A 144,179-nucleotide genomic window follows, 5' to 3' on the forward strand; every position below is an offset into this window, starting at 1 on the left:
ACTACTACTATTTCTGTAATCCATTTCCTGATAAAGGACAGTGCCACAGAGAGCTTGAAAACCAAACACCACTGACGCTGCATCATGATCAATTTAAAACCATTTCATTTGTGTAGCTGAAATGACGCTTAAATCAGATTACTCAAAAAGCCCTCTGGAGGGAGATAACAGTCTTTGACATATGAACCTTAGATAAAATCATCAATTTCATTCCACAAGTTGATTAATAGATTAAACTCCTACTTAAAATACCTCACTATTTGCTTATTCTTTTAGATTTAGGGAATGTTTTCCTCGAACAAAAGTTTTGAACCGAAATACTCAATTCTAGAGAATTTATAAACCTTGTATAACTTCTTGTCCCAATTCTACAAAGAGAAAATAATAGGTTTCTATCCAAAGAGACAGTACAGGTGCCAAGAATGCAAACCCAGGCAAATCGACAGAGAGCACATGCAGATACTGTTTTCCAAATATTTGCAGAGTGATTTGACCATTTAATTCAGATGTCACCAGTACTGGTACCAAATATCTTCCCTGATAGAACCTTCTTCTACCCTTATTATGCACTTATTATGCATCACTCAGGACATGTTTCTCAAAGAGTCACACCAAATGCACGCATTGAATTGTGAAGCAGTGGTCAGAAAAGACCTTGTAATGCAAGAAAGGCCCTGCTCATAACCAGCACTCTTGTACCCAGGTGAAAAACACTTAAAATTGCACTGAGCAATGTTACACTGCTCTGTATGAGCACAGATCACCAAAGGACCCAGTTATTCTGCCTAAAAGCATCGTCTCTCCCATTTACCAAACCAGTCATTGTTCTCATCCCCAATAAAAGCCATTTAAATGTTACCATTATTTCCAGTTACACAATGAATATACTCAGAGGTGCTCTGCTGGCCTGGGCAGATGATCCTGTTTCCCCACACACACCACTGCTCTTAGCTGTCTATTAAAACTCTATGAACACTGAGAGAAGACTTTTATAACCTTGAAGTGTCTGAATTTGTTCACAAATCCATGGCATTATTAAAACACTTTCTTAGCAAGATCAAATACTACTATTTACTCTATCATTCATCAGTTGATAGAGAGCAGTGCTACAGAGAGCTTCAAAACCAAACACCACTGACACTGCTGCATCATCATTTGAAAAACATTTGATTTTGTTCTTTCACTGACACTTGAACCTGATTACTCAAACCAACTTGGGAACCAGATGACAAATAGTCTATAAGATGTAAAACTTAGATAAAACCATTATCTTATTCTTAATTGTTCAAAACCCTTTTTTAAAAACTCCTCATTTAGTTATTCTTTTACATTTAAAAAACATTATTCTTAAACATAATTTTGATAATAGAAGATTCAGGTCTTTAAACAGAAGCTCTCCACTTACCTTTCTCTCCTTCATCCCTGGTAAGAAAAGGCATTTGGTTGAACACAATCACAGACATCATACAAAATAACTTCATACTGGTCTCACCCCCCATTGGCTGCTTGACACTGTTGTAATAATAACTCTGTTCTATGGCTCAGAGATTAAAATGAAAATGACAAAAGCTTACCAGTTGCAGTGAATCTAAGCCCAGAACGCCCTTGCCACACAAGTAAAGTTTGTTTAGACCCAACACCATCTTTTTACATGATTTCATTACAGCTGAAAGAATACTTATTTCCAGCAACAAGAACCTATTAAAAATCCTTTCTGGAAAATATATCATTAGTACCAGAACATGTCTCAAGTACCTGCAAATGTCATTGATAAACCACATTGCACCATTCAAGAAACTTCTTTTTAGAACTCTCCTTTTGATGGATACAATGCTATAGCAATAAGAAAAACATGGGTCAAACAATGAGGAAAGGAGGATATTCTAACACAGATACAGCTTACTGGAATTGGCCAACATTTCGACATCATCCAGAAAGAAACAAGTTGTTCCTTTAGGTCTGACAGCAAGTTGAGAGTTTCACACCCTGCTTTGCTCCCAGGGCAGCAGTAACTCACCCAGCACAGCCCTGGGTGCACAAGGGCTCCCCTGGCACAGCTGACCCTGCCAAGAGCTTTTGGTGCCTCCAGAGCCTCCTCAGGGCTCCCCCTGCCCTCAGCCCCGAGGCTGCTCTGCCCAGGGCCAGGGCTCAGCACTGGCCACTCACCCCAAACACTGCCAGCAACCCACTGCTGCCCTGGCACCCGCCTGGCACCCCAAACACCCCCAGGGCAACAGCCCATTGTGAGCACACAAACAGCCTGGCACCCCAAACATTCCCACCTCTGCTGCCTCATGGCAACCAAGGGCACAACACTGAAATAGCATCCACATTACTTGTAGGACCACACATATAGGCTCTTATTGCTACCAAAGATAAAGATTCAACCAAAACCCCATGGATTTCATTCTGCTTCAAACCCTCTCTGACTCAGATCAGAGAGTCACCCATATTTCTATGATGATCAGATCTACTTCAGATACCACTTATTCCCAACTCCAAACCAAATAACATAGATATAAATAACACTAACATAACATTTCCCTAATTAAGGTCCACATTTTCCTGAAAACCATTTACCACATCTCTACTATAAATATTGTTATTTAACTTAGTTACAAACACAAGCTCTAATTCAGTTGAAATTTTCCAGCCTTTCCAGAGTATATTTCCATTTGTAACCTAGATTTCCATTTTATATCAATACATAGTACATAAAAGCAAGTAAAATTGCATTCAGTTCTCCTTAATTTTCTAAAACAAACCTAAAAAAGACAAGAAAAAACCCAGATTCTGACACGGTCACTGTTACATACATGCTCTCCAGGAAGGCACATTTCCTCCATTTCTTAATTATTTCTTCTCTGCCCTTGATAACACTTCCTATTCTTTTCCAGATCTTTGCAAAGTATTTGACCATTCCATTAAGATTTTGCCAGTATTGGTATTAAATATGACCCCTGATAGAAACATACTCTACCTTTCTTAAGCATCATTCAGGCCTTGTTTGCCAAAGAACCACACCAAATACTCCCACGGAATTTTGAAGCATTGGTCAGAAAGTACCTTGTAACCCAAGAAAGGCCCTGCTCATAACCAGCAGTCTTGATCCCAGGAAGAAAACCTTAAAATTACACTGAGCAATAAAACACTGCTCTGTATTAGCACAGATCACCAAAGGACCCAGTTATTCTGCCTAACAGCATCATCTCTCCCATTTACCAAACCAGTCGTTGCTCTCATCACCAATACAAGCCATTTAAATGTTACCATTATTTCCAGTCACACAAGGAATACACTCAGAGGTGCTCAGATGGCCTGGGCAGGTGATCCTGTTTCCCCACACACACTACTGCTCTTACCTGTCTATTAGAAAACTATCAACACTTAGGGAAGAGTTTTATAACCGTGAACTCTTTCAATTCACCCCACTTCCCATAGCATTATTAAAATGCTTTCTTAGCAAGATCAAATACTGCTACTGTCTCTATCATTCATCAGCTGACAGAGAGCAGTGCTACAGAGAGCTTTGAAACCAAACACCACTGACACTGCTGCATCACCATTTGAAAAACATTGGATTTTGTGCTTCCACTGACACTCGAACCTGATTACACAAAACAGCTTGGGAACCAGATGACAAATAGCCTATAAGATGCAAAACTTAGATAAAACCATTATCTTATTTTTAAAAGGGTTTTGAACAATTAAGAATAACTCCTCATTTAGTTATTCTTTTACATTCAGAAAACATTATTCTTAAACATAATTTTGATAATGGAAGATTCAACTCTTTAACCAGAAGCTCTCCACTTACCTTTCTCTCCTTCAACCCTGGTAAGAAAAGGCATTTGGTTGAAAACAATGACAGACATCATACAAAATAACTTCATCCTGGTCTTACCCCCATTGGTTGCTTGACAGTGTTCCAAAAAAAGGTCTATTCTATGGCTCAGAGATTAAAAGGAAAATGACAAATGCTTACCAGTTGCAGGGAATCCAAGCCCAGAATGCCGTTGTCACACAAGTCAAGCTTGTCTAGACCCAAGACCATTTTTATAGATTGATTCATTACAGATAAAAGAATACTTACTGCCACCTACAAGAACCTTAAACAGATCATTTTAGCAAAGATGCCATTAGTACCAGAACATGTCTCAAGAACCTATAATGTCATTTGATAAACCATGAAAGCAACTGATTTCCAGAACACTCTTTTTCAAAGATACATCGCTATGGCACGAGAAATAACAATGGTTAAACAATGAAGAAAGGAGGATATTCTAACACAGATACAGCTTACTGGAATTGGCCAACATTTCGACATCATCTAGAAAGAAACAAGTTGTTCCTTTAGGTCTGACAGCAAGTTGAGAGTTTCACACCCTGCTTTGCTCCCAGGGCAGCAGTAACTCACCCAGCACAGCCCTGGGTGCACAAGGGCTCCCCTGGCACAGCTGACCCTGCCAAGAGCTTTTGGTGCCTCCAGAGCCTCCTCAGGGCTCCCCCTGCCCTCAGCCCCGAGGCTGCTCTGCCCAGGGCCAGGGCTCAGCACTGGCCACTCACCCCAAACACTGCCAGCAACCCACTGCTGCCCTGGCACCCGCCTGGCACCCCAAACACCCCCAGGGCAACAGCCCATTGTGAGCACACAAACAGCCTGGCACCCCAAACATTCCCACCTCTGCTGCCTCATGGCAACCAAGGGCACAACACTGAAATAGCATCCACATTACTTGTAGTGCCACCAATTTAAGCTATTATTGCTACCAAAGATAAAGAGTCAAATAAAACTCCTTGGATTTCATTTTACTGTCAACCCTCTCTGACCCAGATCAGAGAATCACCCACATTTCTCTGATGATCAGATCTACTTCAGATACCATTATTCCCAACTACAATCCAGGTAACTTAGATATAACTAACATAAAATTTCCTTAAAGCATGTCCACATTTCCCTGAAAACCATTTACTGCATCTCTTCTACAAATATTGTTATTTAGCTTAGTTACAAACCAACTCTTTTTTTAGTTGAAAATTTCCAGCCTTTCCAAGGTACAGTTCCATTTGAAACCTAGATTTCCATTTTATATCAATACATAGCACAGAAAAGCAAGTAAAAAGAGCTTTCAGTTGACTTTCATTTTATAAACCAAAACTATTAAAAACCCAACAAACCCAGAATACAACATGGCCACTGTTACAGAGATGCTCTCCCAAGGGGCACGTTACCTCCATTTCTTGATTTTTTTCCTCTCTCCCTTTGATAACACTTCCTTCTGTTTTCCAAATCTTTGCACAGTGATTTGACCATTTAAGTCAAACTTTACCAGTACTGGTAACAAATATGACCCCTGAAAGAACCATATACTACCTATATTATGCATCACTCAGGGCGTGTTTGCCAAAGAGTCACACCAAATATTAACATTGATTTTTGAAGCTACAGTTTGAAAGGAGCTCGTAACACTTGCTCTCAATAAAAAACCCTCAAAATACCACTGAGCAATGTTACACTGCTCTGTATGAGCACAGATCACCAAAGGACCCAGTTATTCTGCCTAACAGCATCATCTCTCCCATTTACCAAACCATTCATTGTTCTCATCCCCAATAAACGTCATTTCAATGTTACCATTATTTCCAGTTGCACAATGAACATACTCAGAGGTGCTCAGCTGGCCTGGGCAGATGAGCCTGTTTACCCACACACACCACTGCTCTTAGTTGACAATTAAGACTCTACAAACACTTAGAGAAAAGTATTATAACCTTGAACTACCTGAATTTGCTCCCATATCCATGGCATTATTAAAATGCTTTCTCAGCAAGATCAAATACTGCTACTGTCCCTATCATTCATCACTTGATAGAGAGCAGTGCTACAGAGAGCTTCAAAACCAAACACCACTGACACTGCTGCATCACCATTTGAAAAGCATTGGATTTTGTGCTTGCACTGACACTTGAACCTGATTACTCAAACCAACTTGGGAACCAGATGACAAATAGTATATATTACTTAAAACTTAGATAAAACCATTTTTTCTTAATTGTTTAAAATCCTTTTAAAAATAACTCATTTAGTTATTTGTTTCATTACAAAAACATTCTTAAACATAATTTTGATAATAGAAGATTCAACTCTTTAACCAGAAGCTCTTCACTTACCTTTCTGTCCTTCATCCCTGGCAAGAAAAAGCATTTGGTTGAAATGACAGACATCATACAAAATAACTTCATCCTGGTCTTACCCCCCATTGGTTGCTTGACACTGTTGTAATAAGAAGTCTATTCTATGGCTCAGAGATTAAAAGGAAAATAACAAATGATTACCAGGTGCAAGGAATCCAAGCCCACAATGCCCTTGTCATACAAGTAAAGCTTCTCTAGACTCAACACCATCTTTTTAGATGATTTCATTACAGCTGAAAGAATACTTATCTCTACCAACAAGAACCTATTAAATACCATTTCTGGAAACATGTCCTAAGTACCAGAACATGTCTCAAGTACCAGCAAATGTTCTTTATAAACCACATTGCACCATTCAAGAAACTTCTATCTAGAACTCTTATTTTGATAGATACACTGCTATTGCGATAAGAAAAACGCATTGGTGAAACAATGAAGAAAGGAGGATATTCTAACACAGATACAGCTTACTGGAATTGGCCAACATTTCGACATCATCCAGAAAGAAACAAGTTGTTCCTTTAGGTGTGACAGCAAGTTGAGAGTTTCACACCCTGCTTTGCTCCCAGGGCAGCAGTAACTCACCCAGCACAGCCCTGGGTGCACAAGGGCTCCCCTGGCACAGCTGACCCTGCCAAGAGCTTTTGGTGCCTCCAGAGCCTCCTCAGGGCTCCCCCTGCCCTCAGCCCCGAGGCTGCTCTGCCCAGGGCCAGGGCTCAGCACTGGCCACTCACCCCAAACACTGCCAGCAACCCACTGCTGCCCTGGCACCCGCCTGGCACCCCAAACACCCCCAGGGCAACAGCCCATTGTGAGCACACAAACAGCCTGGCACCCCAAACATTCCCACCTCTGCTGCCTCATGGCAACCAAGGGCACAACACTGAAATAGCATTGACATTATCTATAGTACCACAGATTTCAGCTATTATTTCTACCAAAGATAAAGATACAACCAAATCTTTGGATTTCATTCTGAGGGCAACCAACTCTGAATCAGCTAATAGAATCATCTTCATTTCTATAAGATCTACTTCATAAACCAGTCATTCCCAAATTGATCAAAAAAACTTACATATATCTTATATAAAATTTTCCTAAAGAATATCTACATGTACCTGGAAAAAAAAAATATTGCATCTCTACTCTAACATGTTATGTATTTCACAGCTTTACTTACCTATAAACACAGATCCTATATTAGCTCAAAAATTCCAGACATTCCAAAGTACAGCTCCATTTGTAACCTACATTTCCATTTTATATCAATACATAGCACATGAAGGCAACTGCATAATGCACTCAATTCAACTTCATTTTTTAAACCAAAACCATTAAAATCCAAAAAAAAACCCAGACTCTAACATGGTCACTCTTACAGGCAAGCTGTCTCAGGGGGCACATAACCTCCATGTCTTGATTTTTTGTTCTCTTCCCTTGATAACACTTCCTTCTATTTTCCAAATCCTTGCACAGTGATTTGACCATTTAAGTCAAACTTTACCAGTACTGGTAACAAATATGGCCCCTGATAGAACCATATTTTACCTTTCTTAAGCAACCCTCAGGACCTGTTTGCCAGAGTCACATCAAATATTAACATTGAATTTTTAAGTATTGGTCAGAAAGGACCTAGTAACACTCTTGCTCCCACAGAAAAATCTTAAAATTGCACTGAGCAATATTACACTGCTCTTTATTAGCAGAGATCAACAAAAAACCCAGTGATTCTGGCTAACAGCATTATCTCTTCCATTTACCAAACCATTCATTGTTCTCACCCCCAATAAGTGTCATTTCAATGTTACCATTATTTCCAGTTGCACAATGAACATACTCAGAGGTGCTCAGCTGGCCTGGGCAGATGATCCCATTTCCCCAGACCCACCACTGATCTTGGTTGACAATTAAAACTCCACAAACACTTAGAGAAAAGTTTTATAACCTTGAACTATCTGAATTTACCCCCATATCCATGACATTATTAAAATGCTTTCTTAGCAAGATCAAATACTGCTACTGTCCCTATCATTCATCAGTTGATAGAGAGCAGTGCTACAGAGAACTTCAAAACCAAACACCACTGACACTGCTGCATCACCATTTGAAAAGTATTTGATTTTGTTCTCACAGTGACACTTGAACCTGATTACTCAAACCAACTTGGGAACCAGATGACAAATAGTCTGTACGATGTAAACCTTGGATAAAACCATTCATTTCATTCTTAATTGTTTAAAACCCTATTAAAATTACCTCTTCATTTAGCCATTTTTTATGTTTAGAAAATATTATCATCAAACACAATTCTGAATTTCTAAGATAGAATTCCTGAACAAGAACCTCGCCACTTTCTCTTCTGTCCCTCATTCCTGATAAGAAAAGATCTTGTTTTATAGCTTAATTTCACTTGAAAAACTCATCTCCGTGTATCTGGCAACCGTAGGATTTGCAGCAGCCCGTGAGCCCCTGCAGCGCCAGCACGGTGTGACAGCAGTGACACCGTGCCCAGCACACCCACCTGCAGCCCGGGGCAATGCTGACACCGATGGCCGCTCCTGCCGGCGCCGACGGGCCCGGCACAGCCAGCACGGCCCCGCACACACTGACCTGGTGTCCAGCACAGAATTAAAACCCTCATTCAGCCCACAATGACAATTACAGAACCTTTGCCATACCCAAATTTGCCTGAGCTCACAGGGCTCATTGTGCATTTACACACTTGGCATTTCTCCTGGGGGTTAAGGAACAGAACCAAAACATTCAAAAACCATCATGGACATCACACAAAATAACTTCTCACTGGTCTTACCCATTCGTTGCTTGACACTCTTGTAATAATGGACTATTTGAAAAAGATTCTATGGCTCAGAGATTAAATGGAAAATGACAAATGCTACCAGTTGCATCCTTACCTTGAAGGCCCCATTTATACAAGTCAAGCCTCTCCAGATGCCACACCATCTTTTTAGATGATTTCATTACAGCTGAAAGAAGACTTATTTCCACCTACAAAAATGCTAAAGAAATCTTTTGAGCAAAAACGTGTCATTAGTACCAGAACATGTCTCAAGTACCTGTAATGTCATTTATAAAGCACATTACACCATGAAAGCAACTGATTTCTAAAACACTCCCTTTTGATAGATACACTGGTATTGCATGAGAAATAACATTGGTCAAACAATGAGGTAAGTAGGATATTCCATTAGAGTTGCAAGTTACAAAAATGCACAATCTCAAAATACCTCTAAGCACACCAAAAGAAAGCACATTTTAAATCAGAGCCTGATGGCTTATTCCATTGATTAAATACATTTGAAAACACTTTGCTTACATGGAGAAAGACAGGTATAAATACACAAAGAGAACTTGTTTCCCCATTTCGTTCAGAACAGGTTTACAAACACACACCTGATATTCAAGTGTCAGAGTTAATACAAACCTGCACATAATGTACAAAAAGCAAATAACAGTCTTTGAACTTACATGTCCCCTATCTTATGCTTAAACCTACCAGACAGCCACACAATTGAACAGGATTTAAAAGTACAGTAAAGTCAAAGGTATTCACTCCTCTCCCAAAATCAGCTACAAGTCCTTGAGATCCATTCCAACTCTGCAATGCTGCAAAGATTACAGAGCACCCAATGTCCATGGATGACCATGCTGTGTAACTGGAGACACAGCTAGTTTTCCTCAATGAGTTTGCAACATTATTGGAATAATTCTGAGCTCTAGGAACAATGCCCCACACTTGCCACGTATAAGACTTTGACATTTCTTAAGGGATATTCCGCAGCTGAATTCTGTTTTTCTTCATTTATAGAGTGAGAATCATATTCACTTCTGAAACCATCTATTTCACATAGAATTTATTCCCAACTTACTTCCAAAGTGTTTACATATAAGTACCTTACAATTTCACTAAATAATAGCCACATTTACCTGGGAAACCATTTACTCAAACTCTACTATAAATGTTATATCTTCAACAGATTAAAATTAGCTACAAATGCAGACTCTAATTTAACTAAAAATTTCCTGGAGAAAGACTGAAAAAGCAACTACATTATGCATACAGTTCTCTCTTAACTTTAGCAACCAAAACCAAACTCAAACCTTGTCACTGTAGCAGACCTGCCCCTCAGCAGAGCACATTTCCTCCATTTTTTGACTAGTCACTCTCTCTTCTTGATATTTTTGCTATTGCTTTCAAAATCCTTTCACAATGATTTGACCATTAATTGGGATGTCAGCAAATGAGCTCTTCTGTGCAAATAAACTCAACCTTCCCTATGATGCCAGAATCACTTGGGTTTGTTTGCCAAAAAGTCACACCAAATATCTACATTGAATTTTGAAATATTGATCAGCAAGTATCCTGTCACCAAAGAATATCTTAAACCCGGTTAATCAAAAAAAGCTCTGGAACCAGGAGACTACAAACAGTCTAAGATGTCAACCTTAAATAAAAGCATCTATTTCATTCTTAATATTAATAGTTTATATAGGAATTTAAACTATCTCCTTTAGTTATTCTTTTATGTATATGAAAGGTTAGTAATTGTCCTACATTTCTATACCATCTAGAAAGAAACAAGTTGTTCCTTTAGGTCTGACAGCAAGTTGAGAGTTTCACACCCTGCTTTGCTCCCAGGGCAGCAGTAACTCACCCAGCACAGCCCTGGGTGCACAAGGGCTCCCCTGGCACAGCTGACCCTGCCAAGAGCTTTTGGTGCCTCCAGAGCCTCCTCAGGGCTCCCCCTGCCCTCAGCCCCGAGGCTGCTCTGCCCAGGGCCAGGGCTCAGCACTGGCCACTCACCCCAAACACTGCCAGCAACCCACTGCTGCCCTGGCACCCGCCTGGCACCCCAAACACCCCCAGGGCAACAGCCCATTGTGAGCACACAAACAGCCTGGCACCCCAAACATTCCCACCTCTGCTGCCTCATGGCAACCAAGGGCACAACACTGAAATAGCATTGACATTATCTATAGTACCACAGATTTCAGCTATTATTTCTACCAAAGAAAAAGATCCAACCAAAATCCCTTGGATTTCCTTCTGAGGGCAACTATCTCTGAATCAGCTAAGAGAATCTTCTTCATTTCTATAGGATCTACTTCATAGACCAGTCATTCCCAAGTTGAATCAAAAAAACTTACATATATCTTATATACAATTTCCCTTAAGAATATCTACATGTACCTGGAAAAAATTAATTGCATCTCTACTACAAATGTTTTGTTTTCCATGGCTCCAACTCACTTACAAACACAGATTCGATCTTAGTTCTAAATTCCCAGACATTCCAAAGTACAGTTCCATTTGTAACCTTGATTTCTATTTTTTATCAATACCTAGGACATAAAAGCAAGTAAAATGGCATTGAGTTCACTTTCATTTTTTAAAACAAAACTATTAAAATCCAAACAAAGCCAGACTCGAACTTGGTCACTGTTACAGATAAGCTCTCCCAAGGTGCACATTACCTCCAATTCTTGATTTTTTTCCTCTCTCCCTTTGATAACGCTTCCTGCTGTTTTCCAAATCTTTGTACAGTTATTTGACCATTTCAGTGCAACTTTAGCATTAGTGGTACCAAGTATGACCCCTGATAGAACCATATTCTACCCTTCCTATGCATCACTCAGGACTTGTTTGCCAAAGAGTCACAGCAAATACATTGATTTTGGGAAGCTACAGTCAGAAATTACCTAGTAACACTCTTGCTCCCAGGAAAAAACCTTAAAATGGCACTGAGCAATATTACACTGCTCTGTATTAGCACAGATCACTAAAGGACCCAGTTATTCTGCCTAAAGGCATCAGCTCTCCATTTACCAAACCAGTCATTGTTCTCATCCCCAATAAATGTCATTGAAATGTTACCATTATGTCCAGTCACACAATGAACACACTCAGCGGTGCCCTGCTGGCCTGGGCAGGTGATCCTGTTTCCCCACACACACCTCAGCTTTTAATTGTCTATTAGAAAACTATCAACACTTAGGGAAGAGTTTTATAACCGTGAAGTCTTGGAATTTACCCCCATTCCCATGGCACTATTAAAATGCTTTATAAGCAAAGATCAAATACTGCTACTGTCTCTATCATTCATCAGCTGACAGAGAGCAGTGCTACAGAGAGCTTCAAAACCAAACACCACTGACACTGCTGCATCACCATTTGAAAAGCATTGGATTTTGTGCTTGCACTGACACTTGAACCTGATTATTCAAAACAACATGGGAACCAGATGACAAATAGTCTATAAGATGCAAAACTTAGATAAAACCATTATCTTATGCTTAATTGTTCAAAATCCTTTTAAAAATAACTCTTCATGTAGTTATTCTTTCATATTCAGAAAACATTCTTAAACATCATTTTGATAATAGAAGATTCAACTCTTTAAAGAGAAGCTCTCCACTTAGCTTTCTGTCCTTCATCCCTGTTAAGAAAAGGCATTTGGTTGAAAACAATGACAGACATCATACAAAATAACTTCATACAGGTCTCACCCCCCATTGGTTGCTTGACACTGCTGTAATAATAATTCTATTCTATGGCTCAGAGATTGGTCTAGACCCAACACGATCTTTTTAGGTGATTTGATTACAGCTGAAAGAATACTTATTTCCACCAACAAGAACATATTAAAAAACATTTCTGGAAAATATGTCATTAGTACCAGAACATATCTCAAGTACCTGCAAATGTCATTTATAAACCACATTGCACCATTCAAGAAACTTCATTTTAGAACTGTCATTTTGATAGACACACTGCTATTACAATAAAATAAGGAAAAGAGGATACTCTAACACAGATACAGCTTACTGGAATTGGCCAACATTTCGACATCATCCAGAAAGAAACAAGTTGTTCCTTTAGGTCTGACAGCAAGTTGAGAGTTTCACACCCTGCTTTGCTCCCAGGGCAGCAGTAACTCACCCAGCACAGCCCTGGGTGCACAAGGGCTCCCCTGGCACAGCTGACCCTGCCAAGAGCTTTTGGTGCCTCCAGAGCCTCCTCAGGGCTCCCCCTGCCCTCAGCCCCGAGGCTGCTCTGCCCAGGGCCAGGGCTCAGCACTGGCCACTCACCCCAAACACTGCCAGCAACCCACTGCTGCCCTGGCACCCGCCTGGCACCCCAAACACCCCCAGGGCAACAGCCCATTGTGAGCACACAAACAGCCTGGCACCCCAAACATTCCCACCTCTGCTGCCTCATGGCAACCAAGGGCACAACACTGAAATAGCATTGACATTATCTATAGTACCACAGATTTCAGCTATTATTTCTACCAAAGAAAAAGATCCAACCAAAACCCCTTGGATTTCATTTTTCTGCCAACTTGCTCTGAATCTCTTCATTACTCTCTGGATGCTCCTCTTCCAATTTTGTTTTCTATTTCTGTATTAAGGGAAAAGAGGATGGCTTCTTATTCATTAGGAGCATTTGCTGAGCTAATTTCCACAGAACAACTCATGATTATTGTCACCTCAATCCCACCACACTGTAAAATGTCATCTCCAATTGAATAAATTTGCTACCAATACTAATCTGCGCAGTCCACTTCACAACAATCTGATTAAGAAACCAGTATTACATCTACTTGTTTTATCATTCCAACAGTGAGAATAAAGAAGTCAGTTAAGAAGCTATCTGCTCAAAATTTCCTGTTCTGTGTCAAGAGGAGTGGCATACTGCAGCTTACCTGGAAGGGTGGTTGCTGGTTACCCTAATTCTTACTCACAAGTAAGCTCTGAAAGCTCCTGAAACAAAACACATCTTAAATGTGAGCCTGATTGCTTTTTCAAATGTATCTGAAAAATATTTGTTTGCATTAAGAAAGAGAAGCATAAATACACTAAGAGAAAGGGAAATATGCACAATTTCTTTCCCATCTGGTTCAGAATAGGCATATAAACATAGACCTGATACACAAGTATCATGTTTAATATACAGACAGTTATATCATATAATATACAAACAGTAATATAAGACAGTTGCCTGGATCAACCTGCAGAAAAACGTAAATAAATGTTAATTGCATGTTAGACCTCTCATCTTCTGTTTAAACCAACAAGACATCCACACTATCGGACAAGATTGAAAAGTACATCAAAGTCAAAGGTACTCTTTGCTTTCTTAAGTCAGCTACAAGCCCTCGAGATTCAATCCAGCTCTGTGCAATGGGACTGCAAAGCACTCCATGTCCATGCTGTGTAACTGGGGACACTGCTCATTTCCCTCAATGAGTCTGCACCATTATTGGAATCATCCTGAGGCTGAGCAAACCATTCCCCAAACTTTCCATTTATAGGAATCTGACCTTTCTTACCTGATCTTCTTCAGATGAGTTCTGTTTTTTCTTCATTTACAGCTAAAATAATAATCATGTCTATGAAGATAACAACTACTTCAGATACCATTTATTCCTTACTTAAATCCAAATAAAAGTCTATAAATAACTATAAGACTGATTAATAATGTAAATGCCTATTCAAAGTACCTTATTTATTCTTTTATGTTTAAGGAATTTTAACTTCAAATACACTTTTGAATTACTAATATTCAATTCTATAGAGAGATTACAACTCTTTAGAATTCTTCTGTAGGCACAGAGCAAGCTCCAAGAACCCAAATCCAGATTAATACCTAGAGAGTACACTTAGAACACCACATCCTTGATTGGGCAGAGGTACAAAATTCCCAGAGAACAAACCCTTTAAAAGCAGCACCACACATTATAGCATTGCTGAGAAAATCCAGACTAGCACACAGAGAACTCCCAGAAGGATGTTGGTGCTATCACACCACATCACACACCACACCAAGAAAATCACACTCTTATCTCTGGATACAGCTTGTCTTCACATCTCCTTATGGACACCAGTCCTGTCCCAGATAGAAGAAAATGCTGTTGGAAGAATATGACACTTGAAAAAGCCCCTCAGGGAGTAAAGTGCACGTTTACATCCTTTTGGCTCTTCCTCATAAAAACTCTTCCCAAATCCTGCAGCTGTCAAAATTACTTTCTTACACTCTACCTTATTTATACAACCAGAAGTATTCCACTTTTTTTTTTCTTTTTTGTCCCTTGTTCCTGAAGTGGAAAGACCTTTTGTAAAGCTTAATTTAATTTTAAAGTTGATATACATATACATGGAAATCATACATCTTTTCAGCACCTTGACTTACAACTTGTGAACATTCTGTAAATAACAGCAGAGTTTGAGTGTACAAATTACAGTTTTCTGGGACAAGCACTTAGAATGTGGGGCAATTGTGACACCTAATGGCTGTTCCTGAAATGACCTCGAACATTTTAAGGGTAAACCGGTGGAAAAAAGAGAGAGTTAGGGGTTTTGAGTTCTGGTTTGGTCACAGGGTATGAGTAACTCACCCACCACCACAGCCCTGTTGGCAGGAGAAGTTCCTCAGCACAGGCAATCCCACCAAAACCAGTTTGTGCCTTAGGAGCCTCCTCAGGCCTCCCTGTGCCACAAGGATGCTCTGCAGAGTGCCCTGAGAGAGCAGTCACCCCAAACATGCCCAGTAAACCACGGCTGCCATAGCAACAGGCTACGACCCCAAACATTCCAAGGGAGCCAGGGACAGCACCTGAGTCTTCCCACAGCAACATACATGTGTTAGCATCTCCTGGACTCATCATGATGGACTCAAGTAAATGCAGTCCAGCCTCTTCTCAGGACATTTTGCCTATAAAAAAAAACGAAAAAAAAAATACAAAAATTAACAGGCAAAATACCACAACAATACTCACCTTCTACAGCACTTCCAGCACAGATTTAAGTCCTCTACTAGTCCCTGAGAACATTACAAATACCCTGCCTTACCCTCAGGATATGGATTTATCCAGAATGTTCTTCAGGTGGCTCTCATCATTAGTCACAATGTCTCCAGCTGACTTAAGGTAGGTTTGCTCCTATAAAACCCTCCACTGGAGATGGGGGCAGCTTGAGGGAAAGTGTAATGGTTTGGGCAGATCACTAGATTCCTTTTTAAGGGTAAGTTAGAGACAGCCTCTTGAAAAGAGAAGTTTTGTTTTTGTTTGTTAGACTTTTCTCTAAGAGATTTGGAATTTTATTTAGTTTAGCAGAATGATTTATGTTGGAAAAGACCCTTAAGGTCATTAAGACCATTATTAAGCTCTGTCCTGAATATCTGTACACTTTTCATATATTTTCAGGGTAGGTGACTCTTCTGGGCATCCTGTTCTGGTGGGGAAATTCTTCCTAATATTCAATCTAAACCTTCTTTGGCACATTTTGAGTCTGCCTTCTCTTGTCCAATTGTCTTTTTTTTTTTTTTTTTTTTTGGGGGGGGGGAGAAGAGATGAGCCCCCCTGACTGCAATCTCTTCTCATGTAGCAGCAGAGAATGACAAGGTTCCCTGAGCTCTTGTATTTTTTTTCCTCCAGGCTAAACATTCCTAATTTCAAGAGCCTTTGTCAGAGGGCTAAAGCCTGAGAGTGTTGTTTCATCACAGATATGAAAACATGGAGCAGGGGAGATGAAGAAGTGAGTGTCCTTACCTGTAAAACTCAAATGTAAAACAAATATGGAGGTGAGTAGGAGTTACAGCTCTACAGCTGGTTTGTGACAGAGAAGGAAGGATCTGGAGACTTTGCTTTTTGTTCCAATTTGGATGCAAGCAGCAGCTCTTTGGCTGTGTCTTTGTCGGTTCATACTCAACTTTCTCACTTGGCAGAGACTCAAAGTTTGGTTTTTGTTTGTGGGGGAAGAACAGGAAAATGTATTAAACTGGGATTATTTTAATTGTGGAAGATGCATGCACACCATGATGTTAGTAAACCTCAATGAGTGCTTGGACTGCCCGCTTGTCATTTATTCAATTCTGCATAAAGCAATCTTATGTTCATAAGAAATAGAGTAACATTTTCATCTCTGAGGTACAGCAAAGGAGGTGGAAAAAAGTTAAGAAGCTCGAGTTATGTTAAGCCTGATATTTCTGTGGTTACTTAGGATTTTTTAAATGAAATATTGTAGACAGTACTGACTTATGTTAGCTCATAATTCTAGCCTCAACTAGTTCTAAATCTAATGCTGGATGCAAATTAGAACCAAGTTGCATAAATTTCTAGAAACCAGAAATAAAATACTGTTTTTCAGGCTTGGATGGATTAATCTTTTAATTATGTGTTGTATTTATGATAATCTTTGTGTTCTCTATTTTTTTCAGATCACAATGGAAAGAGGCAACAACATGGGAATAATTTTTCCTTCAAACTGGAAGACACAGTGGCTTATGCCACAAATGAAATAAATTTCACAGAAGAAAACGTTATGGCCTGCCTCACCTTACAGTGGAATCATAGTGATGTTAGCAGGAGTGTGACTGACATGAGAGCAAGTTGTCCCAACAGCTCAATCAAAATGGGCTCAATTTTAGCCTGAATTCCTCCTGTGTCAGGCTCCCACCACTCTGTGCTGCTGTGTCCTTACTGATGGATCAAGAAATGATTAGTTATTATAAATCTGACTCAATGTGAACCAGTATTGCCTGGTAATCCAGGAACCTCCTAGACCTTCCTTTGGCTCGTGCTTCTTTGTGACTCTGAGCCCACAAACAAAATCTGGAATTGTTTCCAGTAATATGCAGACTATGTAGATTGCAAACTGAAGAACCAAAGGGTCGCCTGCAGCAGGTGACACAGGGACGCATCCAGATGGATTTGGAATGTGTCCAGAGACGTGGACCCAGCCATGCCCTTCCTGGGAAACTGTTCCAGTGCTCTGCCACCCTCCATGAAGAGAAGATGCTCCTCTTGTTGAGGTAAAACTCATAATGTTTTACTTTATGCCATAAATGTGCTTCATCATGTCCCAACTCTTAGCCTGACACAGGCCACCTTGGACTCTGCCAGGCTTGGGGCTGTGAGCCCTTCCCTGGGGAAAGATGCCCCTGCAAGCGGCTGAATTGGGATTAATTGTCACCTAATGGCTGTTTGTCTCCTGACATTTAATTGTCTGGTTTGTGTGTCCTTCAGGATCCAGCCAGATCCTGTTAAAAATGACCAGATAATACTAGCTTTCATATTAATGTATTAGCTTTTGGATGTTATTGATTGTAAGTATTCTTTTTAGCTGCTTGTTAATATGATATAATCAGCTTAAGTATTGCTCATAGACAGTAATGTGATGAATATAATATCTACATATTGCTTATAGAAATAATAGTGATGAATGCATTGTAATACTGACCTTAGCAAAACATAAGCTGTGAAAAGGCTTTTGTGGAACTAAGAACAGTGTCAGGCCATCCACTGACTGACCCCTCCAAGTGATAAGATAACCATGACACAAACCAGAGGATAATTAGAGAATACAGTGTTATTTTTAAGGAGAACACACTAAATCCCTCTCAGAGGATGTGAAACAGCAGGATGGAGACACAAGAAATAAAATATATTGACCTGATGCACAGGATGTCATGGGAGTGTGAAGAAGCCAAACAAAGGAATTCCCAAAAGTTCAGATGAATGTTTGAATAATATATGAAACACATGAATATGCTGTGATGTAACTGTATAAATATAACACTGTCTGTGTGTTCTTTGGCCAGGAGCACCCCAGTGCTGGATTTTTCTCTCTTATTTTATCCCATTTTAAGCTTTACAAAAATTCTTTATCCTGAACTCCATTTCTCGCAATCCGAAGCATGTGAAAAATGATGCTGCACAAAGCCAGTGTCCTGGAAGAAGACAGCAGAGTCCTGCAAGATTCAATTTATTGGAATAAAGGGAGAGAACACACTGCACCATTCTCCCGTGGAGTCTCTCAGAGAGCATTAATCCCAAACTGCTGGCTGCATGTTGCCTTCTGTCCTTTCCCCAGTGGCCGAAGCACTAGGAAGGTACAGCCTTCGGCATATTCCTACCTGAATTTGGATCCTCCTGCATCGTGCATTGCATGACCACTAAAATTAGCTTGAAGCCCCTCCCTAGATGAAGAAGTTAATACTTGTAAATCTGTTAAGCCTGCACATTTTTCCTAGAGTTGAAAAGCCCGGGCTGTCCTTGATTCTGCAACAAACATGGCCTGCACGCCCATCCTCCCAGAACCTGCCAGGCCAGTTCAGAACGAGTCGCTGTGAGGACACTCGCAGCCCTTTCCCCTCACATGGAAACACCAGCCTATGACCAGCCGAGCACTGTCCATTTCTCATCACATGGAAATCACTGCCGCTGACCAGCAGGACAGGACCCCTTTCCCCTCCCTCACATGGAAACCACAGCCTCTGATAAGGAGAGCAGTGTCCCTTCACAAAGAAACCACAGCCTCTGACCCACAGAGCAGTGTCCCTTTCCCCTCACACGGAAGCCATCACCTCTGACCAGCAGTGTCCCTTCCCCCTCACACGGAAGCCATCACCTCTGACCAGCAGCGTCCCTTCCCCCTCACACGGAAGCCATCACCTCTGACCAGCAGTGTCCCTTTCCCCTCACACGGAAGCCATCACCTCTGACCAGCAGCGTCCCTTTCCCCTCACACGGAAACCACCGCCTCTGACAAGCAGAGCAGCGTCCCTCACGCTCCCTCACACGGAAACTATCACCTCTGACAAGAAGAGCACTGTCCCTTTCTCCTCACGATGAAACCACAGCCTCTGACCAGCAGAGCACTGTCCCTCACGCTCCCTCACACGGAAACACCCGCCGCTGACCAGCAGAGCAGTGTCCCTTTCAACTCACACGGAAATCTCCGCCTCTGACAAGCAGAGCAGTGTCGCTTTCCTCTCCCTCCCAGTGAAACCACAGCCTCTACCATGCACAGCACTGTCCCGTTCCCGCACGCCCTCCCCGCTACCTCACACCACGCACCCTCCCGTGACGTCACGCGCCCCGCCCCACCCCACCCGTAACGCGACTCGCCCCGCCCCCGCCCCGTGACGTCAGGCGGCGCGCGCAGCCTGCCGGGAGGCGATTGGCCGGCGGGCGGCGCGTTCCCATCGTGCCTCGCGGGACCCGTTGCGCCTCCCCCGCGGCGGCGGCGCGGCCCGAGCCCGTCCCGGCCCTTCCCGGCGCTGCCCGGCCCGGCCCCAGGAGCCCCGCGGGAGCCCCGGCCCGCCCCGCCATGCCCCCCAAGAAGCAGCAGCAGCCGGCGGGGGGCAGCAAGAAGGCGGACCAGAAGAAGAAGGAGAAGATCATCGAGGTGAGCAGGCCCAGGCCGCGGCCTCTCGCTGGGCCCTGGCGGCGGCGGCGGCCCGGGGAGGGATCGCGGGGCCGGGAGCGCTCTGTGCCCGGGGAGGCGCTGATCGCACCCAGCTCTGGCCGGGACACTGCTGGGCCTGAACGTGAAGTGACAGCCCTGCTATGCTGTTTTGCTCGCCCTTTGCCGTGTGCATCCCGGTGTCCGTGTGTGCCCAGAGTCCGGCTGGCTGGGCTGTTGGTCTGTGCTCCTGGGCTACGACCAGATCTCTCCAGAGATCGCTTCACACCTTAATGATTCCTTGGTTCCTTACTCACATTGCCGTGGGTTCTGTTACAATTTGAGCGGATCGAAAAATAAACAAAACCACACCTGCTAGAGGGGTGTGCGTGTTTGTCTGTGCTGTGTGTCTGAATTTATGCGCACAGTACAAGCAGCGTAGTTACAGAAATTTAAATATTTCCCTGAATTATTGGCGCGGAGGATGCTGCTCAGGTGAAATACCCGTGTGATGAGTGTGTTCCTTTAAATCTGGGGTTGTGGGTGGTTGTTTCTGTGGTTTTTGGAAAGGTCAGGTTAGAGCAGTTGGTCTTGTGTTTTCCTGATGTTGGAGTTCCTGAGGTTCTTGCTGAATGTAGCTGCCCTGGAAAAATTCTGCTTTTTATTACAAAGAAGTGTAGCTGAAAGGGGAGAACCTGGCATTAGTTGTTAGCAATAGATTCTTATATAAATCAAATACACAGGGATTATATTTTCCATGCTGTATTTACAGTAGAAATCAAGTGTGTAAATGATAAATTTTCTATCCTATCTAATTGTGTTGACTTATCCAGTTAGCACCAAGTAACACAGGGAGCATGTTGTAAGTGAAACCAGCATGAGTCTGGAAACTTGGACCTGTTTATTTTGTAATTAATTTGTAATATGCTTTTGGATTGTTTGACTTCCACAAACATATTTGCACTGAGCTGTTTTCACTGGATGAACATCTGTTACTTTTTCCTTCAAGGAGGAAAACGTTGGTATCAAATCAAAGGCATGGATAAGTTCTTAAGGCAGGTATTTCAGTTACAAAAAAATAATTTCTGCCTCAGCAACTCATGTGAAAATAAGCTGGGGTTTTGGGGTTTTTTTGTGAGTTTTTTTTCATAAGTTTGGTATAGGAACTTTTCCTTAACAATAAAACTGAAGATATAGAAGGATTGATTTAGGCAGTAAACAGAAATGTCAAGCAGTGGATTTTAGGAAGTAGAAACACCTGTCCAGACCTGAGGTAGGATGAAGACTTAACTTCAGATTAGTACAGTTGGAAAAGAAAAAGCTCCCAATACTTGAAAATAAAATGTGACATGTCACATGTGGTAATAGGAGAGTGATGTGTGTTATATAGATGCCTGTGTGAATAGTTGAAGGTAGAAGTAATGAGTGATTTCAGGTAGATAGAAGAGAAACCAGCAGTAGTTGTGGCTAATCAATTGTCCTGTTTTCCCAGCTGTTCCTTGGGTATCTCCTGTACCATCTGGTCCTGCTGCCTTGAGAGGCCTGAGAGTGCTGTGTGTCCCCTCTCACACTGATACCAGGCATGAGGAGCTCTGCTGGGAAAAACAAGAGCTCACACAAGGGCCACATTCAGCAGGGAATGCTGAAAAGCCACTTCTGAAGATGATATGAGAGTCCAAATTTTGTCCTTACTGCTTCTTGCTTCACTTGTGTTGCTTGAGGAAATAATCTGTGTTTACTGAAAGCCTAGAGGAGTGGCGAGGGTGGGGTTTCTGTTGTTTTGGTGGTTTTGGGGTTTTTTTTAATTATTAATATGGCTGTGTTTATCTCTTGATTTAGGACAAAACATTTGGCCTAAAGAATAAAAAAGGTGCAAAGCAGCAGAAGTTCATCAAGGCTGTGACTCACCAGGTTAAGTTTGGTCAGCAGAATCCACGTCAGGTAAGTGTTTATTGTGGAATGTTTTCCCACTGCACAGTCAAATCATCTTTCACTCTGTACAGATGGTCAGGAACTGAGGGAGGAGACAGTTGAGCTGTTCCTTGCCTCCTGTGAGTGGCACAGATCTTGCTAACAGTTGTTGTGCACATCTTGTCTAGCTGTAAATTATATGCCTGTGTTAAACTAGTACAGAGTATGGGGGTTTGTTGGATTTTAGTTTGTTGTTTGGTTGGCTTTTGTTGTGAAAAAAGAGCTGCATCCCATCCAAACTCAACTAGTCAAATTTGTCTCCACAGTGTTGTGATGGTAGCATAATTCAGTAGTATTCTGATGGTAGCATAATTCAGTTTAAGGTAAACCTGAAATGAAATTGTAGATACTGGCTGTCAGCAAAGTACAGTTGCACCTTCTTTCTATTTTTAATTCCCACCTTATTTGAGAAATAGTGAGCAATTCAAATTAACAAGAGTTGTTCCTAAAACTAGAATTGAAGTAAGATAGAAGTATAAATCTATATGTTCTCATTCTTCTACTTATAGAAGTGTTTATTACAATTTTTAATGGACACAAGTCTGTCAAGTCTCCATCTATTTGGTGAACTCTTTGATCAAAAAACCTGAAATTTTGAGCTGCTGTGTGCAAGTTGGCTCTTCTGTACTATGAAATAAAATGAGTTACAATGTTTACATTATACTCAGTCAGAAAGCATGGATTTAATGGAAATGATCCAAGTCTCTTACTCCTAGTGCAAGCTAGCTGTTACATATTTACACAGCTTTCTGTCCTGTGAATAAGCCTGTAAAATTATAACATTTGCATTAGCTCAGTTCATGATGCCATACATACATATACATTTCTTGCATAACAAGAATGAGCTAGCATGGAAAGCCCAGCTTGAAGAGTAAAGTTGGTATTTGGGTCATTAAATCTAATAGTTTTTATTTTTGTTGTAGAAAATATTCCTTGATGTCACTTCAAAAACATTGCTGTTATTCAAACAGTTCTGAAACTTGTATATGAAATCCCTTGATCTGTGGCATGTATACAAATACCACTATGTAAAATAGCCAGCCTAAAATAATGTTATTTCTCAAATGCTGTTTGGGTGTTGGATGTCAGGACCAAGTCTTTAAATCTGATTATGTCTCTTACCTTATAGAATTGTTAGGATTGTTCCTGAGAAAGAACTTTTTAAAGCAATTTTCCTCATGTCATGAGATTAAAATGGAAATGCTGTTAGAGCTTTACCTTTGATAGTGAGGGGTTTTGTTTTCTTTTTTTGTTCCTTTTTTGATTTGTTATGGTTTCTTTGGGTTTTTTGTTTCCTGTATTTTGAGGGGGTTTGTTTGTTTTTTTTTTTTTTGGTTTGTTGGTTTTTTTTAAGACAAGCTTCATCTTCAAGCATTTAGAGCTCTGAAGAGAAACAAAAGCACTCTTAAAGTACAATTTTCTGTAGTTGTCATATGTGGGTTTGTGTGTTATTTAAAATAGCATTTGTGAACTTTTACTAGGAAAACTAGCCAAGCTGCTAATTACTTGTTAAAACACTTTGGTGTATTTTTGCCAAGTTCACCATAAGATCAAAGCTCCTTTTTTAATATTACACTGTGGTTTAGAAAATAAAACTACATCCTTGTTTGTGGTGTTAGTGTCACTGGCTTCCCATAAGGACCAGAGGCAAATAAGCACAGAATCCTTAAGGGCAGAGATGACCTCTAAGATCACTGAGTCCAGCCATTAACCCAGCACTAAACCATGTTCCCAAGTGCCACATCTACACATTTTGAACACTTCTAGGGATGGTGAGTCCACCAATGCTTGACACACCCTTTCAGTGATGAAATGTTTCATAAAATCTCATCTGAACATTGTCTGGGGTAACTTGAGACCATTGCCTCTTATCCTGTCACTTGTTACCTTGAAAAAGAGATGGAGCCCCACCTTGCTAAATCCTCCTTTCATATCTGATCTAAGAATGTTTCTCCCATGTCCTCTTTCATGTGTTTTCATCCCACTTTGGTATAGACACATGCCTGCTCTGGCTTACCCAAAGAAGGATGAGGCAGAGTAAGGTATCCTTTTGCTAGCCATGCAGTTTTCCTTCCCTGGATGAGCTTATTTTTCTGACTTGGTCCTCAGTTAAACAATGAAACATTATATGTTGAGTTGATCCAAATTGAAATAATGTTCTAAAAGCACTTCCAATTTCTATGGACAGATTTCCTGGAATTTCTACCTGTTGTATGGATCAGAAGAAAGTGTAAAGCAGCATGTAGGGGATTCAAGAGAGGGTTTTTTTGTGCAGATCTGGAAGTAGTTGCACTGCAAAAAGAGAAGTTTCAGTGCCTCTCAGTGGCTTTCCTGCCTGTGAAGGTGCAGTAGGGGTCACTGTGACACTGAAGGAACCTGCCAGCACTCTCCTCTCTGGCAGATTTACTTTGCTACATGCTTTGCTGTCCCTCCTGTGGAACAGGTCAGTAAAGGGCGCCAGCTGCACACACAAGAGTAGCAATTCTGAGCCTTGCAGGCATCACAGATTGTTTCATTCCTGCCCTTGTAAACTGATTCTGAATTATTGGCTATTTTAACCTGCAGTTTGTGTCAAGTGAGTTCTGGCATCCTGCTTTTCTCTGTATAGGTTGCTCAATCAGAAAGTGAGAAGAAATTAAAGAAAGAAGATAAGAAAAAGGAATTACAAGAATTAAATGAGCTCTTCAAGCCTGTGGTTGCTGCACAGAAAATTAGCAAAGGTATGACTAACAGATTTCTCTTCATTTATGTTTTCTTACTCATATAACTACTTAAAGTATAATAACCCTTCAATAGCCAGTTGCTATTTTAATGAAGTAGATGTGACTATTTCCTTCTCCATCTAGTGTGCCAAGTAGTTTGTCAATCATGACATTGTTTTGAGAAGTCCTCTGGGGTCAGTAAATCATTAGAATATCAAAAGCTACATTGATGTTGGTCAGCACAGCTGAATATACTTGGCTGTGTTCTGATTCATCAGTTAGATACTTCTGGATGTGTGGCATGATTTTTGTGTGTGTGTGATGGTATTCAAAACAGCCTGTGTCCCCAGGGGAGTGTGAAGATCCAGAGAAAGGACATAAGATCATAACTGTTGTCTTAACAGAAGACTTGTACTCAAATCAGAGCAGTAAATACTTTCCACTTACTTGTATCTGACCCCATAATTAGCAGTAGCATTTGGTTTGGGTCTTTCTTGAGGTTGGTTATTGAACAAACAAACTTTTTGATGTTACCAAGCTTTTACTTACCTGTCTTCTAGAGTTTATGTGCAATAATTTTTGACAAAATAAGTGTGATTTTCATATATTTCAAGTATATCTTTTCATTCTCTATTTATCCTTGATATTCTCAGGATTTCTAATATATAACTTTTGCTTAAAAACAGTATTAAAATATAAAAACTTCCTTCACTCAGGTGCTGACCCAAAATCTGTAGTTTGTGCTTTCTTCAAGCAAGGCCAGTGCACTAAAGGAGACAAGTGCAAGTTTTCTCATGATTTGTCCTTGGAAAGGAAGTGTGAAAAGCGAAGTGTCTACATCGATGCTAGAGATGAAGACCTTGAAAAAGGTATAATAATTGTAGACATTTACTGCTGAGCTATTCTGATTCTGAAACTGGAATTTTAAGATTAAATGTCTTCTGTATTATGATCCTGAAGAACAGTGACTATGGCAGTGTCATGTGTTCTGTCATACAATTTGCAAGTTGAGCAGTATTTGACCTTTTTGCAGTAGCTGTTTCCCTCAAGTTCTGTAGAAGGGAAAGGGGGAAGTGCAATGAGCAGCCAGAGTTGCCTTCCAGAACTGCTACTGGTGTTTGGCCAGAAGTGCACAGTTCTGCATTCAGGGGTACTTGGGAATTTCTTCTGTGACTCACTCTCCCCAGATGACTTGTTGGCTAAGTACTCTGGATTTTACTTTTATTTAGCAGTGATTAGAGATTTTACAGAACTTGGGTTTTTTTTGATATTCCCTTAGTTTTAGTCTTTTATTTGAGTTTTAGCCTCTGTCACCCTAAATGTATCTGATGGGATCCCACAGACTCACTGCTAATGTTGTCATTGGTGATATGCTTCTTTTGGTGGAAGCTTCTTTTAACTTTAACACAGATAATTTGGTATTATCTCTTTCAAGCCTGCAGTTAGATTAGCTATATTTCTGAATATTACCATCCAACTTTCTCTTTTGTTCAGTTGTCTTGTTTTTCTTCTTTTCCCTTGTACACACTCAGTACTGTATAGATGGAATGGCACATTATTGAGTGTTTAACTCACACTTTATGCATTTCAAAATTAAAATTTCTAGGGCTTTTGAGGTAATTGTTCTTAGAGTGGCATAGGAGAGTTTGAAAACGGTATTTTAAGAACCTAAATTTATTTTCCCTAGAATAAACTACTTAAAACGTAGGAATTGTATATTAAAGCTGTTAGTGGGCAGAAAAGCAGCTTGCTGGCAATGTTCAGTATTTGGATTTTTCTGTGAAACCATCTGTTGTCTTTTTCTAGATACAATGGACAACTGGGATGAGAAGAAGCTGGAAGAAGTAGTGAACAAGAAGCATGGTGAGGCGGAAAAGAAAAAACCCAAAACCCAAATAGTATGTCTTCTTTTATTTTTTTTATTACTTTTTTTAAATTGAGCTCTACTAGAAGGAATTAAATGCAGTGCAGTCTGGCATTAGATGTGTTTTGTCATGATGTAAAAATTTAAAATGGAATATTATAATGATGTTCTGAGTAGACAGCTGGCCTGATAGTATTTCTTGTAATATCTTTAAAAATTAAAAAAACAAAACCACAATCCAACAGCTCTTTTCAATCCATAAAAAGTTTTCTCATCTACATTACAAATGGATAGTAGGTGAAGTGCTTTATAGAAATGCTCGAGGTTTTAGCAGTATATCTATTACATCCTAATTGCTTAGAAAATGCAAGTATTTTGATTAGTGAAATCTGTTACTGCAGTGACTGAACTATGTATTGACTTATCTATGTACTGGGTGACATACAAGCATTATAAGCTTTTGCATTTTCACCTAATTTATGAATTGGGAGTAATTTGTAATTTCTGGGCTCTAAGTTCAATGATATTTTTTAGTTCTGCACTAAATGGCATAGTGGGTTAATCCCTTTTTCCTTCTTAGGGACTATTTCACCTCATTTTTAATACCAAGTAATTAAATCCTCTATTGATACCGCCTAAGTTTGCAAAAGTTAAACATTGCTGTGGCTAAATATAAACTATGAATTGCTTGTTAAAGGTCCTAGGATGGCATCTTTACCCAAGAATCCAGAGCTGGAAGGTTTACCAACATGTGAGGCAGATGCAATTTGTGTTGTTGAAAACTGCACCAGTGTTGGTGAGCAGAAAGAGATGTGCTGCTGATTTTACAGAAGTGCAGAGTTTCCAGTCTTCTTCCATCTTGTCTTTTTTAATTGGGATCATCTTGAGGGACAAAAAGCTGTTGATTCCATGAGTTTTAGATACTCAGTTGCACTACTTTGTTTACTGTTTTTAGTAGCAATGTATTTCAGGTGTTCCTTCTGTTCTGGGTGCAGCTGACTCAGAATGACTGAACTTCTGACATGGAGTGGGAAAGAGGACACAGTGCTAACAACCTCTGTTTTTGTGCAGGTCTGCAAATACTTCCTTGATGCCATTGAAAACAACAAATATGGATGGTTTTGGGTCTGTCCAGGTGGAGGAGACAACTGTATGTATCGCCATGCCCTCCCTCCAGGCTTTGTATTAAAGAAAGACAAAAAGAAGGAAGAAAAGCAAGATGAAATCTCATTAGAAGATCTAATAGAAAAAGAGGTAAAGTTGTTAGACATCTTTTGGTGGTAGTTGTTTTCATGACTCTGAAGAGATATGTAAAAAATTCATTGATTTATGATAAAAAACTATTAGATGTTTTTAGAGCTGTATGAGCTGGAGCAAAGGATGCATAGCATTGATTCATGGTTTTGTTTAGAAGCTATTACTTAGTGAATAGAATTAACTAGAGCTGCATACTTAGTGCAGCTGTTGCTTACTCTTTATTAGGAGGCTTCTATTTCTTAACTGCTATTTCTCATTTATCCATTACAACTGCTTCTGTGGCTTTTCTCATCCCCAGCTCAGTGTCTCCTTAGTTCTCCCTTAACTCTCTAATGAGGCACTAACACCAAGAGCACAAGGCTTTCTGAAGGTGTTGCTGCTCTGCTTCTTTCTGTCACCATTGCTTGGCAGTGTCACTTGAGCAGAGCTGAGCTCTTGTCTTTCCTTTATTTTCTCCTCCACTTTTCCTATTGATTTTCATTCCAACTCATCTCACTAACTGGAAAATCCCATGTTGAGTCAAATGTTAAGAAAGTGATGCATGTTTAACAGTGTAAGAGTCTCAAGAGGGACTTGGAAAGAAATGTTTTCAATTAGTTTCTAGAAAAGAGTAATTAAATATCCAATTTGTTTTAGCCTTTGGAAAGAATTTCTAGCATTAATCAGTTTCTTTTCTGGACAGCGTGCTGCCTTAGGACCAAATGTTACCAAAATTACTCTAGAGTGTTTTATTGCATGGAAGAGAAGAAAAAGACAAGAAAAAATTGATAAGGCTGAGCAAGATATGGAGAGGAGGAAAGCAGATTTTAAAGCTGGCAAAGCATTGGTGGTAAGTTTTACAGTCCAATTCTTACTGTAAGAAGAGCGTTCAATAAAGTTTTGTGAAGAGGTAGCTGGCCTGAAATTGTTTTGCTTATTATTATTGTGTGTCATTTTTGTTTCCTTTTTTTGTGGTTGGTTTGTGTGTGTTGTTTTGTAAGCAGTATAAATTGCATGAAGTACTAACTGCAGGATTTCTTGCTGTGGCTAGATCAGTGGACGTGAAGTGTTTGAGTTCCGGCCAGAGCTGGTTGATGCAGACGATGAAGAAGCAGATGACACACGTTATGTCCAAGGAGCAGGAGATGATGATGAGGTAAAGGAAACAGGATTAAATCAAGGAATGTTTTAATTGCATTAAAGTTTGAAAAATGTCAGTTTGAAAGCCCTTACAATGAAATTAATAGGCTTGGTTTTTAATACTGCCACAGAGTATATTTTATCAGAAGGTTCCTGTTGAAGGTGTTGTAGACATCTTGCAGAAGCGAGGATTTTTGTGGAAAAGTAATTCATGCAGAGCATCTTTGTTTCTTTTCCAGACAGAAGATCCTGTGTGCATAAATGATGTAGATTTGAACCTGTATGTCCCCAAGGCAGTAGAGGAGACTGGTATTACAGTGGCTAATCCAGAGAGATTCAGCACATACACTTCAGTAGAAAAAGATGGTAAGTTGTTATTTTGTCCAGCCTGTTTTCATAGTTGATTATCCAGCCTTGCACATTAACCAGGTACATGCAATTTGGCCAGTATAAATCTTTGTGAATTTCAAATTAAGTAGCTTCCTCATAATTTCAAAATTTGAAGGCATGTTTAGTAGGATTGTGAATTCAGTTGGTGATTAGGAAACTTGTGACACTGAAATGCCTAAGAATTATGTTTATTTTCAGATAATAAATTAAATGAAGCTTCTGGTGGTGATATAAACAGCAGCGAGCAAAATGATTTAGATGAAGATAATGATGGAGATGGGGAATTGGAAAATGGAGTCATTGATGCAGTTCCAGTTGATGAAAATCTCTTCACTGGAGAGGACTTGGATGAACTAGAAGAAGAACTAAACACTCTTGATTTAGAAGAATGAACTAAAAAGCTCCAGTGAGGAATTAAACCTATGTGAAAACTGACTACATTTTTTTCTCCTTTTTGAATAGAATTCTTAAACAAGATGTTTATGGTTATGCAGCTGAATATGATGGGCACGTGATATACCAGGAATGTTTTCCTTCAATCTCATCTACTCCAGTCTTGGCTATGCTCACAGTAAAACGTTCAGAGTAGTTCAGAATTACCCAACAGCTGAATTTGCAGACAGTGAGATTAAAACTTCCAACTAAGAGTAGGAAGTGTAACTGCCTTGCCAGTATGCAAGTGGACAGTTTGACATCAGGTACAGTACAAAAATCCAAGTATACATTCTTCACAAAAAAAAGCATTTTTATTAGTGATTGTGTTGATTTAGAAACTGCCTGAAGTGGTTTTTAGGCAAGGTACTCTAATGGAGCTGATGCAGATTATGCTTCTTTAAGTGGTGATTAGCTTTATTTGATCAGCTGGATACTGAAGATTGTGAACTGATATTTCATACAATACCAGTACAGTGCCCTCTGTTTGAAATGTTTTAAACTTTCCCACCACCTTTTGCCAATAAATCTGTAAATAAAAATCATCAACTTTAAAATACCTGTGTTGATTTTTCTCTGCTAAGTAAGGATATCATACCAAACTGTTAAGAGCTGGATTTTTTAATAGAGTGGTAGATGTTTTTCTCTGCAGTCTTGATACAGAAGTGATGGTGTTGGCTTCATTACATTTGGGCTACCTGCCATTACAGCCTTTTTGTCTACTCTTGATGCAGTGTAAAATTCAGCAGCCAGCTTTTCTCCCTTGCTGTTCTTATTCCCTGCCCACCCATTAGCTGATGTAATACCTGCTATACACCACTGACTGCTATTCCAGCCTCATTCTCTCCCCACTGTCTTTTGTAGATTAGTGAAGAGCTCAGGCTCTGCAGAGCAGGAATGTTACAGTCCAAAACATGCCTGTCATCCCTTTGGTGTCCTCTAGATAACAGGAGGTTGTGCAGGGGTAAGTTGCCTCAGGTGCTGCACCCTGCAGACTGCACTTCATTTGAGTCAGTCTGTCCTTTTCCATTGGATTGAGTGTCTGCCACAAGGATTTCTCAGCAGTGGTGCTTTTCCAGGGGGCTGCTCCTGCTCTTCCTTGCCATACTCCTGCTGTACTGATGAAACCCTTTGTATTGATTTTTCTAAAGCTCTTAAATCTCTACTTCCAGACCAGTGAGAGTTATGGCATTGTTAGTGAGTTTTCCCAAACCGCTTTTGGGTGGTGATATTAGCTCTACTGGTTATTTCTGGCACTGCTGAATTGACTCTTGTTGCTATTTCTAAAATAGCAGACTTAGAATCATTGGCCTTTTTTGGGATCTTTGTGGAATTCGTTTTTTCCTGTAGGAACAAGAAGCAGAGCTTGGGAGAAAGAGGCCTACTGAAATTAACTTCTAAATGTAAGTGTCTAAGGAAAAGCTGCACTATCAAATATAAATATTTATTTATGCAGATTTTTCTCCTGTGGCCATAAATAAACAGAGTTGATGGATTATTGTATTATACTGGCCAGCAATAGAATACCTGGCTATCAGGACACTTAAGAATGCAGTTCATTTGAATGTATGTTGCATAATTTTTCAAAGTTGTATATTTTAAATGGGAATAAAAGTAATTTAATCATTATCAAGGAAGAAAATGGCTATGTTTTCTGTCTTAGGGGTTGGTTTATTGTATATAATAACTCATTTGATAATACTTGTTTCACTGATTTAAATAGCTTAAATCTTTGCCAACACTTTTTCATTTTACTTGAGTTTTACAGTGGATGAATGTCAGGATGAGTTATTAATTAAAACCCTGATGGATGGGCCGAGAGTGCCTGTGTGCCCTTTTGGGTCTTAAAGGATGGTTGTGGTGCACAACTCCTTTGTACAGGTGTCATTCAAACATTCAGACAGTAACCTTGTATAACACTGAAACACACTGAATATCTGTAAGCTAGCTGAAGGAAACCTAATTTTCCTAGGCAGTAGCTGTTGACAGATGACTTCAGGTGGGCAAGAAACAATAGCTGTCCCTGTTTGGATTTCGCTCTTTTTTTTCCTCTCCATTTACTCTGGCACAGCTCCTGGCTGGGCTTCCTCTGCCCAGATTTCCCACCATGAGAGCAGGGAGCATTCAGACTTCTGAGTGGAGAACCCTCTGCTGCTGCATGTTCCTCCTGCTTTCATAGGGCTGCTAGAAGTTCTTAATTTCTCATTTCAAGAACCTTGCATTTGTAGCTAATGGGGTTCCAGTCAATAAATGCTGAGTTGAAAATGAATGCCAAGGCATTGCTTGGAGAAGATGAATTATTAATGTTCAGGAAATGAGCAGTGATAGAAGGGAGTTCACTTGGATGTGACATCACTAAGTTGTTCTTACTGATGCACATTTCCTCTGATAAATTACTGATAATTCCTCTGAAATTTCCTCTGAAATTACTCTGATTAAAGTCAGTGAGTCACTTCTGGAAGAATGAGATATAATCTCAATGCAAAAATAATGGTATCTTCATTTCAGTGACTGCCCAGTCTGTATGGGTTAAAAATGCAGTATTTCACTGTTAGAGGAGCAGGCAGGCTCAGTGCAGGACTCTTGCTGTGTTGAGATCAGGCTGTAAAACAACATAAACCAGGTCAGAAACGCCTTTCAAAAAACTTGCTCCAGTGTTTGTATCGCCCTGTGTTGCTCCTAACTTCCATTTCTCACGAGGTGAGAAAAGCGGCTGTGGCCTGAGCAAACCTTGAGGGAACACATTGGTGTAGCACTGCCTTGAAATCACCTTTGGTACCGGCCATGTGTGTGGACAAAGCCAGTTAAAGGTGCTGCAGCAAACCCATGCCTTTGCTTCCTGCTCTTTGCTGTTTTGGGAGTAGAGTGTTGGTTGGTTTTCAATTTTGGTGTGTATTAAAATCCCATTTCAGTCACACAAAAACTGCTTGGGCTGCTGAAACTGGCCAGCTTTAAATTCTTTGAAGTTCTGGGAGGTTTTTAAAGCCTGTGTGATTAAATTTTATGCTTGCCACTGCTTTGTTACTCACAGCTCCCTACTTTTTTTTTGTAATGAACACTGCTCACAAAGGCCTGGAAAAATATTTAGAATTAACTGCCAAGACTGACCTTAAATATTACATTATCTGAGTTGTTTGTAATAGAAGTGTTGCCATTTCTTAATGGAAAGTGCTCCCCAACTGTTTTTATCAAGAGGAGGTTTTATTATTGATGAAACTTCACACCAAGCAGTGGTACTTAACTTGGCAATTCAGTATTCTCATAATAGATGGTGTTTGTTTAATATGTTGGTTACAGAAAGAATGTACACATTCAAATCAGTATGTTTTTATTAATGCTTTCTTTCACAGTTTAGTTGGATGGGGAATTACAGCTGTCAAAAACTGTGTTCTGAATGCTGAATTCAAGACATTCTGAATGCTAAATTCTAATTCTTTTGCAATGCTAATGCCCCTTTTAAAAATTACCTGAATATAGTAAGTAATGCAGGCTTAAGTTTGGTAAGCTGATATATCTTGCAAATAACATGCTTGGAGGTTTCATAAACATCAGTTGTTATCCCTGTTCCATGTGCTGCTTTGTAAAAACCTAGTGGAACTGTAGAATGTTTAAGCAGCTAAACTAAAAATCTTACAAGGCTGGGTCTTTGTTTTCCTCACATGAAATTATTACAGCCCTAAGCTGAGAGGAAGGGATTGTTCTCATATGCAAATCTCACATACATATTCACCTGAAGTGTCTCAGGAGCAATTACCCCCTGAATAATATGAATTAGAATTGGAAGAGAATTGGAAAAATGAGATGTGGGAAGTCCAGAGGAGCTGCAAAAACCCATGTGACAGCAGCTGTGCTGCATCAGACCAAGGGATTCTTTATGACACTCCCAATATGAGCCACCTGAGGAACAAAGAGGTGGCAGAAGGACAGGCCTGTGCACTGCTCAGGAGCACTTCTTTTACAGAGCTTCCAGCAATTCCTAATCTGGAACGTTTCCTCTGCTAGATGGAGCCTGTGGTACCTTTCTCTTCAGAGCATATTCCCTTGATTTTCTAACCAACTTTTGGAAACTCCTCTTACATCTTGTTTGGAATATGACTCCTGCTAGCTTGGGTTCTTCCAGGAAGTCATATCCTGTGCTTTGCTTTGACTTAATGCCAAATAGAGAAGGTGGTGTAAAAAGAGAAGCTGATGTATTTCACTTGTGAAAAACACAATATCTTGATGCACTTCAGTGCTAGAAACAGGGGTTTTTTTCAAAATTAGAAGCTTTGTCTTGACATACTTGATTTTTTTGCTATAAATGGGCTTCTAATAAGCAGAATCTTTTGTGAAACAAATGTTTTGTGAATGAAGTCTTTGCTTCTGGTTAGGTACCAGGTGTATTTTTTGGAGCTGTGATCACCTGAAGTGCTTTTACTGTGATATGTGCACGTGACCCTTTTCTTTTTCCCCCACACTGGTATTGCAGGCTTGGAAGTGACCTTGGCTTTGCCTGTCACACTCACTTCTCCCTTTCAATGGATGCTCTGTCTTTTTACAGAGAGCAGCTGTTACTGGCGTTAGCAATAAGGCCAAGATGTTTTATTCATTTATGATGTTAGAGCCCTAATATGTGACCACAATAGGCTCCTTCATAGCACATTATTGAAATGAATGCCAAAAATAATCAGTTCTTTCAATCACAAAATAGCAGCAGCAGCATCTCATCTGTGTTTAGGGAAAGAGACCTTGGAGGTAATTCTTTATCTCACATTTGTGGTTGAAAATGTAGTGTTGTAATACATTTGGACCTAAATTTGAGCAAGGCTGGCTTAAAACTTTGGGTAACTCAGGCAATGCCTCTATCAGACTTCAGAAATGGGACAGACTCCTAAATTAAAGAAAGAAACCACAGAAAAGAAAGCCTTCAGAAAAGGAAAAAAGCAGAAGCAATACTGAAGGAAAGAGATAAGCAAATTACTGTAGAAGTTTCCCAAGGCAAAACAATGTTCTTTATACCGTGAGCCATTAGGGAAATGTGTTCTGTGGAGGCTGCATCCTTATGCTTGAATGAAACTATCAGCACATAATATAGCACATCTCCAGCAGGAAATCAGCTTGTAACTTTTATTTCTCAAGCCTCTACAGTGCATTTTGACAGGATTGCTCTTCTAGGAGAATTTTGGTCCTCTTGGTGTTCCATCTCCACTTCTGTTTCGTTCCCTTGGTTTCCCTTCTTGTGCTCTGAACATAAGAGATGGGATCAAAGAGGATCTGGTAGTTTGGTCACTGTCTTCTATCAATCTTAGTGATCTCTGACATGACAGGTATTTTAGTTCTTTCATTTGGCAGCAGTAGACTGCTTCAGAAAAAAAAAAATTGACTTCCACTTCAAAAATTCCATAGTTGCAACTTAATGCCTCCTTAAAATCAGATGACAGCCAAGTTTCCAGGTAAGAAACCTTTAATCTTCATTCTTCATCACTTTGTTTTGCTGTCTTTTCCCTCTGCTGAGTATAAACACAGGGGAAGGGAGGCTCTTCTGACTGACCTCTCTAATCCATATCAGCTAGACCCCCTACATAGGCCTGGAGCAAGGCATGGTGTCCTCAGCACTGTGCTTCCCTAAGGTGTCTCCAAACACTCACGGGGTTTGTTTATCAAATGGAGACAAGGAGGATTAGGAAAGCTGGTCAGAAGGAACAGAGCAAAAATGATTTCTTCAAATTTGACAGACTGGAGTCAAAATTAGAGGGAGCTATAACCTGTTAGAGTCTCACTGATGTGAGCTATTTCCTTGAATAAGCACCTGGGAGGTGGCAGAGCTGCACTTGGTCAGCACTATCAGCCCTACACCATGAGCTCTTCAGTCATTTCCTTGTCAATGGAAGTCTGTATTCTGTACATGGCAGCTCCCACACAGTGCCTTCCACACAGAAATACCAACTTCCAGCTCTGCACAGCAGTTGCTGCACATGAATAATTGCCCATTCTTTGTATGTATGGGCAGCCAGGACCAGTGGAATGAGGAATCTTCCCCCAAGAGGGCAAAAAGGGAAAAGCTTAAATGTGCTCTTTATTCAGGGCATGGAAGTGTCTGTGGTTTCCACCACTGATAACTGTTGTCAGCATTAACTTCTGTTTGATGGATGCAAAAATAGTTCTTTGACCAGCAGTGCCCAGCTGAAACTCTACTGGAGTGACCCCTGGCAGGGCAGGCTGATGGCTTGGAAGCAAATAGTACAAGTTAGAAAACAAACCAAACACCCCCAGCCCTCACTGCCCTGGCCAAACCCTCTTTTAGAATTGTCTGATTATGTCTTGGTCTATGTTTAGTTTTATTCCTTGAGGGAATTTTTTTGTTACGTTACTCAGCAATGGCTTGGTCACCAATGTACAGTGTTTTATAGATAAGGACATGCTTTGGTTTAACATTAATGGCAGACAGGACAGTATTCCTTGGACACAGTGGATCAAAAGATCATGGCTTCAAGGTGAGGGGCAATTGGGTTCTTTGGGGAGAAAGGGGCATTTCTGTCAGGGAAGAGGGAGGAAGTTGGGGCATTCTGTAAGGTGGGAAGGTGTATTCTGAAGGCAAGAGGCTGGAGCTGGCATATCAATGTGGAAAATGCCTGGGCTCAAACATTTGAAATGCCTTTTGAGGGACAAGAAGAAGGAAATATCTCAGTATCAGTCATGTTATTACCATCTTTTAGAGTTTTTGTGTTTGAGTAAAACAATACTCAGAGTATTGGATACAAAGGAATTTGTTTCTACTTTATTCCTCCACTGCCTTTCAATCCTACTTGCTCTACATACTGTTATTATTTTGTTATCTAAGTCTTCAACACGCTTAAAGCCTGAGCTTGTTACTTAGCACAGAGCAGCCTGAAGAATTATTCCTTTCCCAGGGAATTTGAAAGTTTTCAACTTGTTTTTGTTCCAAATCCTTCAGCAGGAATGTGGAAGCATTACTGTAATGCAGGAGCACTGGAGGACAGATGCTTCAAGGCAGATGTGGCATTATGTGCCTGGAATGATCAGTTAAAAAAACCAACAGACTGCTCTGTGAGTCTGAACTTTGTTAGATTCCTTTGAAAATGCATGATGAAAAAAATAATAGAAAAAAACCCCAGAAAGTTGACAGAAAAAATAAAAAAAAACCTAGAAAGTTTGGGGGAAAGATTCCAAAGTTGTACATAAGAAGCTGTCATTTGTACTAAATAGGAGATGATTTGCCCTAAAGACAGGGATAACAATATCTGAGGGATACAACAGGAAGCAGTGGTCTCTGGTATTTCTATGTAATCAGAAGCAGTCAAGAATGCAAGAAACCTAGGAAATGCCTCTTGTCATCTGGAAATTTTCCATAAATGGAAATAAACTAGAAAGTGACCCATCTTCTGTGCCTATAGAGCCTGTGTGAGGGGAAGTGCTCTGTTTCTCTCTGTCCCAGCAGAATAGCGCTACACAAGAATTTCTGGCAGATGTAGGCACTTCCACTTTCTAAATAAAACCTGGGTGCACACTTGCCATGGATGATGGACTCAGCAGAAATGACAGTACCTAAAATAGTATGAAAACTGTGGCAGGCAAAAGAAGAAAAAGGTTCTTAGGAAGATACTAAGATGGTAGTAGAATAAATAAATCTCTTCCTCACTTCCAGGGAGCTGCATAAAATCAGCATGTTCTAGAGGGTCCTTGAGAATGTAAAAAGGTAAAGTTAACATTCATGGCATCCAGCAAGCAATGGACCTTCCTTCCAGGAAAGGAATCAAGAAGTGGAGGAGAGAGTGATGAAGAGATGGGAGGGATGGTTCTTTGTTTAATCAAGTGCACATTGTGACTGGTGTGTGTTTCCAAGCTGTGCTGGATACAGGCAGAAGGGTGGATCAGGAAGAAGTGCAGCTCCAGGTGCAGTTCTGTGTGATGGAATTTGCCTGTAAAGGAACAATCACTGCAGGAGTAACTCACATGGGAGCTGGAGCTTTCCATCTCATGGGCTGCTGTGCCAGGTGAGGCATTTCAGTGGGATGGGAGAAGCAGAAGTACAGAACTTTCATTCACAATACAATATTCCATGGGAGACAAGTGCACAGCCTGTTGATCTCAATGCTTCATCTCTTTTCCCACTCTAGGGGCACAAAGCCAGTTCCATCATGTTCTCTAGATTAGCAAATTCTCCCCATCCCCTTCTTAGAATTTCCTGAGACCTTTCCCACCAGAAGCCCCAAGAGCCCCATATCTCCATGGCTTTCTCCTGGAAGTTCCATCACTGTGATTACCCAAGGGCACTGCACTCCTTCTGGGATAGGTGCGGTGACTTCCCTCTGGGCTGGTGTGTTCCCACACCCTCTTCCTTAACAGGGCAGGGTGATATTTAGCTTTTGTCTCTGTTACATCTTCTACATGCACACATATTATGAAAACATTTTCAGGGAGATGGTGCAGAGATTATGGAGCTTGTTGTTTGGGTTTTGTCCTGATCCATTTCTCCCTTATTGCATTATTTCCTGTCAAAGTTTTGATTTTTTTTTTTTCCTAGGGGGGAAGTACTCTTTAAAAATATCTTCTAAAAATATCTAAGTCTTTGGGAGTGTTACTGTGCAGTATCTGGATTTGTTTGGTAATCTGCTGAAGTGTTTTGTAAAGCAAAAACTGAGTCGCATGTGATTTATAATGACCAACTTTGTCTGACTGAAGAAATATGAATCCTTGGGTAAATCAAGCAGTGCTGTCCCTGAATTTGGTGCTATGAAATCCTGATGTTTAAAAAAAGGCCTGGTGAGTAATGGGCACTCTGTAAAACACAAAAAGGGTATTGCAGAAAGACTTTGACTAACGCTGGAGTAACACAGCTATCGGTATTGAGCAAATCAGACAAAAACCTGCTACAGCTCACTTCCTTTTGATCTGGGAGATCTCAGACTCCGTGCTAGGAGCTGCTTCAACAAATGTAGCCATACCCTTGTTGTGAAAGCATTGCCCCATAGCCCCGGGCTAAGGACAGCTTTTGCTATCAGCAGAATGAGATATGGCTGATGTGAATTGCTCATACAGCAAATCAAGCCTAAGCATCTCAGTGGTTTCCTCGTGTTTCACCACTTAATGCTTCCACAGTTTTCAGATGTAATGTTTGATTTTTCTCGGTGGATATCAAAGATAATATTAAACAAAATAGAAATAAAAAGGCACAAACTGAATGAAGCAAATGAATATGTGAAGTCCATCTTTTACTTTGTTTTCTACTGCCTTGTTAGAAACTGAGTTACTTCTTAAAAGTCTGTTCAGAGCAACTAAGCCTCTTGCAAAGTCCAAATGTCTGGATGGCAGGAGAGCAAAATATTTACTAAAACTCTCACATTGATGAAGGTTTTTCTGGGGCACTAATGGTCATCTCCATGAACAAATGAGTATGATTGTTTCTCTGCTCCAGATATTCGTTCTGCTGGTACTGTAAAGCACTGGATCCACTTAGAAGTTTATGGCTTACATACAGGACCCCTTGCTGGACCTTTGAAGTAGGACCACAGTGGTTTGCACATTTGCAGTTTCTACTGAATTGTGGCACTTTGTCCATTTCTTGCTGCTGCCTTTCATGTCCTGAGGTGGAGACTCAAAGGAAAACATTCTGAAATACTCTGTTACAGGCTGGATGCCCTGGAATAGCAAAAAAAATAATACCTGCCTAACAAAAGTGCTTTACATTTTGTAAAGTTTAATTCAGTTGTGTTAACAGCTCATTGTCTGAATAAAAACTAACAAAACCAGTAACTTGTAACAGAAATATGAGTTTGATCTATTGGAGTCTTTAGACTCCAATCAATTCCAAAATAATTGCATTCTGTTTCGAATACAGGCAAAAAGTTTGGTGGCTTAGAGGGAATCTGGGCCCTGCCCACTTCTCAGTTGTTGCTTTTCACCCCTGGATTATCTTAGCCTGAGAACTGAAAGCTACAGGTAACAAGTAAATATGGAAACACATAATTAACTTGTTTACATTCTGTGCTATGATCTCATTGGCTGCTCCTTATCTATTTGTTAGTCATGCTGAGAGCTGAACCAACTAGGAAACAAAATCACATCCTCACTGTGAAGGGTCTTTGCTGCTCTACATAAAGAGCAAAGTCTAGGTTTGACTTTCACTCTTCTGTCCAGGATTCTGTCAGATACCTGAATACCTCTGTCAGACACCCTGTCAGCCAGGGCAGCTGGATGCAAGCAATGGAATCAATCCCTCAGCCTCTCCTGCAACAGAAAGCACTTTCCTTCATTTCCAGTAAGATTGGCTTTGATTAGAAGTGCATCCCAAGCCTGTACACTCCATTTTCTTTTCCCACGTGGAGGCTGGGGGCTGTGGTGCCTTACGGGGAGCTGTGGCTCGCCTCTGGGGCTGTCTAGACTGCCTGACTCCGACGGTGCTGGGAATCAGGGCCAGACAGCAGCGCCGCCGCTTCCGCCGTGACTCAGTGCCTGGGAGCGGAGCTGCGCTGAGTCAGGGCCGCGGAGAGACCTCGCCTTGGGCAGCCCAAAGGGGCACGGGACAGCTGCGAAACAACAACCCCAACAGAGGCAGGAAAGCCTTTGCGGTGAGGGACGAGTGCCCCTGACTCTGAGTCGCTCCTATGGACCGGGTTTTGCAGTTTCCGACAACAAGAAGCGCTGCGGAGCCAGTGCCCAGGAAGCCAAAATTGATCATATGTAAAAAAAAAAAATAGTGTCTTAAAGATAACTTCATCTTCTTAATCTGCTTGTGTGATGCTGTGAGCTTATACAGTCCCTAGGAAGCCAAAATTGATCATTTGGTAAAAAGAAAAAAAAAAAGATATCTAGCATCTTAAAGATAACTTATCCTTTGCTGATTATGTGATGTTGTGAGGTTGTGTAGTCCCTAGGAAGCCCAAATTGATCATATGTAAAAAAAATTCTAGTATCTTAAAGATAACTTATGCTTCACTGCTTGTGTGACATTGAAAGGTTATACAGTCCCCAGGAAGCCAAAATTGATCATTTGGTAAAAAAATAAGTCCAGTGTCTTAAAGATAACTTATCCTTCACTGCTTGTGTGATGTTGTGAGGTTATACAGTCCCTAGGATTTTTTTTTTTTTGGCAAAAAAATTCTAGTATCTTAAAGATAACTTATTCTTCACTGCTTGTGCAATGTTGTGAAGTTATACAGTCCCTAGGAAGCCAAAATTGATCATATATAAAAAAAATTCTAGTATCTTAAAGATAACTTATCCTTCAGTGCTTGTGTGATGTTGTGAGGTTATACAATCCCTAGGAATTTTTTTTGGTAAAAAAATTCTAGTATCTTAAAGATAACTTATTCTTGACATTATGAGGTTATACAGTCCATAAGAAAAAAAATGGATCATTTGGTAAAAAAAAAAATTATTATCTTAAAGATAACTTATGCTTCACTGCTTGTGTGACATTGAAAGGTTATACAGTCCCTAGGATTTTTTTTTTTGGCAAAAAAATTCTAGTATCTTAAAGATAACTTATTCTTCACTGCTTGTGCAATGTTGTGAAGTTATACAGTCCCTAGGAAGCCAAAATTGATCATATATAAAAAAAATTCTAGTATCTTAAAGATAACTTATGCTTCACTGCTTGTGTGATGTTGCGAGGTTATACAGTCCCCAGGAAGCCAAAATTGATCATTTGGTAAAAAAAATAAGTCTAGTGTCTTAAAAATAACTTATCCTTCAGTGCTTGTGTGATGTTGTGAGGTTATACAGTCCCCAGGAAGCCAAAATTGATCATATGTAAAAAAAATTCTAGTATCTTAAAGATAACTTATTCTTGACATTGTGAGGTTATACAGTCCAAAAGAAAAAAAAAATGGATCATTTGGTAAAAAAATAAATCTTGTATCTTAAAGATGACTTATCCTTCAGTGCTTTTGTGATGTTGTGAGGTTATACAGTCCCTAGGAAGCCAGAACTGATAATTTGGTTAACAAATCTAATATCTTAAAGATAACCTACCCTTCACTACTTGTGTGACGTTGTGAGGTTATACAGTCCTTAGGAAGCCAAAACTGATAATTTGGTAAAAAAAAATTCTAATATCTTAAAGATAACTTATGCTTCACTGCTTGTGTGGTGTTGTGAGGTTATACAGTCCCTAGGAAGCCAAAACTGATAATTTGGTAAAAAAAAAAAAAATCTAATATCTTAAAGATAACTTATGCTTCACTGCTTGTGTGATGTTGTGAAGTTATGCAACCAAGCGGAGAAAATCAATCCTCCTTTCCCCTTAGTTAGTTACTGATCAAACTACTCATAAACCACTCTTTTAGTTTATTGCCCTATTTACTAGTTTGGAAACTTATTAACTCATCTGCGGTTTTGCTTTGATCAGGTCTGCAGTACAAAAGTTCTGAGATAAGTCAGTAAATAACAATAAAAAAATGTGGAGTTTGTATTTGTTTGGTTCCGTGGTTGTTTTTTTTTTTTAACCTGTTGAGGCAGCAAATTTAGAAAAATTAGCAACAAGTATCAAGTTTATGTATAGGAACTCCCCTTCTTGATAGAATTTTTAAGAGGGTTTCTGAAGAAATGATAACAGCAAGAGCAAGCAAATGGTACACAGGAGTAGCTGGTGGTTCTTTGGGCTTTCCTCTGCTTATTGTGGAAATGTTTTGAGATTCCTGTTAAACTAATTTGGCCCCTTGGTAAATATGTAAGGATTTTTTAACTTTTATTTAGGGCTTGAAACGTCATTATTTGTTTTGTAACTTTTGATCATGCTCACAATGAGGAAAGCAAAAAGTTTAGACTTTTGGTGGCCGTAAACTCCCGTCCTGTTATGTTGCACAAATTAATATTCTGAATTAATATGAATTTGTTCTTTGTAGGTGTTCAGCATGTTTTCTTTTACCTGAGACACTGCTGTACTCAGCAGATACTGAACTCTCATAGGGGCTGAGGAGGACAAGGCTGCAGCTGACTGAGCCGGGATGATAGTGCTAAAATGTTATTAGTGAGAGATGATACAAGAGCTACAAAGTGCAATTGAGGAGATTGGGGCTGCACTGATTCTTCCTTAGGTGGGCAGTGCAGGGGTGCAACAGTAACAGAGACCTCCATCAGGGAGGATTTCCAGGTTCCCTCTTCCCAGCCTTGCGCCTGCTGCCGTGACCCTGGAATTTAAAATCACTTCATTTAATAGCCTATGTGTTTGAAAATCAGGGTGGTGGGGTTTTTTCTTTTGGTTTGTTTTTTTGGGTTTTTTTTTGGTTTTTTTAATTTTTTTTTTTTTTTTTTTTTTTGCGTCCATGGCTGGGTCCACATTGGCACTCCCTTCACTTTTTGCTTAGCAGCTTTCCTGGAAGACTTGTTCAGAAACAGTCTTGGTAAGAGACTTCAGACGTGGTAAAAGACTGGTTCGCCAAACAGACTTGCTAAGACCACACACGGATGTCTCCCACTCTTCAAATTTCTAGCACTCCTTCATAGGATGGTACAATGGTTTGGGTTGGAAAGGACCTTAAGGACCATCTCATCCATCCCGCGCCATGGGCAGGAACACCTTCCACTATCCCAGGTACTCCAAGCCCCATCCAACCTGGCCTTGAACACTTCCAGGGATGGGGCAGCTTCTCTGGGCAGCTTCCAGGGCTTCACCACCGTCACAAGAAATGTTTTCCTTGACTTCCCTCCAGCCTTCGGCTCGGGCAGAGATAAGAGCGGGATGCCTGGAGCGAAGGCAGCTTCGGGGCCGCAGTTCTGCGGCTGCCGGTGCCGGTGCCGGTGCCGGTGCCGGTGCCGGTGCCGTGCCGGGCCGGGCCGTGCCGGGCGCTCCCGGCGGAAGAGAGCGAGAGCGGCGTCCCGGGCTCGGAGCGGCCAGGGCCCGCCCCCGGCACCACATGATGCCGCCTCTCCTTCCTGCCGCCCCCGTCCCGGCCAGAAAGGGGAAGTGGCTGCGCTGCGCTCCCCGCCCCGCCGCGGGAAACGCGGGGCCGGCGCGTCCCGGCAGAGCCGCGCCCGCGGAGCAGCGCGGCCGGGCCACGATGCTGCTGCCGCCGCCGCCGCTGCTGCTGCTGCTGCTGGGCGCCGCGCTGGCCCCGGGCAGCGCCTTCAACCTGGACGTGGAGCGCCCGGCCGTCTACTCGGGCCCGGCGGGCAGCTACTTCGGCTTCGCCGTGGACTTCTTCGCCCCCGACCCGCTCTCGTAAGTGCGCGTCCCGTCCCGTCCCGCCCCGTCCTGCCCCGTCCTGCCCCGCCGAGCCCGGAGCGGCGCTGTCCCGGCCGGGAGCCGAGAGCCGGGCGGAGGATGCGGAGCTGCCCCCGCTCCCTCTGTGGCAGGCGGGCCGGGGCGGCTCTCGGGGGGACACGGCTCTGCTGAGGCCCCGGAGCGGGATGGAGCCGGTGTCTGTCCCCAGCAGGGACCGCTCCGCATCCCGGCCCCGCTGGGGCGGCTCTCGGGGGAACACGGCTCTGCTGAGGCCCCGGAGCGGGATGGAGCCGGTGCCGGTGCCCAACCAGGACCGCTCCGCATCCCGGCCCCGCTGGGGCGGCTCTGGGGCCGGGACGCCGCACCACTCCGGCGGGGCACGAACCTTGTCCTGCGGGGCTCTCTGCATAGCCCGGTCTCACGCAAACGGTGGTGGTGATAAATACGGCGTGGAAAGATGTAGTTATGGTGTTTTGGTTCCTGGAGGTGCGTGCCGTGGCGTTTCAGGAGATCTGCTGTTCTCTCCCTGAGTGTGCTTTGCGGGAGTGCTGTGTTTGAACAGTGGTGAGTCTGTGCGAGTCACCGAGTAGTCTGGAGAGGGAAAAGTTCCATGTAAGCTCTCTCCACGTCTGCTTCTGCTTCCTGAATGGGTTCCCGTTTCATGTTAAAGATTAGGCAGTGTGCCGTCGCTGTTGCGTTTCAGACCTTTGAATCCTGGCCTCGCTCACTCGGTGTTGCCAGAATGAATCAGGCTCTGGCTCTAAATGCGGGCTACAGTAACACCCAGCTTTTGTCGCTTCCCCCCCACTCCTCTCCCATCATAAGGGCTGGAAGATTGGAAAAGCTGCTGGCTTTCATCCTGCTGAAGGGATGTTCTCTCTCCCCCCTTAATCTTTAGCTTGTGAAACTTTATAAGCAAATTATACAGCTATTGAGCAAGTCTTTCTGCAGTACATCATCTAGCTTTGTTTGCATTTTTTTTATTACCTACATATATCAGAAGCCATCCTGTCTTAACTTGCACATGTTGCACCATCTTTCTCTGCTATCTTAAGTCTTGGTACTAAAAGAAAAAAAGCTTCTATTTTTGTCCCGCCCTTTATTTTTAAGTCCACATGTGTGGCTGCAGAGTTATCAAGAGACTGGTAAATGGATGTAATAAACTTTCTTCCTTGCTTTCTGATAAGGAATTATGTGACACAGCTCTCCATGAAATCACTATTTGGAAGCTTTCCATTATTTTTATAAGAACTATTGACCTCCAAGTGCACTGCTGTTAAAGAAAACAGTGTGGTTGTCAGGCAGCGTGAAAAGCTTCTGTATATTTCAAAGGGAATACTCTCCTTGTTTGTTTAGGGGTTTTTTTTGTTGGTTTGTCATCACTAAAATTTTGTTTGTACCTGCTAAGCTAAACACTTTATTTTAGATTAAAGTTTGTGTTTGAACCAAGGAGCTCTGCAGCTTTCACAGGAACAGGGTCTCGTGGTGTTCAGTTTTCAGTTTATGCCTATGGACACTGATATTTTGCCTCCTGAAATAGCCAGAAATACTTGTATGCAGTGTCCAGGCATATAGGGTGTCACGTGGTTCCTATGGCTTTCTTTTTGCTTTGGTGAGCTTTTATTCATCACCTGTTTTAGAGCTTTCATTCATCACCTGTTTTATACATCAGTACTGGAGATTAACTCAGTTTCCTTGGGCTAAAGCTGTTTGGATTGCCTAGCCTGACAACAAAGGCATGCTGTTAGTTCCTGAATGCTCAGGCTGCTGTTTCACAGTCTATTTTGACCTGCTGGATGCCAAACTGAAGCACATTTAGAAGTCGAGGGTGAAAGTCCCATTCCAGGAGTGGAAGTGGTGGTGTTGTGTCAGGGCGCCTGACAGTGGGCACAGCTTTTATAGGAGAAACAAATGAAACAGCTTTCTCACACACCCTCTGCTGCACTTGATAGTCCAGGATGCACCTCCAGGAGAGCCTCAGTTTCTTTGTTGCCCATGGAAATCCCTGGAAAGGCACCCCAGAGGTGCCAGAACACTCCTAGTGCTGCCCCAGCATTGGGGTGGGGTGGATGGTTCAGGACCATGATTCAGGAAATTGGCAGTATCAAGGCATAGCTGGTGTATTCCCATGGAAATACAACTGACCCTCTATTCCCTCTTTCCCAAAGTAGGTGGATTAGAGACTTCTAAGAATTTGGGTAATTTGCATATTCTTATAAGAGCTGTGACAAAATCTGCTTGCTTGGTCTCTGATGATGAAAGTGCATTTTTTTAATTTGGGGAAAATACCTTTGTGGAGCCACAAAAATGATTCCTATATTCCTGTTTAATAAACCTCACCACAAATATTAGCCTAAGAAAAATTTAAAATATATAATTAAAATGGGAATGAATGAATCTTTTAAACAAATGCTTCATTTGGGAGACTTCTCAAAAGTCAGTGGTACAAGAGTAAAATGGGAAGTAAGCTACCACTTGTTTAATAGATTGTAATTATAATAATTGATATGTTTCTTTACTTGGCATTATGATGTTCATTTTTAGGCATTTCTGTTCTATCCAGAGAGCTGATTTTAAGTGATTAAAATGTTTCAAATTCCTGCTCTAAAAATCTAGACAGTCTAAGAATGGCAAATAAGGAAAATAAATGGATTGCCAACTAGCCTGGATTTTCTATCAGGGTCCATGCCAGGACATTTTTAAGGTTCTGAAAATTCACACAGGTTGAAAAGTGGTATATCTTCATGCAAACCGAGCTTTGATGAGGTGCTGCATGTTTATACCTATGCTTATCTCTTTACTGGAAAGGAGCCTGGGGATGGCTCTGAAAACCAGAGCCAGTTTGATAAGCCTGGCTTTGCCTGCCCGTAGACATTCTCCCCAACCAGTCCTGCAGCTTGTTCAGCTATGCCAGCTTCCAAACCAGAGAACTGTAGTGCCTGACAAGACTTGCTCCTGCAGGCTGCCTTCCCTCGTCAGCAGTGCCAAGGGAAGAGCCAGAGCAGGCTCACCCTGATGAAAGGAAGCACTTGATTTTGACTTCATGCTTCACACTGACTCTCTCAGTCAAGTGCTGATGTGTCAAGTGGGTCTCAGAGGTGCTGGGGCTCCTGCAAGAGCCTCATTCAGTCTGTTTGCTCCTTTGGCAATTCTGAATTTTGCCACCTGTGCAGGAGCAGAGTGCAGGCAGTTCCTGCTGGGGGGGCACCCAGCAAGTGTCCGCAGAGGCAGGGATGCAGAAAGGCACAGCAGATGCTGACAGGGAAGTGATGAGTGAGCAGTGAGTGTGGGTGAGGATTCATCGGCATGCAGATCTGTGGCTCGGGGTGGCTGGCACTTGGATGTTGTTTTTACCAGAGCCCTCGCTCAGGCAGGGCTGACTCATCACGTTCAGGACATGCTGAGCTCCCAGCCCGCTGCTGCTTTGTTTGTACGTTGTTTCCATTTCTGACCTACTTCCCTGAATTACCCTTACTCACGAAATTAACAGAAATTATGCCACCTGATGGCTTTCGTAAGGTACAGAAGTGCACAATTTCCTCTTCTGCTGCGCACGTACATGTTTTTGAAAGGAAAAAAGAATAATATGAAAGGTGTTTCCCTCATTTAAAATATAATCCTAAGGAGGCCTGGGTACTTTAAATTTGTCATATCTTTTTTCTCTCTTCTTTTGGTGAATTTTTTTTTTTTTTTTTTTTGCATGCAGAAAAGAGAACCTCATATGAATTTCTCTAACTGAGAGTAGTTCCAGTTGAATTTAGGTTAGAGCAGGCAAGACTTCTGCTTTATGTCATAAAGTTATAACAGCTGTGCCTTAGCTGTTGAAACCTTCTAAAATATATTTAAAATATGTAATTAGAGTGGGAATAAATAAATCTTTTAAACAAGTGTTTAAAGGTTTTTTGTGTTCTGCTTCTTCTTTTTCCTGCAGGACATATCTTCTGGTGGGAGCTCCCAAAGCCAACACTAGCCAGCACAACATCGTAGAGGGAGGGCAGGTGCTCAAGTGCAGCTGGAACTCCAACAGGAACTGCCAGCCCATTGTGTTTGATGCCACAGGTAATGTGTGGGTCACTGTGGGGGAGGTGGGATGCCTCTGCTCTGATGTGGGGAAGCAGAGAGGTTTCAGGTCCCTGTGGGATTTTTTCATGCTCAGTGTGAATGTGGTGGTTTTTGACTGGCAGCTAGTCAAGGCTTGCTTGTGCTCTCCTTTTCCTCTCCTTTCTCTTAGAATGGTTGTCCCTGGTATGTGCTGAAAGCCTGAGTGAGCAAACATGATTCTTCTTGCGTTGTAGCCTATTTATATTTCTCCTCTGTACTTTCCAGCAACCCTAAAACATTTGGCAACCTAATTCCCCAATGAACCCTGAGGGGTTTTCTTCCCATTAAGAACATGTCATATGAGGAAAGATGCTTTTCAATATCAGCAAAGGTGGTTTAGGCAGAAATACCCAAAAGTTTCATCTGAAAACAGGAATTTGGCCTAAAAGCTGTGAAAAATATATTTTTTAATTTTTTTCCCTTCATATATACCTCCACAGTGTTTGTGGTTTCTGTGATAGCAGCACTGAGGTCATAGGCACTCCTTACCCATTGCTGAAGCACATTTAAACAGCTGAGCAGCAGCAGTGTGGACATGAAACATTTCAGTCATTCCTCATGCTCTGGTGCACACAGTGATTTCCACAGGCTGTGGCAGGTCATGGGAATGCTCTGCATGTGCTTTTCTGCTCCAGCCCCTCGCTGCTGAATCCTGTTTTCCACAGCGTGTTTCAGGGCAGCGGAAAAACCTCCCCATGGCACGGCAGGGGATTAGCAAGACCCATGTGGAAAGGCAGAGGAAACACCTGTGCCTGAAAGGTCTGGTTGGTTGTAATTCATTCTTGCCCCTGCCAGCATTTTGACTTGGCAGCCTAAAAATTGCTAGATTGATGCAGCCTTTTTAAATAGTGTGCAATAGAGTGGAGAAGCCCTTCTTCCAATTCCACAGTCAATATATGCCACAAAATGTTGTTGCTGTTCAGATTTCTGAAATCTTCATATCTTTTTGTGAAAGCCACTATGTCACCAGTTTCCTTGCAAAAAACAAAAAGGAAAACAGCATGCAGTGGCACCCACAAACCCCAAGTCATTATCATTCTTTCACTCATTTATCATTCTCTCATATGGTTCTATGGGAGCATATCTGTCAGATTGCTAAAAATCTCTAATAAGCTGCAAAGTCTGACTTTTTTTTTCTGCATCAGTGTCTAGGCAGCAAAATCAGATTACAACTGTCTTCTTTTTGTTGTTGTTCTCTGGGCTTATTGTTTACTAGAATACAAGTGTGCTTTTTGTTAGTTTGGATACTTTTAAGAAAGAATGTCCCTAGTTAATAATCATCATTAATATCATAGTATGTAGGTTCTAAACACATCTTCTAATGGGAACTACAGTGTACTTATGAGTTTATACCATGATCATTTGCAGTTCCATGTGCCAGGTGGAGTTGATAGAGGCCACACTGCTTTCCTGCATGTCTGTGCTTAAGGGACGTGCTCCTGGGCAAACAGACAGTGTTTTGCTTGTCATTTTCCTGTAAGGTACAGCCATGTTAATTGCTTGAAATTTAACAGTAAAAATAGCAGGTCATGAAGGCTTAAGAGGATTTCTTTCAGGCAGGCTTTAACTCATTCCAGCTTTGAGGCAATGAATGGGGGAATAATGCATTTGTCAATTATTATCCTGGTGAAAAGGGGCATTGTATTTCAGCTTGATAAAATAATGAATGCCCTGAGACAAAAAAAGAAAATGTCTTTTTCTTTGTGCATAGCACAATGCTCGATTCCGTGTTCTGGTGACAAAGTCAGTGCCAGCACTGGGAGCTGCTGCTCCTGCCTGCCCCGGCCTCTGCCTTGTTAGGGAACAGGGATTAGGGAAGGCTCCTGACCCACTTTGGGAAACGGGAAGTGGAAGATCTGACCACTGACTTGTGGTGCTGATGCAAAGGGGCTTTTTGTGGATGACTAAATGCAGCCTCTGCAGGAATCCAGGCTCATCCAGCTCTGCTCATCATTTGTGCAATACCATCTGTAACTCCAGAGGTATTGCTTAGCCCTGCCATACCAGGCAGATTTTTCATTCCCTCCCAGATTCACTGGAAACACCAGGATCTGCATCATTACTTAGATGTGTTTCTTCAGAATTATTTTCTAATTGCTTACAGCCAGTGATGAATCTGACCTGTGAAAATAATGAGAATGCTTGTCCTTGTGGCTTTCCTCTGTTTGCCTGACAATGCCAAACTCTGTATGTGGAGCTGGATGCCCTGTAATTAACAGGAGTCATGACCCTGTTCCTGCTCCTGCTCCTTCTGCCAGGTAGCACAGCTGGAAATGCCAGAGCAGGCCAGAGGGAATGTGGCAAGGGAATGGAGGAATTGTTCTGACTGTGTAGGGTTGGTTTTTTTCCCTATTTTACATGACAAATAAATATGAGACTAGGGGTTTACAGGGGTCCAGCAAGCAGGGTTTCTTCCTCTATATGTTGTTCTATTACTATTAATTGGAGCAATTTCCTCTTAAACATTCCTTGGTTTTTTTATTTAAGCTTTTCTACAGCTTTATGGGTTCATTTCTCTTCCCCATCTGTACAAAAGCCATGCTGAGCTCACTGGCTGGACAGGGCTGGGGTTTATTTTCTAGCTCTTGCTTTTGGCTTTAACATCATATTTGCAGACCAGTGTGGCCATTTATGTGATCAAATGCCACAGCTCTTCTGTAGCCCAGGAGGGAAGGTACCAGCTCCAGGAGAATAACCTTTGGAAGAGCTCTTCCAGCCCTGGAGTTCAGCAGAATTGCTTGCTCACTTGCACTTACCCTCACCCCAGCTGCCCTGGAGGAAGGTGATAAGTCACTGAGCTGATGGTTCCTGTGCTACAGAATTTACTGCTTTGTGTTTTCTTTCCTGTGGGGGAACACTCAGCTCTGTCAGGAGTAGGAGTCCATTTGTACAATGTCATTTATGTAGCTCTCATGCTGAAATTACCTGTATTTCCCTCCTTTTGATATTTTCGTTTTCACCCTTCCCATCAGCCTGTAACATCAAAACCAAAATCAAACCAAAGCAGTTGTCATAATTTTTAAACCTCTGGCTAAAAAGCAATGTTCTTTCACAGCATATTTTCTCATTTAAAACAGCAATATATTTCATGCAATCACTGAATGGTTTGGGTTGAAAGGGACCTTAAACATGATGTAATTCCCACCCCCTGTCATGGGCAGGGAGAATTTGTGGAAGGGAATCTCCCCTTGTCCTGGATCTCTCAGCCCAGTGAAATTCACTGGAGAATATTCTCTCTGTGTGTTTCTGTGCACGTTACACTAATTGCTTTTGACATTCTGGTATATATGGCGGCTTTGGAAGGCAAAATGTTTATATGGCACATTAACACTTCCCAAATGCAACGATGCTTTGCTGTGGGGCTGCTCAGCCTTTCAGCAGTGACATCAGTTGGCTTTGATTTAACGCAGTTGTGACTGTGTGAAAGTGGCATAACAGACGTGTGTGGTCGAGCCTGCCCTGGAGTTCAGGGGTGCACGTGGCTCTGCTGGGCTAGAAATTAAAAAATAGATTTTTCTAATGTCACCAGGCAAGTGTTTCAGGCTGGCTTCTGCCCTTAGGAGCACCTCAGAGTAGTAGGTTAAGAAGGAACAAGCGCCACAGCAAGCATCCTAACCTGCACACCCTGTTGGTTCTATTGCAAAACTGAAATATGAAGCAGTGCTGCTGTTAATTTAACAGGTTATCCTGCAAGTCTAGATAGAAACAGGGCTGATTTAAATACCTTTTTAACCCTATTCCTGTTTACCTTGTTAATTCAGCGGTGAAGATGCCTCTTTCACAAAACTAAAATTTTTGGCCTTGGTTTTCTTCTCTATCTTGACTTTTTTTGACAAGTGACAAAGCATGACCACAGTTTCAATTCTATTGCTATGTGAAATACTTGGAATTTTTCCCTTCTGTCCCAGTTAACTTTCAGACTTTCAGAATGTGTGGGAGGCCCTATTTTTTCAGGACAAGCACTGAAGGGAAATTTATATTCTCAAGATAGCATATTCTTCAAAATTTTCATAAACACAAGCAATGATAATAAATCCTTTCCCCTCTGCAAGATGTTTTACATTCAAATTAACCAAAATCACAGGTTGTAGCTCAAGATAAATATTGATCTTCATTCATTCTTATCTGTTCTCCACACTGGATAATGTTGTGATTGAAAATTTAGGTAATTTTTTGTTTAAATCCATCGAAAGAGGGGAATGCTCTGAATTTTGTGAAGAAGTATCTGGGGAAGCAAATAGTGGAAAAACTGCTTTTACACCTGGCTGAGCCCTTTCCACCAGACTGACCAGAGATGTGGCTCCTCTTAGAAAGTTTAACACTTGGCTTTCTCTGCCAGCTGCTCAGTAGCTTTTTCCAGGAAAAACATATTTCTTGTGGGTAAACCCTGAAGGGAAGGCACTTAATAAGCAGCCCATTTTCTGTTTCTGATCAGTTCTGTGGCCAAGGCCCAAAACCATTTGTTTTAAAGCTGTATCAGTCTCCATCTCCTTTTTTCATCTCCATAACCTTCACAGCAAATTTTTCATGGACAGTACCAGATATTGCCAATAGTGTTTCCATAGTCTTCCTCAGGAAAAAGATTCCTGGAAAGTTAAAGGGTATTGCACAAGTGAAATTTACTTTTTGTAGTTGTTCATTTTCTGTGTAGAAAAGTAAACACATTTTTTTCTGTGCAACAGGAGGCTCAGAAGTTCACTGAGCCAGACAACAAATCCAGTGAACAGAGGGGCAGCCAAATGTGCTTTTTAGGAAAATCAACACATCATCTTTATGTTTTTACTTCTGTGTTTTACAGTTAGGCATGCATGGAATGGCAGGGTTGATACACTTAGCTAACTGTCTAAATAAGTGCCTCCATTATTTGCCCCTGGAGTTTTAGAGGATCATTTTGAGTTTTGATTTCAACAAACAAAAAATTATTCAGAGACCCATGTAACCAGTTGAAGTTAATCAGGCTACACATGTAGCAAATTAATATAAATCAAAAGTTTCCTATGTGCTTGCTTTCCAAAAAGAAACAATCTTCCTAATTATTTATATAGTTTTATTTTTCTTATTAGGGTCCTAGCTTGTCATCAGTCAAGAATAGTGGGAAATTGTTTGGTAGAAATAGCATTTCCTCATGTGTCTATGGCTTTTCATGAAAATTTGACCAAATTATTTTGTTACCTGCTGCTATTTTAAAAATGAAAATTTAAAAATTTAATTAGAAATGTATCTGCTGCAGTACAAGATGCTTAAAACTGTAGCTCTTTATGTCAGCACCAGAAAGTGCAGTCCTGACAGTGCCCCAAGAGCTGCTGCATTTTGAATCATCTGATGAAATGCAGACAGCTCTACGAACTGCTACAAAGGAAAATATGCTCATAAAAACCAATTTGAGCTTCTATGCTAATGAGTTGCAGATTTCTTGAGCAGATTCAGTGTTCAGCCCAGGAAGATTTGCTTGTTCAGACAATGGATTGTTTTGCTTTTCTGAGACCTGTGGCAAACCAGGGATGCGCGGCTGAGTGGTCATTCCTTCTCCTGGGGAAAGCTTTCCCTGCTGCTTTCATTCTCTGCAGCACAGCTCAAAATTCAGGACTGGGGGAGCCTTGCAGAGCCTGTTGAATACCAGAATCTAGGAGTATATCAAGTGTGTGGTGTGTTTTTGCTGCTTTGGGAAAAGAATTCAGTGTGGCCTCTGCCTGGAGAAAGTTTTATCACTGATCCTCGTACTGTCCCTCCTCTTCCCCCTTCCCATGTTTTGATGCAACAAAGAAATTTTAGAGAAATTGTTCATTCTTAAATGCTTCTGGATACAATTCTTTGGAGACTGGATATTTTGTTTTGTGCTAAAAGAGGAGAAGGAGACTTTACAAAGGAAATGCCCTTGTAAAGAACTCTCCTGATTACTCCTTACATTTGCAGATTTGGTTTTTTTTTTCTATCCCCTGAGTGGGTGATCCAAGACAATAGGAGGCTTTGTTTGGCTGGATCTATCTGTGACCTATTTACTTGAAGTGGGTATTTTAAGTGCCTCAGGCAGCTTTGAGCTGTAGCACTGCCCCGGGTAAGATCTGCTGATGAAATTATGGCTGCAGTGGGTGCCGTGAGCTTACATTTCCCTCCTGGAGATTTTGATCATTTGTGCAAAACAGTCAATTGTTCAAAACTCCATCACTTCCACTTACAGAATAAGGAAGTGTGGGATAGGTCAGTGTTCTTTGAAAATAGCTTGTTCTAACAAGTGCTGCTTTATTTTTGGCTGATTGCTTTATTGGTATCACCACGGAATCCACAGGGGAATTTCAATCCCAGAGGCCATTGATTTCATCAACAACACAGCAATAAACAAATCTTGTGAAGACCATGCATTGATTTGGAGTGAAATTGATTGATTTTTATCTGGCTAAATCTCTCATCAGCTCAGTCCCTCTGAATTTGGTTGTTATCCTTTTCCCTGTGCTGGGTGGCTGGAGCGTGCCTTGGGATCCGGGCGCTGCTCTGGATGCAGGAGAGAGCAGCAGGACCTATGGAAACTCCTCCCCACGCTGTCAGGGCTGACAGCAGAGAGCTGCTCATGCTTTAGTGATTAGGTAGAGTCCTGCCTGAACACTGTTGGCTCTGTCTGGATGTGGCTGGCTCGCAGGGGGATGACGGCTTGGAACAAAAAGGCGGCTCACTTCTGTTAGGCGAGGGAAAAGATGCTTTTGTTCCAGCACTGCCCGGGGGAAAACGTGGGATTCATACCCCAGGAGAGGGAAGGGGATAGTGGGAAGGTCTCTATTCCCCTCTGCCTGAGTCACTGCTAAACACAGTGGATAAACCAAGGTTGCTAAAGCTGCCTCCCAGTGTGGGGAGTTTCAAGGGAAGATGAGCTCGGGTTCACTTGCTCCTGCTGCATCAACTGAGGCTGAAATCGCTCAGATTTTGGTTGTAACGATAGATGGAAGATACTTGACACTGCATAGACTTCTCCTATTATTAAAAGAGGGCTTTTGCATATTTTATAGCTTTGTCTTTCTTTTGGCTAGCTGCACAGTTTCCCTTCACCTAGAAGGGCAAATTCATTTCCGTGAAGTCAGCATAGTTACAAAGAGGTTTATTTTAAGGAGAGGTCTGTGAATTGGATGGCTATTTACATTTTACAACTTCTTAAGTGTTTTTAGTGTGATGGCACTGAACCAGGTTGCATCAGTTCAGTTCCTCTTGACTCATGATTATCTCTGATAAGTCTGTCTGAAGATGGGGGGAAATGTTTTAGTTCAGTTTGTTCATTACCATAAAAACAGGCGGGCTGCAAGTTACAACTGGATCCACTTACTCAACAGCAGGACTTTGCTAGTAACTCCTTTGTTCCTGTAACTGATAATATTCACCTTGGGACAAGAAGGTGCCAGCTATCCAAATGCGATAGTTTAAAGAAATGCATCACTGGAAAAAAAGTGATCTTTTTATTATATTTGGAAGATGGATTTCTTTTCATTTTCTGTAATTTCTACCCATCATCTCTCCACATTAATTTTCATTTTTCAGTTCAAATTCTATGAAATTTGGTAAAGAGACAGTGCTCCATTGGTCCACCAGCAACACACCTTTTTTTTTTTGTTTTGTTTTGTTTTAATTTTAATTCTGTTCTTGCCCTGACTACCCCATCCCTCCCCCTAGAAAGTACCTTGTGAGACACAGCACTATTGACTTGACATGTCAGCCCTTTTTCCCTATGGAAAGAGTCATGTAAAATCATCATGCGATGCCTGCTACAATCAGAAGGAGCAAAGGAAAGACCAGGGCAGAAGCTGCATTTACAAATAGGAAATAATACCCCATGGCCATATGACATAACCCTGGAATTAATGACCCATCAAGTACAAGTCCCTGTAGCAGTTGCATTTTAGTCTGACAAATGGCATTGCATAAAAACTCTGGATGTTTTCTGGAATAAATCTAGCCAGAATATAGTTTGTCCTGCCTAGATATATTTGTTTGAATGGCTTTTTAAAGGCTTTTTCAAGGCAAGGTTGGATGGGGCTCTGTGCAACCTGTGGAAGGTGTCCCTGCCCATGGCAGAGAGGTTGGAACAAGATGACCTTTAAGGTCCCTTCAAACCCAAACTCTTCTGTGATTTTATGATTAAAATGTACATCATTGGCTTAAAGAAATGTGTAGGGTATTTTTGGAATAATCTCAAATTTTAGGAGTACAAGATAAAGCTATAAGAAATACAATAAGGCTACGGGAACCCTTGTAGTAGTAAGGCTGATTATAATACATCAAAGCATTGGGCTGGATTTATAAATCCCTGGATGCTTAAATCTTACCTGTAATACAGTTTGCAGTTTGGTTAATTTAAGGTAGGTACTGTTTTTTGGGTTTATTATATGTATATATATATATATATATATATATAAAACTACCACTAAAAGTTATACAAAGATAAAATAATAATCAATTCAGGCTCTTCTTTGCAATAAAACACAGAAGTGTTTTATTGCAAGGTCAGTGTTTTATTGCAAATGCTGAAGTCAGCCCTGTACCTTCCCATGACACATCTACTTTATGGTATAAAGCAGCTCAATATTTAACTGTGGTTAAAGCTGCTTCAGTGAGGGCTCACATTTAAGTGTTTTAATGTTTGTTTTTCCCATCATGAAGTAAAAACTCAAATGGTTTCTTGTTTAAAGTGAGGGGATTTTTGTTGAGTGGGTGTTTTCCAGAATTCCTCATAAACTTAGTTTCTCTTTGGATCTGAGAGAAAAGCTTATAATCTATTTCAGTTTTTCCTGGGGAGAATTCTGAGTGAGTATAGGTAAAAAAAGGTTTTCTTCTCTAATGGAGAGTTAACATCAGATTTAGCCTGTATCAATTTTTCATCTGAGACTTCTGTCAGTGTTTCCAATGTACATATTTTTCCACTTGATCTAGATCTTGTGTCCTCATGCACTTTCCAATGTTGCAGCCATTCTTAAGCTGAACTCAAGGCTCTCTCCTTAAGACTCCCTCACTTAAAGCTTTAAAGAACCTAAAGAAGCTTTGAATATAAGAAAAACTCAATCTAAGGCATCATAGCCTTGTAGCACATCTTGGTTTGTTATGTTTGCACTGACACTGGGCAACTTGACTGAGATGTTTGCAGCAAGTTTCTACAATAGAGGTGCTATAAATAACTAAAATCCAGCTTGCCAAATTGCCTCACGGAACACATTTTTCTGTGGGGTGGTGGGGTTTTGTAAGAATTCTTCATTTGTTGTTCAGGCCTTCAGAAATGACGCTGCTGGCTTCTGAAGTCATGACATCTGGCACATAAACTCCATTTGGCACACAATTATCTCTGTGGTCATGTTCGTTTGCTTTCCGCTTTGGGGATTTGGGGTTTTTATGTGCCAGCTTCTGGTTGTATCTGAAAGCACAGAGATTTCTAATATTATCATCCTCAATTTAGAGCTGAATCAGGGCTTTTTTAATACTGTAAAAAATATTTTTGTCCCTTAAACACCAAGGGAGATGCTGTCCTGGGCACTGATCCTTCTTGGCAGCTGAAGGGTGCACAGGGAAAGGGCAGAGAGGAGCAGTTCTGGCAGCCTGTGCTGGTTGTTCTGCTGGCTCCCCCCTTCTCCAGAGCAGTCAGCATAGACCGTGGGCAGGTGGCACCAGTAACCAGGACTTGGCTTTCTTTTTATTGTATTTTTTATTCTTATTATTCAGCCCAGACTTCAAGGAACTAATTTCCTTGATAGTTGAGATAAAATCAGGTTGATAATGCAGAATGGCTGCTTAATCCCTATTACAACACAGCCTTTCCTTCTACTTCTTGCCTGTTGTTTTAAACTTAAGAGGGAGGTTTGCGTCCTAGACACCTTTATAGTATCTAGGACAATAGGATTCTGCTTTATATTATAGAGCTGCTCTGCCAGCTTTCATTTTTGCCATGCATACATAGTGCTGTATAAGTATCCAACAGAAAAGTATAAAATGCCACTCTGCAACTATCCCCAAGTTTAGCACTGTTTAAAGCTGTGTTTGGCAAGTAGAGCTGAGACATTTCTTTGCATTCAAAAGTGGCTGGACAAGTAGAGGGCAGAAGCCAAATCTGTATTTCCAGGCTACGTAACCCAGGGTGTGGTTAAAAGATGAATTAACCACTTTTAAATCCCTGTTGGTGTCAAAAAGGATATAATTCCCAGCCTTGTGTTGCTGTCCTCTCCCCAGAAGCTTCGCACTGCTCCCCTCCCCATGCAGTCAGCTGGGTTGGAACCTCATCCTGCTGAATGCTTTTTTAGGAAGGTTCATTCTTAGGTGGGTCATGATGTGAGCAGGGGAGTGCCAAGAGAGACACGGGCAGCAGGAATGAACCTGGGGACAGGAGCAAATGGGAACTGCTGCCCCTTTTGGGTGGCAGCTTCATCTGAAACTCACCCTGTCATGCCTTTGAGCAAAACTATCTGTGGGTGGATATCCATAGTTAAAGACAAGTAACAATAGATAGTTCCCTATTTGGAAAACATCCTGATTTGGTTTTGTTCTTCTGTGCCATTAAAATGTGGCATGCAGGTCTCCAAGCTACATTTTAACCTTCTGTGCAAGGGTGAGAGTATAAAGGTTCAATGTACATGATTCTGTGCAGATGTGCTGACCATCAGCAATGATTTATGTTCAATGTACATAAATCTGTGCAGATGTGCTGACTCTTCAAGCCCTTAGCACCAGCCCAGTAAGAGATGGAGGGGAGGTGACAGAGGGAGGTGGAGATTTGAGTCCCCTTTGATGACATTAGAAAAAACCACAATAGTCCTCTGTGTTGCAATGTGCTTGGCATTGGTTTCTGTGTAGCTCTAATCTGAGAGCAAAAATAGTCCAGATACTTGCTTACTTTGGCTGAGTCGGCAGATTAAAATCTCTTTTGTCTTTTCCATGGGACTTTCCTGAAGGAAGTAACACAATCTCTGCAGACAAAGCATTCTCTACAAGGTGTAAAACAAGCAGGGAAATTCTGGTTCAAGTGGCCACAGTCTCTGATTCATAGCAGGGCTGGGTTTGGGGATCCCCTGGCACTCTGCAAGTGATGTGTGGCTGCTGCCTCATAAATTCCTGTAGGTTTGGGCTCTCTAAACCAGCCAGTTAGGGAACTTTGAGCAAAGGTATGTTTTCCAAAGTGTTACATCGATTTTCTCGTTATGCTGGCAAAGTTTCCCTCATTTTGCCAATGAAAGTACACAAGAAACACCAAATAATTCTATTATTTTATGTACGTATATACACACGATTATTATTTATTATTACATTATTTGCTAAATATTTTAGATTATAATAATATATGATATACGATATACAATATATAATATATAATATATAATATACAATGTAATATAAATATAATATAAAATATAATATTTAAAACATAAATATCTATAAGAAATATTATATTATATTATATTATATTATATTATATTATATTATATTATATTATATTATATTATATTATACTATGCTTTATTATATCTTGATTATATTATACTATACTATACTATACTATATTTATTATATTTATTATATATTATATAAATAATAGTAATATGCAATAAATATTATATATTATTATATTACTTGCTGAATATATATTTGCTATATATTTTCTATTTTTATATTAGCACTCACACCTGCATAAGTACTACTTGTTTCTACCAGCCAGCATCATGGGACAGACACCACTGCAAATTACCCAGTCTTTACTTTGCTCTCATTCCCCATATCTTTTAAGCTTGCAGATTTCCTGCTTTGTGCATTGCAGTGACACTCACAATAGAGATGTTCCCACTTGGTGGAATTGGGAGAAGGATCTCCTTCCTGATTCTAGCCAAAGCTCACATGATTTAATGGAGGCAATGTTTCTTTTAGAGGCATCAGAACTAACAGGGCTTTGGCTCTGCTCCTTGAGCAGTGCTGTAATCTGCTTGGAAGCCAAATATCTCAGCTATGAGGTATTTACTGTGTGGCTGTCAAACATGCTATAAACTTTGAGCTCCTACAACTAATCAGCGTTGTACCAATGCTCTGTGTGCAAAAATAGCTGCTTTGGGCCCTTGATGTAAAAAAATACTAATAAATCATTTTTAAAGCCTGTTTCCATCAAAGTGTGATATTCTTCAGTGTTGCTGGTTTTCTCTGTATGCATCAAAACCAATGGCTTATTGTGGTTTTTTGGGTTTGTTTTTCATTTTTACTGCACAGGTTCCTGTGAAATTATGCTTCTTTTTTCTTTTCTTTGTAGGTAACAGAGACTTTGCTCCTGGTGATCCATTGGAATTTAAGTCTCATCAGTGGTTTGGAGCCTCTGTGAGATCCCAAAAGGATAAAATCCTGGTAGGTCTTTGATGCCCTTCAGATGCATCAGTACTGAGATATTGCAGTGGAAGAAAATGCGAAGAGATCCACAAAACTTAGAATTTAAACATTTTAAATTTAAATCCCACATTTTAAATTTAAAATCCCACTAATCAGCATGAATTGTCTTTTCTTCAGAATTTCTTAGCTAGGCTTTACTTAACTCCTTATAAACAAAGCTGGGAGCATTTTTTCTAGTTTTAAGGAAAGTAGTAAGATTAGTTTGATGTAGTTAGAATGATAAACACATCAAGCTGTTGCTTAAAGAAAATATTATTTCTAAAATTCTTAATATAAATTAGCTATTTATAAAATACAAACTGATCATAATTCTGCCCCACTGCTGATAGTATAAAATCCTCTAATAACACAAGATACATCTGCTAGGGTGTTTTTTGTTGCTTTTCTGTAGACAATTGGAATTTCATTGTATTATTTGATACCCACCAGTATTCTGAAGAGGAGTTTGTTTCCCCACTGTTGTGTGCTCTTCCCTAGGCCTGTGCCCCACTGTACCACTGGAGAACTGAAACAAAACAAGAGAGAGAGCCTGTAGGAACTTGTTACCTGCTTGCTGGGTCCAAATTTGTGGAATATGCTCCCTGCAGGTCAAGTAAGTGTAGGGCTCTTGGGTTGCTTTTCTCTTTGGAATTCCTCTTGTGTCGCATTTTTTGTACATTTTGGAATGAAGTGTTTTGCAGTTATTTCTCTCCTCCATGTATAGCAATTAGAACAAAACTTAAAAGCTAGATCCAGACATCTGAATTCTCTTTCATTTGAGGTCCATGATGCAGACCTTGTTTTCTCTACTGTAGGCCAGAGGAAAATCTTGGGTCCAAGGATCATTGGGCTTGAAGACTTCTGTTGTTGGAGGGACCAATTCTGTAGTAATCACTCAAGCAAAATTATGTAGCAAGTGCTTTTTTAAAGACCAACTCTGGAATTCCCATGAAACTCAAGTATTTTATCATTATTCAAGTACATTAAGGTGCAAGCTCATTTTAGAAGACAAGGTTTTGCCAAAATATGTTCTGATGTCCCTGTGTGCATACAGATGTAGTAATGCATTGTTTAAAGTATATTACCTGTTGAACATTTGGACTCCCATTTTCCAAATGCTTTGCATTTATTTCCTCTAGTTGAGCTGATAGATTATTTAGAAGTATATAACCTAAAACTTGAATGTTGAAGTTAGGATTGACTTTTTATTTGCTGAAAATCATTTGTGAACAGCAGGAGTAAAATCCAGCCTGTTCCAACATAACAAGAAGTTAAATAATAAGTATTAAATTAAATCATGCTAGTTACAGAGTCACACTTTCAGATAAGGGGCTCCCAGCATTTCTATTCTGAAGTCGTATAATCCTAAAATTGATTCAGCCATAACAGTTCTTGCTGGGATGAGTCTCAGTATGGAGATATTTTTTCAGCCAGGTATGTTCTTTTTGTTTTAAGCCAATTCAGCTTTCTTTTCCTTGCCAAAAGTAAAACTTATCCCCTCCTTTCCAAATATCTCATTTCCTGAATAGAAATTGCTAATGTATTTTCCCCGAGACTTTCGAAGATTGAATATAAAGGAACATGGTGTTGCTGTTTGCTTTGAGTGTGCTAGGCTAGAACATGTGCTGATGTTACATGTCTGTTAGGCCAGCCCTAAAATTGTTACAGCATTTGGGTGGGAGTTTTGGATAAAGAGAAAATACTGATTAAGGAGAAAAGTATTCCAAGGTTCAAGTTTAGGAGTGCAAGTTTACATAGGGAGATGCATTGTAAAGTATCTGCAGTACTGCAGCTGATGGAGTACTGACAAAGAGAAAAATAAATTAAGTGTTCTTTTCTATCCTATTTTTCTTTGGTAGCAACTATTGATGCAGATGGACAGGGATTTTGTCAAGGTGGATTTAGCATTGACTTCACAAAGGTATGTGATTTTTTTTTTGGTCATTTCTGTGGGTCAGCAGGCAGCTGCAAGTTAGCAAACCCTCCTGATACAGAGCGCTTAGAATCACAGCTATTATGAAACCAAATGTTACTGTTCCTGGTGGGGAGCTAAACCCGCAACCAAACAAAATTTATAAATAAACAAAAAAATAACTTGAAACCACTTAAGGAGCTTTTATAGACCTGTTTCTCCCAACATCTTCAGAGCAGCAAACTTTCACCTCTTGCAGGAACCATGTCCTGAACAAATAATGGGCTTTCCCAGATTCCTGCCATACCCTCTGCTGCAGCTGGCCCTCAAGTGGATTCAGTGTGATAATCAGTATTTTTGAGATCTGGGATTAGTGTTAGTTAGTGTTTTGAGACCTGGGATTAGCTATTGTTATAGCTATTGTTATTTCTTTCGGAATGGCAACTCAGGAGCTGGTAAACAATGTGCTTCTGAATCAAATTTGATTTCTCATCAGCCAACAGAAGTACAGGGATGTTTTACTGACTTGTGTCTCTGCTGTGCTCTCCCTGCCTGTTCTAGCTCTTTTTTTTTTTTTTTTCAAACTCACAATTACTTTTGAAATCCAAGCACAGTAAAACTGCGCACAGATCTGAGAGGGTGCTGTGGTGTTTTACGTTGTGCAGTGAAATGGTTGGGCAGAGTCAGGACGTGTTGAGACCACGCAAGCCCTGTTTGTGATGTGGCTCTTTTTTTGGGCTCTCACATCTCAGGATGAGGTCATATCCCATCACTCCTTGCCCAGGGCCACTCTTGGTTTTCCTCCAGAGGACACTGCCAAGTGCAGGAGAGGGCTGTGAGTGTTTGGGTTATTTTGCACACACCCTCAGGGTCACTGTGCAGATTCCAGGCCCAGTTAAAACCAACTTTGGGCTCTTATCCAAAACCTTAGAGTGGGCAGGCAAGGCTGTATCTCCAAATGTCTGACCTAGATTTTTCTGAGTGGTGAATACAGGAGTTTTTAGGATTAAAACCTGAATAAGTGGTTTAATTATGCAGCAAAGCCTATGGCCTAATTCAATACTTACTGAGCAAATTCCCAACCCTGGGATAGCTAAGGTGGTTAAAGTTTCATAAAATGGTTTTGTGAATTGCGGTTGTGCCAAGAAATATAGAGTGGGGGAATTACATCACAGTTATTCTGAATTAAGCTTTTCTAGTGATAAGTTACAGGAAATGGCAGAGGCAGAAGATGATACTATTTTGTGTACTGACCCAAAACCATGATGTAACACTCTGAGTTTTCTCCTAATTGTGTTCCTGTTGCCATACATTTATGGGGGAAGAAGTGTCTATTGAAATAAAAACAGTATTCTGCCTAGAATTCTAAATGGGTAAAATAGTCACTGAAGGTTTTTGTTAGCATTTTACAGGATGAATTTCTAATTAATCACCCCTTCAGAAAGGAAAATGTGTGATGGTCAGCAGAGCGACAGTGATGTACATACAGGGGATTACTTCCCACAAACATAGGATGTGCTGTCTGGCTTTAGATGTGCTTCATGTGTTTTTAATTTTTCTTTCTGTCTTCCTTTTTTTCTTCCCTTCCAAGGGAGACAGGGTGCTGCTGGGAGGACCTGGAAGTTTTTACTGGCAAGGTGAGAATATAATTTGTGTCACAGAGAAGATGGCCTTTATGATTTTTCTCATTATCCTCTCACTCATTTTGATCCACAGTCTTCCAGCTGCTGTCAGAGTCTTTGTCAGTAAGAAATCTGACAGAAATGTTCCTTTGTCCTTAAGAATATCTCCTGAATAATCAAGGCAACCACAGATAATGGTTGTAGCAATAATAGCATAGATGCTCTTTGTGTTTTAAATAATTCCATGATCATTATAAAAGTGTTTTCCTGGCACATGGGATTTGTTTTCATCAGCAGAATAAGTTTCCTTCTTATTCTGTTTTGCTATGTACATACTTTATAATTTGGCACACATACCAAGTGTACATTTTCAATGAGAAATATCCCCTCTAAAGAGAATTTCATTGTTTTCCTCTGATGGCAAAGATGTTTTGCATTTGTCTTAATTGGTTTGTGCTGTGGGGCACGTTTTACCTCTACCTGGCATTACCTGTGTACTTGGTTCCTGTGGGATTCAGGATTACTCAGCCTTTACCTGCAGCTCTCTGTTCAAAGGAGGTGCTGCTGTAATCAGGACACAGCTGCCAAACTCTGCTGCCTGCTTTTTAATGGAGCTTCTAACATTTATTAATAGATTTTCTGTATCATGCCAGCCTACATGTAGGTGCAGCAGCACAGGAGGCTTGCTCCAGTCCTGTGTTTTAAATTACAAACAAAATTGAATGATTAAAGCTAAACTGCAGATACCATATCATATAAATTAGGTTCCTGTATTCATTTTATTGATTTTTGGCAAAAGTTACAGTTCATCTGCCAAAACAACCTCATCCTCTTTTACTACTACCATAAAAGCCCATTTGACTCTGAAGACAATAGTATGCTTCTGAGAACAAGACTTTTCATCCTAAATTTTTATTCCACATGCTGAGCTGCTGGAGGAGGAGTTTTCCCTTCGCTTCACACACTTAGAAATATGTATGTGAAGTGCCATTCTGAATGGGGATTTTTGGTGATTCAAGCTTAAATTTGAACTTGAAGAAAAGGATGTAAAGGAGTCACCACCTAGTGGCTGATGAAGTGAAAATGGAGAACATGGCAATACGTCATGCTCATCTGATTTTTGTTCATTTTATTGGCTTCTTGTCTGCCAAAACAGGCTCTGCTGTTGTGGTATTTGAGCAAGGAGCACCGAAAGGGCTCAGTTCTGCACAACCATGATATCTCACCCCTGCCTTTTAAGTGCTGCCTTAGTTTAGTCTCTGTTTTCAGTGAAAACTCTGTGTGTGCCTTTGAAACAATGTGTGATTATGTTTTTGCTGGAGTGGGATCCATATTTTCACTTGTGTCCTTCCTGGTGCTGCTGCAGCTGGCCCCTTTTGGCTGATATTGTGGAAGAGCCAGTGCTTCCGAGGGCAGCATTCTGTGAATGAGCTCACCAATTCTGGTTGTGGTTTTCAGCTCTTTTCTCTCTCCTTAGGCCAGCTGATTTCTGACAGAGTGACAGAGATTGTGGCCAAGTATGACTCCAAAGTCTACAGCACCAAGTATGATGACCAGCTAGCCACCAGGCCTGCCAGTGCTGCTTTTGATGACAGCTACTTGGGTACGTGGTGGGAAACCAGAAACCTCCCCCTGCGACACTCCCTGCCAACATCTAAATCACACAACTGGCAATTGCACATCTAACAGACAGCAAGGCAGTGAATTCCTGAGAATGCACTCATTTATGTATGGTGGACTTGTAGTTATTTATTGTTTACTCCCTGCCACTGCTGGTGCTTACATCTAAATCACACAACTAACACTTCCACATCTAACAGAAAACAAGGGAGTGAATTCCTGAAAATACACTCATTTATGTATGATGGAACTGTAGTTATTTATTGTAGTTATTTTGCCATTTTTTTGATTCAAAAAGCACGCGATGACAAAATAAATGGAAGCATTTTCATGATTTTACATGCCCTGTGATTCAGGCTGAATATGGGAATGGCAAATGCATGATTTTTATATGAGAGGTTTGTCACATAGGTGGTTGTTTGTTATTTAAAAGCAGCTGTTTCTAAATAACCTGCAAAAACAAAATAAAAATGTTAAAGAATTATGTTTTGGAAGGAAAACAATGAGGAGTGGGAAATCATCATTTTGCTTCATTTATGTCTAACCAGGCTCAGGAAAAAAAAGCAAGGATGTACCAGGACAATTCCCAGGATAATAATTTTAAAATTTTCATCTTCTGATCTCAAATTCCTGGATACTGATGAGTTACAGCCACTCCTGGAGTTTTTCATAGTCTAAGCTGCTGCAAGGCAATATTTACACCAGTGCATTTTAAGGTGAAGAGAGTAGGACTGTGCACAGAGACACTTGTGAAAAGTGTAAAGAGAGATGAAAGGTTCAATAAGGTTTTTAAAGCCTCATCTTGTCTCTGCAGGTTATTCAGTGGCTGTTGGAGACTTCAATGGTGATGGCATCGAAGGTAAGCCCCTTGCTTCAGTAAGAACATCATGGTAATAGGCTGGGCAGATTTTTCAAAACAATGGTACAGTGCACAGGAAAATGCATCAAGTGCTCGGAATGAGCTGCTCTGTTCAGCAGTCACTGTGCCTTGGGACCTGACTGCTATCTGTGTCTTGCTTTATGTTTCAGACTTTGTGTCAGGAGTCCCACGGGCAGCAAGAACTCTGGGCATGGTAAAAAATTTGAAACTTTAAACACTAAACTTTGCAATAAAAAAAAAAAGGTGATTATTGCTGGTATGCTGTAATGTGTATTTCTTCACATGCAGGTGTCCATTTACAATGGGAAAAACATGTCCTCCATGTACAACTTCACTGGAGAGCAGGTGGGTGGCTCTGCTGGCTGTGGTGGGTGACCAGCAAGCCTTTCCTATGTTGCAGCAGTATTTAGGGTGCTAGATAATAGTCTGTATATTACTGGCTTGATTGCCAAAGTAGCATTTTATGAAGTCTGATGGAATTCTAATCTTATTTAAATAAAGGAAATGCTGCCTGTTTTGAGAGCTGGGAAAGGGTCTGGATACTGGATCATGAAAGGGGAAATGGGACAAGTAACCGACGGGTTTACTTTCTAACAGAGTATGGATAAGAAACAAAAAAGAAAGCAACAAAAAAAATTTGTGCATATATTATCATCACCCTGATGTATTTTGTGTACAGTTTTGTGTAAAATTGTTTGTTTGTATCACTACAACTCACAGGTTTGGTTTGAATTTTGTTTTCCAGATGGCTGCCTATTTTGGGTATTCGGTGGCTGCCACAGATATTGACGGGGACAAGTAAGTGTTCTCTTCTCCCTCTTCTCACCAATGCCACCCAACTTGCTTCTGGAAAGAAAAAATATCTTTTATTAAAAGGTGTTTCCCACAATCTGGATTTCTGTCTTCATTGCTGGTTTAACACATCTGCATGTCTCTTTTGCTAACTCTCCACATTTGTTTTAACATTTGTAGGTTTGCTTTTGCATTTATCTGCATAAATACATGTGTATATTCACATGCTTAAGGCCGGCCCATTATTTTTTTCTATATTTGTGCTTACTTGGTCAATGAATATTCGCTTTCAGTTGAATTTAAAGATAGTTAGCTTTCATCTGAGTGTTGACTTCAGTGCTGAGTTAACAGTGCTGAAGAAAATGAATTTTCCTGCTGCTGCTGAAGAGCTCTGTCCTGTTTTGGTCCAGTTACACAGATCTGTTTATTGGAGCCCCTCTTTTTATGGATCGAAGCTCAGATGGGAAGCTTCAGGAGGTTGGCCAAGTAACCATCTGCCTTCAGCGAGCCTCGGGAGGGTTTCAGACAGCAAAGCTGAACGGCTTTGAGATCTTTGCGCGGTTCGGCAGCTCCATCGCGCCCCTGGGGGACCTGGATCAGGATGGCTTCAACGGTAGGATGTTGATTTGTGGCATTCACATTCTCTGAAAAAAATTCTTTTGCTAAGGGTTTTTCTTCTGGGAAGCTGAGAAGCTTCAGAGAAAAGGAAAACAATTATTAACTTTTTTGCCTTTCTTGTGTTTTGCTCATGTGGGATGTGTTTGGAGATGGTTTACGCAAAGGTGATTGCCTGATTGGATTCTGGTGTGAGCTGTTTTAACTCTTTGGCCAACTGGGGCCAAACTGTGTTGAGACTTTGGAAAGAGTCACGAGTTTTCATTATTATTTTTTTAGCATTCAATAAGTATCTTTTCTGTATTCTTTAGTATAGTATAGTATTCTTTAATATAATATAATATAGTATTATGAAGTAATAAATTAGCCCTCTGAGAACATGGAGTCAGATTCATCATTCCTACCTTCATCGAGGCATTCCCTGCTAATACAATATTGAATCTTGATCAGGATCTTCTGGTTGTGGAGGGTGATGCCACATGTTTTAGCTTTTATATTTTTCAGATTCTGTGCTGCTTTAGTGTGTAATTCTGAGCTTCATATTAGGGCATGGTAACAATTCTTTCTCTAGCTGGGGACCAAGGACAAATGATCCAAATCTCAGGCCCAAGAGCATAAACAATGTGGAGTGAAGAGAGAAAAATAAGGAGGATGGGACTTCATGGGCTAAATTAGTAATTGAACAATTAACTCCAATATGCAAATGGACCAGAACTTATAAAAGTGAGAGACCCCATGACCAGTTGTTCATTTTGTGACCATTTTGGTCCATCTTGGGTGTAGCCCTGGCTGGGCTCTTGTGCTGCCCAAGGTGCATCCATTGAGGCCTTTTAATAAAATCCTTACTTTATTCTTTAGCCCAGTCTAGCTGCTGTTCTAGGCCAGCCTGCACAGGGCACCAGGAGAGCCCAGCCAGCACAGAGAATGTGGATCCTGCTCACAAACCCTCAGAGCTGTAGCCGTGAGCGAGTGAGGGACGCTGAGGTTTAGACTCCCTTCGATGCTTGTGTGCTACTCCCAGGAATGCCAACAGGAGTTCCATGGATGCATCGAGCAGAGACTATACCACTGACACAGCATGGACTGCTCTAGCTCTCACAGTGACCATCTGATTGTTTTCTAAGCCATGACCACAATAGAAACTTCAATAAAATACCTGACCCTCCACTGTGACCTGTTAGGACATCTTCAATGTAATTTTCCTCCTTCCATTGTTTAAAGACCATTTTTCTCTCTAGAAACACAATGATGACAGAAAAGAAGGTTTGATTTCAGATTGCTGCTTAAAAATGTTCATATAAAAAGGTGCTTCCTGAGAAAAGAGTAGGGTTTGGTTTTATTAATTTATTATTCAAAATGGAAGAGTTTTGTGGAAATACTGCATAGCAGCTACAGCCAGAAGAGCTGAGTGTCTTGAGTAAGCAATTGGAAGACAAATTGGAAAAGTCTGACACAAATGGACCTGAGACTCTCCCTTGCTAAGCTTCTGGCTAGTTTCTGATAGGAATGAAAAACAATAAAGCAGACAAGAATCACGTAGTGTTGGGATGGAGTTTTTCAGGAATCCTACGGAGAACACTTTTTAGTGCCCATTATACTCCAGTGTTGCCTAAAGAGTAGTGAGAGTTTGAATTACAGCAAAAATCTTTATTTTTTCCATTCTGCTTGCAAGCTAAGTATTTCTATTAGATCAAAAATTACAATAGGTGGTTACTTCAAATTCCCAGGTAGTTCTAATTTATTTTTGATGAAGTCATAAATTCACAGTGTAGTTGAAATTGAAAGAGACTTTTTTAGTTGCTAATTGGATGTAGAATCAGTGTGAAAATGCAATATCACTGCAGCTATTTACAGAAGACATCAGAGAGCTGACAGCCAAAATTCCAGTCACTTGATGAGATTATCTGAAACGTTTTTTGATTCCACCATACTTACATTTGAAAATACACTGTAGGAAAGAGAATCATAGCAAAAGCTGCCTCTCTCAAATGGCTTTGCTGTTATTTGGTCTGTTTGTTTTGGGGTTTATTGTTCTGCCTCATTTTGGGAGTGTTAATTGAAATGCCTTCCATCACGGTGCAAGGTAGGAATTTTAACTGTCTTCCTGAAGTTTGTAAATAGGAGTCAAATATTCTTTTCATCAAACTTACCCAAACTTCAGAAAAGGGGAAGGAGAAACGTAATTATTCCAAGTAGTGCTTCATGTTTGCTTCTTGAACTCTCTGTTGAAATGCTGAAATTAGATCATATGTACAATTTTAAAGCTTTCCTTACAGATACGAAATAAAATGCTAATTAGACTACCATTTATTAATCATTAACAGTGAGTACTTTTAAATTTAAGAGATAGAATAACTGCACCAACTGTAAATTCTCCATAAAGCATGCTGCCAAGCTGTGGGATAGACTGGATTTTAATATTTACCATTGGTTTAGGATGATTTAAATTTTCCAGGATTATTAATACATCCCACCCTTTGGAGGAACATGAGCATGTAAAGGAAATGGGAAGAGAGTCACAATTAGCTTTGTGGTTTGGCACCCACAGTGACTAACTCTGCTTGTTTTAATAATCTCGAAAGAATCCCAAATGCATATGATTTCACTGCAAAAAAAGTCACCAAAGTGGAGAAGTTTTTGTAGAACTATTTCTCCCCTTGCTCTCCCCATAAAAGGCTGTGACATGTCATTGTTTAACATTTATACTTCGTCGAAAAAACCAGCATCCAATAATAATGAACAAATGGACAAATGAAAGAAGTAATAAACAAACAAATGTTGATGAGCATTTTAAAGGCTGGTTGCACTTCCTCCCTACTGACAAGTAATAGTTGCCTCTTTGAGCCTCTTATAAGCTTTTGGTAGTCTATTACTTACTCAAGATAGCTCAGCTACATTTGGAGGCATAAAATTAGCAAGATGGCTTCTGTTGCAGTGTTAGAAACAAAAAAAGTTTAATAAAAGGCAAAATAACAAATAGAGAAAAACTGAGTTAGGTGCAAGAAGTTTTTGCTCTTGGCAAAACACCTCACAAAAGCAATTAGTTTCTTTGTTCTCTTTTAATAGTAAATTGCTTAGGGAGACTTTTTGGCTTTTGTCTAATTAGCTATCTTTAAGTTTGAGGTGAAGTCTTCAAAGTCTTATGAGGTGTCTTAGAGAGAAACTTCTAAGCTTCTTTCCTTTTTGAGAGGACAAAAGACAGTTTTGTCACTCCATCAACAAAGAGCACATTCCTATCCTGACACACACTGAAACTGTAATATCAGAAATTATTGATTGGTGTAAGCACAAACACGTTCTAATTTGTGTCTGGGGACATTGATGACTCTTCTTTTGGTTTGCAGACATTGCAGTTGCTGCTCCATATGGTGGAGAGGACAAGAGAGGGCTGGTGTACATCTACAACGGAGGAGCGAGTGGCTTGAATGCCATCCCGTCCCAGGTCCTGGAAGGGCAGTGGGCTGCTCGCACCATGCCCCCCAGCTTTGGGTACTCCCTGAAAGGAGCCACAGATGTGGACAAAAACGGATATCCAGGTCCTCTGCCCCCAAATGGCACTTTGCAATAACTCAGTAGCAGCCCCACCCTTGAGAGACAGCCTATTTCACAAAGCAAGGTGTAATGTGTGGTGTGTCTCCTCTCTTTCTAGACTTGATTGTTGGAGCCTTTGGTGTTGACACAGCTGTTCTGTACAGGTAAGGGTCCCTCTGTGCTTGTCTCTGAGTGAAAGCTCAGTGGGGTTCTGGAGCTACCAAAGAAAGCAGGATCAGGGAATTCTGAAAATCTGACCCTCCACTGTCCAAACTTCTGGAGGTGAAAAATCACTATGCTGCTTTTTTTACTGAGTAAACCTATCTGCTGCCTGAAATTCATCTTTCTCAATAATACGTGGTCAGGAGAAAACATAAATAAGCTGTCTGCAAAGCTTTCTGAGTGAAAGTTTTCTAGATTCTGACACAACAGTTTTCCAGATTCTGACACAGCAGCTGCAAGCTGTTACACTGCAATCCCAATATTCTCATCCCAGCTTGCTCATTTTGGGAGAACATGTTGGTCTGTGCTGTAAGTGGATAGGACTTCCTCTTTACACAGTTGTCCATGTTGTGGCTGATGGAAATGAAAGGGCACAGAAAAGCTTCATCTGGTCAATGGTTGCTTGTTTTTCTTGTGGTTTCACTAAATACTGTGTGTTTGTGTATATTGCACAATTTGATGGGGGGGCACTGTCAAACATGGTGTTGAGTGCTCTTCAAGAGGATGTTTTCTTTGCAGGGCAAGACCAGTTATTAGAGTAAATGCTGCCCTGGAAGTTAACCCAACCATTCTAAACCCAGAAAACAAAGCCTGTTCACTGGGAGATGTAAAAGTTTCTTGGTAAGCAGAGTATCTATGTTTTCCTTTGAGGGGAGGGACTTCTTGGGTTCTAATTTTGTAAATTTCCAATTTTGAAAGGTCTTAGGAAGTCTAGTCAGCTAATTAAAAAAGGAAAAGACAAACACAGATTTTTCTGAAAGAACAGACAGTACAAAATAAGAACTCTCTGACAGCAGTTGGAGGACCAGCACTGTCTTTAGTAGATGCCAGACTGAGTCCCAAAACCTGTCCTTTATTTATTTATTTATTTTTTTTTTTTTTTTTTTTTTTTTTTTTTTTTAATTTTTGATTTGATTTGATTTATTGCTGAGCAGAGTAAGGTCTTCCCAAGACATCAGCACATCCCATGGTATTTGCAGTGTTTTTACCCACTAACACACACTGGGGCAATGATCTGCTCTGTAAACTGATTTTGCTTCTGGTTCCCAGGATATTATCCAAACCCACTTTCCCTTCCTACTGCTAACTTTCTTTTCAGGGTCAGTATGATAGGTTTATAAATCAGACCCATCTGAATATAGAAATAAGCATTCCAGTCCACAGGTGATTGTCCCTAGATGAGCCAAGACTCCAGAACTTTGTAGTTTCTGAAATTCTGCCTACTTGTTAATAGATTATAGTTCTCTTCCATCAGTAGAAAATAGCTTTTGGGAATGGGCTAGAGTCTCAAAAACAGGATACATCTGAAAAGAAATAAATAGTGAGGAGTTTTAGAAGAAAATGAGAGAAAAATGTGTGAAATTAATTTTTTTCCTCCCAAACAGCTTCAAAGTGAAGTTCTGCTTAAAGGCGGATGGCAAAGGAAAGCTCCCCAACTCACTCAGTAAGTTCTGCTCATTTAAAAAATGGAATTTTTCGTTGTATTGTTTGTAAACGTGAACACTGGTTGTTGTTATTTTCAACAAACAGCTGGGTGCCCTTTGTAGCCACTGCTGCCACCTGGGTGGCATGTACACCCATGGGACTCTCCAGCAGGCTCTTTTGGCTGCACTGGTGTAGAAGTCATTTGACCGTATCTGAGACTTTAAACATATGTTCAACTCTGTGGTTAGCCAGTCTTGGAAAGCCCTTTGTATTTTACAGAATTTACAGTAACTCTCATTGAGGGGGTTTTCAGACAAGAATATTCGAGTATGTGCATTGCTGGGCCTGAGAGATAGAGACAAGCCACATCCTGTTGAGATTCTGACTTTCTGATTAATATCACTGACGTTTTTCATCAGATTCTCAGATCACAATCAGGAAAAGATTGCTTCAAACAAGTGTTTAAGTTGTGTCCAAGAGATTATTTAGTGTGCCAGGCAGGTAGTGTCTACTCATTGCAAAATCTTTTCCTTATTTTCTGTGGCATGTACAGAGGTGGTGTGATCTTGGGAGGCTCATATGAATATCTGTTGTGTATTGTAAGTTTTATTATCTATATAAAATATTTCAAGTAATTAGATTAGCAATAGCATTTAAAAACACAAATGTTATGTGCAACATTGCTTTAAATTTTCTAGGGGACAAAAATCTAACTCTAGTTCTTGCTGTTCTACAGCAATTACAAATTATAAATGTATCTGTGTTCTTAGATATTTCCAGTGTTTAAGGAAAAAGCAGAATCCAATTTAGGACAGCAACAGTGCTTGAGAACTAATGTAGTGACAGATTTTACATGGAAAGAGCTGGAGGTTTTAAGAGGGGCAAGCACTATGTTTGTGCTGTAGTTGAAATCAGTGTTTAGCTCAATTTCTGAGGGCATTCTGCACTGTGGTTAATGGAATGAAACATCCCTAACCCAAACCCTTTGTCTTGGGCAGATTTCCAGGTGGAGCTGCTGCTGGACAAGCTGAAGCAGAAAGGAGCCATCAGGAGAGCTCTGTTTCTGCACAGCAAACAGCCCAGCCACTCCAAGAACATGACCATTACTAAGGGGGGCAAAATGAACTGCGAGGAGCTCGATGCCTTCTTGAGGGTAAGCAGCCATTCATGTTCTAGGCAAATAATTTTTGGTGCTTTGCCTATTATAAGTTCATTCTGTAAGGTGTTTAAAAAAAAAAAAAAAACAAGAAGAAAAAAATGCTAGAAAAACTCTGTTTTCAGTGGGTGGACCTGAAATTACTAAAACCATACATCTGTCCTGAATTACTGCTGCTTTCACAGCATGAATGATGCATCTTCTTGTGGCTAAGGTCCTGGTCCCTAAATGCATTGGAAATTCAATTCAGGACTTTTTTCTGGACTTCTTGGATAAGCCATCCAGGCACCAAATTAGTTATAATTTCCAAGGAACATGAAAGTCAATAAGCAGAGGTTGTCCTCTCTGCTTTGGAGGTTAAAAATTGAAGAAAAATATGGACCTGCAACTGACAAGCCAAAATAAGCAAACGCAGAGGAGATGGAGAAAGTTGAAGTACTAAGTTTGCTTTTTCTCAGTCTTTCTTTTCATCCCCACAAATGTGAACAGATGCTAACACAATTTAAAAGTTTTAATCAGTAGAAGAAACATTGTGTGTAGCTATGTAAGTTCTATGCAGCTCAGATTTACCTCTGAGCACTTATAAATCACACATAAACAAAAATTGCTTCCCACCAAAAAAAACCAAATAAAAATGCTGGCAATCATTAAGGATTCATGGAGAGTAGGTAATACTTTCCTTTACCTGACTTTTGTGAATTGGTTATATACAGAATTAGACATCTCAGATCTCAGGGTTAGTAAAGATTTAACACATTTCCACCTGATATTTTCATAAAGAAAGTAATGATAAATGACCTACGTGAAATGATCATAAATGGGGTGCAAAACCAGTTTAAGACTATAGGTAATCAATAAGCTTCTACTCACAGAAGGCATCTTCTGCAATAAGATCCTGAAGTGAGCTGTGCTAGAGTCAGTGGTTTTCATTACTCTCAGAAATGAAGCAGGGTTTACTGAGCAAGTCTGTGGCTGATGTAAAGCTTAGAGACGGTTTGTAAGTTCTCTGAAAGGCAGGATCAACATTTGATAAGCAGAATGATTTCCAATGAACAGCATCAAAGTCAGCAACTTCCAAGTGCCAAGTAATAATTTAGGAAGGAAAAATTCTAAGTCCAAAGATGAGTATCTCTGAGGGATCTTAGAAGCACACTGAGGTTGGTCTGACAGGAAAGAGCAGAGCTGTGTAGCCTTTAGGCTCTACTGGATTTCCATGACTTAATATTTCTGTGTGCTCCAGTTTTCCATGTTTTAAACAGCCATGTTACTGCTGAAATTGTGCAGGTTTTCTGACAAGAGACATTCTGCTTTGAAAAGAGTTCAGAAGTTTTAATGTTTTGGTCTCTCCATTTGAACTGTGGTTGAAATGTTTGCTTTCCCCAGGATGAATCTGAGTTCAGAGACAAGCTGACTCCCATCACCATTTTCATGGAATATCGTCTGGATTACAGGACGGCTGCAGATGCCACAGGATTGCACCCTATCCTCAACCAGTTCACTCCTGCCAACATGAGCAGACAGGTACCCTGCTCACACAGCCTGGCATCAGAGAACTCAGAGCATTGCTCCACCTTAGGGAGAAAATCAGACCAGTCCTGAAAGAGTTAAAGTCAAGGCTTTCATCCCTTCTCATGCTATGCTGCTCTGTGTACATTATGTTTTCCCCTGTAGTTCTATTAAACTAATATAAATAGTTTTTCTATTTCTGCCCTTTTGTACAAATTTTACAATTGTCTGTAAAGAGCATTAATCCCTTAATATGAAGGGATTATTCAAAGTATGGAAAGATGGTTAAGGTTAAGTCCTAGAATTGCCGTAGGGCAGGATGAGGCACAGTGACCCCCACAAATAAAAACTCATTTGTTTTCTTCTGATACTAATGGCATGAAAACATTTCATAACCAGCTATGTGGAATTTCTTTTAATGTGCTGGTGAGACAGTATTATTGAAAATCTTAGAACAGATGAAGGAATTATTACAACAGTGTGTGTTTGATTTTTCAATAGGCCCATATCCTGCTGGATTGTGGGGATGATAACATCTGCAAACCAAAGCTGGAGGTGTCAGTAGAAAGGTAAATACATGACAAAAATACAAGGAAAAGCAATTTTACTACTCTAAAACTCAGCAGCTGGTACTACTTTTGTTTAAGGGATGTGTTGAAATAAGCAGGACTGCTCATTGCCTGCAATCTAAACTCAGGCTTATATGCTTTAAAGAAAACCCATTTTCTGCTTTGGAACCTAATGTCTTTAACATGTAATGCACCACTCCCACTCTCACCCCAGCCTCCACCATAAGTAGGCCATATTTATTTATTTATTTGCTAAGCTGGACACGTGCAGTGAGAATAAACCACTGCTAGCTGCCATTGTATCTCTGTTGTGTTGTTTAACGTCAGATAGAAACATGAAGAAGTGATTTATCCAGCAAGGGGAGGAGTAGGGCTCTCTTGTCACATCTATGAAAAAAAAAATTGTTGGTATCGGCAGTATCTTTTATCAAACCTGATAAAAAGAAACAATTTGTCAGTGGTAATTCATTCATGAGTCTGAGTTTTTTTTTTTTACTTTGTGTGGCCTAAACCCTCTCTTGCTGGATTATTTCATAATCTGTTTTTTAATGCATTATAGCATATGGACATTGTATGTAGATAGGACACTTCACAAGCACTAATTCATGCAAACACCTCAGTAACACTAGACATCAGTGCAGATACCCTCATGTATGCTTGTAGCTGGTGAAATGAAAACACTTTGTTTGCTAAAATAATCTCTTTGTGTCTGGAACCAAAGGTATTGCAGAGGTCTTGGCTCTATTCTGTGTAGCTGAGCCTTCCCTTGAGTTTTGTTATAAATATGTGCTTGTACCTCTGCAAAGTGGGCCTGTAATTCAAAATGTGCACAGGGATTTAGCTGCCCATAATGGTTTGTTCCTTGTGAGAAAGAGAGGTGTTTGTAGTTTTTGGCTTTGTGGTACATTTTACAGGCAAGATTCTTATAAAAGAACAGGTAATACTTGCTCCATTTGTACTTACTCGATCCATGTAATACTTAATCTATTTGATTATAGACAGAGGGCTTTTTAAAAATATTTTTGAGCTCCCTTGACACTCCTGAAGCAAAGGCACTGCCTCCAGATTTCTCTGATATCCTTCTGAAATTTCAGAATATCTCTCGTTTCTCCGAGTTCAGCCACTTCCCTGCAATGTGAAACCCCAATGCAGAGCTGATTTTCACACTGTTTCCTTGCAGTGACCAGAAGCAGATCTACATTGGTGATGACAACCCCCTGACCCTGATTGTCAGTGCCCAGAACCAGGGGGAGGGAGCCTATGAGGCCGAGCTCTTCGTCGTGGTTCCTCCCCAGGCGGATTTCATCGGCGTCGTTCGCAACAACGAGGTGAGACCCCAGCTGCTTCTCTGGAGTCATGCTTCACCCACCTGCTGCTCTGGAAATCTCTAGTGGCTCCTGTTATTTCAAAGCACTGAGAAATGATCCATTTTTTCAAAGCCCCTCTCTTTTATAACCTTGAGAACAGGTCTGTCTTGTATCAGAAGCATTTTTCTCCTTGGAGACTTCCACACTCAGATTTTACTTCATTTTATTACTTGGCTGAGAAATTATATTAAAATTAATACAGCATATCTAGGACTTCTCTCCAGCCTTTCATCCAGGTGCTCAGATGTAAAGAATGGCATTCCTCAGGGTTTCTTTCTGGTTTATTGCAGGCTTTGGCCAGACTGTCATGTGCTTTTAAAACAGAGAATCAGACTCGCATGGTGGTTTGTGACCTGGGCAATCCCATGAAAGCAGGAACTAAGGTAAGGTCTGGTCCAACAGGTGCCTGGTAGCTCACCCAGGGGGCATTTTCCTTAATCACAGCAGTGTTTGGGCAGGACGTTTTCTCCCAGGAATTTAAGATTACACCTGACATTTAGCTGCCCTCATTTGGTTCGTACAGCAGTAGTTGGTTTTAACTTTTCAGCTAAATTAAAGGCTGGAAGGAGTGTTTTATGTTTTATGATGCAACTCAAAAGGAGTCATTCATTAAATAGTGAAATTAATGGACTTTGGTCTCTCATGAATTTTTTTGTATTTATCTGACATGTATTTTTAGAATATAATCACGAGCTAGCTCACAACAATTTTTCTCATAGTTCATCTCTTTTCTGCCTACTTTCATGAGGAAGGACAGAGTTTTGCCTAGTTGAAACCTCTACAATTCCACCAAATGTAGCTGAAATTGGAAGAATTAAAAAAATTATTAGTGAGACAGATTTTAAGGTGATATTACATAGTAAGTCTTATTTCCTGAGGAAATGAAGTGAAAATCAGTCACAATTATAACAATTTCATGATGCTTTTCTTCCAAGAGCCATCTTGTATAGATGACTAAATACTATTTCCAAAATCTTTTGAAGTGCATCAAGCTGAACTGCACAGATATTAAAGCAAATATGAATTGACTTAGACTAAACCTTGGGAATTAACTTTGAATCATTAATGTGTTCCTACTCTTTAGATTAGAATATTTTTTGCAGCACATGGGGAGGATCAATTTTGTGTAGAAATGGCTGCAGTAAGGGTGGGGAGCAAGATGCAGTCCTTATTTTGTATTTTATGGCTGTGATCTAAAGAGAGAGCAGTACATTTCCAGCCAGGATGAACTGGATAACTTGAATTTGCCAGACTTGTTTGTATGTTCTCTCATCACCAGGAGTCTCAAGCCATTTCACAGTAGTCTAATAGAACTGAGAAGCCTTTATGGTGTGTTTTTTTGTGCTTCCAACTGAACCACAGTGGTTTTCTCCCCCAGCTCCTGGCTGGCCTGCGTTTCAGCGTGCACCAGCAGTCTGAGATGGACACCTCTGTCAAGTTCGACTTGCAGATCCGGAGGTATGGAAATCTCTGGGGATGGACCTCTTGTCTTTGCCTTGTAATGGCTTGGAAAATAACCTTCCATACCTCTTGTCTTTGCCTTGTAATGGCATGAAAAGTAACCACACTGAGTTAGGTTTCCTAAAATATAGGAAAAATTAGGAATATTTGTATGTGTGTATCACTGTGCTCTGCTGACACTTGTGGTGCCACAGAAGAACTTTGGGTTTACAGCCCTCTTTTAAAAGTGATGCTTGAACTCTGAATTCCTTCTGATGTAAAACCAGAATTTGATGTATTTAGAGTGTTTGGGGTAGTCCAAGCAGAAGCAACCTGCACTGTACCATCACATCTGGGGTGTCTGTCACCTTCCTTACGCTAACTGGGGTTTCATCTGAAAACCCCTGAAACCAAAGCTGAACATTCTATGGAATTTAAGTTTGTAATATGTGAACCATCACAGCAGCCAGCCAGAAAGAGCCTGAAAACTAAATTGAACAAAACAGTAGTGTTCCTGCTAGTTATCAGATGTCATATAAATCTGATATATAAGTCTGAATTTGTAACTTCTGCAGATGATATTTAAGTTTGGAGATGTGATCATTAGGAGTATCTTTAGCCAATGCAGTTTTATGTTGTCTTTAATGGACAGTATGAATACAGCTTTTTGGTTTTTCCCCATCGTGGACCAAAACCACCTTGTTTTTTCCATTTAAGGATTTTATTTTTTTAATGTAGTGAATAAATTAATCTCATCCAAATATGCATTTGTCATCTATGGGAGTTAGGAAAGATTAAAGCTGCCATTCTGTTTTAATGATGGAGTGTTTAGCCACACCAACCAAAGGCCTTGGCACGTGAAATATCTCTTTGATCTCCCTTTGCTCTCTGTTGAGTTCTCCCTTCTCCATCAGCTGGTGAGGTGTTCTTTGCAGAAGCAATCTGCTCTGGGGTGTCTGTCCCCTTCCTCAGGCTGCCAGCAGCCACATGCTGCTGTCCCAGGGTCAGAAACAGTCAGGGAGGCTGCTCAAGCCATGCTGGTCTCCTGATGGAAGAGAAAGGAGGTTCCTGTAGTGTTTCAGGCCTTTTGTGGAAGGAAATTCCTTCAGAGACTGGTGGGTGCAGGAAGGGTGACAGAGGTGCCATGGGACAGAGTAATCACAGTTCCCGGTGACAGGCATCAGCGGGGATTATCTGAGACAGCTTTTAGGGATCACACTGCTTGGCTTAAACTCACCAAGCTGGATCTGCAGTGCTGGCTCAGTTCCTGGCAGAGCAGGTCCAGTCTCTAAAAAAAAGAATGAGGTATTTACAGGTCAGGAGTAGAGCACTGCTGCAGGTGTTTGCTGATTACAATCAGCACTGAAGAATGATCAGAAGATTCAGGATTCTTGGTAAAGGAAAATGTTTAAAGGGACAGAATAATTGGAGGAGATCAAAATTCTGCTCCCAGCACCATCTTGAAGGGGGAGTGTTCCCTGTATTTTCTTAGATGAGAGCTGCAGGACAGAATCAGCATTAACTCTGTGTCCTTCAGCATCCTCTCCCTGCTGGGGCTCCATGCATTTAGGTGAGAACTTGCTGGAATCTGGTCCTTAGTTTTTAGCAACTGTGCTTTCCTGTAGGGGCTCTTACCATTACTTTGAAGTGTGGAGGGTTTTTTAATTAAATGCTTTGCTTATTTCATTTAAGAATTTACCTTTTATTTTCCCTGCAGTTCCAACCTGTATGACAACCTGAGCCCAGTAGCATATTATCAGGCTGACCTTGCTATTTCAGCAGCTGTTGAAATTAGAGGGTAAGTGTATTTTAATACACACTTTTAAGTATATTTTAATAAACACTTTTAAGGAGCTTTTGCACATCTGCTTCTCTATATTCACTGAACTTCCTTCCAGGTCCTCATAAGTTTTTCAGGAAGGTTTAGGGAATTTTGAATCATAAAGACAATATGGTTTTTCTCTAGCCAGTCTTTGGACTTTCGGATCTTAAATAATTCTAAATCATTACATAGTTTATTCCAAAAAGGAATATTTTGCCTCCATTAGTAGAGATATTTTTTAGAAGAAGAAAAAATCACCCCTCTTGTTTGCAGTTTTACATTTCTGCAGGTCACTTTTCTCCTCCACAAACTGACTGGGGTTTCAGAAAACCCTGAAACCAAAGTTGAAGATTCTATGGAATTTAAGTTTGTATTATCCTCACCTTCAGTCTTAAGCATAATATTAATATTGCAATGACTTGGTTACAGCTCTACTTCACACCTAAAAGAACCAGTTAACTTGGATTCCTGAGTCATAATTTTTTTTAAATTTTCCACTGCATTCATTATTGTGATGAATTTTTTCAGTATCTGAGAAGTGGGGGATGGCACACTGGAAAAGCATGATTGGTATCTTCACTGCTTTCAGGGCTGAATTACTCTTAGGATTGTACTGCTAAGGCTCTACATCACCAATATTTCTCATTATCACCATATTTCACACGGGTTTTGTTTGGATGACGTGAGTGTCCTTTATCTTTTTTTAATTTAAAGAACAGAACTGAACATTTAATATACAACCACTTCTGTTCTTTCAGGTTTTATATAGGGGATGAAGGAGTGGAGATTGTATTTTAAGCATGTTCATTTTTTCCTTTAAATGTCCTAGAGAATCCCATTTATTTTTTCATGCTTGCTAACAACACCTCCTTTGCTCTGCTGTTTAGTGTCTCATCCCCTGACCACATATTCCTTCCCATTGCAAACTGGCAGCCCAAGGAGAACCCTGAAACAGAAGATGACATTGGGCCTCTGGTTCAGCACATCTATGAGGTGTGGAATTACTGCTGATTTCTGTGACATGGTTCTGTGATAAATGAAAATAAATAAATCTTTCAGTGTAGCTTTTCTCTGGAGTCAATTATGATTTTTTTCTTTTTTATTTTATTTTTTTTAATGCTGGGCCAATAACTGTTATATCCAAGAAGGGTTGGAATGCCTGCAATTAGTGCAACAGGGCTTGATTACTTACATAACTACACATATTTTATTTTATTGCCTTTTGAAATCTAGATAAAACATTTGAAGTAATGTGAGCTCAGGGAATGGCTCATGGCTGTAAATTATTGTGCTCTATCTGTTCTGAATCACTACCCTGAAGTCTTTAGCTGTGAAAAAAAATTAAGTATTTAAAGTTTCCTTTAAAGAATTATCACAGATTTAATCTGGATTGTTTAATTAAGCAAAACTTACCAAGAGAACTGTATGAATAATAATAGTTAAAGTTTTACTACTTTTAGATAAAGTTTTGATGCTGTTGCCATAAGTGGTTGGGGTAGGGATAGTGGCAGTATCACATTTGTGGCTCAAATATAAAGTAACAATTATATGCACATTAACAGACAGAGTAGCTTTATTTATTTACATCTGTAAATTTTATTTTCATGATCAGCTGAGAAACAATGGTCCAAGTGCATTCAGCAAGGTGATGATGACTCTGCAGTGGCCTTACAAATACAAAAACAACACGCTGTTATACATTGTGCAGTATGAAATTGACGGTCCCATGAACTGCACTTCTGACATGGAAATCAACCCACTGAAAATTAAGGTAAGCAGGACTTTCCCTTTGAGTGGAATGAAGTATGTTTGGTTGTTTTGTGAGTTCTCAAAATAGCCAAGTCCCTGAGAATATGACAAACTGAGATAGTTTTTTATCTATGGCTGATGAATAAGCCTACACTTTTCCACACTGCCTGTCAATGTATGTAGCAGGTGAAATAAAATGTGAACAGCGGCTCAAAATTATCAACTCAAAGATCAATTTGTCTTGTTTCTTTTTATTATGGGGTTTTCTTCCTTTTTTTCCCCATTTTTAACTTTAAGGCTGTTCTATATGAGTTCTAAGTCCAAAGCAATAGAATTTTAATCAATGTGATCATGAACTAAAACCTAAAACAAACCAGATGCTTCTGGACTCTTTATGTAAATTTTCTGCATTTTGTTTCTTGGAAGAAAATGGTATTTTTTTAATATTAAGTTATCTATTTATCCAATTGGACAAGTTCATCCAATTTGGATGAATTCATCCAACTGGATAAAGAGATGATAGATAATAATAGATTCATCCAATTTGGATGAATTTATCTATTCATCCAAAGATCACAAAGGACAACAGGAGTTAGCTATCACTGCCAGCAAAACGTGGGATTTACAGAGCAGAAGAAGCTCCTTTTTTTCTGGACTAGGAAAAGAAACACCAGATAGAACCCAGCAAGTTTAATTGAGTTTAAGGAGTTGATTTCTAGGATAGTTTGGAACAAGCAATAAAAGTCAGTGTGTTAGTTCAAGAAGTCGGTGTGTTAGTTCAGGAAAATGTCAGTATGTTAGTTCAAGAGCAAAAAAAGGGCTGAGGGAAGATATTCAGTGTATAGAACAACAAAGAATGCTTGTGTAACTTTGATAACCAAACAGAAACTTCAGTGAATATATAAATACGAAGTTCCTGTGCTTCTGCTCTATGGTTTGCGATGATTTATTTTCAGGCGGAATCTGAAGAAAAGCTAGGATAGAAAGAGAGAAACCCGCAGTTAGGCGTTTTCTTGGCCTTCAGCTTGAAGCCTGCAATGTGCTGAGCCGCTGTTTGTGCTCCCTTGGTGCGTGTAGGTTTCTGCTTCCAAGGAGGATGAGAGGAACGAGACCCTTGGCAGGGAGGAGCAGCGCGGGCACCGCGTCAGCCGGAGGGACGCGGCTGCCGCGGACGGGGACGTGCACACCCTGGTGAGTGAGCTCCCGCTCGGGGCTGCCGCCAGCGCTCCTGCGCTCCTGGCCTGGTGCGGGAGCCCTCAAAAACAAACGCAAGGAAGGCTTTTCCTCCCTAAACACGATGGGGGGAAAAATCTCTAAGAGGAAATAAACATATTACCATTTCGCTGCCTTTGCAACTGCAAGGTATAAGTAATTATCCAATACTGGAGGGTATTTAATGTATTTTAATAGTTTATGGTGGGTCCCAATATATATATATATGGGTAAAGTAGTGCCATTAAGCACATTTCAAATATTTTCATTCTTAGAACATCCTTCCTATTTATTCACAGGGCTGTGGAACTGCTGACTGTTTAAAGATTGTCTGCCAAGTTGGCCACCTGGAGAGGGGAAAGAGTGCAATATTGTATTTAAAATCACGCCTTTGGACCCAAACTTTCATGAATGTGAGTGACTGGGAATATTCTGTCGCTGTTTCTGAAATCTTTAAAGTGATTTTTGTACCCACATGCAATGCTAATTTTGTTTTTCTTACGCAGAAAGAAAATCAGAATCATTCCTACTCTCTCAAATCATCTGCTTCCTTCAGTGTTATAGAGTTCCCTTATAAGAACCTTTCCTTTGAAGATATTCACAATTCTACAGTTGTAAGTCATTTGCATCCATATACAGTCACTTCAAAATTAGTGCAAAGACAGTTATTGTTGAGTAACACTTTTATGACTTGATATAATTTTAATTTTATCAGCTATTTGTTTCATGTATTTATTTCAGTTGTGCCTATACAGCTGAGGGTAAAACAGACTGGAGCTGACAATATTTGTGGCTTGAAAGACTTAATTGAAAATGAAAAAAAAGATGGTGAACAGTTCTCATGTTCCTGTTAATGCCATCGTTGTTAGAGAAATATTTTACTTGAAATTTGCTTTCAACTGTAGTAGCACTTGCAGCTTGAATAATGAACTTTCATTATATTATATAAGGCACCATATGTGAACTTTATATGTGAGGGTGGAACAAAAAGACCTTCTGTGCCTCAGGGGGTTTCAAAGGGAAAGAGGAGACAGGGTGCAAACACAAAGGAAGATATATTTGGGCTGGCAAATAGAAAGTTTTTTAGCATTATAGGATTAAGAGATCTTAAGGAAAAGTTAGAAAATTACTGTGATTAACTCATTTTTGGATATGGTTTCTAATACCTGTTATTAGCTGAGGTTTTCTTCTCTCAAGCCTCATGGACTTGATTTTTTGTTTCAAAGTATACTGCCTTTTAAGAAAAAAAAAAAACAAAAACAAAAAAGGAAAACCCCTAATTATTTTTCTGTAATTCCAAAATTTTTCCGGATTCCTACAGTTTTACTGAAAATCATCAAGAATTACAGAAGACATGTTGCCATGTTACCACTGATTGCAAAAAAGCAAACCCAGGCAAAACAATCCCCAACCCCCTACTATAATTTAACTTTAAAATCCTATTAAATTTGGGTCAGTGAAGTCTTTATGTCACCAAGAATCTATGGCTTTCCATTCATTCTGGAGAGAAAAAGTAATTTATACTGGATTAAGATCATAATCATGATAGGATAAAGGTATACAAGATTGAAAATGCATGGATGAACTCAGCATGTCACTGTGGTGCAAAATGTGATTTATTGTGTTTTTCTGTCAGGTTGCTACAAATATCACATGGGGCATTCAGCCCCAGCCCATGCCTGTGCCAGTGTGGGTTATCATTCTGGCTGTGCTAGCAGGGCTACTGCTCCTGGCTGTTCTAGTGTTTGTCATGTACAGGGTAAGTCCTGCGTCTGGGAGGGGTTTGTGTCATTTGCTTTTCCCTGCTACTGATGTATTATTTCACAGAGTACTGGCTCTTTGCAGAAATGCCTTGCTCCCCATATCATCTGAATCTGCTAAGTTTTTGGAATAACTGTAAAAGCTTTTCAGCTTTGTCAGGAAGCAGCTGAATAGAAGAGCGTGTCTGTGATGGTGCTGAACTCAGTTTTAGTTTTTTAATATATCAAAAATATTTCCTGTCTTTGGAGGTCAAAAATGGGGGAAGAGAGTGAAAAGACAGCTTAATCAGTTAAGATCCGATGATGAAGGAAAGGGAAAGGATGTGTGTATGTTCTGCAAGTCACAATGCAATTTCTTCCTTGTTCTCTGAATCACAGATGGGCTTTTTTAAACGTGTGAGGCCACCTCAGGAAGAGCAAGAAAGAGAACAACTGCAGCCACATGAGAATGGGGAGGGAACATCAGAAGCTTAAGCAGAGTTTTATCTGTAAGACATTCTCAAGTGTACACTTGCCTACATCTTGGTAACAAATATTGGCTTCCCCCTTCATGAGCAAACACTCAGCACTGCAGAGCTGCTGGTCTCAGATGTGCAAAACAAGGGTAAAACACTTAAACCCCTCTCCTGCATTAATGCTGTTCCTGCCTGCCACTAACACACCTGCACTGACCCCAGGGACAAACTCCAGTGGCAGCAGTGCTGGGATTCTGCTTGCTGGGACACAGGACACATCATCTTTTCTGGTCCATGCACTGACTCTCCATGAATTGCTACCCAGATTCTGCATTTGCCCTTGGAGCCAGCAACCTCCAGAGGTGCTGGCTGGATTCCGTGGTTGGTTTTGGTTGGTTTTGGTTGGAGTACACTACATTTCATTGCCTAGCTCTTGAAAGTCAGTTGCACAAAAAAAAAAAAAAAAGGTGAATGTAGCTTGTTTTACAGTACTGAAGAATGTTCTTTACCCATTAGCTCTGATGATGACTTTTTTCTCCTGCTCAAGAAATAGGAAATATTCAGTGGAATCATTCACAGCTGATACCTGTTCTGCACACCAGTCATCTGTCTTGTGGTTTCTCTCTAGATGTTACAAATACTGTTCTCCAGGTATTGAGGCTCTTACTGTAGGGATTGAGCCTGCAAGCACCAAGTGAGGGACAGAAATCTGGGGCTGATGTACTTTCTTTGGGACTTGGGGAAAAAATTCAGGGCAAGATCCCAAGACTCTGCTGTGTATTTCCAGAGTGCAGGATCCATGTGTTCCACAGAGTTCTTGGCACCATGGATGCATTCATGCCCTGCCAGGGACAAGATGCTGGGCTGTGGCTGCCAACAGACATGTCTGAGAAAACCCTTGATGCCCACAAGTCAAACCTGTGCAGGGTTTGAAGGCTGTAAATTACTTGGATGGTGTTTTGGTTCCTGGAGGGGCACTGTGTGGCACAGGTTACCTGGTGCACTGCAGGGAAGCTGTTCATCCTCACTTTCCCTGCTTGCCCATGCCCAGGTGCAGGATGGAGTGGCACAGGGGCTGTGCACACCAGGCTCTCTGCCAGCCACACCTGGATTACACCTGCCCTTCAGCCACTCTCACACCTCCCTCACCTCCTGCCCCCAGAGAACAGTGAGTCCAATGAAGCAGGGAAGAGCTGGCAGTGCACAAGGGTTCAAAAGCTAAAGGCTGATTTGGCTTGTTTCATTTCACTCATTCATTGTTTCATTGGATTCATTCATTGTTTCAGTCCCTGCATGTTTCATTGCACAAGACATTTCATTGCACAAGACATTTCATTATGTTCAATGCATTTCATTGCCAAGAAAAGACACTAAGTATTTGGATCCATTGCTGGTTTTTGAACATACCAAAAGGTCAGTGGTTTAAAGCCATGGGTTTGCATCACTCTCAGCTTATTTCCCTCACCATTGGTGTAGTGAAAGGAAACTTTTTACTCTGATTGAGACAAGAGCATTGTCTCTGCATTTCAGCAGACAAGGAACTGCAGAGCAGGAGGTTGTTCAGCTTGCAGCCACAGGTTGCACAGATCCTACAGTGGACATACCTGAACCATTACTAAGGTGCCTTCTATGAGATGTGTTTATTCTCTTTCCCAAAAAGAGAATAAATTACACTATAAATTATAAATTACACCACACTCCCTGTGTGCAGCCAGGCACACAAAGGAAGACTTCTACTGTTCTTACACCAGTGAGATTTCTATGCAGACAAACTCTCGAAAGGGCAAAAACTCTGGTTTGGTTTTGTACCTTGGGGTTTTTGTTCATAGCTGCATCTCCCCCATAAATACAGCAGTGCTCACTAAAGCCAGAACTTTCTGAAATGAGCAGTTTGTTTCAACTCTGGTTTCTGCATCCTTTCAGGGGGTAAAATCCACCAATGGCTTTTGTTAAATACATTTTTATTTGCTGATCCATGATGGCATCTGAGAGCACTGAGTCTAGGGGGGCCAGTATGTTCACCAGATATAGGCTTGCATATTTATCCATGTACATGGGGTGGGTTTAGACAGCTTGTTTAGATAAAATTAGTTCACATGAAAGGGTGTAGGGCATGATTCTGCTTTCACTGAACTTTCAAGATCTTCAGTGTGGCCAATGTTTTATTTTTGTCTGTATTTTTAGTATTGTTGCTAGTAATGTAGTAGAGAGCCAGGAGTCAGGCTTTGATCCTGGCCTCAAAATGTGACTTTGGTAGAGCAGCATTATTTTCAGTTTCTTCCATGGGCTTGTGGTTCTCATGCTTTGTCAGCTGATTATCTGTGTGCAAGGAGCTTGGTTTTACTCAGTCTTAATCTCAGTAGGGTAAGAGGTTTAAGAGCCTGCCAGACAGATTATAGCTCTAACTCCTCCATGTGTGCTTTCATTACATGTACACTCCATGGTGACTTGAAATTTATTAGACTACTTGCATGTGTAGGCTTTGTTAGGAGGTGAAAAAGAGTATTTAAATAAAAATCATGGTCAAGATCCCTCCTGCTCACATGGATGGGATACCATAGCATTGCTAATGTCAGTGCTAACTGCATCCTAATTTTACTGGAAACTCTCTTTTTGCTGATTTTCAGGATAAGAAGGTACATTTTATTGGTACAACTGCTGTAGCTGTAGAAAGTATCTTCCATTTTTGAAGTTACATAAAGTAAGACTTATTTAAGTGATTTTTTTATTTCTTGCCTTCTGCTGAAGGATGAAAACAAATAGTTGCTTCTTTCATGTCCATTAATTTCCAGTTAGGTTCAAAAGACCACAGTAGCATATGTAAATGGAGTATACAGGTTACTTAGCATAGATGTAACACCTCAAATTCAATTTAAAGTAGCATTTGTGTTTCAGGGAGATTCCAAACTGGAAATTTTCCTGAATGGGGGTGCAGGAAACTTTTGATAGTGTGTTCTAGATTCAGCAATAAGAGTCCAGATTATGTATGTACTTGTGTCAATATAAATTTTATACTGATTTAGAGGCATTGATGTATTCTTACAGCAAATACTGTAGAAGGATGTTAAAGATTTTTAAGAAACTTTAGAAAAGGTATTTTAGAATGAAATTAATGCCTTTGAGTCAAGATTGGTATGCACATGGTGCATACTGGAAGCATTTAAAAAATACAAGTACAGTAACAGAGAATTAGCCTTCTTTTGAGAGCTATGTTTCAGGAGCAGATTTTTTATAAATATAAAATCAACAGCTATGTAATTATTTAGACAATAAGAACATTTTTAAAGAGCTATATCTTTTATAATGAAATATGAAATTATGTAAGTACTCCAGTTTGCAATTAATGCAGCATCTCATGATCAATACTGAAAAGTGATTTATATTACAGAAGGCATATTATCTATTACTATATTTGACAATATTTAGAAAATGTAAAGCAAGGAACCTAATTTATAGGTTTACATTTCTTTCAAGAAACTATGAAATTGTGGAAATAGCTTTTTGTTTAAGCATGACTGTAAAGTCAAATATGGCTATATTTATCAACATAATTTGAAACCTTTGAGTAAGTTTGCCAACGTTGTTTGCCAAGTTATCAGGATTTTTTCTGTTTTAAATCTTGATCTACACATTGATCTCCAATTCACATAATGCTTGTGGAAACTTTCTAAAGTTTCCTACGTGCGCTCTTTCTTTATAAAACATTTATTCCAAGCAAAGGTATCAAATATTTAGTTGTTTCTAAACCTGAGTCCACGCTTAAATAGTCTTAAAGGGTATTTTGAAAATATTTTGAAAATATTTCAGCTGTAATCAGCACGCTCTTGGTTATTTGATGGAATCATGCTGCAGTTAGATTTTTTTTTTGCAGCATTTGGGTTTGTTGTTGGTTACCCTGACAGAATCCTGGAGTATTTTTTCCATCACTCTCCCAAACAGTCTCAGAGCAGCACTACACTGGTGAAAACCAGTTTTGGTCTTTGGTCCAGCCTAATGTGACCCTTTGAGCATGATTGGTTGTGTCCAGTGCTGCCGGCTGTTAATGAGTTGGGGAAAAAAAATAAATATTTTATTACAGAAAAACAGGACTCCAAAAATAAAAAGGGTGATGGCAGGGCCCAGAGGAGATGATTTTGGTTTGTTCCTGAGGCTTGCAGAGCTCTGTTGGCAGTGGCCCTGTCACAGGCAGATGCCACAGCTGGGACCATGGTTATTGCTGAGCTCTGTGACTCCTGTGGCATCTGAACCCCTTGGATGGGACCATGGTTATTGCTGAGCTCTGTGGGATCTGAACCCCTTGGATGGGACCGTGGTTATTGCTGAGCTCTGTGGGATCTGAACTCTTTGGATGGGACCGTGGCTATTGCTGAGCTCTGTGGGATCTGAACCCCTTGGATGGGATCATGGTTATTGCTGAGCTCTGTGGGATCTGAACTCTTTGGATGGGATCGTGGTTATTGCTGAGCTCTGTGGGATCTGAACCCCTTGGATGTGACCGTGGTTATTGCTGAGCTCTGTGGGATCTGAACCCCTTGGATGGGATCATGGTTATTGCTGAGCTCTGTGGGATCTGAACCCCTTGGATGGGACCGTGGTTATTGCTGAGCTCTGTGGGATCTGAACTCTTTGGATGGGACCGTGGTTATTGCTGAGCTCTGTGGGATCTGAACCCCTTGGATGGGATCATGGTTATTGCTGAGCTCTGTGGGATCTGAACCCCTTGGATGTGACCGTGGTTATTGCTGAGCTCTGTGGGATCTGAACCCCTTGGATGTGACCGTGGCTATTGCTGAGCTCTGTGGGATCTGAACCCCTTGGATGTGACCGTGGCTATTGCTGAGCTCTGTGGGATCTGAACCCCTTGGATGGGATCATGGTTATTGCTGAGCTCTGTGGGATCTGAACCCCTTGGATGTGACCGTGGCTATTGCTGAGCTCTGTGGGATCTGCACTCCCTGGTACTGAGTTTTCAGCCTCCAGCCCCCTGGTGCAATATGCCGTGGTCTGGCCTGGCTCACTGCCAGTCCTCTGCCCACTTTTGCTGGCCTAAGAAGGGCCGTGCTGTTTCCCTTTTTTGTGGTGTTTCCTTTTTTTTTTTTTTTTTTTTGTGAGGACCTTGCAGAGGCAGCGTGCTCACTGGAGGTGATGGATTAATCAATTAATGATGCTGTTGGAAGCCTTTGATCACCCACATTGGGTGAAGCTTGGTGTATATTCTAAGGTGTGTCCACTACTAACCCGTGAGTGCTTCAGAACTGGGACCACCTTCTTTAAGGCCATGGTGGAAAATTTGACTAAAGACTATAGAATAACGGGGTTGAGTCTGTAGTACTACTGCTGTTTCATGTGGTTGTGGTATTTAGGTCTGTTTTTTCCCAATGTGTAGAATTTTAACACAGCAGAGGAAATTTAACCTTTCATGCAATGACTTTCTCCAGATATGCTGCATTAAAGGTGAATAACCTGACCCTTGGCTTTTGCAGAGTAATGGAAGATTTCATGTAGCATTTTGCATCTTAAAAAAAATCCTTGTACAGGTTTTGCTTTTCTAGTCCATGAAGGAAACCTGTATTTGCCATGATATAAATATGCTGAAAATGTAACATTTTATTTCTTCATAATGGATTTTTTTTTCCTTTCTTTTGTGTTTGCTTGTGCATTAAATCAGTAGAGCATTATTTGCACAAGCAGAAAATTAACATACTAACGAGAGTGCTGCATTTTATGTTTCTTTGTCGTGCAGTAAATACTTGTAGGATAAATGGGAATATTTTCAGTTACTATGAACTTGTTTCAAAGGTCTTTGGTACATTTAAGGAGAGCAATATACATTTGAAGTCACCTTATTTTGTATTAAATTATAAATTGTGCAAAGGAGTGGGTGTTGTGGCACAGTAATTTTGTACTGATATGAAACGTATAGCTATTAAAGCTATGGTTTGCTTTTTAACTCGTTCTTTTCATCCTAATGCAAATTTGAGTGTTTTTATTAGGTTGTATTTTTCTATGTATATATATACAATTTCAAAATACTATGATTGGGTAAACTGAAAAATGTAATTATTGATTTGATTCTGATATTTAGAATTTTGGAATAAAATACCTCTTAATCAACAGAAATTCTGTTGTAGGCTTGTTTTTGTTTGGGTTTTCTTAGGTGTATTTTAAAAATGCATTTAATTCACCAGAAATATTTCATAATATATGTTTGTACTCCACAATTATGTGCTAAATTCAAAAACCTTACATTTACACAGCTTTTAGGTTCGCACCTCAAGTGGCACCTTGAGTCAAAAAATCTTGTAATCACAAGCAAGAAAAATGATCTAGTCACAAACTATATACTATCACCATAAAACTGATTTCCAGCAGAAATTTCTGCATGCCAGAAATAAATATTTTAGACTTTATAGGTGCCACATTGCTGTAGAAAATGGTGACATCTTGTCCTGAGGTTAGGAAAATTCTCAGAGAGGTGGAGTTTCTTTCCTTGTATTTTTATTCTCATTTAATCTCAGTGTTAAATTTTTTCTGATTACCAGTCATACTCACCCTGTGTGAGTGGGGTGACAGCAATATTTTGTGTCACAATAAAGGCACACATGAGTGGGGTTTACTGATAAAACAAACAGTGAAAAATAAATGTGATTGTGAACACTTCAGAAAAACTCCAAACTAGTGAGTTCCTTGGCTTGCTAGTAGAGAATTTGTTAACCTAAAGAGAAGGGTGATAAAGGAGACAGAAAAGATGAAAATCTGATATTTGTGGTTAAATTAACAACTTCCACTGCTGTCACAGTAGCTGTACCTGGTGTAAGAAACACAACAGCAGCAAACATGTTTGTTAAAAGCCAAACGTGGATTTTAGCCTTTGTTCCACACACCCTGCAGCCAACACAGGCCCGATTCCTGTTAAATAAGATACCTGCAGCTGGATAGCAGCACAGGGATCACTGCATCTGCCTAGCAGCTCCAAATTAATGCATTATTATTGAGAAATTAGTGACAACAGCTGTATCCTTACAGGAACAAGGCAACAGAATTTTTCAAATTCCTACCTTACAGTGGGAATTACCTGAGGTAAGATGGTGGCCCATGTCCTGAGGTAAATTGCATTTACACCACTTCCCCTCTTTGCACACCTGAGTGATGCTTTACTATGTGTTTGGATCATGAGTTGGTTTGTAAATGAATTGCTTATGCATTAATTCTTTACTGCATATCAGTACATTAATATTTTTATATCCCCAGTTCAGGCATTCTCAAGAACATTGTGAACAATTGGAAATAAGGTGAAAAAATATTTACAGGAACTTCTCAGCAATAGATTGTCTGATCTGCATAAAGAATTGAGGTTAGTGCTGTCAGCTGCCCATCTTCTCGCAAGGTATTTCACTAGAATCAATCTGTTCCACTCCATGTTCCTGATAAACCTCCTGAAAATCTGGTGCTGAATTATTACCCCTCATGACAAACCCACAGGACATGCTAAGACTAGGTTTGCAGGACACAAAAGCACAAAACAGACCTTGAAAATGTGAGAAGAAGATTGACAGTAAAACACCTCATTGTAATTTACTTTATTTGTAATTTTACATGCAGTCCAGTCCTGTGTGGTACTGCTTTTGAGAGTTTTGCAGAGTCCATACAGATTGACATTTCTGTGTCATTTGTGCTAACATTTTCAGCCCTGGCAGAACAGCAGATGCCAAGTTCAGTGGTTGGTGCCAATGGTTGCAATTTGTTTGCAGTTTGATGAATGTATAACAACCTTTAAAGACTGCAGGAATTACTACTGGACACAATTCCTCAAGAGAATACTCAGGTAGTTGACATAAATTACTACAAACCTTCATTTCTTCAAAGAAAATTTGTTTAAGCAGAAAATCCTGATTGTGATTATATTTTTGCCTAAATTAATGTTATTGTGTACCCTAATTTTTTCTAGCAATTTTTCTAAATGCAGTACAGACAATTAATTTCCCTCTGTTATTGCCCATTTGGAACCATTTTCAAGAAAGCTTTTATCACCCATTTAACAGATTTCTTTCCCCCCAGAACTTTATAAATGAATAATCGTGCATATTCATATCATCAACATTAATTTAAAACGTTCCAGCTGCCAAGGTGATTCAACTATTCCTCTGCAAATAATTTATATCTTGTTAAAAGCTCACGTCCGCAAACATTTGGGAATGGATTTGTGATCTGCCGCACCCTCAGTCACCAGACAAATTCCTGAACAAAGGAAGCCCAGAGCAGCAGCACCAAGTTTTCTGCAGGTCCCTTTCTTCCACCTGGGACCACACAGTTGCAGGGAATCCAAAATTAATTCAGGTCCAAGAGTGTCTGTGCAGGAACAGACACTTTCCCTTCTCAGTGCCCACATAAAAGGCTGAAATAGGAAGCTGGGTGAGAGGACGTTAATTAAGCAAATAGGCACTGAGCATGTCTGCTACACTAAAAGGAGATTTTTTTTTTCTTTATGAGATCCTGGAGGAGTTTCACATCAAATAAATGATTGTTTTATTTGTCTGGTTTTCGCGGTCCTTTGCTGCCTTTCAAGAAAGGTCCTATAAAATGAAATCAGGTTTTCATGGCAAAGGTTTTTTTGGTGCTGATTAAGAAAAAGAGATTGACAGATTGACAATAAAGAACAGTATTGAGAAGTACCTGCTGAGGAGGATGTGCATTTCCCACTACCCTGCAAGCAGTGACTGCTCCAAAATGGTGCCAATGGACTATCAGCATCTGCAATAAAAGCAAATTGTATTTCCTGTGTCAATCCCAAATCTATTTCAAGTCATTGTTAATGGTAGTGAAGTAATTACATTGTACTGTACAGAATGATGTGGAGGCATAAGGAAAAGTGTATTTTTATTAGATTTTATAAGAGATACATTGAAAATATGCACAGTAACCTGTCAGTTCTTCCTTTCAGTATGGGCAAATTTATCCCCTGCTACAGTTTGTGACTATTCCTCTGTTTCTCTTTCAATGAAGAAATTTTCTGCGATCTGAAAACGACAGGATTTGGCCTAGTATGTTATAGTGTCTAAAACAAACCTTTTATTTGACTGATCTTTATTTTGTTAAAAAGCAAATCAAGTAATTTTATACTTCTCAAAGAAGTTTCTATTCACCATTTCAACATCCAGTGAAGATTTAGTATTAATCTGTTCTGTAAGTGCTTACAGAGAATGGGATGTTGGCTCCCTGGAATCCTGGCATGGGCAGGAGTGATCCCAGTGTGTGCTCAGCTCCCAGGGACACAGGTTGGGGTTGCCCCCCTGCTCTGGGGCACTTTGGTTTGTCTGGATGTGCTCCCTTTCCTCGGGTTTGGGGTTTTTTCCCCAGCTTTACCTCCAGTGAGCACTGCAGTAGTTTTCCATTACTCCAACCTGGGCTGTGTGGATACATCCAGCTCCCTCAGCCCCTCCTCATCAGGCATGTGTTCCAGTCACTGTGACAGCCTTGAAAATGACATTACACCTCCTAAAGCCTTGATCCTGCACACAGCCATTTCTGCCTGTGCATGATTATTCCTGTCAGCAGTCCCTGATATCCAACACTGCACTGATCAGCAGTATAGAGAACAAACATTCTTAGCTCTCCTGAATGCATATTTTAGAATTAAAGATGCACATAAGTAAAATTGGAACGTGTATTCATGTGTTTGTGAGGCCAGAGAAGGGGAAGGCTCAGGAGCACAAGCGACATGAGGAGCAGCTGAGGGAGCCGAGTGTGTTTATCCCAGAGAAAAGGCGGCCCAGGGGAGGCCTCGGCGCTCCTGCAGCTCCCTGAAAGCAGCAGCAGCAGCAGCAGCCAGATGGGCTCAGGAGGAGAGGACACAGCCCTAAGCTGTGCCAGGGGAGGTTTAGGCAGAGTTTTTCACAGAAACGATGATCAGACATCGGAACGGGCTGCCCGGAGAGGGGGCAAAGTCACCATCCCTGCAGAGTCACCATCCCTGCGGGTGTTTCAGGAGAGCCTGGAGGTGGCACTCAGTGCTTGGCACGGTGCTCTTGGGCCACAGGGTGGACTCGGTGACCTCGAAGGCCTTTCCCAGCCCAGTGGATTCCGTGCTTCTGTGGATCTGTGGGTCACTGACACCGCGGCTGCCCTGCGGCAACAAGAGCGGGGCGCGATGCGAGCGGGGCAGCCTCAGGACAGTGACATCCCGGGCACCTGAGGGAAGGGGGCGGCGACATCCCGGGCACCTGAGGGAAGGGGGCGGGGACATCCCGGGCACCTGGGGGAAGGGGGCAGTGACATCCCGGGCAGGTGGGGGAGAGGGACGGTGACATCCCGGGCACCTGGGGGAGACAGGGGGCGGTGACATCCCGGGCACCTGGGGGAGGCGGCCCCGCTCGGCCCCGCCCCGGCACGTCGGTCGGTGGGCGGGCGGGCAGCGCCGCTGCCGCAGCAGCAGCAGAGCGGGGCCCGGGGCCGCGGGTGCGGAGCGCTGCGCCGGCCGCGCTCCCGCAATATGCCTCCGCTGCCCGCGGGCTGCTCGCCATGCCGGGCACCTGCGGGCGCCTCTCCGCGCTGCTCCCGGGGCTGCTGATGGTGATGATGATGGTGATGATGATGATGGGGCGGCCGCCCCCCGCCACCGCCGCCGCCGCCACCCGCCCGCAGCAACAGCGAGCGGCGCTGCCCGGGGGCGCCCCCGCCGCGGCATCAGGTACAGAACCCTCCTCTGTATGAGGTACCGACCCCATCCCTTCATCCGGTACCGGACCCTCCTGTGTATGAGGTACCGACCCCATCCCTTCATCCGGTACCGGACCCTCCTCTGTATGAGGTACCGACCCCATCCCTTCATCCGGTACCGAACCCTCCTCTGTATCAGGTACCGAACCCTTCCCTTCATCTGGTACCGGACCATCCCCTTCATCTAGTACCGAACCCTCCTCTGTATCAGGTACCGAACCTTCCTCTGCAGCCGGTACCGAACCATCCCCTGCATCCGGTACCGACCCCATCCCTGCATCCGGCACCGAACCCCCATGTGCGGTACCGACCCTTCCCCTGCATCCCCCTCCCTCCCTGCGGGATGGCCGCTCCCCCCCGGCTTCGGGCACTGACCCGCACCTCGGGCCACCCAGCCTGGCCTTGGCCATTGGGGCTCCAGGGATTCCTGCTGCTGGCAGGAATGGCCCCAGGGAGACAGCCGAGCGTCCGTGGAATAGAAATATATATGTGTGTGTCTCATAGTCGGGTGTTTATTTCCGTGTATGTTTCTGTGGATATTTCTGCGTCGCTTTAAAAATAACCCAGCTGCTACGTGTGCGAGCATCTTGAGCCTGTCAAATGAGTGATGGGGCTGCTGAGCTCGTTAGTTTTTGCAGCCCCTCTGCAGATGCTTACCCAAGACCAGGGAATAATGTGCAGGTTTCAGCTTCAGGCCTTGGTTTTGCAGCCGAATATTTTGGGGAACCCCTTTGCAGAACAAGAGCAAATAATGAGGTGTCTGTGCTGTCATCAAAAATACATGTATAGTCTGAAGTTTAGTGGCTCAAATGAGGATAAACCCAGTGTTTTTCTTGCCATACTGCCTTTCACCAAAGAATTTCAAGATGGTTTCAAGCATGAATTAAGACCTTTTAACACCAAGGCTCCATTTCAGCATATCACTGGAGCATATGTTTCGTTTTTAGCATATAGGCATGCAGGCTTCTCTTTCCAGCTGACTTCAGGAAGGTATAAAATGTGCTTAGTTTCAGGCAGATGGTTAATATTTTCCTGAATTCAAGCCAATTTGCAAAGCTGCCGAAGTATATTTGTTAATTAGGAAATACAAGCAAAGATATTAAATTGCAGTATTTGCTTGCAACTTCTTTAAGATGTAGGACAAGTAACTCGATTTGATAGAAAATGAACAGTCTTAAATTTTTTCTTTGTACATTCTTAAAATGCCTTGATTTGCTCTTCAGGTCTTTTTTGTGTGGGTTTGGGTATGTTTTTATTAGTATTTTCCAAACATTAAAACTGTAGCATTTTGAAGAAGGACATTTGATGAACATCTTGGTCCTTATTTTTTTTTTTCATTTCCACTGATGATTTTTCATTAGTTTGCTCCTTATCATACTTTTAGTAGGATATACCATTAATCACCAGCAAACACCACTTAAAAAGCATTGGCAGCATTTCTGACTTGGGCAGTGAACATTTTGCTCATTAAAAATTGAGTGCCAAAAAAAAAAAAAGGATAGTTTTTCTAATTCAATGATCCTCTTTGGTTTCAGGTATTGATTTCTTTTCCAGAAGCTCTGTTACCTTATCTCCTTCAGCTCTGGCCAAGGTCTTAGTTGGTGTCTAACATTTTGATGCCTGTTCTCTTGGTTTGCTGTTGTTTTTGCAGGCCCACATGCCCAGCTCTTGTTGCTTCTTTATTTGTTTATTTGGCATCACAGGTTCTGAGGTATGAGAGTCCAGAAAGTGATTTCTAGTCCACAGCTTTCATCATGATCACTCTCAATTTATGAATGTTAAAAATTATCATTTGAGTTGGTTGTCAGCATTTGTTTATGTTAGGCTTAAATATAGTTCAAGCTTTATTTCACTTGTTGGCTGGATTTGTAAATGATCTTGATTAATTTTTTTCTTTTATAAAAGCTGAAAAAAGCCAATGTTGGACTCTGAAAAAGATAAGCTAATTGCTGCTCTGAAACTTTTATTTCTCTGAAGAAGCTACCAAGCCCCTTTGATTTTTTGTGTGGCATTTCAGCAAAGCATGTAAGCAATTTTTGCTTCATTGACATTTTGGACATTTTTAGAAGGAGCAGGGGACTCCAGAGGTATCTATAATGGACACTAATGTCTTTTTGTGTTAAATGCTCATCGGGTGGTTCACAGCTGCCAGGTAGGAGGGCTAAATGGCTGCTGCCTTTCCAGCAGAGCCATCCCTCAGGGCAAGGGGCCCCTCCTGCAGCTGCAGGGGCTGGAGGCAGCTCTGCCTTCTGCCAGCCCGGAGGAGCCTGCCTGGACTTGGGGTTGTGCAGGGTGATGTGATGGGGACCAAGAGAATTTGGGTTTGTGCAGTGTGATGGGGACTGAGGAGGTTTATCCTGCCTGAATTTGGGTTTGTGCAGAGTGATGGGGAGCCCAGAATGAGGAGCTTGCCTGAATTTGGGTTTGTGCAGGGTGATGGGGACCCCAGAATGAGGAGCCTGCCTGTGTTTGGGTTTGTGCAGAGTGATGGGGAGCCCAGAGCAAGGAGGAGCCTGCATGAATTTGGGCTTGTTCAGGGTGATGGTGACTGAGGAGGAGAATGCCTGAATTTGGGGTTGTTCAGGGTGATGGTGACCCCAGAGTGAGGAGGAGCCTGCCTGAATTTGGGTTTGTTCAGGGTGATGGTGAGCCCAGAGCTGCCCAGCAGAGGAGGCTGATCCTGCCTGCATTTGGGTTTGTGCAGGGTGATGTGAGCCCAAGGAGGTTTATCCTGCCTGAATTTGGGTTTGTGCAGGGTGATGTGAGCCCAAGGAAGTTGATCCTGCCTGAATTTGGGTTTGTTCAGGGTGATGTGAGCCTAAGGAAGTTGATCCTGCCTGAATTTGGGTTTGTTCAGGGTGATGTGAGCCCAAGGAGGTTTATCCTGCCTGAATTTGGGTTTGTTCAGGGTGATGTGAGCCCAGAGCTGCCCAGCAGAGGAGGCTGATCCTGCCTGGGCACAGGGCAGGGCTGGAGCTCTCAGCCTGCTGCCCTTTGACGTGTGTTCCCCTATCGATGGCCCTGTTCTGTCGAAGCTCATTACAGCGTTTTACAGATCAATTCCCTCCCGGGTTAAGCGGCTCCTGCCGCTGGTGCTGGCTGAGGAGGGATGCTGGAGTCAGCACAGCTGTGTGCAGAGCCTGTGCTCGCAGGGAGAAGGCAGTGGCACTTCATGACTTTCTGTCCATCTCTTTCTTTTCCCCTGGAAACAGCAGCAAACTTGCCACTGCCAAGAGAAATAAGTTCTATAACAAAGCAGAGAACACATCCAAGAGGGACCCAGTCCATGGAGTTATTCTGACTGGTCTCATCTCACAGAGGCAGGCATGCTTCCAAATTAAAGAAGAAAATTTTAAAAATTGCAGAGTGAGAGAAACAGGTCTCTCTGGTTAGGGTGGTGATTGCTGGAGTGGAGAACCTGCCTTGGCTCTTCCTTATTCTTAGTGATTTTTTGCATTTTCCTTGTGGCAGTTTGGAAATCCGGGCTCTGGTGTGCAGGAGCAATTGGAGAGAAGCCTCTGGGAGCCTCAGATATTCATCATTGAGGTCAGCAGGCTTGAGCACAGAATTCAGTGAATTATAGTCCTGGCTCTGATCCAGGCCAATCTGGTTTTGTTTTCCATGTTCCCTTTTCTTTATCTTTATTGAGGTGCATTCTTCACAGGAGCTGAGAGTTACATTTTTTAATGTTCATGAGACTATCCTGATGTGGGGCATTATTATTCCCTTTCTAATGCAGATATTGCTCTATAAATAGAGCAGAGACCACTAATTGAATAAGTGATGGTTATCTGTATCAGCTCTGGGGCAGGCAGGTCTGACATGCACAGAATGAGCAGCTGCAGAAAAAGCAGCTGTGTCAGTGGCAACTGTCACTTTGCACAGGGTCACATGCAGCATCTTCATCTTCATCTTTACCATGTTGAGACATTAAATTAGACTTGAGTAATGTTTTAAAATAGTTTGGGTTTTTTGTTGTTGTTTTTTTTTTTTTTTTTTTTTTTTAATTTCAAGTGTGGGTAGTCCCTGTGCCTTTTGTAATCCCAGCATGAACAAGAAAAACCTTGCCCTGTTATTTGTTATTGACCATGCCCAATCTGCCTCTTGGTCCAGAATTCAGGGGAAAAGGAGTTTATCTTGATTTTGTGATTTTTTTTAAATTATTTTTTATGCAGATGGCTTTTTATGCAGTGGGGAGATTAGCTTGGTTCTGTGGGGTGAAATTCAAAAGCTGTAGCAGCTAACAGCAGTGCTGAATAAAGGAGAGGGGGGATTTGGAATTGCTCTGTGCATTTATTTGTTAATACACAAACCCCTGTTTGTGGAGACAGATGAGATAGATATGTGATTGTTAACAAACCCAGAAGAAAATCAGAGATTATTTTTTTACCTGCTGCAGACAAATGCACTGCCTGGATGCTGCCTGTGGAATTTGGTTCTGAGCCCATGTCTCAGCACTGTCTGCCTGCATGTGGTGATCAGTGGCTGCCTAATGTGAAGCTGTGCTGTAGACAAGTCATTTCTGGCTCAGAGTTTTCTAAACTCTTTTCTATGTTGTCTTAGTTTCCTCCTACTGGAATGATCAGGAAGAATTTCTCATGCTTCCTTTTTATTTGAGACACCAAAAGAGAAACATTTCTCCAAAACAACATGTTTGTGTGACTAACTGCTTTTTTAATCATGGTGTTCCATGTTTCTTGCTGTAGAATATTTTGTATATTGGTGTGTAGCTGATACTAATACTTGGGTATTTAGAGGAGCATTTGGTTCTGATATCTTGTTACATGTGTCTGGGTTTGAATTTGAGCAATAACACATAATAATGCACTTAGCCCCATGGTGTAGTGTGTTCTTTGTCACTTGATGCAATAATCTCTGTGGTTTGCTGTCCCCAAAGTCACTAGATTGGGGATTAGTAGGGCAGCAATCAATCCAGTGTTGTTTTAGAGCTTTTGTTGCAGTCAGATACCAGAGGAAAATGAGGGAGGAATTAAAAGCTGTGTGGGAGATTCTTTAGCATTCCAGTAAGGAGGAAATTCAGTAATTTTCATGGCTCAGCAGTTATGTGGGATACAGTTCCTGCTCAAGGTGCCAGGGCTGTCTGAATAGAGGCTTCTGATCAGAGCTGGCATTATTTTTGTTTTATACAAGCAGCAACACAACCCTCTTATCCTGTGGATACTGGAATATAACTGGTGTCAGGGAAAAGGTTTATTTTCAAGTTAGAAGTGCTACATGCACACCCCAGCCAAATAGTTTAGTTTAGATTTAAGATAATTCCACCTATAGAAATCAGCTCAGAAAATGGCCTTTGATCTGCTGTTCATTTTTCCCAGGATTCCCATCCTCTGGTATTTCCAATGATGGCTTCTGAGCTAGGTGAGACAGAATGCAGGATTTGGACATGTCCTAATTTGTTGGAGATGATGTTCTTAAGGGTCTGAGCTTCCTGTGCTGTTCTAGGACTTGGTAATGCAACAAAATACCAGGGAAGGCATTAGGACACTAATGAGAGGGGATGAAGCATCTGCAGCTGGAAATGGGAATGAATAAGGAAAAAGAAATATTCATAGATGCACGTGCTCCAGGATGTAGGTCGCTCAGTTGCCAGCACAAGAAAAAGAGGAGTTTGGGGTTTTTCATGGTGAAAAACACATGAACAAATATGTAATAAGTTTTTTGGGGATTTCTTTAGGAAGAGAATCTGCATAAAAACAGGGATAGTGAGAAGCTCTGAAGAGTGAGACATCTCTCCTGAGCTTGCTTTCACTGAAGCCTGTAATACATCATACAGCATCATGCTCTATACCTCAGAAAGCTTGATTTCAGCAAACTTGCCTTGATTGTAGCTTTCTTTGTGAGGAACTGAGAGAGACAATGTCTTTTTGAGAATTGTTGAGAGACACAATGTCTTTTGGCATTCATGGAATCAGGGCCCATGGATTCATGGTCAGAAGTGGCAGGAAACAAGGGATTAATGATGGCAGGAAGGTACCCATTGCAAGGTGGTGGTTTCTGCAGCTCTTGTTTGTTTTGCTAAAGTTTGCTTCTTGTCTATGTGTTGGCAGAAAGTGCACCATCAAAGGGCAATTGCTATGTAAAAACATTCACAGAGTTGCTGTCAGGCTGAGAATTTGGAATGCAGCTGCTATCTGGGTCACTGGGGATCTGTAGCAAGCTTTCTCTGTGAACTAGCTCAGCAGATGAAGTCTTTGAAGACACAGGCAAAGATCTGAGAGGAAAGTTTATTCAAAATAAACTCAGTTCTTGGTGTGTCAAACTCAGCAAAACAGCACAGACTACTTTGTTGTCTTGAAAGTTGCATATTCTTACATCACTGTATCCATCTGTAGTGAATGGGGACTTGAGGCACAATGTGGCAGAGCAAATGTGTCCTTTTCATTACTCCTGATACTGTTTCATTCCTAATTCATAGGTTTTACATGTGGAGCACCCAGGTTCTGTGATCAACCATTCCCCTGAACCATCAGAGTTATTTTATTCTCAAATAACTCTCCTGTGTTCAGCAGGTTGAAACCACCACGTCTGGTTTCTCCTGCCTAATCCTGGCTTTGCCAGGAGTGTTGAAGCCATCAGGTCTGGTTCCTCCTGCCTAGTCCTGGCTTTTCAGGGGTGTTCCAGCACAGCTCCTGCATGCACTGCCACCTTCCACACATGGCTGCAAGGAATTGCATTCAGCAGCTGCTGCATTTCCTGCCTTGCTTCTCTGGCACTGCTTGTGGCAGAAAACACGAGGCTTGGGAACACTTGTCCTGCCGGCACAGGTTTGAGGGGAGGGTGTGAGTGTGCACAGCTTGGCAACCAGCACTAGGGAAGGGGATCTGCTGGGAGAAGCTGTGCTAGGGAATTTGGGGTTGGGAAAGTTGAAGAGAATGGGTTCATCTTGCAGAGCTCCCTAAGCCTGGTGTTTAGTAGGGCAGGTTTCACTCAGGGTGTGTCCGTGTTCACAGGGGTCCAAGGATGAGGGAAGAGACGAGGATCTGACTCCATGTTTCAGAAGGCTGATTTATTATTTTATGATATATATTACAATAAAACTATACTAAAAGAATAGAATAAAGGATTTCATAGAAGGCTAGCTAAGAATAGAAAAAGAAAGAATGATAACAAAGGTAGCTGTCTCAGACTCTCTGTCCGAGCCAGCTGGACTGTGATTGGCCATTAATTAGAAACAACCAACATGGGCCAATCACAGATGCACCTGTTGCATTCCACAGCAGCAGATAATCAATGTTTACATTTTGTTCCTGAGGCCTTTTGGCTTCTCAGGAGAAAAAATCCTAAGGAAGGGATTTTTCATAAAAGATGTCTGTGACACTCAGGGTGTGCTCAGCTGGGAGAGGCATTCCAGATCCCTTCAGCAGAGCTGGGTTCCTGGGAAAGGGAAAATGAAAGGGCAGTCCTTCCAAACTCAGCCTGCAGCACAGAGCACATCTCCCTTTCGCATCTACACCAAGTTACAGAGGGCAACCTTTGGGCAGCTTGTTGCCCTGGCATTTTGGGGTATTTAGGTCAGGAAAGGATGACTCCTACATCTTCCATACAGGAGAGCACTGATGGACTGTAGTGTGAGCAGGTTCTTGCTCTAGACCAGCGCTGAGTGTGGAGCACCCTCCAAAGTGCCTTAGCACAGCTTCTCAGCCAGAGTGCAGGGCTGTGTGTGCCACCAGCACTTCTGACCAGAACCAGCACAAAACCACATGCTGTGAGCTTCAGAAGCAGCCGTGAGTGGTTTGTAGAGGATGTGGATAAAGTCTCCTCCAGTCTCAGCTGGACCAGCTGCCCTAACTTCCCAAATGACCCTGGCTGTAAGGACGTTGTACATTCTTGTAAACACCACAGTGACAAGTCTGCAGCTCGTGGCACTTGCATGGCATCACCCTGCTGATGTGTGCCTGATGTAGCTCCTGGCAGCCATCTGTGTGCCCTGCTGGGGTGGACAGGCCTGGCAGTGGTGTTCTTGCCTGTCTGTGTGTGTGCATAATTCCCCTAAGTCTCACCAAGGGCAGGCATGGACCCTTGTTCATTCCCCTCAACTTCTTGTCCTTCTTTCTCTTCCCTGTTTATACTTCATTCTGTGGACTCAAAGAGTCTCTGCTGTCTGAAAGAAGTCAGGTTCAGGGCACAATTGTCACAATGTGGAAATGAGGCAGTTGCAGAGTCAGTTCCTGCTGGATTTCCACATGACCCTTTCTCCAGCATTCTGCATTTACTGTTGACAGTGCCAGGTACATAAGAAACTGCATTTCTACCAAGGGAAGAGGCAAGAGATGGCCTCTCCTTGAGATTACGTGAAATGAAGTGTGCCTTGTGGTGGGTTAGAGAGCAAAAACCAGTTTTGTCCCTCTACCTTGTGATTTTTCCTCGCCCCATTTTGAGAAATGTGCTGGTTTTGGTGTGGGCCTTACCTGAAGCACTGGCAGCTGCATGCCAGCTGTGGTGGGGGATGTTGGGGGTTTTTTGTGTGTGTAGAACATGATGCAGTGCTTATGATGAGTGTGAGGCATGCACTGAGCCATGTGCACGAGGAGCTCATGAAACGGGAGAACAGAGAGAATCTCAGAGCTGCTTAAACTTGTCCCCAGCAGGCTGTGGTTGAAAGCCATTATTGATGTGAGCACTGCACCCCAAAAGTGCTCTGAGGTCTGTGGGGTGTTGTGGGATTGATGAGTGCTGGTTTCTCGGCTGTTTAGGTGACCTGGAAAGGCCCGGGGTGGCCTTGGACAGCCCGCGCTTCAAAGGACGAGAAGAGGCTCCAGATCTTTTCTCGGTCTCGGTGTTTATTAATTGTTTATCTAAAAGATTTTCTCTCGGCCCGACAGAGGTCTGCACAGCAGCCAGCCATGAGCACACTGCGAGCCCCCGGGGCGGTCACCTATCTTTATACTCAAAGTTACGTATACAATATTTATAATTTTTCCCCAATGCCTTTTACCCTTATTAACCAGTGCACTTTTAGTAATAACCAATCCCAAAGTGCCAACATCACCACAGAAGATGGAGGCCGAGAAGAAGAAGAAGGAGAACAGGACACGCCCCAATTCCTCCATCTTACTTCTTTAGACCCCCCTGTACAGAAATCCTAAACCCTGTGTCTTACACTCTAATTAACTTATCCCTTCACCATTTACCCAGTGAAATCCTCCTATCCTCATACAGGTGTCGTCTCCTGTGTAGGATCAAAGTCCAGCCACCAGACACTTCTGGCAACATTCCAGGACTCCCGAGCCCCCCAAGGGTGGTCTCGGTCCCTCTGCACCTCAGTCCTGAGGTGCTGAGATCCCACAGATGAGGGCTCCTCCATCCTGTGCCTTTTGAGTGTTGGTTTGGCTGCTTTCACTAAACACAGTGTGGCAGATCAGTTGGAGCACTGACTCATTGTGGTGCAGCTTACTGTGGAGGAAAGAGCTGAATTTAGGTGGGTTTTGTTTGTTTGCTTCAGTGTGGTCCTTAATAGTACCTCTGCCTCTTCTGGAATGTTTTCTTGTACCTCACATACTTTTATTCTTTTTATTTCTCATTTATCTTTTACCTGTATTTAATGCTTGAACTTTCCCACTGGTGTGTGCATGTAGCTTTCAGGGTTCAGGTTGTTTTAGTTTCAGGTCTGAGCAGCCCTTTCATTACTCAAACTGATTTTACTTTCAGAATCATTGGTATTACTGTTTTCACTAACTGCAAGAGTTATCATGTTATGCCATGCAAGACAAAGTATATCTTTTCACCCCATTTTCCATAATGAGGCATGGAACTTGCATCAGATTGTGAGCCCTAAATTCTCATAGGATGGTGTAGTCCAGGTAACACTTTCAGACAGATTTGCTAAATTATTGTTAAAAATTAAATACTAATAAAAATATTATTAGTATTGAAATTAGCAGCTGAAATAGGTGATGATGATACTTGTTGGTTTTATTTTCTGTGATTTGAGAGTAACTGAGGATCTGGGTGGATGTTTAGCTGGAGGGGCCATCGGGGGCATTCTTAGAACAGGGCTGGCACTGAACTCACACCTGGGAGCTCTTTCCTGTCAGGCCATGGAAGGCTGCAGGATTGGGGAACCTCTCTGGACAACCTATTGCTGTGGTTGTTTATCCTTAGAGAGAGAAGCAAATCCCTTGTCCAGTCAGATCCTTGCCTGCAGCTGGGAATTGTTGCCCTGCCATGCATCTCAACAGAGCTCTTGGCTCTTTATCCCTGGTAAATTCCTGGGAGAGGGAAGGCTGCTGTTTGGGGGCCCCAAAACCTTCCCTGTGCAAGGTTAAACAGGTTCATGTCCTTCATGTGCCTTTCCCCAGTGCTAAAACAGGGACAAGGTGGAGTTACACCCTCTGCTGCAGATTTGGGGCTGTTCCATAGATATGATGCATGCAGTTGGCTCAGTCTGCTGAAATGGATGCTGGTTATGAATCTTGGCAAAACACCAAATCTATTTATTATTAATGACTCTGCATGAGCAAGGCTCCCAAATGAAACTGATTGGAACATTCTCAGGGAACTCATTTGCTGTGAGGTAGCAAATCTGGTTGGTAATTTGTATGTGCTAATCTGAGAGAAGGTCAATGATGTCAAGATATTTGGAAATATTGTCTGTTTTGCTGGGATGAAGAAGGATGTGCTTGCCCTCTCCACCTATTATAGGCTCTAATGGAATTAAGACAAGCTTTTTCATGTAATTGTGGAAAATATTCTTTCTCTGTTTTGAAGCATTTCATTAAGTGACTGAACAGGAGAAATGAGTGGTTTTATGTTGGATAAATGCAGGATTTTGGTAGATTGTGTGTTTAGAACAATAAAAGCTGTTAATAACATGAATTATGGCTTGTGATAAATATCACAGATGCTTATTCTATTGTTTCTGGGAGCAAAGGAGAAAACTTACTCTCACTGGGCTGCAGTAGAGAGTTTCTTTGGATCGTGGAGCACTGAGGTTGAGAAAATCCTCTAATTAAATTCAGCATGAGACCCAGTGAAACATTGGTGAGACCCTGCATAGTTTGGGTGCACTGTTGGGCAAAAGAATCCGTCATGGCTGTTTCCCTCTTAATTAGTTGTCAGCTTCCTTCTCCCCCTCTTGTGGTTTTTTTTTTTTGAGTGTTTTTTTCTTAAGGACAGTAGAGAAAACCCGTCCCTTGACAAGTCTGCCTGCTGGATTCATCAGTGCTCCATGGCACAGATTGTCCCAAAAATACTTAAGGGGATTTGTTTCCCCCCAGTCCAGCTGGCACCATCTCAGAGGTGCTGAATGAACCTTGAGGATTTAGGGGGGGAAAAAAGAAATTGTGTACTGCCCTGTTCTTAGCCTGGGTGTCAACAAAACCATTTCCATCCTCCTGGAAAGGTTTCCATGGAGCTAAGTCGTTTTCCCATTGCTCCCTGCAGGACTTGGGGCAGCTGCTGGGCAGGGAGAGCTTGTGTTTGTGCAGGAGGCAGCACAGCTGGGCCCTCAGCTGGCTCTGGAGGGCTTGGTGTGGGGCTGAGCTCAGGCAGGCAGTGATGGCAGTGCCTGAGCCATGAGTGCACCCAGCTCTGCCACTCTCCTGCGTGGCACCCTTGGCCCTGAGCACTGGAGTTCTTGTGCTGCCAAGAATTCCATTGTTTTCCTCTATCCTGTGACCTGATGAGGCACAACTTTCTCTTTTTCGAAACCTTTTTAAGCCCTGAGCAATAATTCTTATTTAAAATGAGTAGGGATCTACAATCATTTTTCTAATACCTGATGCTCTGTATTCTTTCTTTTGTGTTTTTTCATCATTCACTTTATGAAACTCAACTTTAATGGACATTTCTATATGAAAGAGCTTGTTGGGTGCTCTTGCTTTGTTTCTGTAATATGGATTTCCCAAATCTTGCAATAAAAAATTCCTATTCCATGTGTACAGAGCTACCCTTAGGGAATGTTGTCCTGCAAACTTTAAATTCTATTTTCTCCATATATGTCTTTATACATTGGCCTTCTTCCAAGGGATTAGAGGATCTTTTCCTGCAGGTGAAAGACAGACATTGCAGCAGCATTACAAATGCCTTTCTTGAAGGAGTGGTATGAGATTTTACAGCTTTAGGGGAAGAAAAGTATTCTCAGACAAGGGTAGTGAGCAGGTTGTTATTGAAAAATATCTCTGAATGCAACAGTGGTTATCCTTTGCAATTAGTGAATAATGTGCACTGATGTTTGAATTTCTGGTTTGTGGGCTGTATTATTGCAGAGTCTGTGGATGCATGTCTGTCCTGGGGTTTCACAGCATTAAATGTCATGTTTGAACAGGTGCTGCTTTGTTTTCCTGTGATTTTTTTTCCCCTCCTTCTGTCAAATTGAGGGTATGTTTAAAATTGCACAGTTGTTTTTTTTTTTCTGCCAATTCCACTCACAAGCCCCCACTAGGAATTCCAGAAGACAAATGCTGTACCTGACCCATTAGGATTAAAAAAAAAAAAAAAAATATTAATGTTGCGAGGGTACTGGAATATTCTTTCTGTCCAAGTATATTGACTGTTAGAGAGTAGGTTTGACAAATCATTCAAAATTCTCTACAAGAAATGGTCACAATTTGTTAAGATGCTGCTGCCGGCTGATTTATTTTTGCTGTGTAAAGGCTGAAGGTTTAATTGTGAAGTTCATCAGTGAGAAATCCACATTGTTGGCTTATCCTCTAATAGGCATTTGCCCATTTTTCTTGAAGGTGTATAATATATTGTGGGGTTTATATAAAAACTCCATATTTAAAATAGAGTATTATGAAGATTTTATAATATTCCCCTTTGTACTTTTCCTCCCAATATTCTGTAACAAACTGAATTTTTAATATTTTCATTCCCCCAGCTCTGGTGCAAGGTAAAATGATACAGGCAGTGATTTAAAAAAAAAAAAATGAAAGAGCAGCATTACAGGTTTAATATTAGCCAGTGAGTAAACTGAAATGAAAAAAATAACCTTATAATGGCCTCTGAAATGCCTGGGCAAAGCTGTTTTATTTTGTGGGTTTTGGGAGCTCTTTCTAGTATTTGCTTGCTCATTTTAATCACTTTCACTTGCAAATTTATCTCAATTTGAAAGATAAATTTTATTTAAGATTTCATTCTTGTAACATTAATAATTTATCTTACTTATATCAAATTACAGAGGACGATATTTAAAATAAATGACTCCTGAATAAGTGAAGCTCTGCAGACTGCAGCATTTCATCTTGTCTGCTGTCTGTCTGCCTTGCCCCAGGAAGGTGAATTTCTGCTTCAGTCTTCCATAGTAACCACAGCTCTGAGAGCCAGGCTGGCTGATTCAACAAAATAGCAGCAAATCAAAATGCAGAGTTGCTATGGTAATTTTAATTCTCATAGGTTTATTGTGTCCTGTGAGTTCCCATGTTCTGGCTCGGGTGGGGACACAGCCTGGTTTTAATTTGTGAAGGAGGCACAAATGGTGAAAAAAAACATCTTGCAACTCCTCACCAAATGGGAACCTTGCAGCAGTACATGAAAATTATCCCAGTGAATGTTTTAAATGACATAAATGCCATGCAGTGTTGAAGGAATACAGGGGGGAAAAAATCCCATCTAACCTTCATGGCTGCTTTCCTGTCTGAATTTCATGGCTCCTGCTTAGGTAGCCCATAAAAATACATCAAGGGGAATTTTCCTTCTATTTTCTATTTCTTACCAGGAGCACTTCAAAGTGCTGGGGGGTGTGTTCCCACTGGATGGGAGGAGAGGGAGTGGTTAGCAGCTTTGTGGATTAGCCTGATGGCATTCTGCTGCACTTCTCACAAGCAGGATCCTTCCAGGAAGGTGTTCATTGATTATGCAGCAGTAATCATCAGGGATACTGCCTATGATCATCTGGCTTATTCTATTGATTTGCCAGGGCCTTAATTTCATCAGTATTTGGTTCCTGTCAACATTTGTGGGATGATTACTGTGCTTATGCAGCTTTTTTTATGCATCTGGTCTGAGACTTTGGGTGGAAGTGTAACCACTTCTAAAGGCAGAACACATCTGGTTGTGGAAAATGGCTATTTTTGTTTATTTATTCAAATAAGTAATCAGATCAGTCCTCCCATATATACAGCAGATCTTCAGATTGAAAAAGCTATATATGCCTATGCAATCATACAGATTTTGACTACTGAGGCCACCCAGATTATAAAGTAATCCAAATCCATTAAAATAATTGCAAGCATTAAAAGTTTGCATTTTTTAAAATTTTTTTTCTTTTTTTTTTTTTTTTAATGTGAACTGAAGGTAGTGCTGCAATCAGTACCTGCACGAGTGTGTCATGGAATGAGATGGATGGCAATTTAATGTCTGTTGGGAAGTACAGACATAATTATACTGAGCAAATATTGCATCAAAATGTGGCAGCTCAAGTTTGCCAGAGTTGAATATTGGCCATATTTAGTCCTGATTAAATTTCATCTTGCCCTTCAGTTGCTTTTGAATTTGGAGAAACTGATAACAAAAGTTGTGAGGAGAGAGTTTATTGGTTTACCCTGACCTAATGCTTATTGGCTACTTTGGAAATCCTCTCAGTGCATAAGTACTAATGAGGCATAAATTAATATTTTTCAACAAGCATTCAAGGAGAAGATTTCTAGTAAGAATGTTTTGCAGTTTTCTTTACCACTCTCTTCAAAAAGCAAATCTCCTTTTCCTCTTGTTGTTTGCTTAAGATTTGTATTTATGTATGCACACAACTCCGTACAAAACATAAACCCCTGGATATAAAAGGAAAATAAAGTGAATGGAAAATGAAATGAAAAAATATTATTCTGCTGAAGTGAAACAAAGTTGTTGTCAGTAAGTAAATGCAACTAACAGCTTTTTTTGTGGAAACATCAGTAAAAGGCAGTGTTAATTCCATGTAAAAGTGGTGCCATGTCTGTGAATACTTTGGCTGGGAAAAAATGGACAAGGTATCACTCAGATAAACATTCTGTTTTACTGGTGTGTTGAGTTTTTTTCTTTGTTTATTTACTTTTGTTTCCCATCAAAATACCTTTAAGAAGGGGAAAAGGCTTTGTTCTTTTCTGTAAAATATATAACTGTGTTTTAGTAGGCAGTCAGCTTCTTCTTACTGTCTGATACAGTTTCATTATCGTATGAAGCTGCATTGGGGGTCTGTTTTGAACTAAATATATAATTAGTCTTAGACCTATTAATTTGCTGAGGACCTTGAAGTTTTCTCTGGATCATGCTCATTTCCCAGAGGCAAATCCCTGGCAGTTTTTCAGTCTGCTAGATTAGAAGTGTCCCTTTCAAGTGCTCGCCCTGATGGGTTTGATCCAATGCATTAAATTCCATGTAATAAATTCACCACTCTTTTCAGTGTGAGGCTTGCAGAAAACCTCCTCTTTAGAAAAGCCTTTTTTTCATAACCAGTGATCTCACTGGCTGAAATATTACAGGGACTCCTCATCACAGAGATGGCTCCAGGATGGATTGAGTTGTGGAGGAAGGAGACTGAGCAGAGCTCTGCAAAGGAAGGAGGGCATGATCAAAGGCAAGGGGAAATAGGAGGTGGGAAAGGGAGTTTTTCAGAGCACAGTGAAAGAGCAGAAATCAGGTGTATTTCTGTTTGAGATGACAGCAGGGTTTACATCTCTGCCTGCATTGTTCTGTTCAGCTCTCAAGAGCAAAAGCATCCAGTTGTTCCAAGAGATGCAGCCCCTCCTTGCTGTGGCACTGAGGAGTCAGAACAGTGTGTGAGAGGTGTTCTTATGCTCTATTTTTAATTTTCCCATTAAGGTGGGAGGAAGGGCCACCTGAACGCTGTAGTGTGTGCTGAAATGATGCATGCATTGACATGAATGAGCTTCTAGTAAGTAATTTCCATTTCCTCCTAACCCATATACAGTTGCCTGACAATTCTGGCACTGTGGGCTGCACATGCCTGTCACAGAATAGCTGTGATATTCTCATCAGAGAAATAAGGTGAAATAAGAAGTGTTTCTCTGTATCTGAAATAAAGCATTATTTGAAGCAAATATAAAAGAATTTGTTTGAAAAACTCTCAGAGTTAGAATATAATTGGTTTTTCTTCCCAGCAAAAGCTCACTTGAGTAGCCTGATGTGTGGTAAAGCTTAGCCAACAGTATACTAAATTTCCTTTTTTTTTTTTTTTTTTTAAATTTCTAATCTGTTATGCTTTTTCTTGACTGTGAAGCACTAGCTTGGTGGAAGCAGCTAGATCTGACTAGACTGGGTTAAACTTCCTCCTACAATAAAAATTGCTGTAACAATTTCTCTGTGTAAAAGGGACTGCCTGTTCCCCCCAGGATGCACCTTTTGCTCCCTCGTAATTGAGATTTTGTAGATGCCTTCTGTGAAAATTGGCTGACCAGAAATAGGGCAGTGGGAATACTGTGGTGTCCTACTTTACCAGACCCTGTTTTGCTGCTTTGTCCTTGGAAATTGGTAATGTGCTTTGTGTCACTGCAAAGATGTTTGCCAAAGCGTCTCTTAAATATATATCCTAAAGTTTGATTTTGCATTAAAATATTTTAAGGGAGTGCAGGTGTATAGATAAGGTAGATTGGCAGTTCATATTCAAATGCAGCAAATGCTGATCACGTCCGTGCTTCAGTTTGTTTAAATATATCTTTTATGGTATCTGTATTGTTTGAAAGCAGTAAAACATCAATATCTTTTCTCCAAAGAGCATTTCAAGGTGCAGCCTCTACTAGCTTTAAAATGAGAGCCATAATGCTGCCACTTTGCCTAAAGATCAACCTAAATAAGGCAATTTTTAAATAAGGCAAAATTGCTGAAGTTTGTGTTTGCCTTTATGTACCCCTGTTCTTCACCCAGCACTTTGGGGTTAGTGTTGAGTCCCTGGCTGGAAAGTTTTAACTCCCAGAGTGATTTTGGAGAGGGTTGGTGCAAATTTATTCTCATGCTAGGTGCAAGAGTGAGACTGTCTGTAGTTGTCAACATGCAAGTATTTTCTTTTTGCAGCCAGGTGGAATGGTTGTATTTGTTGTCCTAAGCATGAGTTGTTCTTATCTAAATCTAAGGTTCTCTTTTCCTGGTTTTTACAGCTGGTTAGGTATTTGCTGAATTTTCGCAGGCCTTTTGTGAACAGTGTGAGCTTCTTTGCTTCTCAGTTCAGTAATAAGTTGTAGAAAATGAAATTTGCAGATTGTGCTTACAACTAATTGATAAAGACAAAGTGAAAATTGCACAGGCCAAAACACTTGGAGTGTATTTTTCATTTTAGCAGTGTTCCTGTTCCATTTTAGGGAGGACAAATAATGCTCTGCTATTTATTTTCTGCTTCTGTTTTAAATCAGAGGAGTAGCACATAAAACATCCCTCTGAAGAATCACGTAATTAGTTTCTAAATGAGATCTTCTGATACCAATTTGGAACAGATAGAATGATTTGTGCGGAGTTGGAAGGATCTTTATACATGTACATGGCCATTTGTACTAGGGTCTATAAATTACTGCATGCAGTGTGACAGGATAAAAGAGCCCTGATAGCTAACAAATGAAGCCCACATTTGGCTGCAGTGGTTATTAATTAGATTTGCAGCTTATTTGATAGCTATGAGAGGCATAATTGAAAACCAGGCTGAGAGCTCACCCCAGCCTGACAATAACTCTCACAAGGCACCCATAAAAGAGTTATGGGAGTTTAGGGGTCACCTATTATGTCATTTCCATGCACTGTGCAGGGCAGCGAGCTCAGTGCTGTGCCAGTGACTCCAGAACAAAGGTACCCACCGAGGGAGGGGGCTTGGCCCTGCCCTGTCACCCCCAGCCCTCAGGGGCTGCACAACTGCCCCTCATCTACATGGATTTTTCATGAACTGAAGGGGGCTTCTACTTTTTCTATGTATCTTTTCCCCCATCATCATCTTCCTTTTTCCCCATCATCATCTTCCTTTTCCCCATCATCATCTTCCTTTTTCCCCATCATCTTCCTTTTTCCCCATCATCATCTTCTTTTTCCCCATCATCATCTTCTTTTCCCCATCATCTTCTCTCTTTTTTCCTCCCATCTTTCTTTTTTTTCCTCCCATTTTTCTTTATTTTTCCCCATCTTTCTTTTTTTCCCCCATCTTCTTTCTTTTTTCCCCATCATCTTCTTTCTTTTTCCTCATCTCTTTTTTTTCCCATCTTTCTTTTTTTCCCCATCTTCTTTCTTTTTCCTCATCTTTCTCTCTTTTTCCTCATCTTTCTTTCTTTTTCCCCATAATCTTCTTTCTTTTTCCTCATCTTTCTCTCTTTTTCCTCATCTTTCTTTCTTTTTTCCCCATCATCTTCTTTCTTTTTCCCCCATCTTTCTTTCTTTTTTCCCCCATCTTTCTTTCTTTTTTCCCCCATCTTTCTTTCTTTTTTCCCCCATCTTTCTTTCTTTTTTCCCCATCATCTTCTTTCTTTTTCCCCCATCATCTTTCTTTCTTTTTCCCCAACTTTTTTTTTTCTCCATCTTTCTTTCTTTTCTCCCATCATTTTTTCTTTTTTCCCCATATTTTTCTTTCTTTTCCCCCCATTTTTACCCCATTTCCCCCATCATTTTTCCCCTCCCATCTTTTTTTTCCCCCATCGCTTTTTTTTCCCCCTTTTTGTTTCCCCATGTTTTCCCCCCATCTTTTGTAGTTTGTCGCTGCTATTACTTTTAGTAGCTTTAAGGGAATTTTACTAGTTTTAAGGGAATTTTAAGAAGTAGCAATTGGTGTTTGTGGGCAGGAGGATGGCTTTGGCATGACCTTTTTTTACTGAGGCCAGGTGAGTGTTGGCTGTCTAGATTGTGTATTCATTGATTTCCACTCCCCATTGCAATATTGGATGTGTAGCAAAACCCTTTATTCTTATTACACATTGTTCCTTTACAGATCAGTGCACCTTTCATATCCCTAATTGTGCTAAGCCAAAAAATATGGTGTTTTATGGATGCAAAAGATGGAAAAAGGGTTGTTCAGCCAGCTAAAACCAAGGAAATGGCACAGCCTGGGATTTCTCTGCCTGGTTAGGAGGGAGCCGCAGAGCCCATATCAGCTCATATTTTCTGCCATGGGTTTAAACACCTCTGGGCAAGGGGGAAAGGAGCCCCCTCTGAAGGAAAGAGATAAGGAATAATTTGATTTTAATTACTTTTCATCCCATAAGATAATTGTTAACTGGGTAGCTGTCTGTGAGTTTGAGAAGAGTAGCTGCCTCCTTCCAGGAGCAGAATCTCTCTGGCTGTTGGAACTTGGTGATTAATAGAGGAAAAAAAAAGGGTTTAGGGCTGGCAGGATGTGTAGGAATCCCCCCTGGACACTGCCCTGTGTGTGTTTTCACCCCCACAGCTCAGTTATGTGGAGTTTGGAACATATTGGTGCCTGGGAGGGCTCTGGCCTTGACCATGGTAATTAAATCTCACATAAATGGTAACAAGATGACATGCTTGTCTGCAGAATTAAGAACAAATTACATGGACCATAACTGAGATTTGGTTTTTTTTTTTATCTTTGCACTGTTACATTTGTACCCAGCTTGCAATTCCAAGCAGTTCTTTAGCTTAATTCTGTGATAGGATTTCTGAGTTAGGACAGTGATATGAAGCCAAATACCAGGCATTAGATATCTTTTTCTCAAAGAAATGAGATTTCATCAATTTTACTGACCAGGACTGAAATAGCTAAATGTGGTAAAGGCCTTTTTTCCACTCTGTCTGAATAACTGCTGCATTTCTATGAAGGTTGATCAGAAACATTTTAATGCTGTAGGTGCTGGCATTTCCAGTGGACCTTGCCAAGAGAGGAATCCCTTCCTCTGAGGCAGCACAAATCAAATTAGCAAGGACTGAGTTCTTTCTTCTAATTGTAGGAGTTCTGTCAAATCTGTTTAATACTGAGATACAGCTGACCCACTTGTGTTTGGCACATGTCAGTGACCAGAAAAAAGCACAAGGTTCATCCATTGTTGAAGTTTTCAGCTTTGGTTTTGTTGCAAAGCTAACCAAGTGTTCATTATTTTTATGTGAACTGTTTTTTTCAGTGTATTTTATATATACTGAAAGGATACATAAAGGGGTTGAGTCTTATATGAAAGGAAAGGGGTTGAGCCTCCTTTTATAGATTTATATGTGATTAAAATATCCTACTGCAGTTTCCATCAGAGTTGAGACTGAAAATTCTGAAAGGCTTGTAAATCCTGAAAGGCTTGTAAGTTAAGGTATTTATAAAAAGAAAAGCAATATTTTCTTTGCAAATTAGGTGTCTTGGATCTTACTGTGACATTGTTAATAACTGAATGCCATTAAATTTGTGATAAGTTTGCACATTAAATGGATGTGGGGCTTGTGAGGAGGGAGCTGGCCAGGGGATGTGAAGGTTGGAAAGCAATGATCAATGCTGTAGGACCAGAACTGGATACAAACTGAGCTCTGGGCCCTGGGAATGTCCTGCTTTTCTCTGGGCTGCAACAACTGGCCTGAAAAACTGTGCTGAATGTGGCTTTGTGAGTGGAAAATTGTTACTGTTGGATTCTGGCTTTTTTTCACGTTATCATTTCACAAGCATTTGGGTAGAGGCACAATGAGGTGTCCTCATATCTCCTGTGCTGTTACTCTTGAGGAGTGCAAAGAATAATTCTTTTTAAAATGTGCTTCCCAAACCATTGTGTGGGAGTTTAAAGTGACTTGTTGGCAGAGTCGATATCAGCAAATCCAAGTGCAGGCAGGACACAACTCCCTCTTGTCAGGGAGATCCTTGTGTTAGCACAAAAGAAAAGGCCAAAAGCACCAAGAGCAGGGGGTTGGGTCTCCTTTAATCTGTGTCTGGATGTTGAGGGGCACAAAGTGAGCACTGCTGTGTGTGACGCTCACAGCAACCCCCAGGATTTCAATCCCTGGGATTTCAATTCTCATTTCCAGCCTGATGTCTGCATCTCCTCAATGCCCCTCCAGGCAGAGCATCACTTTGGGGAAATGCTGTGGCAATTTCCATGCCCATGGGACAGGGAACTAATCAAAGTTCAGCCTGGTTAAAAACAGGCAATGATATTCTTCAGCTCACCATCAGAGAGTGAAAACAGCACAGCTGTCTACTTTTTTTCTTCTTTATTTTATTTTTTTTTTTTTGGAACCTCAAGGTTCTAAGAAATTGGGGTTTAATCTGGCTGTAATTGAAGGAGATGGGAAGAAGAAATAGTTTTGCACACAGACCAACCTCTGAATTTACCAGCAGCTGCAGGAGGGTTGTGGCATTTGCCCTCTCCCCTGTGTTTTCTTATTAGGCTTTCTGTCAGCAGGAAAGGCAAAATACTCATTAGAAGTATGAAGTGATTGAAATAATGTGTCTTTCTGAGTACATTTTAGGTTTGAATTTTTTATGACTGCTTTCAGCTGTTAAAACTGGGCTCTTTCTCCTAACTTGGCTCCAGCTGTTAAAATACCAGTTCATAACAGGCATTTCTGGTGTTCCTCTTACTGCCATGAGCTTGAATTTTGTACCACTGTATTTCTTACTTTTAAATACCATTTCATGATAGACTCCTGACTTCCAAATGATTACTGGATAATAACATTGTACACAGCCTGTTTCCTCTCCTCTGTAGCCTTTTAGCTAGTCATTGCCCAGGGGCAAATGACCTGTTTTTCAAGTTTTGGCAGCCACTGGAATGATGCTGGTATCTGTGTAACTGGATCAATGCCTGGAGGAGCTGTTTGGAGCCTGTAATTTGCTGACATGACATAATTTTTTCCCCCCATTATCACATGATTTAAAACCCCTCTAGCACAGCAATTTAAAGCAGTTTTATTCTCGAAATGTCTTACATATGGGAAATAAAAAAACAGATGACATTGTTCCAAGATTATTGTGCATTTTTTGATTAATTCTGTCAAATACATTTGAGTGCCACTGTGATTTTTTATTATTATTATTCTGAAAATATGTATCAATGTGCTAAAGGAGATGTAGATTTTTGTATAACATTGCAGAAAATCAATCTGGCACAGCTGGTAAGTTTTTGCTGTGTATGTGGTAAACATAAATGAGGCCAGTGTAGCTTTTGTTATGTGCAGGTCATTTTTTTTCATGAATAGACAATATGCTCCATGCATACAATAGATCTAAATAAATACTTATTTCAGAGAGGCCCAACTTGGAGGGCATCTCTACCACATACTGGGGTTTTCTTTGATGGATTGCACTGGGTTCCTCAAGACCTATTCATTTCAATCAAGGTCAGTGGCAGTAATCTCTTGGTGCAATGTCAATCCCAATTATAGTGGGGATTTCACAGTGAAATTGAAGTATGATTTTGGGTAGATACATGTCAAATAACTTAACTTGACATTTGACCTAAATAGAAATACATATTCATGATGAATGGATTTGAAAGTGTTAGGATACAAAGTAGTGCAGTGATATTGAATAGGGGTAGATCTGTAACCAAAATACAGGAAAATCTGTTATTGAAACTATTTTTAAAAGTAATATTTTAGGTATTTTAATTTCCAAAATGAAATTATTCTGGAAATAATGTGGAATTCTGTCCTTTTTCACGTACTGTGAAAAAACACCCTAATAGTTTATTTGCCATCAGGGTGAGAGAGAAATTGTGATTCAAAACACCTCGAGTCTGTTGTTCAAGTGGATTGATTATTTTCAACATACATTTTAGTCACTGTAATTATGATTTCTGCAAGACACTGGGTATGGCATGAACTATAAGATCTTCGAATTAGAGGAATACTGTTTAGAAGTTGCAATGTAGGAAGGTCAAAAGTAGCCAGTAAAAGTCTGGTGGGAGATGGTAGCTTAAAATAATGTCTGGATGCATTTATAATAATGTTATACATGTAAATGAAAATGTGTTGTCCCCCTGTGTGTAGACATCAGGTTCTCTGCCTTTACAGACTCAAGGTGCACCTTGAAATGTGTGTCCCAAGCCAAGGGCTGGATAAGAAGACCATCTGTATTATCAGTGTGATATTGCAGAGCACAGTAAATCTCCTGTTGTCACAGATGCGTTCTTCAAGCTTAAACAAAAAGGGGAAGATTGCTTTGTAATTTGGTTACAAATGTTGGTGTTTTTTTTGGTTTTTTTTTTAGTTTTTTTTTTTACTGGTTAGTTATTATATTTGCTAAGTTTGATAAACTTTTTGACACCTTTGTGCTTTGTAATTTGGTGTCAAATGTTGGTGTTTTGTTTGTTCTTTTTTTTTTTAACTGGTTAGTTGTTATATTTGCTGAGTTTGATAAACTTTTTTGACACCTTTGTGCCTCATCTTAAGTTTTTTTTTGTTTCCCCCTTCTCTGGGGTATAAATTGCATGGTTACCCCTGCCTTTGGCCAGAGACAGGGATCCACTGTGCAGTGTATGAACAGCAAAGACCTGAGCTCCAGGACTTCTTCGCAAAACCATGGTCCTTGGCTGTGATGTATCATCATGACCTCCTGTTCTTCTTTTTGTCAACAGGATCTGTTTTCACCCTAAAAGTTCAAGTAAATGACATCATCAGCCATCAGTACCTGCGCCAGGCGGTGGTCGAGGTGTTTGTTAACTACACCCTGACAAATTCCACTCTCACTGGGAACAATGGAGCAGTGTTGATAAAAGTCCCCTACAAACTGGGACTAAGCTTAACTATTGTCTCCTACAAGGATGGCTACCTGCTGACACCTTTGCCTTGGAAGACTGCGAGGATGCCAAGTACGTAAGCGTCTTACAGGCCTATTATTAAACTCTCTCTGGCAGTAATTAAATTTCTCTGCCAAGCTGTCTGGGTGGTTGCTGTCAGCTGAACACAACTCAGAGAAGTCAGTCAAGGGAGATGGTGCCTGTCAGTGCAGATCTAGGGGTGAACGGTCTGTTAAACTTGTCAAAATTCTGATTACTCTAAAGCAGAAAATGGCCCTTTGAAAATCCAAGTGGGTTATGTTGTGAAACACAGTGAATTCTTAGATTTTTTTTGTCTAAAGTTAGCAAAGAGCTGTTAATGTGTCCTGACAAAAATCCTGTTGACCTGAGTAAAAAAAAATCCTGAGTAATTCTTAGAATGCCAATGCTTTCTTTCCTCTAAGCAGATATAACCTGTTACAACTCTGCCTCAGCAGTGTTTCCTCACAGGATTTCTTGTTTAACTACTGCATGATCCTAAAAAGGCACATGATTTTTATTTAAAAAAAAAAAAAAAAAAGACTTTTAAGTCACTTTCTAGTGACTTTCTAGTCACTTGTTTATCCAAAGAAGGTATAAAACAGTAGCAAACATTCAACAGAACTCTTTCTGCCTAAACACCAAAATATCTGCTCTGGACAACAGGAGTAATTTATTTAGTCTTCATATGCTCTCTGGTTTATTAACTGCTCTGTTCAGTAGATCTTTAGATTTGGAGACCCTGGAGGATTTTTTTTGGTTGCACAGTGTAATAACAGATATTATCATTTTCCACAGTCTACTCATCCGTGACACTCTCATTATTCCCACAAAGTCAAGCTAATATATGGCTGTTTGAAGATACTGTCTTAATTACTGGAAAACTGTCTGGTAAGTTCTGTGCACGCAGACTGTAACTAAACACTTTGTGATAGCCATCTGCACCCACATGGAAAAAAAATCAAGCAGCATTTTATATAATACCTATCTACTTAAAGCCAGATTTTCTGTTAATTATGTAGCTGTACGAGGGGCTGTGACAAGTGCTAGACTGGAATTACAGAAATCATGGAGAAAATGGGGGAAAACAGGTTGTTATGCTAAGTGGATTGCTGTAGGGTAATAAAAACACTGTTTGTCTGTTTTACTGTGGCTAAGACAAAATATTACTCTTTTACAGATGCCAAATCCCAACCGAGTGTTCAGTTTCCAAAATCTTTAATGAAGCTTCCATCAAATCACATTGCAAATGTTACAGCCTATCTGACAGTGCCAGAGCAATTTTTGAAAGTGGACAGCTTTCTCTATACGACAGGAATTATTCTAAATAAATCAGGTATGTGAATATGATGGTTAGGAATTCCTATCAAGAAATATTATAATGCATATGAGTGCACAGTGTTTCAGAAAAACATATGCTTAATTTAAGAGGGCCTGAATCTGCTTCCATTGTATTGGATCAGAAAGCTTTGTTGCCCAGGAGTAAGCTATGAACACATCAGGTGAGTAATCAGTGTTACTCTATTTTGGTCCATGCAGCATGAGAACATATCTTGCTGCACTGAAATACAACTTCAGAGTCTGCTTTTTACATTTATATGTATGTATGTGTATTTATGTTCAGGATTTCATGAGACTGTGGAACTGGTTTAGTAAACACTTTAAAAATGCAATTATAGCCAGACTGTACAGCAGGCGAAGCTAAAGAAATCAGTGAAACAGCAGCAATGAGCTCCAGCTGTGGAGTTGCTGCATTTTCACTGGAGTGATTGGTTCTAGGGGTTACCCCCAGCACAGGGATTGCATGGGAGCCCCTCTTGGCTCAGTCAGGCTGGGCAAGTCTGGGACCAAGTGGTCCCTATGGGTACAGAGCACAGCTGGAATAATGTTTTCTGTGCATCTGTTTCACTGGAGAAGCACTAAGTGGTTTTATGGGTTGTAACTCTGCCCTTATACCATTGGATTTTGTTAGTATTTGTCATTCTATCAGATAGTTTTAAAATTTGCATAGGTACAGTAATCTCTGGTAGGTTGGACTGTATGCAGTTCAATCCTTCTTTTGTTCTTTTCTTTCTATTCCCAGTGGATCTGAAGCCATGAGGCTCTTAAATTCATCGTGGTGCAGGGAGAGGGCAATACATGGCTTATATTAAGTCATCATATCCTTTTTTTAAATTTTTATTCCATTAAAGGCAGCATGTATACTGATATTTTGACAAAGATATTTTAAAATCTTTCTTATCTGTGTTTCACGTCTTTAAATGGAAGGCAGAAGGAAAGAAGCATAGGAGAATAAGCAGTGTTTATCCTCTTTGAGTTTTCCCTTCAATCTGTCTGGCATGTGTTTTAAATTATTCATAAACCCCTGAAGGAATAAGCTTCCTTTTAGGGCAGGTGGAAGCTAATTGATATCTGATGTGCCAGGAGTTCTCTCACAACCAGCTTCTAACAGCCTGCATAGATTTAACATCATTCTGCTACTTAGTGATTCTGTTTCAGCTTCTCTCACCATCCTGTCAAACTGGGCTTTCTGGAGCATTTGCAAACTGGTGAAAGGAAAACAAAGGAAAGAAACTTGCAGGCTGCCTTGTAAATGCAACATTTCCTCTGAGTGCTTTGACAAGCCTCATGATTAACTATTCAGTTAATTCTGGCTGCCAAATTAGAAAATTAATCCTTACAGGAGAGGTTCCATATGCTTTCACTTTAATTCAATGTTATGCACATTGTGATTATACCAAAATTCTGGTATGATCTGTATTTAACATCAGTTAGGGGCTTTGCAATCTGATGATCTGAGGGGAAAAACCCTTCCTCCCCAACCCCAAACCAAGTTTTGCCTCATGGTTAGTTCTGTGGTCAGCACAGAGCCAAGATGTTGCAAATGTGTTTCTTTTATAGCTTTGGTATAGAAATGACTCTGTTTTGTTTTAATCACAAGTTGTTAAAAGCTCAGAAGAAAAGTAATGTTGATTTCTATTTGACCAAGTTGGTAACAGCTGACTGTGTGGATGAGGATGAGGACTTGCCTTTAGTAGCTTAATTCTTCATGTATTTCTTTTAAGATAACCTGTGAAAGGAGAATTACAAGACATTTCTTGCCCTCAGGTTTCAAAAGCATGGAACTAACTCCTCTTACTGCCATATGTGTAAATGTTCTGTTGGCTGGGAAAGAAGTGAACATAAAGGGTCCCATTCAGGTTACCCTTCCTCTTCCCACAACTGCTGTAAAATCAGGAGATGCTGTACCTGCCTGGACATTTGATATGAAAATTGGTAAGTGAGTTATTTGTTATTTTGCCTTCTAGCACATGCCTGTAGGTTTGGGCGCAGTGATGACATTATTCTATGAGGTGATGGTCAATAGGTGGTCATTTATTTTAATGGGCTAGCTTGAATTGTTCAAAGGTATTTCCCTGTTTTCATTAATTCAAAAAGCTTTGGTAAAATTCATTAGCATTCCTCTTGCCTGGATTTTTATTTTCATGGGATGCTGAGCATCCACAGAACATATATTTTAGGTGATGTTAAATTTCAAGCCTAGTAATTTTGTGAATTCCTTCTTACAAGAAAGCAAACCAGAACTGAAGGTTTGGATGCTTTGTCTACTAGAGTGTAGCTCTAAAGATCCTTTGATGCTAGAACTGGGATAGATATTGCTTCAGTTAACAAAAACAATTCAGAAAGTGAAATGAAGGGGAAATAAGAGTTATCCAAGGGAACAACATAGTTCTTCCAGTATGCCAAGAGGAGGCTGGGGATTAGTCATTCTAAACCTTTTGTCATCCCTTCACATCTAATTTTAGTCAGGAGTGAGTAATGAGCTATGTCCATGTAACCCATTTAGCTGACCTGTATTAGGTGTGGGTGCATTAGTGTCCTGATTGTCCTGCATTGCACCTCACAGACACCATCACCCTTGAAATGTGAATTTATATTGAATATACAGGCTTGAAATGTGCAACTGAGTGAGGTCACATCTTGCTCCTTATCAAGGCAAAAAGCTTTTGTTCAGTGTTTGGAAGTACAGGAGAGGAACACCAGCTCTAACAAAGTGTTGTTTACATGGTCAAGGAAGAAACTGATCACCTTAATTAAAACAAACCTGAAAAACATGGATTTGAATTAAGGATGTGCTAAGAAAATTTGGCTAGGCTGTCTTGTGGGGAAAAAGTGAATAGGATAAGTTTTGGCATAGAAGATTATCTGTCTATACAACTAGGAGACTTTAGAGGGGTAATTGGTGGAAAGAGATGGCATTTTAAAGGGTTTTAGTCTGAGGTGGTAAACTCAGGGTTTAAATTTCTTATTGCCACAGCCACTTTTGCCAGCTCCTGTGCTGAGCTTTTTTACCTCCCTAAACAAAGCTAAATCAACACTGTTGTTAAACAAGGAATTGACAGAACTGGAGCAGCACAGGATGGGTTAGAATACAAACCAGTGTGAGGTGTTTATGTGGGGGTTGAGGGTTCTGCTCAGCATCCCTACATAGGATTGTTGGCCCTGGGAGTAAAACTGGAGCCAGGAGCATGGCCTGCTGATCCAAACCCCAGTAAAACCAGCTGGTTCTCCCTCTCCAGTGGGATGTACTTCACAGAGATTCCATCAGGGCAAGCTGTTTGTAATGGGTGCTCTCTGAGGGGTACTGTTCACTGCTGCTTGCTGAGGAGAGGGACAGAAGGATGGTGGAAAAGGACAGCAACTTTTGGGGCATAAATTACCTTGTGCTTTTTCTCCCATTTCTTCCTCTCTAACAATAAAAAATTGCTATTTTATTCACTTTCTGGGTGTTTATTCTTCAGTATGTTTCTTTTATTTTTTTACCTTTGATCTGACACATGCAAAATGACTTTTCCCCAAGGAAACTGAGTAATAGCAAGGTGTTTTTCAGTCAAGGTTCTGGTGAGGGAGGGCAGTGAACACCTCAGCTCTGCAGCAGGCATTGCAGAGCATCCATAAGGAGCAGCAGGCCCCCATCTGAGCTGAATGCTGAGCTCCTGCTGCACTCAGTAATGAGGCTCTGGCCTCCTAGGTGCTGCATGTGGGATGTCCCCAGCAAGACACTGACACAATTTTTAACTCTGAAGTCCTTGGATAATGTGCTATGATGGTAATCAGAGCTCTCATGTCAGCATTGATAGTGGCAAGGGAGCAGGTCTGTGTGGGCTGACCCATATGCAGCAGGAAAAAGATAGAATCTGCTTTCACAGGTCTGCCTGAGCAGTGCTCTTGGGGCTTACTCCAAGTGGAGTAGTACTGAGAGTTCCTGGAAAATGAGCTTTGGTAATTGTACTCAGCTGCTGTAAATGCAGAGTTTGTTCATCTGTATTGAGTGTGGCTTCCTTTTTATGAAATATTTTGCTGCATTAGTGCTAAAAGTACTTTGTGGATTTTAATAGAATTACAAAAACCAGAGAGCTTGCATTCAACATTAAATTGAGAATTATATCCTTCTGCTTGAATGGCAATAAACCATAGAGAAAATGGGTTTACTCATGAATCACATTTTAATATTTTTTCTTAATACCAAGTATTTTCTATGTAGTATAATGAGGAAAGATGTAATTTGTTGAAAAGGACAGCAGACATAGTATAGCTTCTTATGGATTTGTTCAGTCAAACAAACAAAAGATAGAACTTCTGGACACCTGGAAGTTTTTTTTGCCTTTTATACAAGGTTTGCTGGTATTACTCCTGACTCTGTACAGGATTTCTCAGGTGGCTGAGAAAGCACTTTCAGAGCTCTGGGTGGTTGCTGCTGCCTTTCCCCTCTGCCAGCCATCACAAGCACCAGGAGAAGGCAAATGCTTTATTTTGTCTGCATCTGTGGCAGGTGTCCATCCTCATCATCACCTCCTAGCTGGGAGATATTTACTTTTCCTTTGCTGAAAGATGGGTCCTGGAAGAAAATCAAATTGAAATGCATATAAGTCCCAGCTTACATGAGTTATACTGTTTTCATTTGATTTTTTGAGTTTGATTATTGATGTTTTAAAAAAGCTGATGGTTCTATCTACTTAGTATTTGCAGGTTGAATATATAACGTTGGTTACATGAGGCTGTTTTCTGTCCTTAGAATTTCAAAAATGGCCCACAATAAGCATATTTGAGTTAAGTATAGTTCTCTCTCTTCTAATGGATGCTTTATTAATTGTAGAAGCTGGCATACCATAATACCTTTCCCTTGCCTTGCCAAACAGATGGTGTGGAATCTGTATCCTAACAATAGCACTTCCTCGGGCCAACTGAACTGTTACAGCCTCGGGGCAGGGAGGAGGAGAGAAACATTCAAGACAAGCATGGTTTATCCTATTGTGGCTTAATAAGATTAAAATGTTTTCCCACCAAGTTCTGCTAGGTGATGTTGAACTTGTGTCCATATGCATCAGTTACCTGCTCCCTCATTTTTTAGTCTTGGCCTTCATGCATGCTGAAGGTCTTATAACAGGTTTTCTCAAATTATTTATGTGCATATCTGTGAAAGACAGTTATTAATAGAAAATGAATCATATTAAGTTTACTTCTGGTGAGTAAGGTTGATGCTTTGTTTCAAAGTAAATGGCTGCAGATGGATGTCAGGAGAGGAAGTTTGCCTGTTTAACTAAAGCTCTGTAATAAACAGTGGCTGTCAGAAGTTTCAACTTTTCCTGCCACCTTGTGTATTTCTGATAATGGCCTAATTGCTGGTGGTTTGAGGTATAGAAGAACCCTGCATAGCATGTGCAATGTTTTGTCCTTTTTTCCCCCCAGGTGCTTGGGTGAACCGTGGGCTGGGAGTGGTGAAGGAGGTGGATGGCCAGTCAGTGTGGACATACACTGCTCAGCACTTGGGCTACTGGATTGCAGCTCCACTGCCTGGAGCAAGAGGTATGGCAACCATGGCCAAACGATCCTGAGTGCCCCATGAGGCTGTCAGTTTGACTGCTCCATTTAACAGCAGGAAGGGAGAAGTGACATGCAACTTCACCACCTGGATAAATTTTGTTTGAGTCCTTATAGTGATTTTCTTGCATGTTTTGTAAATTCATAGGAAGGGATCTATCAGAGAAACAGTGTGGCTAATTGTTAAAACACAGCACTCTCTGGCAGAGTGCTAAGTAGAAAATGTAGACCACTTTTCTGAGTTAGTTTGGACAATTAATACAAATATAATTTGTCTGGAATGAAGTAGATGTCATGGCAAGCCTTTAGTATTCGAGATGAACCTGTCATTTTTACCTAGCAAGGTGAAAAGGCAAGGATGAACATAATGGCATTGGAACACAAAATTACTGGAAAAATACTGTTCAGTTTATTAGCTCTGCACATCATTTGGCTTTAAGAACTAATGCTTGTCTGGTTTTGTTTGATAATCTAGAATCCATTATAAGTGCTGTTTCCAAGGACATAACAGCCTATCACACCGCGTTCCTTACGGCCATACTGGGAGGAACTGTTGTCATTATCATTGGATTTTTTGCTGTTCTTCTTTGTTACTGCAGGTAAGCAAAAGAAGTTCCAGGGAGCTCATTATGAGTGGAATTTGAGGTTGATAAAATACTCTTTTGAGGTTAAGACTTGTTTTCTTAGCTAAACTGTAATGTATAGCATAATATTTTTTTTTAAATTACAGTTGTTACAGAATTTCATTTTAAGTTTGTGATGTCAAATTACATCACAACTTCTTAACTAAAGTCAAACCTCCAGCTTTGGTAGTCAACAGTCCAGTATTTCCTAATATGCTCTGCAGTCACCTTGCTTCTCTTTTGCATAGGGATAAATGCCATCGGACACAGAAGAAGGAAAAAAACTCAACCAAGCTGGAGGTCATAAAAAAAGACCAGACAACATCAACAACTCACATAAATCACATCAGTGCTGTCAAAGGGACTTTAAAGCTGGAGGATAAGTCACAGTTATATACACCGAAGATTTCTTCCTATAGCCCTCAAAGGAGGCTGTCCATGGACACAGAAGATGGAAAATCACAGGACAATTTTAAAATCTACTCAGAGGATGCTTCTTATCAGTCCTCCTGTCAGACTGGTCAGGCAGGAAATTCAGCCCATTCAGTGGAGCCCAGTGCTGGAGTGAGGCTTTTACAGCAGCCAAAGCACAGTAACAGTACTATTTCCCAGGCTCCTAGGGACATCCCAGACCAAAACAGGTACCTTTCACTGAAAGAGGAGATGTATGGGCTTTCCCATATCCCAGAACATCTAATGCATATTTACAATCAGCCTATTGCTATTCTTCAAACTTCAGACCTTTTCCACTCCCCAGAACAGCTGCATCCTGCTAAATCAGCAACTTTGCCAAGGAAAGGGCAGCTGGTGTACGGCCCCATGTTGGAGCCCATGAGTCGGGACAGTTACATGCAAACACTCCCCAAAATGCCAGTGCACTCTCATCCCCAGCCTTCTGCCTGCAGAGATGAGAGCAGCGCCCTGGATGGTGAAGAGGGCTTGCCTTCCCAAGCATCCAACTGGGGCAGGTACACCAACAGCTTGCTGGAATCTGTCTCTGTTCCCGGGACACTGAATGAAGCAGTGGTAATGACTCCTTTTTCATCTGAACTTCAAGGGATTTCAGAGCAAACACTGCTGGAGCTCTCTAAAGGAAAACCATCTCCGCATCCTCGAGCGTGGTTTGTGTCCTTGGATGGAAAGCCAATTGCTCAAGTGAGGCATTCTTTCATAGATCTGAAAAAGGGCAAAAAAACTGAGAGTAATGATACCAGTCTGGACTCTGGTGTGGACATGAATGAGCATCATCCTAGCAGGAAACTGGAGAGAGAGAAAACTTTCATTAAAAGCATGCCACATTCTAAGATTCTTTACTTGGAAGATCTGGATCTGAGTTGCAGTGAAAGCGGGACCACTGTTTGCACTCCAGAGGACCAGGCTGTGAGACACATCATGGAAGGAGGGAACGGGCCAGTCCTAGAACAACACAATGAGGAAGGTCTAAGGAAAAAATCTCTGCCAGGAAGTCATGAATCTGGTATCCCTTCTGCTAAAAAAAGGGATAGACCACCTCTCATGAAAAGAGATAGCAAAACCAATATCTGGAAGAAAAGAGAGGAGAGGCCGCTTATTCCTATAAATTAAACCACAAAAAACACAATGTGCTTTGTGCTGTTGCTCTCCCTGCTGGTTGTTGATCTCTTGCCTGCTTCTGTAATTCTGCAGTGTTGGGTTTACAAGGGAAATGTTGTTTTCTAGTATCAAAAAAAGTTTCATTTTTTTTAACATAAAGATTGAGTTACCAAACTTCAGCTGGGCAGCTGATATTCCATGTGAATTGAAAACAGGGAAATGCTACTATTAAACTTTTCCAGTTCCTAATTTTACTGGCGGTATGAGGAAGGCCCACATTTTACTTAGCCTGTCATTCTTGGACACACCTTTGGGAATGCACAGTGAGAAATGTAGGCACATGGTTAAATTTTTTTGTACTTGTTGCTAATGCAATGGTAGCCTAGTTAAAGCCATTCCTAGCCTTGTTCCTAACCAACGTGACCATCTGTACAGTATTTTATATGTGAACTTTTCTAGCTGTCTGTTACTACTCCTTTGTACAATGTGAAATGTTTCATCCCTTGGTCCCACGACACCAGCAGATGAGCTGTGCTGGATTTCTCAGCAGAGCTCTATAGCATTACTGCCCTCCCTGTGTGCCCATCCATCTGCAATTCCATACAACACTGGGGGAAGTGTCCAAGTGTGGCCACTGCAGTTCATGGTCCCCACTACCTTAAGGTGTTGCCCATCTGCTTTGTTAAGATGTGCTTTGTTATGGCCTGTGGGTGTTCATGGGCTGTGAAGGGTCCATGTCCAGCAGAAAAGGACTGGTTCTGGTAGCATTTGGAGCTGCAGCTACTCCTGATCCCAGTGTCTTCTTTTGGCTTCTTTGTCAGTGAACATCTTCTCTTCTCTATGCTGTTGGGCCAGCTGTGCTCCAGAATATAGCCTTGAATCTCTGCCTATTTATAAGTGAGGGTTTGGCCCACGATGAAGAAGTGTGCAGGATTAGACAAATTATGCCTTGGAAAGAGGTTCTTGAGCAGGAAAGCTGGGCACCGTTGCTTTTTATTTTATGTTTAAACCAATGGGAGATCATTTGAGGTTTATGTGCCTACATTTTGCCAGCCTGAGCTGCTTTTGTCTAGGTTTGCAGAGGAGTTAAACAGGCTTTAAAAGTTGGGGAGGGAGGGTTATGAGCATGAGACAGCAGATTGCAAAAATTTGGTCTATAATGCAATATAAATACTATTTATGACTCATCTTAGAGTTAAATTTACCAAAAGTCATGAATGCATGAATTGTAACTAAGATATGTATAGAGGAAGGAAAGGCCATCAGAATATTCTTTAATTTTTATGTTCATCTTGTCAAAGTGATCATTTCAACTTTGGCTAACAGAAAAATGGATGCATCTCTTAATGTGCTTCATATAGTGAACAGAATGTATTTCTGTGGCTTTGAGGCTGTTTCCCTGATGAAATAAGTTCCAGCATTTTGGCTTTGGCAGTTTGATTATAAATCATCCTAAAAAGGCTTTATAAATATTTCCCTTAGAGCTTGGTTAAGGGTCTGTACCAAGACCCAGACATACAATGCCTATATTTGAATTGTGAGGTGAGTGGTGCTTGGTTGTCTGCCCTGTAGTGCACTCAAGAGTTGGGAGCTATCCTATGCAGCTGGGCTTCTGGGAATATTTACTCAGGAAATATTACTGTGAAATATGTCTGTGGTGTTGGGATTGTCAGTTGTCTGTAGCTGTTTCTAGAAGAATATGGAAGATAACCAGGATGGTACCAGCAATGCATCAGTCCAAAGTGAGCATTTGCTTCATGAACAAAATGTTCCTATTGAATTCACAAGTATGAAAGTGCAAATTAAATTTGAGATAGGGGTGTGTGTGTGGTGGGTTGGCCTTGGCTGGATGCCAGGTGCTCATCAAGCTGCTCTATTGCTCCCTGTTCCCACCTGAATGGGGAGAGAAAATAAGATGGAAAACAACTCCTGGATTGAGATAAAGCAGTTTACTAAGGAAAAAGCAAATTTGGTGAGTGCACAAAGAGAAAAAAAATAGGTTTGTTCTCTACTTCTCATCAGCAAGCAATGTGTGGCTGCTTCTTGGGAAGCAGGGCTTCAACACGTGTAGTGGTTGCTCCAGAAGGCAAACCTTGTAAATAACAAATATCTCCACTTCCTCCTCCTTTCCTTAGCTTTTATATCTGAGCTGGTGTCACATGGTATGGAACATCCCTTTGGTTGATTTGGGTCATTTGTGTCCCCTGCCAGGATCTTGCCCACCCCAGCCTGCTGGTTGGCTGGGACTGTTGAGAGTCAGCACTGATGCTGTGCCAGCCCTGCCCAGCAGTGGCCAAAACACTGGTGTGTTCTCAGCACCTTTCCAGCTCCCAGGGCAAAGCACAATGCTGGGAAGGCTGCTGTGGGGAATGAACTCATCCTCAGCCACACCCCATATCCTGTGGGCATCACCATCACAGGTGGGAATCTCAGCTCCTGTGCCTGGAGCACCTCCTCCTCCTCCTTCAGCACTGACCTTGGTGTCTGCAGAGTTGTTCCTCTCACATGTTCTCGCCCTGCTCTTCTCTGGCCACAATTACCTCTGCACAATAACTCCTTCTCAAATCTGTTACCACACAGGTGTCACCATCATTTCTGACTGGCTCAGCCTTGGTCAGCAGCACCTCTGTCCTGGAGCTGCTGGCATTGGTTCTGCTGGACATCAGGGAAGCTTCTGGCAGCTTCTCATCCCTGTAAACCTCCCCACCCCCCACTAACAAAACACATGGTGAAGCAACCGTCCCCTGCTACAGCAGGTATCCTGGAATTACCTGTGGGGGACTCACACTGGAGGCAGGCTGAGCCTGAAGGACTGCACCTTTTGGAAGAGTGAACCATGTTGGAGCAGTTTATGGAGAACTGATGCCCTTGAGAAGGACTCAAACTGGAGAAGTTCATGGAGAGTGGTCTCCTGTGGGATAAACCCTGTGCTGGAGCAGGGGAAGGACTTCTGTCCTTGAGCAGTGGCAGAAACCAGATGTGATGGACTGAGCCATTCCTGTCCCAGAAACCAGATGTGATGGACTGAGCCATTCCTGTCCCAGAAACCAGATGTGATGGACTGACCCATTCCTGTGTCAGAAACCACACATGGTGAACTGACCCATTCCTGTCTCCCTGTGTCACTGAGGGGAGGAAGTAGAGCTGGGAAAGAGGGAAGGGTGGGGAGAAGGTGTTTCTAAGATTTATTTCCCTTGTCTTATCCTGCTCTGGTTTTGTCAGTAATAAATTCAGTTAATATCCCCAAGGTGAGTGAGTCTGTTCTGCCTGTGACAGTATTCAGTGAGTGATCTCTGCCAGTCCTTAACTCAATTCAGGAGCCTTTCATTGGATTTTCTCTCCTCTATCCACTTTGTGCAAGGGATTGGTACGAGTGGCTTTGGTGGGTGCCTGGCATCTAGCCAGGGCCAAACCACTACAGTGTGTAAATAAGTCTGTAATTAAATTGGCCTCAAGAAAAAAGATGTTTAATTCATCTATTTCAGATGTGAAAATGGCTTGTCATATCAGCATGCCTTTGGTTCTCTTTCTAGGTAACAGGAACTTTGTTGTCCAATACCAAATACTTTTTCACAAGAACTTTTTTTTTTTTTAATGTATGGTTGTACTGGATTTTTTAATATGACTTTCTAGGCCCAGATATTGATCACTTCATTCTTTGCTTTGTTGTATACATTAGTAGGAATCAATTTATATATGCACATTTCTTCTGAAAGCTGCCCTTGAGGTTCAATATTGCCCTTTTTGCAGAGTTGCATTGGTTCTGATGGCTCCCTTTTCAACAAGAGATTATTATACATTCTGTTGAACATCATAGAAAATCCCTGACAAGCTAAAGGTTTTGAGGAATTCATATCAAGTTCATATGTCTTTACTTGAAATTTTGTTCACCTACAGTAATATTTCAGATTTTTTAAACGTATTTTTCGTTGTATATACCAGAAAGACCTAATTTCTCAATCTTACTTGTATCATCAAAAAATATACAGACTCCTATAAATGGCTTTATTTACATGAGTTCAAAGGAAACAAGTTTGGCTCTCCATTGTTCTCATTCTCTGACAGAGTGGGTGTCTGGTTGTTAAAGAAAAAGGATTAGAAATCCAACTCTATAAATTATTATGATTCAAATTCGTACAGAATATTTCTAAATATATCAGTCTTCACATTCCAGCTGTATGTTGGAAGTTATGCACTGGAAAAACCTGTATTGCCTGCTAGAGATTAGAATTCTTTTTGGCTTTAGATCATTTAAAGAAGGAGTTTGACTACGCTGAGCTCTAAAAATTTTAATTCCACAAAACATTCTCTGTGATGTGTAACATGTAGAGAACACAGAATGTCACAGTGAAGTGTCACAAACTTATGGTTTTCCATATTTCTCTATATAATTTCAACATATGAATTTATAGGAGTCACTGAATTTATTTTTTAAGATTTTTTTTTTAGTTGGCTCTTTGTGGCATTAACAGACTGTTCAAATGCTGCTGCCAGAATTAGGCCTATACAAAAATTAGCAAGCATTTGTGGCACACAGCTCTTGGAAAGGCTGGGGAAACATTCAGAGGTTTTTACTTCTTTGAATCTGGAGGTTGCTTACCTTGAGAATAAGAAGGGAGAAATGTCTGTGAGCCCCTTCTAAGGAGAGGGGAATGAGTAAGGAAAATTGGAAAGGATACAGCTTCTTTCTGATGCTAGTTTGCAAACTGATATGTGTTTGGGCTTTGGTGGAATCAATTCTTTCTGAAGAACACAAATGTTGGCAACACTTATGTCTCAGTTCTTCACAAGGCACTTCTTGAGCTGTCAGCTTTTGCAAGAAAAGCCCTTATTTATGTACATATAGTTTTAAGTGCAAGCTCATTGACAGTGATTTTTAGATTGTTACCAAATGCTAGATATTAAAAATGCTAGATATTAATTTTTTTTTTAAATTAAAATTTAAAAAAATGCTAGATAAAAAAAAAAGGTGAGGGAATCACTTAAAAATCACATTTGATTAAGAGAAAAAAAGTCCTTCTAGTGCAATCAGAAAATAGAGCTCTGGTATTACAAACCTGGAAGTAAAAAATATGTGTTGATCAGGGACATTTTTTATCACCATAAATCTAGAGGTGACACACCAAAAATAATCCAGGATGTAGGAATGTTTAGTTGTCTCCTTTGTTTTTATGCAGTGATTTGTACCAAAGAGGATGAAATGAACTGGCACCAGTACAGATTCTTGTTAGTTAAAGAGTGACAAAGTTTCACAACACTGCTGATCAAACACTGTGCAAATGAAAAGGCAGTGCACTACATCTGTTGTCTAGTGTTTCACATTAGGAAAATCTGGAGATAAATTAGCCTGCTGAAGTGCCTTTCCCTTTCATCAGACTTATTTTATCAGTGGGACACCTGACTATCTGAAAGCACATTATGGTTTTATTTTCTGTTAGCCAAACCCCCCTGAATTCATATAATTATGTAGCTTTTATAATATTTTAAGAGGCAGATCTAGTGCTTTTTATGTTGGAATACTGACTTCTGCATGTTGATGATGATGGTAGTTGTTGTAAAACCTAGTTTTGATATTTTATGTTTGAAAAGAAATTTAAAAAATATATCTTTAGCAATCTGAACAGTAGTGTCTTTTAAAAATGCTCATATGGGATCTGATTCAACTTTGTGTGTCAAGTGCAAGCATCTTGAAGTCACTGGATTTACAGGTATGAAACTGACTGGGATATTAACTTAAAAATGAAATTAACATATGTTTATATATAAACTATTATAACAATAAAAGTCCTTTTTTAGCTGCTAACTTTGCTTGTCAGTAGCAGCAGAAATTGTATGGAGATCAGTAGGTAATTCTTATTTTCTATAACCAATTTTCATCTCAATTTGGAGCCGAACCTGCATTGGTTTTTAATAGCTTTCTAATTTTTTTTTAAATTCAGTGGTATTATGAAAACAGTACTATGCCTACAGAGCTAAAGATGAGCATTCTTTTATAGTAATTTGTACTAATTTGTGCCACACTTCTAACAGTAGGCAGCTACATTTGTGTTAAAGAATTTATATGAAAGGTGATTTAAATGACTTGAATCTGAGCTTCGTTTCCTTTTAAAAGCAGTATTCATTGTGTTCTGAAAAAAATAAATAGCTTCAGGTTTTTTTTTAATACTGGTAGGGCAAATACTGTCATTTCTTGTTTTGCTAGCACCCTCAGCCTGAAAACTGTTTTACCAAATGAATTTTTTCATTCAGTTTTAGGACTTACTGAACATTCCTATATTCCCCCTCCCCAAGACATCCTGGTACTTTATTCCCCAGGTAATGGATTTAGTTCCTTTGAAGCACTCGTTGCACTTCAGTCCACGTTAGAGCAGTACTATTTTTACATGTCACTGTGTAGAAAGGCAGTTTTTAGTGCTCGTTGGAGCATGTTACTCGTGCAAAGCCTGGCTCTGGGTGTTGCAAGGCAGGTGAACTCATGGCCCTGACTGTGCTCACCACCCTGAATTCTGGAGCCTCATATTCAACAAATGCTTCATGACCTCAGCAATTATTTTCAAAATCTCTCCAGTATGGATATTGTTTATGTAAAACATTCTTGATATTTGGCATCCTGGTTTTAAGTATTTCTACCTTTTTATATTTTGTCAGAGGTGTCTTTTCATCTCTGTATTTACTACAGTATCAGTGTATCTGTTGCTGAAAATGTAACTAAGGTTTGTAAAATGTTACAGCTTATGCAATATAATAAAAATTTGAAAAAGTTATCAATGCCTGAATTTTTATTTGTTTATCTTTGAAGCCCTATGTTGTTTAGGGGCATCTCTCAACACTTTCTTTCCAAAATTCATTAAGGGTATTTCTGTCATCACCATAATTCCCATGACAAAAGAATGTCATCCTCCTTCAGGTTACCAACTCTAATAGAATCACATTCTCTATTCTGTATCTTGTGAAGAAAAACTTCTTGTAGTCTTCAGCTGGACCTTGGAGACAATTTCCTTGCAAACAAACAAAAGCACATCAGCAGAATAAGGAGCTAGCTTAAAAAGCTTTCATCCCTTTAGGATAAATTCACAGCTAAATTATTTATTTGGAAAAGGACAATCCAAATGCATACTACAGAATCATTTGGAGATGTACTGCACTAACGGCAAGTTTAAAAACATTTGCTTTGATAGGCATGGATGTTTGTTTACAAAGCCTATGTTGTCTACTCTCTAGGTGAAGTTGATGCCAAGAAGGTTTTTATTTTTTCTACATTTTCCATAAATTTGTAGTTCTGTAGACTACCATTATATAGTTATATAGCTCCTTAACTAACTCAAATACTTTTCCTACCTTTTCTCTTAGATTTTATAAAAGCAAGCTAACTTTCCTGGAATCCTAAGTAGTCTTTCCTCTAGTGTGAACCAAGGACATTTTGTTTTTTTCCAGATATTGTAGGCATAATAAATGTGGGGCTAGAAGCTGGGATTGGGGGCTTCAGTGGGGGACAGAACCAAAAGAGAGGGGGTTACTTAATTAATTGTTCCTCTAATTGGATTATTTCTGTTAAGTGTGCTAATTTGTTCCAGCTTTAAAATTGTCAGAGTCCTGTATTGTATGCATTGTGCCACACTTGAACCTGAAGGACCTTCATTGAAGGTAACCCCTTTTTGTCATTTTATAATGCTTGGCTTGTGATTTTTGGCATCAAAGTTATTTACTTACATTAAGGCAGAGAAGTAAGTGACAAGCAATAAGATATAGTCAAAGACTATCAAAATACTGGTTTTAAAACATTTATTGTAAAGCTATAAAGTTATTATGAAGGTTTGCAAGATGGCTGTTCAGTCTTGATTTTTCTGTTGCATTTGCAAGTTGTTTTGTTTCTAAATTCTATTAGAATAAGAAGAAGAAGTGTTGTTGTTATCTTATTGTATTTCATATTTCTGGAGTCCCATCTTAAAGTCCATACCTTCTTGCTGGTCCTATTATGCAGCTCCTCTCTGCAGCACAGTTCCTCATGGCTTCCATAGGGGCTCCTTCTGGGCTCTCGACCCAACCCCCTTTTATCCCAGAGGCCTTCATGAGCTACAGCTGCTACCCAACCAAGGATCCCACAGCTGTAGCTCATCCAGAGCAACAGGACCCACCTATCTAATACATAGGACTCTCACTACATATATATATATTCACAAGGACTCCTTTATAACAATACATATATTCAGGCCCCTACAAAGAAGTGCACATTTTTTTCTGTAAAGTGGACACTTCACTGCAGAGCCATGCTCCAGTTCATCTTGGTGGTTTGTCCAAAGTTTTGGGTACTTAATGTGAACATTACCACACAGGTATCTATAGAAAATGAATTCCAATTCCTGTTATCTCTCCAAAATTAAGAAAAATCACATAGCAATACTAAATAGGCTTCCCTTTTTCTTTTTTCCTCCTTCCTGTCCACCCACCTCTCCAAGCTCCTAAGACTGCCACATTTTCCCAGATTGCAAAAGGGCTGTAACAATTGTCAGGCATCTTTTCTTGTGATTTTTTTCTGTCATTAGAAGTGCAGCAAGTCACGGAGCAAATTTTATGCCTAACCTGTACTAAAGGAACTGAAACACTTTGCTTAATAACACCTCCTGACATATGGGACAAACAATTTCTCTCTGATCAATGCATTTGTCATTATCTGCCTTGTAAGAATCTTAAACTGTTTAACAGAGCAAGTATTAATTGTGTGATTTTATGAGAGGAGCTGAGTAATCTTACTGTAGCAAATTCAGTTTAATAAATTCAAATTTTAGCGTTTACACTTAAATTGAGGGTCTAGTCCCCCTCCCCATTTATATTCCTGTCATTGATTTCTCCAGTGACCTAATCCAGGTCTCCAGACTGCCAAAAGAACAAACCTAGCCAAACCCACCAATTTTCTGCTGAAGTGGTGGGTTTTAATTGAATTTTTAGGCAGGTAATACATCTTTATTACTTCAACAGAGATGGTGCAGGGGCAGGAGCACAAATGTGATGAGGAGCAGCTGAGGGACTTGGGATTGTTTACCCACAGATTTTATCCAGAGATTTTATCACTCTCTACAACTCTCTGAAAGGATGGCGGACGGACGTTGGGCTCTTCTCCCAGGTAACGAGTGACGGAATGAGAGGACACAGCCTTAAACTGTGCTGGGGGAGATTCAGCTTGGACATCAGGAAGAATTTCTTCACATAAAGGGTGGTTAGACATTGGAATGGGCTACCTGGGGAGGTGCTGAAGGAAAGACAGGATGTGGCGCTGGGGCCGGGTCCCAGGCTGGACTCGTTGGCCTCCAAGGTGCTTGTTTGGCACAGGTGGGACAGGCTGCACTCAGAGGTGTTTGGCACTGGTTGGATGGGCTGGCTCGGTGTTTGCCCTCAGAGGTGTTTATTTAGCACAGGTAGGACCGGCTGGGCTAGGAGGTGTTTGGCCCAGGTAGGACAGGCTGCCCTCAGAGGTGTTTGGCCCAGGTTGGACGGGCTGCCCTAGGAGATGTTTGGCACAGGTGGGACGGGCTGGCCTCGGAGATGTTTGGCACAGGTTGGACGGGCTGCCCTCAGAGGTGTTTGTTCAGCACAGGCTGGATGGGCTGCCCTCAGAGGTGTTTGTTTGGCACAGGTGGGACGGGCTGCCCTCAGAGCTGTTTGGCACAGGTTGGACTGGCTGCCCTCAGAGGTGTTTGTTTGGCACAGGTGGGACGGGCTGCCCTGGGAGATGTTTGGCACAGATTGGGCGGGCTGGACTCGGAGGTGTTTGTTTGGCCCAGGTTGGATGGGCTGCCCTCAGAGGTGTTTGTTTGGCACAGGTTGGACTGGCTGCCCTCAGAGCTGTTTGGCACAGGTTGGACGGGCTGCCCTGGGAGATGTTTGGCACAGACTGGGTGGGCTGGCCTAGGAGGTGTTTGGCACAGGTTGGACGGGCTGCCCTGGGAGATGTTTGGCACAGATTGGGTGGGCTGGACTCGGAGGTGTTTGTTTGGCCCAGGTTGGATGGGCTGCCCTCAGAGGTGTTTGGCACAGGTTGGATGGGCTGCACTCAGAGGTGTTTGTTTGGCCCAGGTGGGACGGGCTGCCCTAGGAGATGTTTGGCCCAGGTTGGACAGGCTGCCCTGGGAGATGTTTGGCACAGATTGGGCGGGCTGGACTCGGAGGTGTTTGTTTGGCCCAGGTTGGACGGGCTGCACTCAGAGGTGTTTGTTTGGCACAGGTTGGACGGGCTGCACTCAGAGGTGTTTGTTTGGCACAGGCTGGATGGGCTGCCCTAGGAGGTGTTTGGCACAGGTTGGGCTCGCTGCCCTCGGAGGTGTTTCCCAGCCAGAGGAAGCTGTGCCTCAGTAATGGACGCGCACACGGAGCCCCCGTTCCCGCTGGGCACACGCGCGGTACCGGCGGACCAGGCCCCGCGCGGCCCCTCAGGGGCGCCCGCCATGGCGGGCCGGGCCTCAGCCGTGCCCGCGCACTGAGGGGGCTCCGCCTCAGCCCGGCCTGCCCTCGGCCCCCGCCGCTAGGAATGGGCTGGAAACACCCGTGGTGTATTGTGTGCCTTTAAAGGCTGAACAGCCATGAGAACCTGCGCCAGCCGGGCTCCTGCTCTGCGCGGCCATCGCTAGGGGGAGGTGTTGCACTCCCTCCAGCCTGCAAAAATGCGTTTATTTACCGTCTCTCAAATATTTTTAACAGTTCTTCAACCAGTTAGTAACCAGATAATTACCAGTCTTTCGGAAATGAAGAGTAATTGATGTAGTTTTTACACTTATACACACCAGTACATAATAGTATATATATAATATATAGTATAGAAATATACTATATATAGTATTTAAATACTATATATATACACTATATACCATATACCAGTGTGTATATATATATATATATATATATACACTATATACTATATATGCTATATACCAGTATATATAATTGGTGTTTTACTAGTGTGTATATATATACACACACACACACATGTATATGACCTATGTAATCATATATGACAGCAAATGTAATATAATATAATATAATATAATATAATATAATATAATATAATATAATATAATATAATATAATATAATATAATATAATATAATATAATATAATATAATATAATATAATATATAAATGTTTTATAACATATATAATAATATCTATAATATTGTGGAAATGATACATTATCGATATAATATTAGGAAAAAGTTGTTTCCTGTGAGGGTGTTGACACCCTGGCACAGGTTGCCCAGAGAAGCTGTGGCTGCCCCATCCCTGAGAGTGTCCAAGACCAGGATGGACAAGACTTGGACCGGCTTGGGGTAGTGCAAGGTGTCCCTGGCCATGGCCTTGAAGGTCCCTTCCAACCCAAACCATTCTATGATAACGTGGTAATGGAGGTTTCAGTCCCATGTATGTTTTTTTAAGGCATGAGAAATTCTTCCTGCCCTGTTCTCGGCTTCTCTGAAATGCCTTTTTGTTTCAGAAGTGACTGAATGCAGCTGGAACGTGACAGAGATGGAGCTGAGCTCCCAGAGAGGCAGGAAGGGTCAGCACAGGGGATGCCAGAGGAGGTGGGATGAGCCAAAATGGATGAACCTTCCTTGTGCCAGGTGGTGAAGGAAAAGTGTTGATGAAGAAAAGCTGATCAAGCTGCAGAATCCAGATCAGTGCAGAGGTGAGAACAGGATTAGACAGAAAGGTTTTTGAATGCTTGGCTCATGAAAGAAAGAGGGGCCTGAGTGAGAGAGAACTGTGAAACACACTGACTGCACAGGGACTTGACTCAGGTGAGCTGGTCACAGCTGTCACTTGAGTCAGCTCAAGTGGGCACATCAATCTGGGGCAGCTGAAGTGGCTGTTTCTGACTAAGTTGTGTACTGAATAGTCCTCAGAGTTAATTATTTAATCTAATTTTAAATAATCTCTAAACTAACCCTGCCAGCAGAATGAGGATAAAGGGAAGGGAGCAGGAAGAGCATCAGTAGACAACATCCCTAGGTACAAAGCTCTTAAGCAAAGCCCTCAAGATACCATTTTTAGCTGGGTGTCACACACTTCTTGTAAAAACTCATGGATCAGCTTGTTCATTTTCCCTTCCTTGTCTCCATCACAGCATCATCTCTCCTGAATCCTGTTTTAGGAAATAAAAAGTTATTTTTCATTTTGCTTTCCCTGCTAAGCAAGAGATTTTATAGAGTTCACAGCCATGAAGAAATGTTTTGCACCTGCTGTGTGGTAAGAGGGATCCTGCGAGTGGATAATATCGATGCATGATCTTGTGATTTATTCAGTTCTTAATCCTAGGTTTGAGAATGGTACCTAACAATGCTGGTACCTTGCAAAATGTTTGAAGCATAGAATTACAAAGAAATTTAAAAGATTAAGTTATGGATTTTTTCAACAGGAAGAATTGCTCCACAGAAAGAGCTTCAGAAAAGAAGCTGTAAATTTTACAGATTAACCACTACACTGAGCATATTTTGGACATGTTTTTCCCAGGTCATTGTATAGGGAGCCCTTTTAGTGAGAACCCAGGGAATATTGTTTTTTTTGTTTTTTTTTTTTTTATATATAATACATGTAAAACAGTTCCTTTTGCAGTTACAAAATTTCATGACATGGCACAAGATGCATCAATTTGCTCTTACAAACTATCTGCCTCTTGAGCTATTCCTGTTCCAGAGCTGGTCTGATATTTATTCACTTTTGGTTCTATCTGGTTTTACTAGCCTCACAGTACAAGTGTTCTTAACCCTCAGTCCGTTCTAATAATACAGAATTTGAAATTACTCTGGTTTATTCCCCATTAGAACAGATCAACCTGTACTGATTTTTGTCAGCAGAGCTTGAATAGCATATTCTGAGCATGGGCACTCTCATGATTTGTCTCAGGATCCATTTGTATTAATGGTCTTCAGAAATAACTGTATGTAAAAGTAATAACTTTTCTAGGTTTTGTCCCAATTTTTTTTGAGATGGCACATGCCTCTTAATTTGTTTTATTGCATTTTAAGGCAATGCCAGCTTCATCTTTAGTGTCACTGCACAAAATCTTCCTGAGCCCCTAGGGTTTGTTGGCTGTGGAAAAGGTACAGGTGAATGGCATCAGCTGTCTGTGTTCATCTCTCTGAATTGTTACTGTGAAGTGTCCAGGTAACAGGGGATTATTTTGTCCTCATGGGGTGTAATTTTGAATACTGTGGGATCCCAGTTCTGAATTTCATTTTGAAATAGAAAGTAGAAAAAAATTGAGTTCCTGCTTCTGTGGAAGGCCAAATCTCTATTTTCTGTGTACTTGGGAAGGCTCTGATTTCCAGAATTTAAGCTATGTGAAATAATACAGGAAAGGGAACTTTGCTCCTCTCTTGTCACCTTCTCAAGATTTATTGGGTCAGAGAGCAGAAAGTTTACTTTTTTTACCTTGCTACTTTATATATTGGTCTGTGAACACTTGGACTTTTTTTTGACAAAGTCTCTCTAGTAAACAAAATAAAACAGAATACAAGTAAAACCAGATATGAAATCCTAATATTTATGAAATCTCCTACAAATAATGAAAAGAGAAGATATAACTCCTCTCAGAGATAGTGCTGAAAAAAGCTAAGTATTGTGAGACTTAAAAACTAAGATGACCTTGTGGTAGACCAGGACTAAGGAGAAGCTCATCCTGGTTCTTTTTTAGTCTTCTTGAGGGCTTTGAGTGAATTAGTTCAGTTTTATCTCAGGAGTGTTTCCTTGCTCCTCCTCCCTGCCTGGTGTGATAGAGTGATCCCCCTTTTCAATAAGGGGGTTTCAGGGCTCTCAGTGTGTGTTGGCAGAGACACAGTGGAGTTCTGATCAACAGAACCAACAATCTTTGCTTTACCAACAATCACTAAGCAGTGGTCCTAAGGTATTTGGGATTTGGATTTGTCCAATAGAACACTCAGCTCCTGAAACTGGGCAGTAGTTTCTGAGCAAAGCCACATGGGTACAGGTCTCTGGCTGACATCAGCCAGCTGCATTCTTTCCACATCATTTCAAGAGCTATAAATATAAGGGAAAAAAGCCAACAAAGACCCCACATCAGAAAAACCTTTTCCTCTCTACCAGAAACATGAAGCTTGCATTGTGACAGAGAGCTGGAACAGAGAACAGCGTTGATAAATTGGGGCAGATTTGCAATGCTGTCCTGCCAATAAACTTGCCTGGGTGGTATTTTTAAATAATATGGAGAATAATATTTACTCTTGCTTGCATTCTTATATAGACACCATCAAAATGATCCCCAGTGGGATTTCATGACTCCTGAATTAATTAATCATTGCTAAAGAGAACAAGTGTCCTGGGTGTGAAACACAAGGTTTTCTTATGT

At 40.9% G+C, this 144,179-nt stretch overlaps 3 protein-coding genes across 3 annotated transcripts; all 3 read left to right on the top strand.

Annotated features, from left to right (window-relative positions):
* The first annotated feature begins 20,180 nt into the window (after positions 1-20,180).
* ZC3H15 (zinc finger CCCH-type containing 15) lies at positions 20,181-31,741 on the top strand. The gene is made up of 10 exons (XM_058809322.1): positions 20,181-20,406; positions 22,243-22,344; positions 24,983-25,094; positions 25,793-25,945; positions 26,883-26,974; positions 28,012-28,194; positions 28,880-29,026; positions 29,228-29,332; positions 29,556-29,682; positions 29,905-31,741. Exons 1-10 carry the CDS (start codon positions 20,329-20,331, stop codon positions 30,096-30,098), a joined length of 1,293 nt encoding a protein of 430 aa, XP_058665305.1. The 5' UTR covers positions 20,181-20,328; the 3' UTR covers positions 30,099-31,741.
* A 12,380-nt stretch (positions 31,742-44,121) lies between these two features.
* On the top strand, positions 44,122-92,537 carry ITGAV (integrin subunit alpha V). Its single transcript, XM_058809175.1, has 30 exons — positions 44,122-44,299; positions 48,234-48,361; positions 60,657-60,748; positions 61,268-61,382; positions 62,629-62,690; positions 64,273-64,318; positions 65,781-65,906; positions 66,738-66,782; positions 66,953-66,996; positions 67,092-67,148; positions 67,549-67,601; positions 68,006-68,208; positions 71,555-71,746; positions 71,860-71,905; positions 72,483-72,584; positions 73,349-73,407; positions 74,387-74,541; positions 75,928-76,065; positions 76,552-76,619; positions 77,800-77,947; positions 78,277-78,369; positions 79,365-79,444; positions 81,144-81,224; positions 82,136-82,241; positions 82,861-83,019; positions 84,075-84,188; positions 84,509-84,622; positions 84,716-84,823; positions 85,846-85,968; positions 86,348-92,537. The coding sequence occupies exons 1-30, from the start codon at positions 44,139-44,141 to the stop codon at positions 86,441-86,443; spliced, it is 3,114 nt and encodes a 1,037-aa protein (XP_058665158.1). The 5' UTR covers positions 44,122-44,138; the 3' UTR covers positions 86,444-92,537.
* A 4,341-nt stretch (positions 92,538-96,878) lies between these two features.
* On the top strand, positions 96,879-130,424 carry FAM171B (family with sequence similarity 171 member B). Its single transcript, XM_058809812.1, has 8 exons — positions 96,879-97,111; positions 120,570-120,803; positions 121,548-121,640; positions 121,930-122,085; positions 123,858-124,025; positions 127,500-127,616; positions 128,107-128,230; positions 128,503-130,424. The coding sequence occupies exons 1-8, from the start codon at positions 96,943-96,945 to the stop codon at positions 129,836-129,838; spliced, it is 2,397 nt and encodes a 798-aa protein (XP_058665795.1). The 5' UTR covers positions 96,879-96,942; the 3' UTR covers positions 129,839-130,424.
* Positions 130,425-144,179: the final 13,755 nt, after the last annotated feature.

Source organism: Ammospiza caudacuta, chromosome 8 (assembly GCF_027887145.1).
Source record: "Ammospiza caudacuta isolate bAmmCau1 chromosome 8, bAmmCau1.pri, whole genome shotgun sequence".
NCBI lineage: Eukaryota > Metazoa > Chordata > Aves > Passeriformes > Passerellidae > Ammospiza > Ammospiza caudacuta.

Coding starts and splice junctions, on each gene's coding strand:
- FAM171B (XM_058809812.1), top strand. CDS start 96,943: ATGCCGGGCACCTGCGGGCGCCTCTCCGCGCTGCTCCCGGGGCTGCTG. Junction 97,112..120,569: donor CGCCCCCGCCGCGGCATCAG/GTACAGAACCCT, acceptor TTTTGTCAACAG/GATCTGTTTTCACCCTAAAA. Junction 121,641..121,929: donor AATTACTGGAAAACTGTCTG/GTAAGTTCTGTG, acceptor ACTCTTTTACAG/ATGCCAAATCCCAACCGAGT.
- ITGAV (XM_058809175.1), top strand. CDS start 44,139: ATGCTGCTGCCGCCGCCGCCGCTGCTGCTGCTGCTGCTGGGCGCCGCG. Junction 64,319..65,780: donor TGGAAGTTTTTACTGGCAAG/GTGAGAATATAA, acceptor CTCTCTCCTTAG/GCCAGCTGATTTCTGACAGA. Junction 84,824..85,845: donor ATATTCACAATTCTACAGTT/GTAAGTCATTTG, acceptor TTTTTCTGTCAG/GTTGCTACAAATATCACATG.
- ZC3H15 (XM_058809322.1), top strand. CDS start 20,329: ATGCCCCCCAAGAAGCAGCAGCAGCCGGCGGGGGGCAGCAAGAAGGCG. Junction 28,195..28,879: donor AAGATCTAATAGAAAAAGAG/GTAAAGTTGTTA, acceptor TTTTCTGGACAG/CGTGCTGCCTTAGGACCAAA. Junction 29,333..29,555: donor GAGCAGGAGATGATGATGAG/GTAAAGGAAACA, acceptor TTTCTTTTCCAG/ACAGAAGATCCTGTGTGCAT.